Source organism: Musca domestica, unplaced genomic scaffold, assembly GCF_030504385.1.
Source record: "Musca domestica strain aabys unplaced genomic scaffold, Musca_domestica.polishedcontigs.V.1.1 17, whole genome shotgun sequence".
Classification (NCBI taxonomy): domain Eukaryota; kingdom Metazoa; phylum Arthropoda; class Insecta; order Diptera; family Muscidae; genus Musca; species Musca domestica.
In genome coordinates this window covers 13,223,658-13,367,836 of record NW_026712230.1, presented here as the reverse complement: position 1 = coordinate 13,367,836, position 144,179 = coordinate 13,223,658, and the positions used below count along the sequence as shown (strand labels likewise).

General features: G+C 35.3%; 2 protein-coding genes across 7 annotated transcripts in view; both read left to right on the top strand.

The window, feature by feature from the left end:
• The first annotated feature begins 28,680 nt into the window (after positions 1-28,680).
• On the top strand, positions 28,681-107,019 carry LOC131801663 (protein Wnt-2-like). Of its 2 annotated transcripts, none has more exons than XM_059120575.1 (6): positions 28,681-30,184; positions 37,926-38,583; positions 104,857-105,074; positions 106,020-106,336; positions 106,398-106,585; positions 106,675-107,019. In XM_059120575.1, the coding sequence occupies exons 2-6, from the start codon at positions 38,528-38,530 to the stop codon at positions 106,967-106,969; spliced, it is 1,074 nt and encodes a 357-aa protein (XP_058976558.1). In that variant the 5' UTR covers positions 28,681-30,184; positions 37,926-38,527; the 3' UTR covers positions 106,970-107,019. The 2 variants fall into 2 exon arrangements, with proteins under 2 accessions (XP_058976558.1, XP_058976557.1); XM_059120574.1 differs by having other exon boundaries at positions 37,920-38,583.
• Positions 107,020-116,068: 9,049 nt separating this feature from the next.
• LOC101892489 (trichohyalin) overlaps positions 116,069-144,179 on the top strand; it is a 282,665-nt gene continuing 254,554 nt past the window's right edge. For all 5 annotated transcript variants that reach the window (XM_059120573.1, XM_059120572.1, XM_059120571.1 and 2 more), the window contains exons 1-2: positions 116,069-116,991; positions 136,416-137,304. The gene's annotated coding sequence lies outside the window, so the exon portion shown is untranslated. The remainder of the gene's footprint in view (positions 116,992-136,415; positions 137,305-144,179) is intronic.

Here is a 144,179-nt window from a genome sequence, read left to right as displayed (position 1 = left end):
TATTACACGTTTGGTGCACAATAAAAGGCAAATCGGACAAAGATTTATATGGGAGCTATATCTAATTTTTTACCGATTATCTCCAATTTCAATAGGGTTCGTCCTTGGGTCAAACAAATGTTGTTTACAAAATTTCATCTCAATCGGATAATAAATGCGACCTGCATTTTGTTCACAAGAATACATGGACAGACAGACGGACGGCCGGACGGACGGACAGACGGACTGACATGCATAAATCAACTCAGAAAGTGATTCTATGCAGATCATCAAAATGAACTATGGGTCTATCTCGTTTCCTTTTGCCTGTTACAAACAAATGCACAAAGACATAATACCCTGACCATCTTGTGGTGTAGGGTATAAATACTAAATCAAACTAAATTTGGTATTGGGTGAAGGGATAGATCTGAAACGATATAATTTTATATTGCGATAACTTTGTTGTATCAGATTTAGATACGAAACGATTTTACATTAGAGTTCTAAACTTATACGAAAAGTACTAAATGTTACCAAATATAGTATTAAGTGAATGTATAGAGCTGAAATTTCGGAATTTGATATTTAGGTCTCTGTTGGTATCTGGTGTTTAGATTTTGTAGTATATTTTTGCAAATGCGTGCTATAGTTGTTCGGAAAGTAGTAAATGGTACCAATTTTGTATCGCTGTTGGTGTCTAGAATGAAGAAGAAGAAGAAAGAAATGGATATGAGTAGTAAATGTTACTAACTTTGGTTTGGGCGAATGGATAGAGCTGAAATTTGATATTGAGATCACTGTTGGTTTCTAGGTTTTACATATGGAGTAATGGTTGAATATATAAATAGCTTTGGACAGGAAAATTGAATTTTGGTCCATTGTGCAAAGGCTTTACCAATATGCTCCTCGGAAAATTGAAAATGTAAGATTTTGAAGGCTTTTTGGTGTAAAATGTAAATATGTTCCTAATTTCTTTCGTTGAACTCTGTGTCAATAATTTTAATTTATTTGCTTACTAGGTATGAAAATAAAATCTTACGGTCTGTTTATGTATGTCGATAAGAAAGCCAATTCCATGCATATTTAAAATTTTACTAAAAAAATATTAAAAAAAAAATTAAAAAAAACTGCAACAACGTTAAACCACATAATTTTTACTTTTTTAAATTTTATTGAATAAAAGCAAAAAATGTTGGAAATAGCATCCAATGTTAGAATATGTTTAGATTTGTTCGAATTGGTCACATTTGGCACGAATTATAGCCTTCAAACGGCCAATGAAACCGTCACACTCTGCCCGAATGTTGCTCTGCGGTATTTTGGCCCATTCCCGGCGAAGCGCTTGCTTGAGGTGATCGACACATTGGTATTTTTTAGTGCCAACCTTGCTTTCCAAAATACTCCAGACACAATAGTCCTACGAATTGGTATCCGGAGATTTTGGTGGGCATTGTGCGCTGGGAATGAAGCGAGGAACCTCATTTTGGCCTACTGAAACGTCCAAGGTCTACGGCCAAAATGTTTGTGTGCCTAAGGCTTTTATACACCCTCCAGAATATTTTCGCGATAATATTCGGCATTTATTCTGATGCCACTGTCGATTAATACGAGCGAAGAGCTACCATCGGCTGTTATGGCGGCCCACACCACCATGACCGGCGCTTGAGTTCTGATGGCCAAAGGAAGGTGCACATTTTCAGCTGACCTCTTTAGCAAGTAAACACGATAATTTTGTTTGTCTACAAACTGCTGGACAACGAACGTTTTCTCATCGGAGAAAACCAAATTCGGCAGTTCACCACTATCGGCCAAGCGAAGCAACTGTTTAGCTCATTTGGGTCTATTTTCTTCCAGCTGCGGTGTAAGTTCTTGCACTTTTTGGAGTTTCAATGGCTTTATACCGAGCTCAGTTTTCAATATTTGCCAAATGGAATATAGCTCACTAACCATTTTTCGGCCACTGCGACCCGGGTTTCGGTTTTCTACTTTCGAACCATTTCTGCTGATGTGGCTGTTTTCTACCGTCCACTTCTTTTACGTCGAGCTACGCTACCAGTATCACGGTAACGAGCGATGGTGCGAGGCACAAAAGATTTATTCACATTTAAATGCTGGAGTGCTCTAACGATAGCCACTTGTAGATTTCCAGCCAAATATAAAGAAATCACACTATCACGCATGAATTCTATCACGAATAACTTATTTTCTGGAAAATGTTCTCCAAAATGCTTTCGTACGCTTGTAAACAATATAATGAGCTGTCTCTGGAATAATTTTAACAGCTGTCGGACGAGTGGTTTGGAAATGACAGCAGTCTGAAGTTGGTTGCAGTTTTTTCATCTAAGCCTATAATGTCGCTTAAATCGCCAAAATACCGAAAATAGGGTGGTGCCATTATATGGGGGCTACGTGGACATACATGACCCATTTTCAATACCAAAAGTCTTGTAGACATAATATACATTTGAGTAAAATTTATCAACCTCCTTCATTTTTTTCGGAAGCTAGAGTGATTTCCACAGACGGATAGACGGGCGGATATCGCTATATCGACAAAGAATTTTATGCTGGGGTCTAAAATGTATATTTTGAGGTGTTACAAACGGAATGACGAACTTAATATACCCTCCATACAATAGTGTCATAAAGCTGAGCCTTGGTATTATGATCTGAATAGCGGAGCTAAGTGTTCAGCTTACTAGAAGTTGCTGTCTCAAAATGTATAAACACTTACACAATTTACCAAAGTTTGAACAGTTGAAACAACACAATTGGTAATTTTTGTACAGGGTTGCCCATACTCGACGGACCTTTGGATCCATTCCAATCGATATTATTACGGTCACCGTCTCTTTGCTACACATTGAAATTACATATGAGATAGATAGAGTTATCTTTCGGTTCCACGGGAAATTTCACGTGTTCGTCGCTACGTTTAACGTTCTTCTATTCACAATGTATGGAAATTCCGTTTAAGTACCTGTTACATTACCTTATAATCTAAACATACCCTCCCAGGTAACACTTTCTTACCCCGCAGTTATGATTTTTTACGCAACACACTTTTTCGCAAACAGAGTAATAAAACTATAGGTAAAATATGCAACATGTTTTATGACAACCTCAAAAGCTGGGCCGCCCGCCTTTTTTAGAGACTAAAAAATATTAACCCCATATACTACCTGTCGCGTGTATAAAAAGTCAACGGAATTTGCATAACCATATCACTTAGTCCTCTGTATTCAACCAACAAACATCTAACACTACACCTACAACAAAACTAAGAATATGGCTTCAATTGACTGTGGAAACTTTTCGGCTAGCGATTTGCAATTGTTCATCGAAAGTATCGAGAAGATAACAAACGTGGAAAGGATAAAACATGAACGTCAACTACAACTTAGAGCTGAATGTTTGTCAAACACCCTGAGATACTTGGAACAACAATATCCAGTCATCAGCAGTTCATCAACCACTTCCTCTACTGAGAATCTCGTGGAAGGAGAAGAAAATGTCATCGATATTGAGGAGAAGGCCATTTGTTATCATTATGCGGTCAATGATATTATTTTCAATGGACCATGGCAGAATGATGACAAGGACTCAAATCAATACTATGAAGTAATCAATGGAAATGGTAACAACGACATTAGCGGTTCTTATGAAAGTGCCACCCTACCTTCGATAACTTCAAGTGACTTTTATGAAAATGTCTCCACCATCGATTCATCAACGGCATCCTATGAAGAACCTTTGGAAATATCTGCAAAAATCTCATTGAAAAAACGTCTTCTGGATTTGATGCGACAACATTGCCTGAAGCAGGCGAAAAGTACTTTATAGAATTATTTATTAATTAGTATTTTATTTATAAGTTATTTATTATATACAATCAAATTATTTATAAAAAATAATTGTTAAAAATCGTATTGATGACCAATAAAATTGATTAAAAGAACTTACAAGTAAAATTTAATGTCTTATTGGGTGATGAATTATCCAAATGAAGACAACTGTGAAAAATGAAGGTTTAAATATCAGCATGGATAAGTTTAGTACTCAAGCGATATTTCTACAAAATTATGGACTGCTAGCAAGTGCCCGCTACTTCGCATGCGAAATAAGCAATTTATATTAAGTGAATTTATGTTAACTGAATTTTTTACCTCAAATAGAATGGCCAAAACTTTTTTAATATAAAGTTATAAATTGAATGACTAATTTCAATACACATTAATCTAAGATTTCCATCTGAGTCCCTTCCAAATGACCAAATTTCGTACTATTTTGCATTTTCCGTATTTATGCAAAATAGTACGAAATTTTTTTAATATGAATTTTCAAAAGCGCCTCGCAAACCTAAATTAACCCTTATGCCAAATTTGAGATTTCAAACACTATACCACATAGGGTAAGTGTGCCTAAGTTCGGCATGTCCCAGTAGTCGACACTTTTTATTTTTAAACCCAAATAAATGAAACTATTATAACTAAATGTATTTTGTTTACTTCAGATATATTGTCAGCTATCTTAATATCTAATAAAAATTAAATTTTTCTCTCTGAAAGTCCTCAACAATCCATATTCTTAAGAAAAGTACAAAAAAGACGTCGAATCAGTTTAACTAAACAAAAATATTATATTTTAATTAATTAATTTATTATTATTATTAATTATTCTTACAAAAAATGCCATACCGACAATTGGCAAGTGGTGCCGACTACTGGCAAAAAAGAATTGTTTTAATAAAACTACAAATTTATGAAATCTAATAAAAAGTTATTAAAACTTTATTTATTATTGCAAAAACTATACAAAATTTCGAATCTGAATAAATTAACTTCGTAATAATTGAAAAGTTCCACTCAGAATGGTGAGCGAATAAAAACGCGAAAATCCTAAAAGTGCCGACTACTGGTATACTTACCTTATACCAAAACCACATCCTTATATTAACCTTATTACTCAGATTTGATTCTCATATCAAATTTCAAGGTTTTCTCTATTCGTTTATATAATTCCGAATGGTACCAAATTCATTCCATTTTAGTATTTCCGGTACACGTATTTTCAAAATTTCGAAAAACACTTCAGTTTGTTTACACTCTCTCACTCAAAATTTCAGATTTCCAGCTAAAAAAACCACATCATATCTCAATCTTAAACCTACACACCAGTACCGGCCATAATTAAAATTTTAGTACCATTTAATACCTTTCGTACATTTACGGTACGTTTTTCCAAAACCACCTTCATATGTAAATACTACAAATGTAGTAACATAATTACGTATTTTCAAAACTTCTTACATACCCAAATCCTACACTTCAAATTTCCAAAACTAACTCCATACCTCAATCATGCAATCCCATAGAAATCTCATTCCATATATTCAACTCTGCACAATTCCAACTTGTACCAAATTCAGTACCATTTAGTACACATTTCAATAACATCCTGCACATTTAGTACCATATAGTATAGATAAGTATCAAAGTTTCAAAGTTTACAATATACCCCAATCCTACTCTGCACAATAATCCCAATTCACAAGTTTAGCGTTCCATTCTTATAGGTACACAAATTGTACCGAATTTAGTAACATATGGTACAAATAATTTTAATTGTCCAAAACTCCCTACATAACCCAATCCTACACTCCAACAGTAATCCTAATTTCAAATTTCAGGATTCCAGCTCTGTCGGTTCACATAAATCCAAATTGTACCATATTAGGTACATTTTAGTACATATAAGTACACATTTCCAAAACTACGTACATCATACAGTCCAATAGAAACATATAGGATTCCAACTCTACCGTTTTACCCAAAATTGAAATTATACCGAATTTTGTACCATTTAGTACACATAAGTACGAATTTTCAAAACTATCTACAATACAATACAATATTTCCAAGTTTCTGGATTCCAACTCTATTGGTTCTCCCAAAATTTAAATTGAATCAGATTTAGTACCACTTTGTACAAATAAGTACGAATTTCCAAAACTACCTATATTCCTCAGTCTAAGAATGCAATAGTAATCTTATTTCTAAATATTCCGGATTCCAGCTCTATCTGTTCACCTAAATCGAAATTGTACCAAATTTAGTACCATTTGCTACTTTTCGTGAAAATAATAAAAATAAAACTACCTTCATATCCCAATGTTACACTCGGGATTCAGGATTCCAACTTTATTGGTTCTCCCAAATTCAAACAGTACTAAATTTAGTACTGTTAAGTACTTTTGGTATATATGAGTACGCACTTCCAAAACTACCTCCGTACATCGACCCTACTCCTCCCATTCTACTACTTGATTCCCATTCCAAATTTCAAGTTTTTAGCTCTAACCATTCACATGATACCAAAAATAATACCTTTTAGTGCTTTTCGTACACTTATAGTTCGAATTTCCAAAAACTCTTCGGTTCATCTATTATACACTCCATCAGTGACAAATTTAAGAGTTCAAGCTCTACTGCTTCCTCAAATGCAAAGGGTACCATATTTAGTACCTTTTAATACTTTTCTTACTGTTCTAGTACGAATTTTAAAAACGCATCCTTATCTGACCCATTCGGACCAAGAGAGACCCTTACCCAAAATTTCGAGATTCTATATATATATATATATATATATATATATATATATATATATATATATATATATATATATATATATATATATATATATATATATATATATATATATATATATATATATATATATATTAATTACATATAACGGTACCTTAAGATATTCGGTATGTTGACGATTTAAGTAACATTTTGCTGATCATATATATATATATATATATATATATATATATATATATATATATATATATATATATATATATATATATATATATATATATATATATATAATATATATATATATATATATATATATATATATATATATATATATATATATGATCAGCAAAATGTTACTTAAATCGTCAACATACCGAATATCTTAAGGTACCGTTATATGTAATTTATAGAAAAACGTGGGCTATAGATTCAATGTTCTGCTACCGGAACTAGTACCCATAATGAACTACGAATACCATTTTTTAGAAAAAATGTTGCTATAACCATCAAAATGCCGAATATCAGAAGCTGTCGTTATATGGGGGCTATACGAAAACGTGAACCAACATATACAGGGTTGCCCATATTCGACGGACCCATCTGGCAACGCCATAACTTTTGACAGAGATGTCACATTGCTTCAAGTCAATTGGGAAAACTCAACGTGCATTTATAACATTAAAAAATGTTAGAAGTGCGCCTTCTAAGAACACCAATAAGCGTTTATACGAAAAATTTTCGGCTGGTAATGCTCTTTCTAATCCGAAGAGGCCATATAAAAGTCGACCAAGGCGATCGGCCGAGAATATCGCAGCTGTACGAGCCAGTGTTGAGAGGTCCCCAAGAACATTCCAAAAACGCCGTTCTTAGCAGTTGGGCATGGCTCGGTCCACTTTACAACGGATTATTCGCATCGATTTGCATTTGTCCCCGTACAAAATTCAATTGACGCAAAGAATGTTGCCTGCGGACAAGCCTCGTCGATTGGAATGGGCCCAAAGGGCCATCATGGGTCCGTCGAATATGGGCAACCCTGTACAACGTTCCGCCGCGTTGCGTTTCAGGACATTTGGAGTCGATCTAGCGGTCTTCGTCCGTCAGTCTGTCTGTCTGACTGGTGCGCACGATAACTCTCGAAGGGAGTATCCGATTTGATCCAAACATGGTTCATCGTAATATTATTGTTAAACTTAGATCGATTTTGGAGATGGCCAATATCGGTCCACTCCGTCTGGTACCTCCTCCACAATATGTCAACATTTTCATAGAAAATAATTCACTTTATAGAACAAGAAGGGATCATCCATTTTTTCAAACTATACACATCGTAATATTTGTATCAGTGGCAGGTTTTGTGCCAAAATGTACAATAGTACCTCCGCCATAAAGGGTCGAAATTTTTAATAATCATAACTCTTATAAAATGCGAAATAAACATCGGACTCTCTTCAAATTTCTCACACATTAATACTTTTATCGACACAATACCGGGTGTGATGAAGGCATATGTCGGACCATTCCTTCTGATGCCTTCCTCATAACGGGTCAAAAATTTGAATATTTATATTTCTCATAAAATGCAATCCAATATTTATACCCTACACCACATAGTGGTAAGGGTATTATGTCTTTGTGCATTTGTTTGTAACATGGAGAAGGAAACGAGATAGACCCATAGTTACTTTTGAGAACCTTCATAGAATCACTTTCTGAGTCGATTTATGAATGTCAGTCCGTCTGTCCATGTATTCTTGTGAACAAAATGCAGGTTGCATTTATTATCCGATTGAGATGAAATTTTCCAACCAATATTTTTTTGGCCCAAGGACGAACCCTATTGAAATTGGTGAGAATCGGATCAAATTTAGATATAGCTCCCATATATATCTTCATCCGATTTCGGGTTAAATGTGCACCAAATGTCCACTATCAGTCCAAATTACCTGAATTTTGGCACACCCAACCGAGTTCGGCCTAGAAGCAAGTATATCAAATTTGGAGAAAATCGGTTCAGATATAGCTATAGCTCCCATATATATCTTTCATCCGATTTGATCTTCAAGTCCCTCCCATTCCAACTATGCACTCCACAACCGTGATATTTGGTACCAGGTATTAGATGGAGCACAGAAATAGCTGTTTTAAATTTTATCGAAATCGGTTCAGATTTGGATGTAGCTCCCATATATATCTTCATCCGATTTCGGGTTAATTGACCACCAAATGACCAATATCAGCCCAAATGGCCCGAATTTTGGTACATGTGACCGAGATTAGCCTTAAAGCAAATACTACAAATTTGGAGAAAATCGGTTCAGAAACAGCTATAGCTCCCATATATATGTTTTATCCGATTTGGTGTTTAAGCCTTTCACATTCGTAATATGCACTCCACAAGAATGATATTTGGTACCAGATATAAGATACAGCCCAGAAATAGCTGTTTGTAATTTTATCGAAATCGGTTCAGATTTGGATATAGCTCCCATATATATCTTCATCCGATTTCGGGTTAATTGTGCACCAAATTTAGTGAAAATCGGTTCAGATATAGATATAGCAACCATATATATGTTTCATCCGATTTAGTGTTTTAGTCCCATACATTCGTAATATTCACTCCACAACCGTGATATTTGGTAACATGTATTAGATGGAGCACAGGAATAGCTGCTTTAAATTTGATCGAAATCAGTTCAGATTTGGATATAGCTCCTATATATATCTTTATCCGATCTCGGGTTAAATGTGCACTAAATGGTCAATATCAGCCCAAATCATCTGAATTTTCGTACATAAGACCGAATTCAGTCTAGAAGCTAATACGTAAAATTTGGAGAAACCCGGTTCAGAGATAGCTATAGAATTAGATAGAATTAGATAGATTTTGATTTTGTACCAAACATCTCATAGAGCTCTGAAATGCCCTGTATAAACCTTTTTACGAGAGCTCTACTAAATATGCATAGTGGTGTAGGGTATCATATAGTCGGCCCCGCCCGACTTTTGAGCTTTCTTTACTGGTTTTATTTTTACATGATCTGGTGTAAAGATGGTAGATATAGACTATACCTCCCCCACAAAAGGTCAACATTTTTAATAACTAGAACGCTCATAAAATGCCAAAAACAACCCTATATGGGTATTTTAAAGATTTTAAGAGAATTTTTAACGGATTTTATTGTTTTTGAGAATTGCCAAAGTCGTCCCAAATGGTGGGGGATATTCAAACCGACCGAACTTACAGATTTTTTACTTGCTATTAATTTAAGAATTGTGACCCGCAAAGGGTGTCATAACTTGCTAAACATGTCAAGGATTCTATTTAAACTTTCTGAATCTATTTTTTTTTTTCAACAAGATATATGAAGTGAATAAGGAATTTACCGGATCACTCCTTTTGGTACCTCCTCCACAAAAGGTTATATTTTTTTATAAACCATTATTTCCATTAAATTGGTAATAGATATCTGATTTTCTTTACATTTTTCACATTTATAAGTATATCTGGTCCACTATATCTGGTACCTCACACATATTACGACATTTTCAAACATTTGTCACATATCTCATATAAAGCAAAGTCAAATATATGTTCATTGTATATTCATATCAGAGTTAGTTCCAATTAGAAGTGGATCATACAGGGTGGGATGAAAAAACTGCAACCAACTTCAGACTGCTGTCCTTTCTATGCCACTCGTCCGACAGTTGTTAAAATTATTCCAGTTACAGCTCATTATATTGTTTACAAGCGTACAAAAGCATTTTGGTGAGAATTTTCCAGAAAAAAAAGTTATTCATGATGGAATTCAAGCGTGATATTGTCATTTCTTTATATTCGGCTTGAAAACCACTAGTGGCTATCGTTAGAGCATTCCAGCATTTAAATGTGAATAAATCTTTTGTGTCTCGTACCATCGCAGTGCGGGCTGAAAAAAGTTTGAATTTTTCAAAATCGAACTAAAATAGAACGAAAAGCAAGATTATTTGATACATTATACGTTGAATTTTCTGCTTTGGTCATCGTATATTCAATTTAAAATATAACAATGAATTACTTTGATCGATTAAGAACATTTAGTTTAGTAAAATCTTTTTCTATCTTTCCGCCAATGGCGGATAGTGTTTAGTTAGGAATAAATCGCTCAATTAAATATCGGATTTCTACAGAAAATATAAATTTAGTATACGGTTTAGAAGGTCAATATTAAAAACCGCGCACATACGAGTACATTGTTCTAAATAAGTGCTTATTCAACGGTGTCGTCACGGTATGACTTCATTGTTCCACTTATTCATATGCATGTTCCCATTTTTCAAATATTCATTCAATTTTGAAGTTTAACAATGTTGACATTTATTAACTCAAATTATGACAGGTTATAATTTGATGCCAGTGCATATAAAAAAAGTTGAATTACATATTTCCAGCTAATTTAATTTGACGAGATTTCATTGGAAGTCAGTGAAACAAAATCACTGTCACTACCAACTTGTGTTAGTTTTTCATTCTATTTTGAAATGGTGTCAATTTTGTCATAACAAAATACAAAAAAAAAAGAACGGTGATATACACATAGGACGCCATAATTGCTACAAACACATCCGTTGGGAAATTGTTTATTGTGACAATCAAAATTCGATCAACATATTGTTCATTTTGCTTTTTTTGGAGATCGTTAAACTTTAGGAGTAAGTAATATATTATTTCAAGCAATAGCATCTGATGGACGCCAAATCGAAATCATAGACTGAATAGTCCAATAGCATGCCATTTTAGGACCATGTCAATTGAATAGGTGAACTAGCAGCGAAAGAACTAGCAGCGAAAAGCGCACCAAAAGTTCGTGTTAGGCCTTTTTTAACCATAATGCACAATTTGTATAGTTTCACAAAATATTTCAATCTAAACTTCATTTATCGTACCATGTTATTCAAGTTTTTATACCCTCCACCATTTTTCATTCCGTTTGTTACTCATCAAAATATTCAAAATAGACCCTACAAAATATATATATTCGGAATCAGCGTAAAATTCAAAGACGATCTATCGATGTCTGTCAGTCCGTCTGTCTATTGTAATCACGTTATTTTTCGAAGGAATTGAGATAGAAGGCTAAAATGGTGCATACATGCATAGTTTACCAGTAGGCAGGTTAAGTTCATAAATGGGCCATGCCGGTCCACGTTTTCGTACAGCACCCATATAATAGAACCTCCCGATATTAGGTATTTTCATTATTTATCGGAATCGTTTCAAATTTCTTATTGGAAGAACTTAATTGATACTTCAACCTATGCCAAAAAAAAATCACATGAAGGTCCACGTCTTCGTATAGCCCCCATATAACGTTTCCTCCCGATAGTCGGTATTTTGATGATTTCAGCAAGATTATTCATCGAAATCGTTTCAACTTTCTCATTGGAAGATCTTAATTGATACTTCAACCTATGCCAAAAAAAATTCATATGCAGGTCCACGTCTTCGTAAAACCCCCATATGACGGTGCCACTTGATACTTAATATTTTCACGATTTTTGAAATATTATGCACTGGAATTGTAACAAATTTCGTATTCAAAGTTCGTAATGGGTACTACAGCCTATGACAAAAAATTTCGTATGCAGGTCCACGTCTTCGTATAGTCCCCACGTAACGGTTTTCAATTAAGTGGTAGTTTTCGAAATTTTTTGAAAAATTTAAAGATCCTTCCAAATAGTGGAGGGTATTAAAGTTCGGCCCGGTCGAACTTAGCTGGTTTTTAACTCGTTCATTTTTCGAAAAGAATAATCTGAAAATGCTTACCTTTTACACCAAAAAACCTTCAAAATCTTTAGCACCAATTAGTACGATTGCCTACCTCAATAGTAGAAACCAACAGTACTCGTAATATTAAATTTCACTGTTTCACCTCTTCCCTTCGACTAATAACAAATTTAGTACAGCTTAGCACTTATCGTACAATAATAGTTCACATTTCAATTCCAATTCACACAATACCCAATTTAGTCTTATTAAATACTTTTCGAACAAATATATAACTCATTTACAAAACAGCCTCCATATCTTAACCACAGATACCAATAGTAACATCCATACCAAATTTCATACAATTATTGTACACACATCTGAAACCCCCTATAATTGTCCAGGATGCACATAAACGCACTACATGTTCACCCAATACCAAATTGTACCATTTAGTACACATAAGTACGAATTTCTAAAAGTTTCTACATAACCCACCCCTACACTCCAGCCCTATCGGTCTACGCATATCCAAATTGTGCGAAATTGCAAAATTTAAAACAAAAACAAGTAAAAAAACATTAAGTTCGGCCGGGCCAAACTTTTAATACCCTCCACCTTAGGGTAAAAGAAACATTAGAAGAAATGTGGCAAAAACCATTAAAATGCCGATTATGGGGAGGTACCGTTATATGGGGGCTATACCAAAACGTGGACCTATAATTACAATGTTTCGCCACCGGAGCTGGAACCCATTATGACCCACAAATACCAATTTTTAGACAAATCAGTGAAAAAATGTGGCAAAAAACCATCAAAATACCGAATATCGGGAGGTACCGTTATATGGGGGCTATATCAAATCATGGACCCATGCATGCAATGTTTCGCCACCGAAGCTGGAACCAATTATGACCAACAAATACCAATTTTCGAACAAATCCCTGAAAAAATGTGGCAAAAATCATCAAATAACCGAATATCGGGAGGTACCGTTATATGGGGGCTATACCAAAACGTGGACCTATAATTACAATGTTTCGCCACCGGAGCTGGAACCCATTATGACCAACAAATTCCGATTTTCAGACAAATCCGTGAAAAAATGTGGTAAAAAAACTAAAATACTAAATATCGGGAAGTTCCTTTATATGGGGGCTATACCACAACGTGGACCTATACATGCAATGTTTTGCCACACTCTCAGGGACCCGCTATGACCTACAAATACCCATTTTAAGACAAATCCGTGAAAAAATGTGGCATAAATCATCAAAATACCGAATATCGGGAGGTACCGTTATGTGGGGACTATACCAGAACGTGGACCGATATATCTCATTTTCAATACCAACCATCCTAGACACAATGCAAATAGCTCTGCTAAATTTTGGAGCTCTACGTCAAATAATGTGGGCTGTATCGTGATTTCAACAGACAGACAGACAGACGGACGGACAGACAGACGGACAGACAGACGGACAGACAGACGGACAGACAGACAGACAGACGGACATCGTTAAATCGACTTAGAATTTTATGCTGATTATTAATATATATACTTTATGGGGTCTAAAACGAATATTTAGGGATGTTACAAACGGAATGACAAAGTTAATATACCCTCCTTTCCAAGGTGGAGGGTATAATAACCTTCACACCTCTAGCTCTACCACAATTTCAATTCGTAGCATATTTAGTACCAATTAGTACACATAAGTACAAATTTCCAAATTGTTCTGCATAACCCAATCTTACACTCCAAAAGTAATCTTAGTTCCAAATTTCAGGATTACAGACCTACCGCTTCATACAAATCCAAATTTAACCAAATTTAGTAATATTTAGTACACATAAGTACAAATTCCTATCCAAAACTACCTACAGCATACAATCCAATAGAAGACTTATTTTCAAATTTCAGGATTCCAACTCGTGCGGTTTTCCTAAAACTTAAATTGTACCAACTTTGGTACGATTTAGTACACATAAGTGCAAATTTTCTAAATTTCCTACATGCCCAAATTCTATATTGAAATAGTAAACATATTTTCAAATGCCAGCATTCCAGCTCTATAGGTCCACCCAAATCGAAATTGGAACACTTAATACTTTCGTATATATAGGTACAAATTTCGAAAAATATATACATATCCCAAACACTCTCTCCGCCATTAACGTTAATTGCAAACATAAGGATTCCAGCTTTCAAAATGTACCATATTTAGTACCGTTTGGCGATTTTCTTATATATAAGTACACACTTCCAGCACTACCTCCTTACTTTGACCTTACTCGTTAACATCGATTCCCATTTCAAATTTCAACTTTTTAGCTCTAACCGTTCACATAATACGAACTGGTACCAAAAATATAGTACATTTTAGTACTCTTCGTACATTTACAGGGTGAGATGAAAAAACTGCAAGCAACTTCAGACTGCTGTCATTTCTAAGCCACTCGTCCGAAAACTGTTAAAATTATTCCAGAGACAGCTCATTTTATTGTTTACAAGCCCACAAAAGCAATTTGGTGAGAATTTTCCAGAGAAAAGTTATTCGTGATGGAACTCAAGCGGGATAGAGTGATTTTTTTTATATTTGACTGGAAAACCACATCGTTAGAGCACTCCAGCATTTAAAATTGAAACCCACGTTACAGTGGCCGAAAAATGGCTCGAGAGCGGAACATAACGCAATATTCCATTCGGCAAATATTGAAAGATGAGCTCGGAGGTAAAGCCATTGAAATTCCAAATAGTGCAAGAACTTACTCCGCAACGGAAAGAAAGTGGTGAACTGCCGAATTTGGCTTCCTCCGATGAGAAAACTTTCGTTGTCCAGCAGTTTGTAAACAAACAAAATGATTTTGTTTCCTTGTCAAAGAGGTCAGCTGAAAATGTGCACCTTCGGTTGGCCACCAGAACTCAAGCACCGGACATGGTGATGATGTGGGCCGCCATAACAGCCGATGGTCGCTCTCCGCTCGTATTAATCGAACGTGACATCAGAATAAACGCCGAATGTTATCGCGAATATATTCTGGAGGGTGTATTAAAGCCCTGAGCAAGCAAACATTTTGGCCGCAGACCTTAGACATTCCAATAGGACAAAATGAGGTTTCTCGCTTCATTTCCAGCGCACAATGGCCACCAAAATCTCCGGATACTAATTCGTTGGACTATTGTGTCTGGAGTATTTTGGAAAGCAAGGTTGATACTAAAAATACCAAAGTGTCGATCACCTCAAGCAAGCGCTTCGCCGGGAATGGGCCAAAATACTGCAGAGCAACATTCGGGCAGAGTGTGACGGTTTCAATGGCCGTTTGAAGGCCATAATGCGTGCCAAAGGTGACCAATTCGAACAAATCTAAACTTATTCTAAAATTTGATGCTATTTCCGACAGTTTTTGCTTTAATTCAATAAAATTGAAAAAAAAAAAAATGTAAAAATTATAGCGTTTGATTTTGCTGCAGTTTTTTTATCTCAGCCTGTGCATCTACGTCCAAATTTGATTCGTCGTAATATTTCTATTAAATTTAGTTCGAGTTCAAAGATGGCCAAAATCGACCCACTTCTTCTGAAACCACCCCTACAAAGGGTAACAATTTAGAATAATTTTATCTCTCATAAAATTTAACTTTCTTTTCAAAGTGGGCACATTGAAATATTTTTATGAACCTTACATCTTGTGTAAATATGGGATATGTAATTACTTAGCAGCAAAGGACTCAATATCTAAATATTTCAAATATGTAGGTGTGAAATTAATTTATCGAATCATTACAAGGTTCCACGACATTACAAATCTTCCCATCGACGTAGAAAAAATCAATAAACAATTTCCCAACAATGAATTGGAATTTTAAATGCAGGAAATTAAGTTATGTGGCAGATAATTGCTATTCTAATCAAAATATAAATCTGAACATAAATTACAAACAACAAATGCACCTCAATGAAATATGGCGTTGATACCAACACCAAGCATCTGCCTTTCCAGGCTCATGAGAATTTTTCATATTTTTTATTGTATCCACTTTTTGTTTCATTTCATATTGAATATAGGAAGACAATCCGACTTTTATTAGTTTATGTAAATATACATTTATCTTTGAGATTTGTTTTCCTCCATCGTTCTCGCGGGCTGACAAGTGAACATCATTTACAAATGTCACCCAACAAAACGAGGTATTGATAGTCCAATAAAAACTGTCAATTGTCGTTTCGAAACGAATAAAACGATGATGAAATGCATCTCTTTATGGGCGATAGGCGAACACAATCCAATTAAAATCGTTTATGATTTATTGTGAAAATAAAATTAAAATGTATTTTAATTAGCGGATAATAATAGCAACAACAATAACATCATAATCAAGAACGCGATAGTCCGAGAACAACACCAGCAACAAGCAACGACGACGACGGTAATAGCCGATACAAAGCGGCACAACAACGCCGATGATTGGCGGCCATGATTAATGGTCAGTTGTTGGGAAAATTACAACAATTCTTGTCTCTTTCTAACGCCAGCTATAATAAATTGTTTGTTATGTTAATAACAAATTGTCGGCAGTGTAATTGCACTGGTTTACAAGATAAATTAGACGCTGTGTGAATTTTCATTTTGAATTAACGAAGACATTAAAAATAAGTCATTTGTATTAGAATTAGTATTGAAAACTATTAAAACAAGTTAAAAGGTGTCTGTCTGTTTCGCCGACAGTTGTATACCATTAGGCAATTTTCGATTATTTAAAAATATTTTGACTTCTGTTATGATTATTCAAATTGTTGGCCATCTAATATTGTCCATTTCGTATAGGACCTTCATAAATATGTTATAAATATTGCGGTAAGCCAGGTTTGGGCTATATTGGTTACTTCCTTCACTTCACATGAGATATGTAATAATTTGTAGTTAAAATATACGTGAGGTACCACACATAGTCGACCGAAGTACTCCATTTTTATACCCTCCACCATACTATGGAGGGTATATTCATTTTGTCATTCCGTTTGTAACTCATCAAAATAATGATCCCAGACCTAACAAAGTATATATATTCTTGATCAGCGCAAAATTCCGTCTGTCTGTCTGTGTGTCTGTTGTAATCACGCTATCTTTCGAAAGAATTGAGATAAAAGGCTAAAATTTTGCACACATGTTTATTTTGCCAGTAGGCAGGTTAAGTTCGTAAATGGGCCATGTAGGTCCACGTTTTCATATAGCCCCCATATGACGGTACCTCCCACTATTCGGTATTTTGATGATTTTAGCGTCATTATTCACCGAAATTGTTTCAACTTTGGTATTTGAAGTTCGAAATGGATGCTACAGCCTATGACAGAAAAATATCTGGGCAGGTTCACGTCTTCGTATAGACCCCATGTAACGGTACCTCCCTATATTCGGTATTTTGATGATATTAACGCCATTATTGAGAGTTCGTAATGGGAACTACAGTCTGTGACAGAAAAATGCCTATGCAGGTCCAAGTCTTCGCATAGCCCCCATATAACGGTACCTCCCAAAATTCGGTATTTTGATGATTTTAGCGCCATTTCTCACCGGAATTGTTTCAAATTACGTATTTAAAGTTCGTAATGGGAACTACAGTCTGTGACAGGAAAATGTCTATGCAGGTCCAGGTCTTCGTATAGGCCCCATATATCAGTACATCCCTATATTCGGTATTTTGACGAGTTTAGGTACAATACCCACCGAAATTGTTTGAGATATCGTATTTGACGTTAGTAATGGATGCTATAGCCTGTGACAGAAAATTGTCTATGCTGGTCCAGGTCTTCGCACAGCTCCGATATTATGGTACCTCTCTATATACGATATTTTGATGATTTTAGCTACATTATTCACCGTTTATTTCAAGTTTCGAATTTGAATATGGTAATGGCTAATGGCGAACAATGCCTTTGTAGGTCCACGTCGTATAGACCCCAATATAACGGCAATATTCGGTATTTTTAAAATTGGCCAGAATTTTTTAAGGATTTTATTTTTTGAAAATTTCCAAATTCGTTCCAAATGGTGGAGGGTATACAAAGTTTGGCCCGGCCGAACTTACTGCTTTTTAACTTGTTTTACATGTTATACTTCATCTAATACAGATGAAAATATTGGTATGAGCAAAATTACAAGAAAATCGAAAATTTATATCCAATTTTATGCGAAATCATAAATTCCATATTCATCCCAGGTTTCTGGTTGACAAAAATATTTGGATATAGCACGTTGTAAAGAGTCGCTAATTTGTTTCGCAAGTTATAACAGATAAAAGTATTGAAAATGTTGACCTGTTGTGGGTGAAGTAGTAGAAGGGGTTCGCACATATATATGATCTTCATATGTTAGCAAAAACGTTTGTAAGTGTGCAATTTAAAGAGAATTTGATTCTTATTTCGATTTATTTGAGCGTTTTGATTTTTAAAATCTTGAAACCTATGCGGGGGAGGTATCAGAAGAAATGTTAACAGATCTTGTGTTGATGGAAATATTAAGATGTGCCAAGTCTGAAGTCGAATGTTAATTTCGCGTTTTATGAGATTCATGTTTATTCAAAATTTCGACTATTTATGGAGAAGGAGTAGACCGATATATTCCGTCTTACTACCACATCTTGGGTTCATAAAAATAGTAGGATGTGTGAAATTTGAAGACAGTCGTAGTCTAACATCATATTTTATTAGAGTTGTAATTATTCAAAATTTTGAACCTTTGTGGAAGAGGCACTTCATGGAGTGGACCGATGTTATCCATTTTTGCACCTGACATAGAACTGACTGACAAATATTCGGATTTTTTTTGAAAATTATGACATTTTGGGTGCAGATGCCGGAAGGATTGGACCGATCTATTCCATCTTAACACAAGATCTTGGGTTAATATATATATTGGGATGTGTAAAAGTTGAAGACTACGGGACACTTATATCACATTTTATAAGAGTTATAATTATTAAAAATGTTGATCCTTTGTGGGGAGTACTTGAAGGAGTGGACCGATATTATCCATTTTTGCACCTGACCTAGTACTGATGCAAATATTAGGATTTTCAAAGCAAATTATCCTTTCTCTTTCTATGCAGTAAATTATTTTCTTTGAAAATTTTGACATTTTTTGTAGAAGATACCATAAGAAGTGGACCCATATACCTTCGCGAGTTATCGTGCGCACCAGCCAGCCAGACGGACGGACTGCAATTGTGCGAAATTGCAAAATTTAAAACAAAAATAACCTTCACACCTCTAGCTCTACCACAATTTCAATTCGTAGCATAGTTAGTACCAATTAGTACACATAAGTACAAATTTCCAAATTGTTCTGCATAACCCAATCTTACACTCCAAAAGTAATCTTAGTTCCAAATTTCAGGATTACAGACCTACCGCTTCATACAAATCCAAATTGAACCGAATTTAGTAATATTTAGTACACATAAGTACGAATTCCTATCCATAACTGTCTACGGCATACAATCCAATAAAAGACTTATTTCCAAATTTCAGGATTCCAACTCGTGCGGTTTTCCCAAAACTTAAATTTTACCAACTTTGGTACGATTTAGTACACATAAGTGCAAATTTTCTAAACTTCCTACATGCCCAAATTCTATATTGAAATAGTAAACATAATTTCAAATGCCAACATTCCAGCTCTATAGGTCCACCCAAATCGAAATTGTAACATTTAATACTTTCGTATATGATTATGTCATGAGTTGTTCTGAGTTACTATTAAAAATAAAAATATGTTTTTTTCCACATTATCTTGCCAAAATATTTTACAAATTTATTGGACAATGCGACAAGGACATTTAACATCTATATCTATAATCTATATCTATAAAAGAGGAAAATGTTTGTACGTTTGTTTGTTTGTTTGTAATTTATGGACTCGAAAACTGCTGAATAGATTTTTCTGAAAATTTCCATATATACTGCAACATCGCCTGAAAGTAACATAGGCTATATAAATTTTTGAATTTCCACTTGGAACTGGAGATATAGCATCAGAATCGGAGGTACCTCCCAAAAATTTAGATTTTATATGCACATATCTATTGATCGGTTAAAGATACAGTCTCCAAATTTGGAATGTGTAACGGAATTTGGAACAAAAATAAGTTTGCTAAATTATATTGTAATCGGTTCAGATTTGGATATAGCTCCCATATATATTTTCGACCGATTTCGTTCATTTGATGCCTCAAACACAATATGAATTGGAATATGTGACGGGATTTGATCCGAAAATAAATTTGTCAAATTATATTGAAATCGGTTCAGATTTGGATATAGCTCCCATATATATTTTCGGCCGATTTCAAGCATTTGATGCACCAAACACGCTATGTATCCCCAATTTCAATGAAATTTGAAACGTGTGATAGATTTTATCTAAAAAAATTTGTTTCCCAAAAATCGGTTCAGATTTGGATATAGCTCCCATATACATTTTCGGCCGATTTCATGTGATTGGTGGACCAAACAAGATATGTATGTCCAAATTTAATGAAATTTAAAATAAGTAACGGAATCGGGAGCAAAAATGATTTTTTCAAATTATATTGAAATCGGTTCAGATTTGGATATAGCTCCCATATATATTTTCGACCGATTTCATGTATTTGATGCACCAAACACGCTATGTATCTCTAATTTCAATGAAATTTGAAATGTGTAGCGGAAATTAAAACAAATATACATTTGTCAAATTATATTAAAATCGGTTCAGATTTGGATATAGCTCTCATATATATTTTCAACCGATTTCATGTATTTTATGCACCATACACGATATGTATGTTCGATTTCCAAGAATTTTGGAATATGTAACGGGATTTTGATTAGAAAATAAATTAGTCAAATTATATTAAAATCGGTTCAGATTTGGATATAGCTCCCACATATATTATCCGCCGATTTCACATATTTGATGCACATTTGACAAATTATATTCAAATACGCTCAGATGTGATTATAGCTCCATATATATACTCAGCCGATTTCACATATTTGATGCACCCAAAGCGAGAGAGACAAAATCTGGCACCAGCAAAAATTGCACAATTATATTGAAATCAGTTGAGGTTTGGATATAGCTAACATATATATTTCGGCCGATTTCATACATATTATGCACCAAACACGATATATATGACCGATTCCAATGAAATTCAGAATGTGTGGCGGAATTTTGTTATAATAATAAATGTGATAAATTAATTGGAAATTAGTTAAGATTTGGATATAGCTCCTATATATATATTCTCGGCCGATTTCACATATTTGACGCACCAATTTCAATTAAATATGAAAGGTGTGGCGGAGTTTGGTGTAAAAGTAATTTTTTTTAAATTATATTTAAATCGGATCAGATTGGGATATGATTTTAATAAGAACCATTGACCCACAACGCCTTAGGCTAACACTAAAAAACAACACAACAATTTATTTGAAATACGCTTATTACGGCGAAGTATGTTGCTATCTCGAATTCACTACTTGCAATAGAAATGCCACTCTACTTAAAAAAATTGCAGTTTCCTGCACGCTTGGTATTTGCTATGAAATAAATAAATCCAAAGGACAAACCCTTCGTGTATGCATGTCATGTTACTGCTTTTGTAATGATTTTGTTTATTAACACATTAAATTAGTGATATTTTTTTTAATTTTTAAATTTGTTTTTCTTTATCCAACATATATTCGTAAATAAAATTTTGAATGCATATAAAATCAAAAGGGGTAGCGAAGCGCACCGGGTTCAGCTAGTAACAACATAAATGCGGTATTGATATTCTGGTACCTGGACTTTCAGTGGACATTTTTTGGGATAATGTGTTCCAGCTATTATGATTGACTTGTACAGTATCGTCGCTGTCATGCTTAAGTGTTTTTTTTTTTTTTTGAGATTTCGATATGTTTCTGAGTTGTCAGATATGTGCCCTTTTTTCGACATATTTACCTAAAAATGTGAAATTTGCAATTGTTTCTAATAAGTTTAGACGTTAATATTAAAAACTTATTTCAAAATCCGATTTTTTTGTCTAGAAATAAAGAATCCACTGTCTGAAAAATCAACAATTTTAAGTATAATTTTCACGTAACACTCAATATTTTGTCAGTGTGCTCAAAGGGCTGATATGGAAGAAATTGAAAAAATCTTGTTTTCCAAATCAATTTCATAACTTTTTTATTCCAACAGACACGTACCAAATTGCAGCTCGTACGATGGTAAAATGAAATTCTCGCCTGTAAAATGCCAAATAGGAGGTAGTGAACCAAAAAGTTTACCAACATCGAAACATTTCTGCCAGTAGTGTTTATAACCTCTGAGAGACAAAAGATGCAAATTACACTTAATTTAGTTAGATAATGGATAGCCACACAAAGGAGATATTCTACACACTGAAAACACTTAAAGTGAAAATAAAGCTCATTTGTTTGAAAGCTGAGACAGAATAAGGGTTAATATTTCCCATTTTCAAAATTTGGACAAAGCTCTATATGTGATTTGTTATTTAAAAAAATCCGGACAGATTGAACTGATATGTTCTTTCTTAACCCTAGCTCTGATATTAGCATATGAAAATTTTTGCCATAAGTTGTAGTACCCATTAGGATCTTTCAATACGAAATTTGAAAGGATTCCGGTGAATAAAGTTGCAGAAAACATCAAAATATCGACTATCGGGAGGTACCTTTATATGGGGACTATACGAAGACGTGGACTTGCATACAGAAATTTTTGTCATAGGCTGTAGTACTCATTACGAACTTCAAATACGAAATTTAAAATAATCCCTGTAAATAATGTCGCTAAAATTATGGAAATGCCGAATATCGGGAGTTATCGTTATATGGGAGCTATACGAAAAAGTGGACCGACATGGCCCATTTATGAACTTACCCTGCCTACTGGTAAACTATGCCTGTATGCAAAATTTTCTATCTCAATTCGTTTGAAAGATAGCCTGATTACAACAGACAGACGTGCATCGCTTGATCGTCTTAGAATTTTACGCTGATCCAGAATATATATACTTTGTAGGGTCTATTATGAATATTTCGTGGAGTTACAAACGGGATGACAAAGGTAATATACCCTGCAAGGTGGAGGATATAAAAAGGAAAATCAAGATTTATGAAAGTAACTAGCTGAATCCGCCTCGCTACCCCTTTTGCTTTTAAATTTAAGAGTTTGAAAAACGTATTTAATTTAATGTTTTCGCATATAAAATATTATTTTTTAGTTTTCTTAGGAGCGTAGACAAATTAATCGGTAGGTCTACCCTCCCGTTAACATTCCACTTACAGCTGACCAGCATAATGCTAAATTTGGTCCGCATTCACGAAGAGTTTGCCTTGGGGAATTATTAAGTGTCGAAGCAAATGCCAACCGTACAGGAAACTTTTCAGGTTAAACGGCATTTTTGTAGCCATCGGAGGGATTCTAGGTAAAAAAATATATTTTCTCTCATATAGTAGCCTCAATTACATTGTTGGGTAGTTTTTTTTACTGTTAGCCTACTACTATAGCAAAGGAGTTGTGGGTCTTAATAATAAAATAATATCCGAATCTAACCGGGTTCTATATAAATTGACAAAATGTTGTCAATAGATTTCAATATAATTTGACAAATTTATTTTTGTACCAAATTCCGTCACTTACTTTTTTAAGGGGAAATTATGAGGATTAAAACATACCAACTATATTCGTTAAATCTTCTATACAGGGTGGGATAAAAAAATTGCAACAAAGTCAAACGTCATAATTTTTATTTTTTTTTTTAATTTTTTTGAATGAAAGAAAAATGTCGGAAATGGGATCAAATTTTGAATCAATTTAAACTTTTTCAAATTGTTCACCATTGGCACGAAACGGTCAAGGAAACAGTCACACGCCTGCTTGAGGTGATCGACACTTTGGTAGTTTTTAGTGTCAACCTTGCTTTTTAAAATACTCCGGACACAATAGTCCAACGGATTGGTTTCCGGAGATTTTGGAGGCCATTGTGCGCTGGAAATGAAGCGAGAAACCTCATTTTGTAACCATTTTTGGGTGACGCGTGCTGAGTGCGATGGTGCTGAGTCCTGTTGGAATATCCAAGGTCTGTGGCCAAAATGTTTGCGTGCCCAAGACTTTAATACACCCTCCAGAATATTTTTGGGATAACATTACGCATTTATTATGATGCCACGGTCGATTAATACAAGCGGAGAGCGACCATCCGTTGTTATGGGAGCCCACACCATCGCCATGGCCGGCGCTTGAGTACTGGTGTCCAACCGAAGGTAAACTTTTTCAGCTGACCTCTTTGGCAAGTAAACACGATAGTTTTGTTTGTTTAGAAACTGCTGGACAACGAATGTTTTCTCATCGGACAAAACCAAATTCGGCAGTTCACCACTTTCGGCCAAGCGGTGGAACTCTTTAGCTCTTTTGAGTCTATTTTCTTTCTGTTGCGGTGTAAGTTCTTGCATTTCTTGGAAATTTTATGGCTTTATCCCCAGCTTATTTTATAATATTTGCCGAATATTGCGATATGTTTAGCTCACTAGCCATTTTTCGTTCACTGCGACGCGGTTCGATCAAGTCGCTTCCTTACTTTTCGAACCATTTCTGCTGATGTTGCTGTTTTCTTTCGTCCACTTCCTTGACGTCGGGCTACGCTACCAGTATCACGGTAACGAGCGATGATACGAGACACAAAAGATTTATTCACATTTTAATGCTGATGCTGGAGTGCTCGAACGATATCCACTTTTGGTTTTCCAGCCAAATATAAAGAAATCACGCTTGTAAATAATTTAATGAGCTGTCACAGGAATAATTTCAGCAGCTGTCGGACGAGTGGCTTAGAAATGTCAGCAGTCTGAAATTGGTTGCTGTTTTCTCCTATCATCCTGTAATTTAAAGCCGAACTAAAATTAATATACAGCAGCCTTCTATCATATCCTACTAAATTTGATGAAGGAATTTGCGTCTGCTCTGATATTCATTAAAATCCATCATATTTGAGCTTATATTAAAGTTTTTAGGCACAGTAAATGTGAAATCGGATGAAGACATATATGGAAGCTATATACAAATCTGAACCGATATTTATAAAATTTAGCAGAGGTATTTCTATGCTGCATCTGATAGTTGGCATTCGTTCGTATGTGTCAAAATCCATTCATTTCGGGCTTATATTAACCATTTGCTGCACAATAAACGTGAAATCGAATGAAAGGAGCTAAATATATATATAATAAATCTGAACCGCTGTATTTTATATATTTTTCGGAATATTATTGTAACGGAGTGCATATTACGGCTGTGGAGGAGAAATTCAGCAAATCGGATGAACAGTATATATTGGATATATAGCCATATCTTAACCGATGTCCACAAAATTTGACACACTAGTTTATAGGCTCAGTTTGGTTATATGTGCAAAATTTCATCTTATTTGGGTGCACATTTGGTGCACAATAAAAGGCAAATCGGGTGAAGCTATGTATACATTTTAACCGATCACCTCCAATTCCAGTATGTTTCGTGCTTGGACCAAACAAATGTTTTGTGCAAAGTTTCATCTTGATCATACGATCTGTGATTGGATTGGTGAAAGGAACTATGGGTCTAACTCACTTCTTTCTACTTGTTGCAAACCAATGCACAAAGACATAATGCCCTGACTACAGTGTGATGTAGGGTATAAATACATATGGGAGCTATATCCAAATTTTCTTGAAATCGGAGATATATAGCGTGTTTGGCGCATCAAATACATGAAATCGGCCTATATATCCTATGTAACTTTCAGCTAATCCTGTAATATATTTGAAAGTTTTCAGGAAAATCTGTTCAGCGGTTTTCGAGTTATAGATATAGAAGATATATTATAATGTTGTAGGGTATATCATGTGTGGTCCCGCAGGGCTATAGAATTTGCTTGCTTGTTTTATACACAAACGGGTGAATATTGTTTATTATTGAAATTTTTTATATTTATAGGTTGCAGTGAATTTGATTTTTAATAGGACTTCTTATAAGTTCTTGCTTGTTAGAAGATACACTTAATTTAACTCAGCTACCTCAAACCACCCAAAAAACTTACATCTGCCGGTACAGCTATATGGTCCTTTAATCCTGCAGGCCTAAAACACATCTGAGTAAAATTTTGTGAACCTACTTCCTTTCGTTCCGAAGCTAGAGTGATTTCCACAAACGAATAGTCAAACAAACTGACGGACATCTCTGAATCGTCATAGAATTTTATGCCAATACAGAATATATGTTATATTTAGGGTCTGTAATGTACAGGGTGAGATGAAAAAAATGCAACCAACTTCAGACAGCTGTCATTTCTATGCCACTCGTCCGACAGCTGTTAAAATTATTCCAGCTACAGCTCATTATATTGTTTACAAGCGTACAAAAGCATTTTGGTTGAGAATTTTCCAGAAAAAAGTTATTCATGATGAAATTCAAGCGTGATAGTGTGATTTCTTTATATTTGGCTGGAAAACCACAAGTGGCAATCGTTAGGGCATTCCAGCATTTAAATGTGAATAAATCCTTGCGTTTCGTAGCATCGCTCGTTAACGTGATACTGGTAGCGTAACCCGACGTCGAGGAAGTGGACGAGTAAACATATCGCAATATTCCATTCGGCAAATATTGAAGAATAATCTCGGAGTAAAACCATTAAAAGTCCAAAAAGTTCAAGAACTTACACCGCAATAGAAAGAGAAAACCAAAAGAGCTTAAGAGTTGCTTTGCTTGGCCGAAAGTTGAAAACTGCCGAATTTGGTTTTCTGCGATGAGAAAACATTCGTCGTCCAGCAGTTTGTAAACAAACAAAATGATCGTATTTACTTGCCAAAGCTGAAAATGTGCACTTTCGATTGGCCACCAGAACTCAAGCGCCGGCCATGGTGATGGTGTGGGCCGCCATAACAGCCGATGGTCGCTCTTCGCTCGTATTAATCTTCCACTAAAACATACCAAATTGTCGATCACCTCAAGCAAGCGCTTCGCCGGGAATACCGCAGAGCAACATTCGGGCAGCGTGTGACGATTACATTATCCGTCTGAAGGCCATAATGCGTGCCAAAGGTGACCAATTCGAAGAAATCTAAACTTATTCTAAAATTTAATACCATTCCCGACATTTTTGCTTTTATTCAAAAAAATTTTTTAAAAAAAAATTATCTCACCCTGTATAGCCCAAACCTGGACTGGACGCAATATTTATAACATATTTATTTAGTCTAGTTCGACAATACTGGCCCATTCCTTCGGAACCTACTCCATAGAGGGCCAACAATTTGAATAATAATTACAGAAGTCAATATATATTTAATTAAACGAACATTGGCTGAGGTTATACATCTTTCGGCAAAACCGATTGATACTTTTTAACTTGTTTTTTTTTTTAATTAAATTAAAACGGATTGATATTTCAAGTTAATATTTTATACTCTCTTCCTTTTCCTTTGATAAAGATAGTGGTGGAGGGCTTATTGATAGCCCATTTTGAATGTTAAGCATACAATTCTAAGTAATCATAAGGATGTATGCGTCCACGTTAAACACCGCACAATTTGGTATAGACTGCATATAATGTCACTACTCGATTCTAAGCATTAATCTAATGTGGCTCCAAAGTGGTATAGCTTGAATACAATAATATCATCTGATATCCAGCATTTCGAAAGTTTTAAGATCGAAATATCTATCTTAATATTAGCTGTATATTAAATAGCTCGTCTCTTCTTTAAAAAATATGACATCTCTAGATTGTTTTCTATTTTTCTTTTGTTTGTAAACTAGTGTTATTTGCCACTAATTTTCTATAGCTCGAGCCAGCTGGTTGTGTGTGGGACGACTCGGATGAAAGCCATTCAATGGAGATTGGCTGAAATTCCAGTTAACATATATTGTTTCAACTACCAACCCCAGACATGCTGTTCATTATTTAAACATTTAATTAATTTATTAAGTTCTATGGGAAAAGGGTCCCAAGGGTGCCAAGGGTGGTGAGGCTGATTTAAATTACCGTTTCGCCAACGAACAATGCAACAGGTGATGATGCGAACAAATACAACTAACACATCTTCCGTTTAGAAAACCATTTGTTTTGATTGGTCGTTCATTCTCAATTGTGGTGGTTCGAAAGTTAACAAGGGTTTGATTTACAACCTCGTCTTTGTATGAGTTGGATGATGCTGCCAAGCGAACCCGAACGGTTTGATACCAATTTCCAGCAAACATGGCTTGTTGTAAACAACAGTTTTGTTGATAAAATAGTTCTTGTTCGACGTTCAAACGTTTAAGTTGTGTTTTGAATGAACCGCAAAGAGGCTTTGTCGTTGCGTTTTTTGGTGGGAAAACTCGTACGTTTTACGGAAAATTCAAATGGAAATATTTGTTAATCGTTCGTGAGTTTTGTTTTTCTTTTTTGTTTTGTTTTGGTCTCAAAAAGCTAAGACCGGTTGAAAGAAGATGAAAATAGATATCTTGCCAGTGCGGTGTGTTAGTACGTAACACAGTTAAGATCTTAGATTAAATCTAATTTCTATTTCGTTTTGGTTCGGTTCGGTGGATCTGTCATATTTCCAATTTATCATCAACTTTATGGCCTAAATATTAGTTGTTGGCTTTGTTTATGTACGAGTGCGTGTGTGTATGTGGTTTCCATATGCTAATCAAAAAATTATTGACCACAAAGAAAAATAAATAAATTAAAAATTGAAATTGTTGATGGTGTTTTTGATTCATAGTTTGGTTATGTAAAACAAGGGAAATGTGGAAAAATTAATAAAAACAAAAAAAAAAATAATAATAATAATAAATAATCTTAAAAGTTTATAACAACTTCAAACAGATTTTTAGAAAATTCCATCCATCATCACCTGGTCAAAATAAAACTAACCAACGCAATAAAATCTCCATCATTTTTTTTCCTTTAATGGAAAACCGGCAATCATTGATCTTACCATCAGCTTTTGAGTAGATGTTGGCAATTTTTCCCGTCGCCTGAGAAGTTTTCGTCAATATACATATGTGTGTGCGTGCGTGCAAGTGTGTGTCCATTTGTGAAAACATTTCATCATTTTAACACGGACCAAGTCAAAGAGAGGCTCATTTAAATAACAAGCAAAAACTGTTAAACGAACATATTGATAATAACAACAACAAAACGATAAAGAATTTAAAAAAAGAAAAGGCAACAACGACTTTAGAACCGCATACGCAGCATCTTTGCTCAAAGCAAAAGTAACCAAAACCAACGCCAATATGAATAATGATGATGGTCTGGCACCACCAACCAACCAGCCACCCGACATGAATGAAAAACGTACGCATGCCTAACTCCAAAACTTAACTGAACAAAAAAAAAAAAAAAAAAAAAAAAAACAGAAAACAACAAAAACGCCAACAGAATATGATGAAGGATACCATAGGGACGGACGGGCATTCGTGCAACACTCACTTTTGATTTTGCCCACAATCAACAATGCCTTCATCCCTCTTCGCGAGGCAATAGTGCGTTCGGCAACAGTTGTTCTTCCAACTCCAACTGATGCTGCTAATGATGCCTAAGACACAACGCAACGCCAACAACAATACCTATGTTGTTGATGCCGCTGCTTCTGCTACTTCTGATGATGATTTATGCAAATTTCCTACGGATTCTGAACTTAAAATGAAAGGTGCTTTTAGAAGCTGTCGTCAAGTGTTTTGTATATTGTTTGCCGGCATGATCTTGAATGTCTTATAATTTCCATAACAACTTAATTCTTCTCTGCATAAACTAAACAAGAAGGTGAGAAAGAGTTACAATAACAACAGCAACAAGGTGTTGGGCTTTAATTTACCTAAATGGGGTGTGAAAAAGAGTTACTGAAACAAAAAAGAAAGAAAAAAACAGTAATAATAAAAATAAATATATGCCTGCATATGTGTTAAAAATAGAAAACCGAACTGAGTAAACAAAAAAATTAGAAAATATTGAAATAAAAAATAGAACAATCTAATTAAAACATAAAAAGTGTAAAAAATAGGAAAAAAATGTATTTAAAAATATCGGGTTAGAAAGGTGTTATGTGGATGACCTTATGTCATCAATTATTTTTAAGAACAAATAAACAAAGGCTACAGCGGAGTGGCGCCAACTATATGAGACCCCACACCACAATATTATGACAGTTAGTCTCTGTAGATTTGATATTCTTTGGACTGTAATGAACGAATCCCTTCAGACATTAGAGATGTAACACTATGTGTAGTTTTTTATTCGTGAAAAATTTACGATATTTTGACTCTGAAGCGTGATAGAAAATGTTAACGTTTAAAGTATTAGCCGGTTTGGCCGACAAATGTATACACTCAGCCAATGTTCGTTTGTTGAAATATATTTTGGCTTGCGTTATGCATATTCAAACGGCGGAGAAGGAGTTTCGGAAAAATGGGCCAATGTTGTCCATTTCGTATCTGACCTAAGTCTGATATAAATACCACAACGTGCCAGATTTAGACTATACCGACTACTTCCTTCACTTTATATGAGTTATGTGATAATTTCTGAAAATATGCGTATGGTACCAGATATAGTGGACCGAAGTATTTCACTTCATTTCCATTTGTAACACCTCATTCTTGATCAGCATAAAATTCTTTGTCGATTTAGCGATGTCCGTCCGTCTGTCCGCCTGTGGAAATCACTCTAGCTTCTGAACGAATTGAAGTTGATTGATAAAACTTTACTCAATGTATATTATGTCTGCAGGACTTTTGGTATTGAAAATGGACCATGTAACGGACCATAACGGTACGTCCCGATATACGGTATTTTAATGATTTTAGCGACAATATTCATCAGAATTTTGGTATTTAATGTTCATAATTGAAGCTACAACCTATGATAGGAGATTATCTGTGCTAGTCCACATCTTCGTATAACGCCCATACAACGGTACCTCCCGATATTCGGTATCTTAATGATTTTAGCGACATTATTCAACGGAATTGTTTCAAGTTTGGTATTTGGTGATCGCAATGAATACCACATCCTAAGACAAAAAATTGTCTGTACATGTCCACGAATTCGTATAGCCCCCATATAACGATACCTCCCGATATTCGGTAGTTTGATGACTTTATCTAAATTATTCACCGATTTTTTTCCTAAGTTTCGCATTTGAATATTGTAATGGCTTATGACAAAAGTTACCTATGCAGGTCCATGTCGTCGTATTGACCCTAGTATAATGGCTACATTCGGTATTTCTAAGATTTTAACAGAATTTTTAACGAATTTTATTGTTTTTGAGAATTGTTAAATTCGTTCCAAATGGTGGAGGGTATTCAAAGTTAGCCCCGGCCGAACTTACAGTTACTTTACTTTTTGAAAATAAATTTTAGCCATTTGGAAGCGTTGTTCTGGAGTTAATCTAATCAAGATGATTCGACAACCAATATTGAGCCTAGACTTCACTTTAAATTGTCAAAGCAGCTATCGAGCAACAGAGTGACTCAAAAAAAAAACTCAAAAAATATTCCTTATAATTATTGAAAATTGTTATCCTTTGTGGGGGACATACCAGAAGGAGTACGACGGTATATCCTACCTTGACACCAGATCTTGTGGGATGTGTGAAATTTGTGTGAAAGTATTTCCCATTGTATGATCGTTTTGCTGTTTAAAATTGTGATCCATTGTGGGGAAAGTACCAAAAGGAGTGGTCCGACATATTTCGTCTTCACACCAGACCTTGTGTTAATAAAGACGTACTTAAATTCAAATTATTTAATTAAAAAATGTTGATATTTTGTAGGGGAGGGTGTCAGAATGTGTGGACCGATTTTGCCCGTTTTCGAACTCGGTTTAAGATTGGTAAAAATATTACAAAGTACTAAGTTTGGACCAAATCGGATACTCCCTTCGAGAGTTACCGTGCGCACCAGACAGGGACCCTTGGAACGACTCCAATTATTGTGAAATGGATTTGGGCCATAGAGACCTATGGTCTAAAACCGTTGCACAGAGGGGTGAAATTACAAAACACGGAGATTAATTGAAAAATGAAATTCGTCTTTTGGAATAAATGTTTTTAAACTATTATAGAACACTAAATTCTACTTCAGTTCCGAAAATTTCAAAATTAGTTTTCTAATTACACAGTGGCAAAGTTAAGAAATATTTTACTTTTTCGCAAGAAGAAGGAAAAAATTTGTCTTTAGTTTTTTTGAAGTGCAATATTTTAGTTTTTTTCATCAAAAGTTATTATTTTGAAATTCGAACATCGAATGCAGGTAGTTATCAGTGTTTTAGAATAAAAAGGTTTTAAAATAATGATGTAAAAATATTTTAAAAATTAATTCAAAATATTACCATATTTTCGCCATATCCGAAAAGTATGTGGAGTTTAAAAAAAAATAATATCGAGAAGGTCTTAAAATTTTAATTTTGTATTTTAGTATGGAATGTCATTTTTCATAATCAACAAAAAAATCGTGCCCTTTTTTTGCCATTTTTGTTTAATTTAAAAAAAATGGTGAAAATAGTCTACTGATTTTGCGGTGAATGTACTCTGATCTTGTTCTCTGTTTTATTCCGTTTTTTTTTGGTCTTTCTAAAGAAGTATATCTTGGGTTTTTTTCCTGTTATTAAGTGGAATTCTAAACTATATATAATACTATACATAAAAGTATTTCAGTCTCTTTAAAAAAACAGTGGTGAAGTTACTTATTTCACCCTCAATTTTGACTGATGATCCAATTTAAGACAATAAGACAGATGTAAGGGAGGATGATAAGGATGATTTTTTAACCGTCAGTCACATATATTTTTTTTTTCTAAATATATTATAAGGTTTTAGTCTATTTCAGAAAGGAAGTCCAATTTTGTATATATTTTTTTTTGTAATTATTCCTTTCCTCATAAAAATATGTAGTATTTTAGTCTTCAGATTTAGAAGGTTTTAAAAATGATAAATAATTTTTTTGGCTTAACTCAAATTTTGGATTTATATAGGCAATTTTTGTAATATTTCCATCCATCCATTGGGAAACAAAATACCAAATAATAAGTTTGTAAAAAGCTCTGTCTGAAACCCTCAAAATACCTAGTATTAGGAAGTACCATTATATATTTTGCAGGGAGAAATTCCCAAATGTTAAATTTAAACAAGTAACAAAACATTAAGTTCCAAAATTTCAGTACCCGTCATAATGAGGTAAAAAAAATATATTTATAAATTAAAGTATGTTAATATCGAAAGTGTTTCACTATAAACTGCAACTGGAGAATGCAGATAAAATGTTTTAAATTTATAAACGGTTATATGGGCGCCATACCAAACGTGAACCTATGTGGACAATAGTACACGGATTAATACTTATTGCAAGTCTTAAATTCAAATATGCAACAATTTCGTGAAAAAATGTGGCTAGAATCCTCAAAATACCGAATATCAGACATCGACGATCGAACCCTCTATGAACTAAAAACACCGAATTTAAAACAAATATAGTAAAAAATATGGCCGAAACCGTCAAAATACCGAATATCTGGTGGTACTATTATAAGAAAACGTGGAACAATGTAGACATATACAATATTGTGCCACCAGAGGTTTAACCCATTTAAAACTCTAAATACAAAATTTGAAACAAAGCTTCTTACATCTTACCAAATTTTCAGACTTTCCGAAATTTAGTTACATTTAGTACGCATATCCAAAACTATCTACATCTCCCCTCAACAATTATGGCACGCATTTGTAAAACCACCACCAGATCTTAACACCAGATACTAACAGAAACCTAAATATCAAATTTCGGGATTTTAGCTCTATATATTTGCTCAATACAAAATTTAGTAACATTTAGTACTCTTTGTATGGTACTCATTTGCAAAACTGTTATATATCTCAAGATTTTGTACCACCTACATATGTCAAGGAACTTACATTCAAACCTTGATTCTCATAACAAATTTCATGTTTTTAGCTCTATCCTTCCACGTACCGTGGTACAATTTGAATAGTTTAGTACCTTTTAATAACATTTCGTAACCTTAAAGTACAAAATTCCAAAAATCCTTTGATACATCTATCTTGCACTCAATTAGAGATTCTTACTGAAACAAGAATTTTAGTTTATTCTGTTTATTCAATACAAATATTGAATTTTTATTAAATTTTTGTATTCTTCGTACCCTTTTAGTACGAATTTCCAAAGGCCCAACTTGACCCTCATGCACATCTTTAGCATTATATCTTCCAGATTATAGGTCAGTCAGTCAGGTATTTTACTACTCTGCTATATATATATTGATAGACCTTCAAGACAGAAACACACATTCCACAAAGGGGTGAAAGGAACAAGTACCGATATTTCGATGTTAGTACATATATTCATCTTCTTGCAATTTTAAATAACAATAACACTATATTCAGATTATCGGGGGCTACACGAAAACGTGGACCTATGTTTACAATATTCCGCCACTGGAGCTAGAACCTATTACGAACTACAATTACCAATCTTTAGACAAATTGGTGGAAACATGTGGCTAAAACTATCAAAATACCGAATATCGGGATGTACTGTTATGTGGGGGCTATTCCAGAACGTGGACCTATATATCTCATTTCCAATCCAACCATCCTAGACACGACACACCTCCTACATACAATAATGTGAGCTGTATGGTGATTTCAACAGAGAGACAGACAGACGGACATCGTTAAAACGACTTAGAATTTTATGCTGATCATGAATGCATACACTTTAAGGGGTCTATGACGAATATTTAGACGTGTTACAAACGGAATGACAATTTAATAACCCTCCTTTCCAAGGTGGAGGGTATAAAAATGAAAGTTTTAGTGGATTAGAACAAACATAATATTATATATTACTAATTACTCTATTTTTATACCCTCCGCCATAGTATGGTGGGTACATTAAGTTTGTCATTTCGTTTGCAATACCTTGAAATATACATTTTTGAACCCATAAAGTATATATTTTCTTGATCAGCATAAAATTCTATGTCGATTTTACGATGACCGTGCCTCTGTCTGTCTGACCGTATGCCAGTCTGTGGAAATCACTCTAGCTTCCCAACGAATTGAAGTAGGTTGACAAAATTTTATTCAAACGTTTGTTTTGTCTGCTGGACTCTTGGTATTGAAAAAGGGCTATATAGGTCCACAATATATTCGGTATTTAGATGATTTTAGCGACATGGTTAACAGGACTCGTTTCAAATTTCGTAATAAGTACCACAATCTATGACAGAAAATTGTCGAGACAGGTGCAGGTCTTCGTATAGCCACCATATAACGGTACCTCCCTTTATTCGGTATTTTTATTATTTTACCGACATTTTTTGCCATACTTTTTTTTCAAACTTCGTATTTGAAGTTCATAATGGGTGCCTCCTTATATTCGGTATTGTGCTGATTTCAGCGACACTATTAACCGGAATTGTTTCAAATTTCATATTTGAAATTCGTTATTGGTAGTACTGCATATGACAGAAAATTGTCTATGCAGGTCCAGGTCATAATAATAACCACTAAATATCGATACTTTCCTATATTCGGCATTTTGATGATTTTAACTACATTATATTCCGGAATTGTTTTAAATTTTGTATTTGCACTTCGATATGAGTACAGCCTGAAATACATCATCGTATTGACCCCAAAATATAGGTAACTCCCTATATTCGGTATTTTTAATATTTTAACAGAATTTTCAACGGATTTTTGCTTGGGCCAAAAAGTATGTAACACCACGAAATATTGGTTTCTTTCCATCTTGCCCAGCTGAGTCGATTTAGCTATTTATGTCCGTCCGTCCCTCTGTCCGTCCGTCTATACATGTTAATTTGTAATCAAGCTAGAAATCGCAGTTATTCGCAGATCTTCACGAAATGGAAAAAGGAGGTGGGGTAATGGTGAGAACAGAAGCCTATTGCTTTTGGAGATGATAGCAAAATATTTAGGGCTTGAAATGGACCAAAAAGTGAAAAATTTCTTAATTTTGCAGTTGCGCTACATGTCCCAATTATAGACCAATCGTGGAGGAAGTTAGCATGGAGCTAGATCTAAGGTCTGGGAAGAAGTTTTCCAATTTGGATGGTCATCTGGTAATATTCAGACCATAACATTTGTCTTGAATAAAAGTCAAATTTTCCATTAAACCGCGAATATTTTTAAAACCAGCGAAATCACAAATATACGAAAACGTAAATTCTGACTATTACGTAGGTACCGATATTAAATATATCGGATGTATATAGCGAAATATATTCAATGTGTATATACAAAGGACAAATTTTGTCCATTCAGAATGCCCTCTTGGCATAAAAGAATAAAATCAAAACAAAAAAACAAAAATAAATAAATCACCAATAATGTTGTTAATATAGATTTTGTAGTATTTTACATATTTTTTTCATAATTTTTATCGCATGTGATTTGTTTTTAATTTGACTTATAATATTGAAGTGTACATTTTGTAATATTTTTTCACCTTGCAACACAGGTAGGGATTATTATATGCAGTTTGCAATTATCGTCCCATCCTCAGGAAAATTTTCGTAAGGGTAGGATTAGGCTCAAAAGGGCCAGGCCTATTGTTTTTAAGGATGTCCGCAATATATTTAGGGGTTGAAATGTACCATCAACTAAAATATTCCTGATTTTGAAGCCGTTATAAAGGTCACAAATAGAGATCAAAGGACAGCGGGTAACATGAACAAATACTTTTGTGTGAAAAAATACCAAAATTTCCATTCTACCGAAACGCTGAAAATAACTTACAGAGGAAATCAAAAAAAAAAAAAAAAAAAAAAACACAAATGGCGAACTTCTAGTTTTTTATGCTGTTTTTGTTGACGAATATATATAATATATGGCCAAATATCGTAGACAAGCAAATCATACAGATGAGTCTAAATTTGAAGATACCTAGGGGCCTCTTGTCTTTGGAGATGATCGGAAAATATTTATTTGATCACACAATTGAAACAAATCGACACAGAATTTTGCATGAGAAGAGAGTAAAGGCCAGGGAAGAAGTCTAGCATTTTAGATGACCATTGGATTATATTTAGGTGTAAAATGGATCACAACAACTAACAGCATGACGGAGTGCGTTAATATTGGGCGTTAAATCTGGTCAAAAAGCTAGAGGTAATATCTGGGGAGTGTTCTATGACATAATTTCAAAAGCGAAATCTGCAAAAATGGATTTGTAATTAAGAGGACTTCTGACATATTGTAGTGTTGTAAGGTATCAAAATGTCGGCCCGCACGACTATAACCTTTGCTTACTTGTTGTCATTTATTATTATTATATTATTATTATTATTATTATTATTATTATTATTATTATTATTATTATTATTATTATTATTATTATTATTATTATTATTACTTCTTTTTTTTTTTCTTTTTTTTCTAAAAATTTCCAAATTTGTTCCAAATTAGTTACAGCTTTTTAACTTGTTATATATTATATATATATATTCTTATTTTCAGGTGCAGTTGCTTGAAAAACGAAGTTCTCCATCAACACAAATGCGTCTATGTAAAAAATTAATAAAAATCAGAAAAATAAAAAAAAATCTTCCATAAATAAATAAAAAAAGTGAATAAAAAGGAATTACAAAAATCCAAAACAAATCGAAAGTGTCAAATAATTTGTGTTGTGATAAGCGTCCACGATTTGTGTTTATAAAATAATTCGAAATTTGATCTCCTTTAAGAATAAAGTTCAAATCACAATTTTAGCCAAAACCAGTGAAACGAAAAAAGAGTACACAACCAACAATAAATATTTATTTATAATTTATAATCAATGTTGTTTACATTCCCCTTAAAAAGTAATAACAAAAGAAAAACCAAAAACCCCAACAAAATTCTTTTCTATAATTATTTCGTTGGAAATAAAAGCATAATATGAGATTTCGTTCAATTCTTGCAATACCGATTTATCCATCATCCATATCATCACCATTATTGATTGTGACGACTACGACGACGAAAACCACTACAACAACAACAAATCCAGCCTCAGCATCAACGTCAAGTTCAAAACTATATTCAACAGCGACCGAACAGCATTGTTCGAGCAGAGTAAACAAGAAATGTGGCATAAACGTAATAAACTCTTGATATTTTTACTTTGGATAATGAAAATAAGGTGAATATTTATTTTATTTTTTGTTGTTGTTTTAGTTATTTTTCAGTTTTCCATACTTGTTGTATTTTGAAAAAAGCATAATTAGAATAGCAAATAAGTTGTTAATGAGCGAATAAGTGTAAAAATGAGTACCCTTCGACAAGTCGTGTGGGTATGATCGAATTAATCAGTTAATTGTCGCATGCTTAGAAGTCTTTGGAAGGGCAAAGAGACAAAAGACAAAAAAAGAGACAACACTAAATGTCCACTTTTGGATGCAACCGGTCTAAAAGTTTAAAGTCGATTTTATTCACGCCTCTGTCTTAATCTCAGAAAAGGATTAGGATTTATTAAAAATCGGAAAAAAGTAATATTTCTATCAACCATATACTCATATAGAGTAGTGTCTCCCGTTTTTAAAATTTCGAAATTTTCCTTATTATTATTTTAATTTTTTAATAACAACAGCTTTCAGTCTTAGTATGAAAAAATCGATTTTAACCAATTACTAGCCACAGACATAACATAGGTATTTGTTTAGTAGAATAATTTCTTTGATTGCACAGTTGGTTTCAATTTTCAGTATCAAGCTTTGACGCTCATACGAGTAGAACAATTCAGCGGTTATGTTTATTAACATTTTAATAAAAATATTAAATAAGCGAAGAGAAATAAAACAGAGTAATTTAAGCAAATGCAAAATGTTTGTTTTCGGTGGGATTTGAAGATAAATATATTTGTGTGTCATATGAAAGTTATATTTGCCTTTTATAGATTTCGGATTATTAATTGTGACATTTGGCGAATGTTCATAAACCATTTAGGATAGATAATCATACATCACGTATTCTTATAATAATAAAAGATCTATTTTTTCGATAGAAGGGGTTCCGTAGTCATGCTCCAAATATGTAAAAATAAAAGGAGCCGTTTAAGTAAGATTATTCTATTCTTCTTTCGAAGTCAAGTTTAATTAATATACCCAAATTATTGCGAAAAAAACAAATCACAAATTGTATTGTGGAAAATTAAGGGTGATATGACTAAAAAAGCTTTGCCGGAAGTGGGGACAGTCTCGTAACAAATAAACGTATATACAGGGTGAGATAAAAAAACTGCAACAAAGCCAAACGTCATAATTTTTACATTTTTTTAATATTATTGAATGAAAGCAAAATAAGGTCGGTAATAGCATACGATTTTGGAATAAGTTTAGATTTGTTCGAATTGGTCACCTTTGGCACGAATTATGGCCTTCAAACGGCCAATGAAACAGTCACATGCTGCCCGAATGTTGCCCTGCGGTATTTTTGCCCATTCCCAGCGAAGCGCTTGCTTGAGGTGGTCGACACTTTGGTATTTTTTAGTGCCAACCTTGCTTTTCAAAATACTCCAGACACAATAGTCCAACGGATTGGTATACGGAGATTTTTGTGGTCATTTTGTGCTGAAAATGAAGCGAGGAACCTCATTTTGTAAGCATTCTTGGGTGGCGCGTGCTGAGTGCGATGGTGCTGAGTCCTGTTGGAATGTCCAAGGTCTGCGGCCAAAATGTATTGTGTTTATGGGCACGCAAGTCCAAGGCTTTAATACACCCTCCAGAATATTTTCGCGATAATATTCGGTATTTATTCCGATGCCACGGTCGATTAATACAATCGAAGAACGACCATCGGCTGTTATGGCGACCCACGCCATCACCATGGCCGGCGCTTGAGTTCTGGTGGTCAACCGAAGGTGCACATTTTCAGTTGACCTCTTTGGCAAGTAAACACGATCCGTTTGTTTGTTTACAAACTGCTGGACAACGAATGTTTTCTCAACCGGAGAAAACCAAATTCGGCAGTTCACCACTTTCGGCCAAGCGAAGCACCTCTTTAGCTCTTTTGAGTCTATTTGCTTTCTGTTGCGATGTAAGTTCTTGTACTTTTTGGAATTTCAATGGCTTTACCCCGAGCTCATATTTCAATATTTGCCGAATGGAATATTGCAATATGTTCAGTACACGAGCCATTTTTCGGCCACTGCGACGCGAGTTTCTATTAATTCGCTTCTTTACTTTTCGAACCACTTCCTTGACGTCGGGCTACGCTACCAGTATAACGAACGATGGTACGAGACACAAAAGATTTATTCACATTTAAATGCCGGAGTGCTGTAACGATAGGTACTTGTGGTTTTCCTGCTGAATATAAAGAAATCACACATAACTTTTTCACATCACGAATAACTTTTTTTCTAGATAATTCTCATCAAAAGGCTTTTGTACGCTTGTAAACAATGAGCTGTCAGTGGAATAATTTTAACTGCTGTCGGACGAGTGGCTTAGAAATGACAGCAGTTTGATGTTGGTTGCAGTATTTTCATCTCACCCCGCATTGGTAATTTATGTGAAGTAGATCATAACAACTAAGAATTATGGTTGTAGATATATGGGAGCTATATCCAAATCTGAATCGATCTCGATAAAATTTGAAGTAGGTATTTCTTGGCTGTATTTGATATCTGGTACCAAATATCATTTTTGTGGAGTGTATATTACGAATATGAGGGACTTATACACCAAATCGGATGAACAATATATATGGGTGCTAAAGCTAAGTCTGCTTTCAGAATCAATTCGGTTGGATGAGTCAGGTCATTTGGACTAATATTGGCCATATGGAGCACAATTAACCCGAAATCTGCTGAAGATATATATGGGAGCTATGTCTAAATTTGAACCGATTCTCACCAATTTCAATAGGGTTCGTCCTTGGAGCATTTCCTTGAAAAATTTGTTATCATTTTTAGAAAATGTTAAAATCTGTGTGAGGTACCAGATATAGTCGACCGAAGTTTACCATTTTCATACTTCATCCTATACAGATATCTTTATCTGTATTGGTATGGGCAAAATTACAAGAAACTCGAACATTTATATCCAATTTTATGCGAAGTCATAAATTCCATATTCATTTTAGGTTTCTGGTTGAGAGAAATATTTTATATAGACAGTCGTAGAGAATCGCTGTCTTGTTATGACAGCTAAATGTATTGGGGTCCGCAGATATATATCATCTTCACAACAGAACTTGTGTTAACAAAAATTTCTGTATGTGTGCAATTTGAAGAGAGTTGGAAGAGAGTTTGAGCGTTTTGTTTATTAAAATCTTGGACTCTATGTGGGGGAGGTACCAGAAGAAATGGTCCGATCTCTACTATCCTTATAACAGACCTTGTGTTGATGGAAATATTGAAACGTACTGAGTCTGAATTGAATCGGATATCAATTTTGAATTTTGAGATTCATTGGCATTCAAAATCTTCACCCTTTGTGGGGGAGGTACCAGAAGGTACCATCTTCACGGCAGATATTGTGTTCGTAGAAATATTGGGATATGTGAAATATGAAAAGAAACGGATGCTTATTTCGGATTTTATAATCGGTTTGGTTATTCAAAACTTTGACCATTTGTGGGGGAGACACAATAAGGAATGATCCGATCTCTACCATATTTATAGCAGGTCTTTTGTTGACGAAAGTATTGTTCCAAATCTGAATGGAATCGAATATTAATTTCGCGTTTTATGATGGTTCTTCAAAATGTTGACCCTTTGTGGATGAGGTGCCAGAAGGAGTGGACTGATATACTCCATCTTAGCACCACATAAAGATATTGCGATGTATGTAATTTGAACACAATTGGACTCTATAAGAGTTATATTCAAAATGTTGACCCTTTGTGGGGGAGATACTTGATGGAGTGGACATTTTCGCACCTGACCTAGCACTAATGCAAATACTAGGATTTGAAAAGTTGGAGCAATATTGGATTATCTTTTCTCTTTCTGTGCAGTAATGTGTTTTCTTTTTTTTGAAAATTTCGACCTTTTGTTGTGGATGTACCTGAAGGATTGGGCCGATATTGCCCATTTGCGAACTTGATCTTAGTTTGATAATAATATTCCGAGGTACCAAGTTTGTACCTTCGAGAGTTATCGTGCGCACCAGCCAAACAGACAGTCGGGCGGACGGACATCGCTAGATCGACTCCCAATGACCTGAAACGAATTTGGCCCAAAGAAAACTAGGGTCTAAAATGGCTATTTCGATGCGGCACGTTTTGATCATATCAAATGACCTATACCCTCTCTAGCCATATGGCTGAGGGTATAAATATATGTGAGCTGTATCTAAAGCTAAACCGATGCTTACAAAAATTTGTATTTCTTTTAGCCTGTCCCCATCCGAAATTTTCAGATATTTGCTGTGTAATTTGCATGTGAATGGTTTTGTGAGGTTATCTTCCTTATTATACACTCCGCTATAAAATGGAGGGTATATTAAGTTTGTCATTCCGTTTGTAACACCTCGAAATATGCATTTTAGACCCCACAAAGTATATATATAGATATAGATCAGCATAAAATTCTATGTTGATTTTGCGATGTCCGTCTGTGGAAATCACTCTAGCTTCCGAAAGAAATGAAGTAGGTTGATAAAATTTTTTAAAATGTGTATTTTGTCTGCAGGACTTTTGATATTGAAAATGAGCCATGTAGGTCCACATTTTGGCATAGCCCCCATATAACGGTTTTTTTTCATGCAATCGATTCCGATCTAATCACATATGAGATTAGGATTTTAGATGATGGTGGATCAATATCATCCAACACTGTTATGGATTTGCATACAATTTCACGTTTTGTATATGCAAGCTTTGCCCCAACAAAAATTATAGTTCGATACAGAGTTTAGGTTTTTGGAGTCACAAAATAGAGAGTACAAACCGATTTCTAAAAGTTCTTCTTAAACCCATTACTTGGTCATTTATTTTTTGCCTTGTAACATGCTTGCTATTTACATATATTGTGGACATTTTAATATCATAACTTAAGCCATGTGATTGTGATTAGAACTGTAATACATATGCTGTGTGGAAAATCCCCATTACATGTGTTTAATGCTGCAACGAACTTCTGTCCATTTTAATTATAGGGAGACAATGTATCGCCTTTGACCAAAATCGCTTCGAATTCTTGCCACTATTTAAAATAGTTGTTTATCTACAATCGACAATTGTATGTCAATTGATAGTTGGCATATATTTGCCAAAGCAATTCACACATTTGCTGCTACTTATGTATGTACACAGACATACCTACACATATACCTATGTCCAACAAAAACAATGACGACTACTGATTACATTAAATATTAAATATTAATAATTTCTGTTTTGCATTTTTTGTTTATCTCTCTCACTCTGGCTCAAACTCGGGGTGACAAATGACAGAAAATTATCGACAGATCCAGCTCGATTGTGGCTGCACGTCGTGATGTGGAACTGAACTTGGCATTGACATTAAAAGCAATGCTAATTAGATGGCCAGAAATGCGATTGCGCCTGGTGGCTGTCCATTACCGATGGTAGTGGAACATGTCGAAAATTATTGGACAACAAATCGATCATAGACATGCAATCCATTGGAAGCTAGTGGGCTCTGACAAAAACCCAGATAGATTAATTGAAATTTTCAGTGATTCTGTCAGCCAAGTGATGACAGATTAATTAACAGAGATTGATATATAACTCAAAGAAAAGGTAGAGGAGGTTTGTGTTGGTTACATTTAAGGAGATAACTTGAAATGAAATCCAAATTGACATTTTGACAAATTTTTAGATAAGATGCTGAGTGCATTCGAAACGGATCAGGTTAATGGTTTCTTTTGCTTTTTGTTAACTCAACACAGGCGTAAAATTTTCAATGATTGTTTTTACTAATATTTGTAATGGAATTAATTAAATCACAAAGTATTTTTTATTAAAAGCTACATGTGTTAGGTGGTGGATTTTTTGTGGTTATTGTTTTTATTATTGCTATAGATATGTGCATTTTTATTGAGATCTCTGCTGTGCGTGATCTATGAATTATCCATAAGAAGGACAGACAGGCAGACGGACACAGTCAGACGTCCATTTCTACCGTAAAAGGCCAACACTTTACCAGGCCACGACTCAAATCTAGAAGAAAAAAAAGTTGACCAATTTTTTCTCAATAGTTATAAAGAAAATGGACATGACAGTTGCATGCCGCCTGAGCGATAGATTGGTAATAGACACTCAAATCAATCGATGGATAGATAGACAGATAGAAAGACATTGAGACAGATCAATATAACAGTTTTGTTGCTGTCGATAAATTTTCAGTTGCAAAATTATATAATGCACCACTTTGTCACACTGACATTGACATGTTTACATTGACATTTTTTGTTGCCATTGGAAGGCAGTGCTAACTGTTTTTGATATTCGTGGCGGGTTTTTTTCCTTAAAATCGACAGTATGTAAATGATGCAGGTGTGTGTTGGTTTTTGGTGTGATGGAATTTTGATTGGAGTTTTTTAAAAGAAATATTGGAGTTTTTTAAAAGGAATATTGGAGTTTCCTGTGTTCAAAGAAAAAATTATCTGGACAGCGAAAGGGACTGCGGTTATTTATTAGACAGTTAAAATGCAATACATTTCCGCAAAATAAGTTTGAAACTAGGAACCAAAAAAAAAAAAAAGCCAGTAAAGAAAGTTTGAAATCGTATAAAAATATATATGGGAGCTATATCCAAATCGGAACCGATCTCGATAAAATTTGGCAAAGATATTTCTGAGCTGTATTTGATATATTTCCCTGAATATCGTGGGTATGCACTCGTTGGAGTGAATAATAAGGCTCTGGGTAACAAATATGACAAATCGGATGAACTGTATGTATGGGAGCTATAGCTATATCTGAAGCGATCTTTTACATACTAGCTTCTACACTCATTTCGGTCGTAAGTGCCAAATTTCATCCAATTTGACCAAATATTAGACGTTTGGTGCACAATCAAAGGTAAATCGGACGAAGTTATATATGGGAGTTATATCCAAATCTGAACCGATCTCGATAAAATTTAGCAAATGTATTTCTGAGCTGTATTTGATATATTTCACCAAATATTGTTGTTACAGGGTGCATATTACGGCTGCGGAGGACAAAAATAACAAATCGGATGAAAAATATATATGGGAGCTATAGCTATATCTGAACCGATTTCGATCAAATTTGGCATACTTATTTTCAGGTCCAATCTGATTGTACGTGCAAAATTCCGTACAATTCGGACTGATATTACACGTTTGGTGCACAATAAAAGGCAAATCGGACGAAGATATATATGGGAGCTATATCTAAATTTTTAGCGATTATCCCCAATTTCAATAGGGTTCGTCCTTGGGCCAAACAAAAAATTTGTGCAAAGTTTCATCTGGATAGGACAATAAATGCGAACTGTACATTGTTTACAAAAATACATGGACAGACGGACGGACAGACGGAAGGACGGACGGACATGCATAAATCGACTCAGAATGTGATTCTATGCATATCATCAAATTGAACTATGGGTCTATCTCATTTCCTTTTGCCTGTTACAAACAACATCCCCAAACATTCTGAATCTATTTAACGATGTCCGTCTGTCTGTCTGTTCGTTGGAATTCCTCAGCCCACATCATTTGATGTAGAGCTTCAAAATTTAACAGCCCATAATTTATATTGTGTCTAGGATTTTTTTTATTGAAAATGAAATATATCGGTCCACATTTTGGTATAGCCGCCATATAACGGCACCTCACGATATTCGGTATTTTGATGATTTTCGTCACATTTTTCCAGGAATTAGTCTAAAAATTGGTATTTGTAAGTTATAGTGGGTTCTAGCTTCGATGGCGGAACATAGCACATATGGGTCCACGTCCACGATATAGCCCCCATATAACGGTACCTCCCGACAGTCGGTGCTTTGATGATTTTTGCCAAAATTTTCACGGATTTGTCTAAAAATTGTTATTTGTTCTTCGTAGCTCCGGTGGCGGAACGTTGTATATATTGGTTCACGTTTTCCCATAGGCCCCATATAACGGCACCTACTGATATTCGGTATTTTTCCTCAGATTAGTGTAAAAACTGGTATTTGAAGTTATAATGGGTTCTAGCTTCGGTGCCGGAACATAGTATATATAGGTCCACGTTCTCGTATAGCCCCCACATAATACCACCGGATTTACAGTATTTTAATGATTTTTGCCAAATTTTCCAACGGATTTGTCGTAAAATTGGTATTTGTAGTTTGTAGTTGGTTCTACCTCGGGTGGCAGAACATAGTATTTATAGGTCCACGTTCTCGCGGGCACATAATGGTACCCCCGGATATTCAGCATTTTAATGATTTTTGCCAAATTTTTTCACGGATTTGTATTTAAATTGGTATTTGTAGTTCACAATTGGTTCTACCTCCGGTGACAGAACATTGAATATTTAGGTCCACGTTTACCTATAGTGCGCATATAACGATACCCACATATATTTGGTATTTTGATAATCCTAGTTACATTTACCAATGTTGTTTTAAATTTGGTATTTAAGAAAATTTGGTAGATGACAATCCTTGAAGTATAAAATTGTCTAAAGAGGTTCCCATTTTGGTACGGCTCTCAAAACAGTCTCACCCACTTATTGTTTTTTTTTTTTTAATTTAACAGCATTATCCAAACAATCTTATTGGTATTTGTAGTTTAATGTGGAACACGTTTGAACACGTGTTTCTTTACCTAATGGTGAAGGGTATTAAAAGTTCGGCCCAGCCCGGAACATAATGTTTTTTACTTGTTAGTACAAAAATGGCACAATTTGTTCAGTTTGACAAAATTTGTATACCCTTAGTCATATGAATGCAGAAGGTATATATCATTTGGTAAAGCCAAAACGCTCCTCATTAAAATAAAGGTTTTGACCTTAGGTTTTTGTTACCCAATCCGTTTCATCTAGAGTCGATCTAAGGGGTGTGTGTCCGTCCGTCTGTCTGCCAGGCTGGTGCGCACAACGACTCCCGAAAGGAGTATCTGATTTGGCACAAGCTTGGTATATCGTTATATTATTATCAAAATTAGCTTGAGTTCGGAGATGGGCAATATCGGTTCACCCCTTCAGGTATCTCTCCCACAAAAGGTCAAAATGTTCATAGAAAATAATTTACTTAATAGAATAAATAAAGATCATCTAAATGTTTTCAATCTTTGCAAATCCCAATATTCGTATCAGTGTTAGGTCAGTTTCCAAAATCGACAATATCGCCTCACTCCCTTAAGTACCTCCTTTAATACCTCCTATAGAACAATACCGAATTTAGTATTTATGGAACAACTAGGGAACAGGTGGGTTTAGAAATAAATACTAATTTCCAAATCCACCTAATCTCTACCTCAGATACCAACAATTATCTGAATATAAAATTTCTTAATTTTATTCTTAACCCTCTCCCAATATCCTATCTAGTACAATTTAGTACTTTCCGGGCAATTATAGTACACATTTCTAAAGTCACATCCACACCTTAACCACAGACACCAACTGTGGCATATATACTATATTTCTGAATTTCAGTTCTATTCCTTCACCCAATATCAAATTTAGTACCATTTAGTACTTATCGTATAATTGTAGTACACCTTTTCAAACCCACATCCATATCTCAGTTCCAGATACCAACAGAGACATTAATGTAAAATTTCAGAATTTCAGTTCAATTGCTTCACCCAATACCAAATGATGTACCTATTGGTCCTATTCGTAAAAATATGAGACGCGTTTCCAAACCACAGCTACAGGGTTGCCCATATTCGACGGACCCATGTTTTTTTTTTTTTTTTGGCCCATTCCAATCGACGAGGCTTGTCTGCAGGCAACATTCTTTGCGTCAATTGAATTTTGTACGGGAACAAATGCAAATCAATGCGAATAATCCGTTGTAAAGTGGACCGAGCCATGCCCAACTGCTGAGAACGGCGTTTTTGGGGTGTTCTTGAGGACCTCTCAACACTGGCTCGTACGGCAGCGATATTCTCGGCCGATCGCCTAGCTTGACTTTTATATGGCATCTTCGGATTAGAAAGAGCCTTACCATTTCGTATAAACGCTTAATGGTGTTCTTAGAAGGCGCACTTCTCACATTTTTTAATGTTTTAAAATCACGTTGAGTTTTCGCAATTGACTTCTTCTGTTGAATGTAAATTTCAACTATTTCGCGTTGCGTGTATTGGTTCATGGTAAAAATCTGTTTGGACTGACGCTTCAAACGCGGTATGTCATTAAGCGAAGTGAGATCTCTGTCAGAAGTTATGGCGTTGCCAGATGGGTCCGTCGAATATGGACAACCCTGTAAATCTCAAACAGTAACCTAAATATCAAAGTTCACAATTACATCACTATCCCTTCACCCAATAACAAATATAATACCAGTCAGTTTTTTTTCGTACAATTATAGTACACATTTCCAAAATCACCTCCATACAGGGTGAGATAAAAAATTGCAACAAAGTAAAACGCCATAATTTTTACATTTTTTTAAAATTTTATTGAATGAAAGCAAAAAAAAAAAAATGTCGGAAGTGGCATCAAATTTTAGAATAAGTTTAGATTTGTTCGAATTGATCACTATTGACACGAATTATGGCCTTCAAACGGCCATTGAAACCGTCACACGCTGCCCGAATGTTGGTCTGCGGTATTTTGACCCATTCCCGGCGAAGCCCTTGCTCGAGGTGATCGACACTTTGGTATTTTTTAGTGCCAACCTTGCTTTCCAAAATACTCCAGACACAATAGTACAACGGATTGGTATCCGGAGATTTTGGTGGCCATTGTGCGCTGGAAATGAAGCGAGGGACCTCAGTTTGTAACCATTCTTGGGCGGCGCGTGCTGAGTCCTTTTGGAATGTCCAAGGACTGCGACCAAAATGTTTGCGTGCCCAAGACTTTAATATACCCTCCAGAATATATTCGCTATAACGTTCGGCATTTATTCTGATGCCTCGGTCGATTAATACCAGCGGAGAGCGACCTTGCACTTTTTGGAATTTCAATGGCTTTACCCCGAGCTTATTTTTCAATATTTGCCGAATGGAATATTGCGATATGTTCAGCTCACGAGCCATTTTTCGGCCACTGCGATGCGGGTTTCGATCAAGTCGCTTCTTTACTTTTCTTGACGTCGGGCTACGCTACCAGCATAACGGTAACGAGCGATGGTACGAGACACAAAAGATTCATTCACATTTATATGCTGGAGTGCTCTAACGATAGCCACTTGTGGTTTTCCAGACAAATATAAAGAAATCACACTATCAAGCTTGAACTCCATCACGAATAACTTTTTTTCTGGAAAATTATCACCAAAATGCTTTGTAAAGAATATAATGAGATGGCACTGGAATAGTTTTAACAGCTGGACGAGTGGCTTAGAACTAATAGCAGTCTGAAGTTGGTTGTAGTTTTTTCATCTCACCCTGTAAGTCCATGAACAATGAGCTTTATACAAAATTTCAGATGTTCACCCAATACCAAATTGTACTAAATATAGTACTATTTAGTACTTTTCGTGCACTCGTTGTATACATTTCCAAAACCACATCTTTATCCGTAAAGTTCGAATTTCCCAAAACTCTTTGGTGCATTTATCCAACACTCCATCAGTGACACTCGTTCCGAATTTCATAATTCTAGCTCATTCCGTTTGCCCAATACAAAGTATTAAATGTTTAGTACTTTTTGTACTTTTTAGAACGAAAAATCCACAAACCCAGCCTTACCACAAGTCTATGCAATAATACTAGTCCTCGTGCAAAATTTCATTTTTCTGGGGGTTGATTTGGAATCAATCAGTCAATTATTTCACTACTTACGACAACATTTTCGATAAAAACAATTTACTTAATAAACCTGCATTTATTCAGTGAACCTACAAAGTAGGTTCATCAATAGAATAAACAAAAAAGGGAGCAACTGCAAACAAAAGTCTTAAAAAAAACAAAAGTCTTCTTATTCTATTTGAAATCAAGATCAATTTCAACGTATTTCATAATAGTTTGTTTACCTATCTTCCATTTTAATATATTTCCTGCAACAGGCAATTACGGACCGGATATGAACTTCAATGTGTATTCTTTTCTGTTTTTATTGGTTTTCAACAAGAAAAAAACTTCAATCAGCAATGACGCCAAAGTCATTTCCCTCTTTCACTTAAGACTGGAAATTACTCTGAGCTGATCTATTTCCTATATACCAATGTCCGTCTGCCCGACAATCCTCCAGAAAAAAATGACAATTCAAACTTGTCATAATCTTAAAACACAATCAATATAAAAGACAATTTTATTGGCAAATTTGAAGTCTAATCTTGATCAAAAAGTGATTTTTTTACGCTTCGAACAGTTCTCTTTTGCCACAATAATTTTCAGTTTGGGTAGGTAATGTGGTCTTTTAAATTGTTTATTGCAGTTTTATTTGATGTGTTTGTTGTTGTTGGCTTTGTTCCTTGTCAATAAACCTTTCAATAACATCAAAACTCATGTAAATCGTTATCGGTTAAGAGAACGCCCAAACTCAACTGCAGTTACAACCAACAGTTTTCAAATGGAAACGCGCCAACATTCACCAAATTAAACCAAAGAAATCAAGTAAAAAAGTCGAAGAGAAATAAAACCTCATTAAAATGTCCAATTAAATTAAGAAAAAATAGAAATGGAAACACAAGACAAACTGACAAATCATGTCACTGGGAAAAGAAGAAACAATTACGAAATTTTGCTTAAAAAAACTAAATTACTGGGAAGATGGTTTCACAATGGGATGCCGAAGAGAAACAGAGATTTTCCAAAATAAATAAATAAAAAATAATAATAATAATGAAAATATAAAAACTTGATCCTGGAGGATGACGGTCGATGACATTTTTTTATATAGAAAAAAAATCGTCCTGAGGCCGATGCCATTTGTTTTTCTATAGAAAAAAATCGCCCTGAGGCCGATGCCATTTGTTTTTCTATAGAAAACAAATCGTCCTGAGGCCGATGTCATTTGTTTTTCTATAGAAAAAAAATCGTCCTGAGGCCGATGCCATTTGTTTTTCTATAGAAAAAAAATCTTCCTGAGGCCGATACCATTTGTTTTTCTATAGAAAAAAATCGTCCTGAGGCCGATGCCATTTGTTTTTCTATAGAAAAAAAAAATCGTCCTGAGGCCGATGCCATTTATTTTTCTATAGAAAAAAAACGTCCTGAGGCCGAATACATTTTTTTCTATAGAAAAAAAATCGTCCTGAGACCGATGGCATTTTTTTCTATAGAAAAAAAATCGTCCTGAGGCCGATGGCATTTTTTTCTATAGAAAAAAAATCGTCCTGTGCCATCTGGAATTTTTTTCTATAGAAAAGAATTCCATCGCCAACAGGGCGATTTTTTCTACATCGTCCTTTGTCTCTTAATAATGACATTTTTCTGTAGAAAGAAATCGTCCAGTGGCCTATGTATTTTTTTCTGTGGAAAAAATCTTCCTGTTGGGGATGAATTTTTTATAGAAAAAATTGTCCTTGGGACGATAGGATTTTTCTATAGAAGAAATCATCCTTTGAATGATGGATTTCTTTTCAAATTAGAATCATAGTTCCCAGCTCGATTTTTCATATAAAAAAATATATATATATACTGAAAAAAAATTGCTGTCCCCGAGAAATGCCCCTTAAGACTGTATTTTTTATAAATCAATTCTGCAATCCCACAGGACTGTATTCATTTATTAAAAGAAACCCCTATACGGTCTGCGTTTTCCAAAGAAAAAATTACAACTTCGCGTAACTTTGTTTATTCCATAGAAAAAATCTACTACCGTCCTGTGCCCGTTGGAATTTTTTTCTATAGAAAAAAATTGTCCTGTGCCCGATGGATTTTTTTATCTATAGAAATGCACAATAGCATTCTTTTCTATAGAAAAAAACTTGTCTTGTGCGCGATGGAATTTTTTTCTATGGAAAAAATTGTCCTGTGCGCGATGGAATTTTTTTCTATAGAAAAAAATCGCCTATGGATTTTTGGATAGATTTTTTTATAGAAAAATTGTCCTTGGGACGTTGGAATTTGTTCTATAGAAGAAATCATCCTTTGAATGATGGATTTTTTTTTTTCAAATTAGAATCATAGTTCCCAGCTCGATTTTTCATATAAAAAATCATCTACTGACAAAAAAAATGTTGTCCATAGAAAAAATTTTCTAACGTAGGCCTTTTTATATCCACAGCCCTGGAATTTCTTTGCACCATTCGATATCACGTTTTGTTCAGAGTCCGAAAAAAATAACTACGAAATGACTATTAAGCGAAACCAAATCAATTTTCCAACAACCTCTGACCTTCTGTTCAAGTATCGTGAGAGCTGAGTTCGCACGTACTACACCACAACATCAAAAAATCTGGCTAAATAGCAGTAATCAACAACAATCTGAAGAATAGAAAAAAATACAAAACAAAAATAAACAACCCAACATTACACCAACAAAAAGATCTAACATTGTTTTGGCATCCGCCATCACCGCTCTTCTCTCCTCTCACCTCTTTACACGAACAAATGTTGCACGCTCAAAAAACAGATCAAACGCCAGAGTTGCTTTTTTATAAAGGATTGTTGGTTGTATCAGAAATTTTTGTTTGGCTTTTTTCAACTTGCTTGGGAAACGACTAAATGACTGACTGACGGATGGCTGGTTGGTTGTTTAGATGTTTGGTCTGGGTTAAGATACCATAAACAGTCAAAGTCATGTTGCGACTGCTGCTGTCGCTGCTCTTGCCAACACACAAACATTGCCAGCAACAAGGCCAAAAAAACGGTACTGACTTCATCGTCTTCATCATCGAGGCAGCATTTGGCCTGGTGGCTGATGGCTCAGCATTCGATGATTGTTTGGGCTTGAGCTTGAGCTTCAGCTGAAATTGATGATTTCAATCGGTAAATAACAAAAAGACCAAAGAAACAAAACAAAGCTATAGTAAAACATTTTAAAGAGCCCTTTTACACGCGCTTACACGATTTTAATGGATGCAACAAAATGCAATGGCATTCCTCGCCGCAACTGCATACGGCGCTCCTTGCCTCCGCTGCTATCCAAGACGAAATCTGCTCTTGAGCTTTGTAGCAACAAATGCATGGTGTGTAAAATTCATTTGCAGCACAAACGAGAGACATAGCTGCCACAAGAACAGCATCAACAACAACAACAACAATTTAGGTTACTGCAACAAAACTATTTTCGATTGTAAACGAGCATGTAATGCTCAAAAGAAAGAACACACACCGACCAATTGAAAAGCGGACAGGCAAACAGACGGGCGGACGGACGAGTAAGGCCAGGCACCGTGATTTGCCTGGAATGGAAACGGGTTTCGGGTTTCTTTGGAAAACAAAGACAGATTGGTGATATACCGATACAGCTTGTTAACAACAATTCTCATTAATTTTTACATCGAAGATTCATCACACCACGGCCCAATATTTGATGGAAATATTGTAAAGTGGAAAAGTGAAACAGTGGTAAGTTCATTAAAAGATTTCGTTAAGTTTGGGATGGGTAGGGGAAATATTCACAGATTTCGGAAAATCCTCAAGTGTTTTTTGAATACTGAATATAAGTGATGGCCTTTATGTGTTCAATGTATTGAAGTATCTCCTATAGAGAAGATTCTACTTAAGGTATTTTATGAATATGAGATCTTCTAAAGGTTTTATATTGATAGAAAATCTTCTGAAGGGTGAGACCCATTAAAGTCCATCCATGAATCCTTGCTGAAGGGTTTATTAAGAGAAAGGGCCTTTGTAGTGGGATTCTCTAAAATCTTTGCCCGTACCGACAATAAATTTCAAAGGTAAAATTTCAGGTAAAAATTGAATAAGAAGTTAAAAACATAATTTTAAATGTGTGGCTATAGCACACTTTTCCAAAGTCACATCCACATCATAACAACACCAACAGTGACATCTACAGGGTGAGATAAAAAACTGGCAACAAAGTCAAACGCCATAATTTTTACATTTTTCTTTAAATAATTTATTGAATGAATGCAAAAATGTCAGAAATAGCATCGAATTTTAGAATATGTTTAGATTTGTTCGAATTGGTCACATTATGGCCTTTAAACAGCCAATGAAACCGTCACTTGCTGCCCGAATGTTGCTCTGCGGTATTTTGACCCATTCCCGGCGAAGCGCTTGCTTGAGGTGATCGACACTTTGGTATTTTTTAGTGCCAACCTTGCTTTCCAAATTACTCCAGACACAATTGTCCAACGGATTGGTATCCGGAGATTTTGGTGGCCATTGTGCGCTAGAAATGAAGCGAGGAACCTTATTTTGTAACTATTCTTGGGTGGCGCGTGCTAAGTCCTGTTGGAGTGTCCAAGGTATGCGGCCAAAATGTATTGTGTATTATGGGCACGCAAGTCCATGGTTTTTATACACCCTCCAGAATATTTTCGCGATAATATTCGGTATTTATTCTGATGCCACGGTCGATAAATAAGAGCGGAGAGCGACCATCGGCTGTTATGGCGGCCCACAGCATCACCATGGCCGGCGCTTGAGTTCTGGTGGCCAACTGAAGGTGCACATTTTCAGTTAACCTCTTTGGTAAGTAAGCACGACCACTTTGTTTGTTTACAAACTGCTGTACAACTAATGTTTTCTCATCAGAGAAAACCAAATTCGGCAGTTCACCACTTTCGGCCAAGCGAAGCAACTCTTTAACTCTTTTGAGTCCATTTTCTTTCTGTTGCGGTATAAGTTCTTACACTTTCTGGAATTTCAATGGCTTTACCCCGAGCTCATTGTTCAATATTTGCTGAATGGAATATTGCGATATGTTCAGGTCACGAGCCACTTTTCGGCCGCTGCGGCGTGGTTTTCGATCAAGTCGCTTCTATACTTTTTGAACCATTTATGCTGATGTTGCTGTTTTCTTCCGTCCACCTCCTTGACGTCGGGCTATGCTACCAGTATCACGGTAACGAGCGATGTTATGAGATTTTTTCAAAAGATTTATTCACATTTAAATGCTGGAGTGCTCTATCACAAATATCACAAAATCTACCACGCTTGAATTCCATCAGGAATAACTTTTTTTCTGGAAAGAATGACTGCAGTCTAAAGTTCGGTTTTTCATCTCACCCTGTATTTATACCCTACACCACATAGTGGTAAGGGTGTTATGTCTTTGTGCATTTGCTTGTAACAAGGGGAAGAAAGTGAGATTGACCCGTATTTGCTTTTCATAGAATCACTATCTGAGTCAATTTATGCATGTCAGTCCGTCTGTCCGACCATGTATTCCTGTGAACAAAATGCAGTTCGCATTTATCCTATTGATATGAAATTTTGCAAACGATATTTGTTTGGCCCAAGGATGAACTATATTGAAATTGATGATAATCGGCTCAGATTTGGATATAGCTCCCATATATATCCTCGACCGACTTCGGGTTAATTGTGGACCACATAACGAATATCAGTCCAAACGACCTGAATTTTCTATCTGACCGAATTCAGTATAGAAGCAAGTACATTAAATTTAGTGTAAATCGGTTCAGATATAGCCATAGCTCCCATATATATGTTTCATCTGATTTGGTGTTTAAGCCACAACAATGATCTTTGATACCATATATCAGATACAGCTCTGAAATAAGTGTATCAAATTTAGTCATGATCGGTTCAAATTTGGATATAGCTCCCATATATATCCTCAACCGATTTCGGGTTAATTGTGTACCAAATGGCCAATATCGGTCCTAAAATCCTGAATTTTGGTACATCCAACCGAATTCAGTCTGCAAGTACATCGAATTCAGAGAAAATTGATTTATGTTGTTGCAAAATGGTCTGGCTTTATCCCTTTATTGTTGTTTTTATAAAAACAACGTTTGTTTATTAGTGGAGAACGATGGTAATGTTTACCAGGGGGTAAGGCAGGGAATACCTAGGTTTCGGAAAGAGCCACCAATCCTCATCAGTTCCCTTGTTTTTGTTTGGGATATTCTCCCCAGAAGTTATTTTAAAAATAACTTCTATGACAAAAAACATTTTTTACCCAAGTGACGAGATCGTAAGCTCAATAGAAGAGGAACCAAAGAATTAAATAAAACTGAATATCCCAAACAAAAACAAGGGAACTGATGAGGATTGGTGGCTCTTTCCGAAACCTAGGTATTCCCTGCCTTTCCCCCTGGTAAACATTACCATCGTTCTCCACTAATAAACAAACGTTGTTTTTATAAAAACAACAATAAAGGGATAAAGCCAGACCATTTTGCAACAACAAAATACTACGGTATCCCGAACAAACAAGCCACACTGTTCTGAAAATTGATTTAGATATAGCTATAACTTCCATATATGTATATCCGATCATCCGATTTGGTGTGTAAGTCCTTTGCCCAATTTTATCGAGAACGGCTAAAATTTGGATATAGCTCTTATATATCCCATCTTCTCAGCAGATCTTGTGTTAGTAAAAATAATCGGATTTATGCAATATGAATAGAATCCAATGCTTATTTCGTAGGGGAGGTACCAGAAGGAATGGTCCGATCTCTTCCATTTTGAGGACAAATCTTTTGTTGATAGAAATATTGAAATATACCAATGAATATTCAATATTTTTTGGGGGAGGTACCAGAAGGAGTGGACTGATATTGCCCGCTCTAAGTTTGATAATAATATTACGATGTACCGAGTTTGGACCAAATGGGATATCCCCTTCGAAAGTTTTCTCGCGCATCAGGTAAACAGACAGACGCACGGACTAGATTGACTCCAAATGTCCTGAACTGGATTTGGGCCAAAGAGATCTACGGTCTTAAACCGTTATTTCGCTGAGCCACGTCTTGGCCTTATCAAATGATATATGCCCTCTCTAGCCATATGGCTGAGGGTGTAAAAATAATTGCATCAAATAAGCACCTTTTAGTACTTTTCGTACACCAAAATTTTAAATTTCCTAGAATTCTGAATTCCAATTCTACTCAAATGGTACCATATTTATTGCTCATTTATACTTTTAGTACTACTCTAGAAAAATGTCCAAATATCAAATACTTTTTAAATGATCAAATTTTATATTAAATACTCAAAAATGTTTGCAACACAGCACCGTTGAAACTACGTCAAATGAATTATTTTGCTAGAACCTCTAATAGGCTGTAGAGGAAGGAAAAATTGGAAATTTTTAGAAAAATTCCAAACATTACTTTAAATGGCTGACATACTCATAGCATAGCAAGGAGAGACCAAAATGACCAAAATGGGTTGGGAACAAGCCAATACATACTGACACACACACACAGACTCATAAGGGTTACGAAGGTGGACAAGAAAATCATGTGATCAAGATCAAAGAGAGTAGTTCGGTTAAGAGGCCGAACAAAAACCACATTGAGGAAGGAATTCACTTGGGATCCGACAAGTAGGTACTACGAAAAGAAAAACGAATAAGAAAACTGTGATGTTGTGAGATCGTCATCCGTCAGTTCTTTCAACTGTTACTGCTGTCTTCAGCTGAACAGATAATGTCCAACAACTGACAATAACGCAAAAAATGACTGAAGTCAGTCAATTTTCAACAGCAACAACAATAACGACAGCAAACGATCAATGAGGCCGTAATAAAAAGACTCCACATTGCTAACAAAAAAAAAAATAAACCTATTTGGGAAAGGGAATGGTCCGTCCGTCCATGGACTGAAGTCGAAGCTTATTATGGCAGGATCATGAGCCATATGAACACTTTTGTTGTTGCTGTAAACATATCGACGATGATTATTACCCTCATCGCAAAATGAGCAGACGCACATCGATCTCAGCATTACAGGCATTCAATAGACTAGCATACAAAAAGCACAGTCATACACACACATACATATAATTCCATGTGGCCAAAGTGTTTCAATTCCCTACCATCCAACATCGGCTTCGACAATGAAAATATGCTGCTGCCAAAAGGAACCTCAACAACAGCAATATCGTTGTTGTTGTTTACGATGGGAATGTCGATTTTCTTTCTGGCCTTACACTGTTAGCCAGTTGTGGTTGTTGCTGTTGCTCTGGTGCTTTGCTGATGTATGCCATAGATTTGTTGTAATGACCATAAACAGCAAATTTAGTTCAGTTTTTCATATCTCCTTCTTTTTTCTTCGTGAACTTTCTGTTCGTTAGCTGGCCTGTTGTCTTGCTTGTTATTCAACTGATCCCTGGTCCAGGCCGCACAACTTTGTTACCAAAATGTTGTTCGAAACGCCAATAAGGAAGGCACCAACCAACCAACCGACAGTTAAGCAGCCAATGAACCAACCAACCAACCAACCAACCAACCATTCGTCTATCCATCCATCAATAAGTGAATGAAATAAACGTATTTTAGTTTCGTTTAAATTATTGTTATTGTTATTAACATTGTCAATGACCATAGCTGGCCATTCGTTTTACTGAGCCAATGACAGGAAGAATTTAAACGGTTTCAGTTAAACGGGTAAATTTTTTGGGTATCACAAAATACAAATATATTGTAAGGAGTGTTGGAAGGCAAATAAATGTAGACATACCAAAAAGTTTGAAAGAGGTGAAGTGACATCGGTTTCGTTTGGTCCGAACTTTTTATACCATTCACAATGTGAAAGAATTGGAATATCTATGTTTCGAAAAAATGTAAAGCACCTGAATGACTGAAATATCTTTAAATGGAAGGATCTCCTCTACAAACAATATATGCATATGAATTGTCCTTGAGGTCTAAGAGATATTACTGCAACTTTAAATGTTCATATGACCTAAATATTGAGATATAATTATTGGGAGAATGTCAAAATTTATGCCTCAGCCATATGACTAGAGAGGGTAAATATCATTTGATAAAGTCAAAACGTGACTAGTCGAAATAACGGGTTTAGTCCGTAAGTCTCTTTGGACCAAATCCGCTTCAAGTTCCTTCCTCAAAAATGTTCAAAATTTTGAATAATTATAACTTTCAGAAAATTTGATGTAAGAGCCCGATTATCTTCAAATTACACACATTACAACATGTTTACTAACCCAAACATGCATGAAGCTCATAAAACGCGAAATTAACATTCGATTCCATTCAAACTTGGCACATCTCGATTTCTCCATCAACACACGATCTGTTATAAAGATGGAAGAGGTCGGACCACTCCTACTGGTACCTCCACCAAAAAAGGGTCAAAGTTTTGAATAACCAAAACGGTTATAAAATCCGAAATAAGAACCCGGTTCTCTTCATATATCACATATCCCATTTTTTATACCCTCCACCATACATAGTATGGAGGATATATTAAGTTCGTCATTCCGTTTGTAACTCATCGAAATAATCATTTTAGACCCAACAAAGTATATATATTCCTAATCAGCGTAAAATTCTAAGACGATCACGCTACAGTCAAAACGAATTAAGATAGGGAGCTAAAATTTTGCACAGATCTGTATGTTGTCTGCAGGCAGGTCAAGTTCGAAGATGGGCTATATCGGTCCACGATATCGTATAGCCCCCATATAACGGTACCCCCCGATATTCGGTATTTGGATGATTTTAGCCACATTTTTCAACGGAATTGCCTGAATTTCTACACAAGGAGTTCTTTGTGAACACTTTACCCCCTGACAGAGAATTCTCTTTATAGGTTAACGATATCGTATATCCCCATATAGCAGTACCCCCAATATTCGGTATTTTGATGATTTTAACCACATTTTCCAATATTATTGTCTGAAATTCCACACAAAGAGTTCCTTGTGAGTACTCTATCCCCTGTAAGATAATTATCTATATAAGTCCACGATATTGTATAACCCCAATATAACGGTAACTCTTCATTATTAGGTATTTTGACGATTTTAGCCACATTTTTCAACGGAATTGACTGAAAATCTACAAAAGGAGTTCTTTGTGAGTACTTTACCCCCACACATAGATTTGTCAATATAGGTCCACAATATCGTATATCCCCCATATATCGGAACCTTCCGATATTAGGTATTTAAAAGATTTTAACTGAATTTTTAATGAATTTTATTTTTTTGAAAATTTTCTAATTCGATTCAAATGGTGGATGGTATTCAAAGTTCGGCCCGGCCGAACTTACAGCTTTTTTACTTGTTTACTATTAAAAGATATGCTGTGAAGATGAAATGTATCGGTCTACACTTTCTGGTACCTCCGCCACAAATGGTCCAAATTTTTAAATATCCTTGAAGATCAAAAACGCCAAATAAAATTCGATTCCATTCAGACTGGGCACATTTCCATATTTCACTCAACACAAGATATGTTAAAAAGGTGGTAGAGGCCGGACCACTCACAAAGGGTCAAAGTTTTGAATAACCAAAATGATTATAAAATCTGAAATAAGCATCCGACTGTCTTCATATTTCAAACATCCCATTATTTCTTATAACACATGATCTGCCATAAAGATAGAATGTATAGGTCAATTCCTTCTGGAACCTCCCCCACAAAGGGTAAAATTTTGAATATCCTTGAAGCTCATAAAACGCGAAATCAACATCCGATTCAATTCAGACGTGACACATCTCAACACAAAATCTCTTATAAAGAGAGTAGAGACCGGACCATTTCTTCTGGTACCTCCCCACATGGGGTCAAGATTTTGAGAAACAAAACGCTCAAGGAAAGCGACATAATCATCCAACTCTCTTCAACTTTCACACATACAAACATTTTAGCTGACACAAGATCTGTTGTGAAGGTGGAATATATCTGCGAACCCCTTCTGGTATCTCACCCAAAAAGGGTCACAATTTTCAATAATTTTATATGTCAAAACTACTTTACAACTTGCTATGTCTAAATATTTCTCTCGACCTGAAACCTGAGATGAATATGGAATTTATGATTCCATGCAATTCATGCAATTTTTGTCCATACCAATATTTTTACCCGCACTAGTCGACTTCTGTCGACTATACATGATAAATCACGCACATTTCAACAAGCAAGTTTTCCAATCTTAACAGATTTTAACACACTTGTACAGGGGAACAGGGCATATATAGTGTCTCGTATCAAATATAAATGATAGTTTCTTTACCGGGTGAGATGAAAAAACTGCAACCAACTTCGGACATTTCTCATTTCTAAGCCACTCGTCCGAGAGTTGTTAAAAATATTCCAGTGACAGCTAATTATATTATTTACAAGGGTAGGGTAAAGCATTTGTGTGATTTCTTTATTTTTGGCTGGAAACCCACAAGTGGCTATCGTTAGAGTACTCCAGCATTTAAATGTGTATAAATCTTTTGTGTCTCGTACCATCGCTCGTTACCGTGATACTGGTAGCGTAGCCCGACTTCAAGGAAGTGGACGGAAGAAAACAGCAACATCAGCAGAAATGGTTCGAAAAGTAAAGAAGCGACTTGATCGAAACTCCCATCCCATTGGCCGAAAAATGGCTCGTAAGCTGAACATATCGCAATATTCCATTCGACAAATATTTAAAAAGTAGCTCGGGGTAAAGCCATTGAAATTCAAAAAAATGAAAGAACTTATACCGAAAGTGGTCAACTGCCGAATTTGATGAGAAAACATTCGTTGTCCAGCCGTTTGTAAACAAACAAAATGATCGCGTTTACTTGCCAAAGAGGTCAGTTGGCCACCAGAACTGAAGCGCCGGCCATGGTGATGGTGTGGGCCGCCATAACAGTCGATGGTCGCTCTCCGCTCGTATAAATCGACCGTGGCATCAAAATAAATGCCGAGTATTATCGCGAAAATATTCTGGTATTAAAACCTTGGGAACTCAAACATTTTGGCCGCAGATCTTGGATATTCCAACAGGACTCAGCACCATCACACTCAGCACGCGCCACCCAAAAATGGTTACAAAGATGAGCTTCCTCGCTTCATTTTCAGCTCACAATGGCCACCAAAATCTCCTGATACCAATCCTTTGAACTATTGTGTCTGGAGTATTTGGGGAAGCATGGTTGGCACTAAAAAAATACCGAAGTGTCGATCACCTCAAGCAAGTGCTTCGCCGGGAATGGGCCAAAATACCGCAGAGCAACGTTCGGGCAGCGTGTGATGGTTTCATTGGCCGCGTGAAGGCCATAATTCGTGCCAATGATGATTAATTCGAACAAATCTACATTTATTCTAAAATTTGATGCTATTTCCGACATTTTTTTTTTTTGCTTTCATACAATAAAATTTAAACAAAAATGTAAAAATTATGGCGTTTGCCTTTGTTGCAGTTTTTTTTATCTCACCTTGTATATGTATTATTATTTCTACCTATTCGGAAAAAGTGCTTAGCAGGAAACAACTGTAAATAATAGGTATGTCTGATACTGTCCGATATCCGATATTGTTACCATCCTTCCAACTAACAACTTCCCCTTAGTAACTAAAAAGTTTAAGCACTTAATATAAGTTTATCACAAAAACACATAATTATTTTAGTTGTTTTCCCTCCCTGAGTTTGCTTCTCACCGATTATTATTTCCATTCTTTGTCAGCTAGGCACGAAACTGTCACGAAACGAGCAATTAAGTCATGCTTTTCGGACAATATCTTTAAAGTGTTAAATTGGTTATTTACATTATTTTAGCCCTAAGGTTAAACACTTGGCTGATGCCGTTGTTGTCGTTGCTGTGCTTGCCGTTGATTGTTAGCCTGTCTAACCTTTTTAACGGCGGCATTTTTTGTTCAGAAATACCAAACGACACAAGCCAACCACACACAAAGTTGGGAAAAACTTTAACTATGACTAATACACTCAGTTCGTTAAATTACAGTGTAAATCAGTTTTCTGTGGAAAACTATTTTAAGAAGAATTTACAACGGAACTAAAATGGAATATTGTTAGAATGGTTTTTTTTTTCTCTTTTTTATGTCTTATTTATTAGAATCGATGTTGAGGATATTCTATTGTTGTAGATTTAAGGAGACAAACAGAGGGAGAGTGCTCGTTAGGTATGCTCTTTTATAAACTTATAATAAACTGCAAATGCCCGATACTTCATCAGAAAAAAGTCTACCTTAAAATTTTAGATTCGTTCCGACAGTTCGTGTAAAGTCTTTCCTGTACTCAAAATGCCCAGTCTATTCAGTGTGACAAAATTGTCTAATCCGATCTTCAAAAAAGGTACTAAATTTCAAGATTTTATATACTATTGAAGTATTTCATTTTATACCCTACACCCACCTTGTGGTATTATGTCCTTTTGATGATCTTCATAGGATCACATTCTGAGTCGATTTATGCATGTCCGTCGGTCCGTCTGTCCATGTGTTTTTGTAAACAAAGTACAATTCGCATTTATTGCCCTATCCAGATGAAACTTTGCACAAATCATTTGTTTGGCCCGAGGACGAACCCTATTGAAATTGGAGATAATCGGTCAAAATTTAGATATAGCTCCCATATATTTCTTCGTCCGATTTGCTTTTTATTGGGCACCAAACGTGTAATATCAGTCCGAATAGTAGGAATTTTGCACGTACGATCAGACTGGACCTGGACCTGGAAAATAAGTATGCCAAATTTGATCGAAATCGGTTGAGATATAGCTATAGCTCCCATATATATTGTTCATCCGATTTGTTATTTTTGTCCTCCGCAGCCGTAATATGCACTCTGTAACAACAATATTTGGGGAAATATATCAAATGCAGCTCAGAAATACCTTTGCTAAATTTTATCGAAATCGAGATATTTTATTGTGCACCAAACGTCTAATATTTGCCCAAATTGGAACGAATTGAGTCTAGAAGCTAGTATGTCAAATTCGGTGAAGATCGGTTCAGATATAGCTATAGCTCCCTTATATACTGTTAATCCGATTTGTCATATTTGTTACCCACAGCCGTAATATGCACTCCGTAACAACGATATTCAGGGAAATATATCAAATACAGCTCAGAAATATCTTTGCCAATTTTTATCGAGATCGGTTCCGATTTGGATATAGCTTCAAATTAATTGTGCACCAAATGTGCAATACATGTCCGAATTTAAAAGATACAAATGCTTCGGCATATTTAGTCCTTTGAACTTTAGATTATAATTATAATCATGACGTGTATGATTGAATTCTCCCATAAAAACTTTCAATTGTTATGCGCAGCTAAAGCTAATTAGCAAAGTGGTGTAGGGTATCATAAAGTCGGCCCCGCCCGACTTTAAGACTTTCTTCACTGGTTGTAATTGTTGTTTTTATATAAACACTTCTCTGCCATGAGCTGTTACTCTATGTAGTGTAGGCACCAATCATTTGCTCAAAATGCATTTTGTCCAGCCTTTACCCTTTTAGGTCTTTGCATATAAAATCTAAAGGGTTAGCGAATCGCTAGTATTACTATAAATAAACTGTGATTATGTCCAATTTACAAATATATCGACTGTGGAAAGTTTTTCTAATCTACCTCAAAGGTCTTGTGGAGTATAAAAATCAATTGTGGTTTTCCCTCGTTTGTTAAATAATCTTCCCAAACAGATAATTGAGCTTCTGTGTGTGTGTGTGTGTTTTTTTTTTTCATCCAAAATAAAATCACTTTTTAATTGGCCTCTATTATCTAATTAACTAAATTTCGAATTTAATTTAAACTTCTTAACTTGCCAAGCCATTAAAATTTTCAAATAAAATTAAATACAACTTTCCCATCGGTTATAGCTACATTCATATGGATCTACAACCGGTAGACAGCAGGCATACCAAGTCATTAGATATTAAAATATTCACAGATTGAATTTTCCTTTTTTTCGGGAGGAAAATAAAAACAATTTTCAACATGCATTTAACATGTCTATCCCATATCTTTGCTATCCAGGTTAGTTGAGTTTTACGGCCATCAAAGGTGATGTTGATCAGCAGCAGCAGCTATTATCATATCGGAAACAAGCAGCCACACAAGCGTGGAAGCAACATTTACCACCACCAGAAAGAAACCAGATTAACATATTCATGTTATTTTGTTTTATTAAAAAACAATAACCCAGCTCAGCCTCTGTAAATTATGATGACGACGACGACGACTAAGGCAGTGACGACAAATAAGGCGGGCATTTAAAAACTCATAAAAATTATTCCAATTTTTTTTTTTTTCATGTTTCTATTTAGCAAAGAGCCACTATGGTGGAGATTTCACGATTTTTACACTAAGCGCAGGCGTAGCTCACACATTCGCATACACTTGCATCTATGAATACAATATATGAAAGTGACCAACATCCTCTAGTAAGCCATCACAAGACAACTAGCCAGCCAGTCGGCCGACCAGCCTCTTATTGAAAATTACTTAACTAAAAGCGAATTGTATGTGCGCATGCGCATTGGGCTAACCCGGTCCAGGCCATACATAAAACATGAATTGATCCATAATGCGGCGGCGCGTGTGCCAATAAGTCGCGAAAAACCACAAGACTCTGGTTTACATGTGTACCCTGTCGTTGCTGTTGTTGTTTCTATTGTTGTTGTCATAGTTGTCGTCGTCATCTCGGTCTACCCACCGCTGTGGTATAAATTGCCATTGGTTTCATTTGCGGTTGAAATCGACTACTCATTCGGGGATTAAAATACTAGGTTGCATATTTCTTAATGTCTGGAAAAGGCCACATTCCCTTTTGCGAGAGGTACAACAACAATGGCTATAGTTTGGCATAGATCTTTGCCGAAAAGCTAAATAGGGACAGGAACCCCGCTAAGTGAACCTTATTGTGTCTGTCTTTGAGAAAAAATTGTACAATTTTGTAACTGTGCCACCAACAACAACAGCAACATATCCTTGTCATTGTTTTATGTTGCATTCGTAATGAAACATAATTCTTTAAATCCAATTACAAGCCTTTCGCCGACAATGCTCATAATTATGTTTTTGGTCCCTTTACAATAAACTGGAGTGAATTCTAAGTTTGCCATGCCGCTTGTATGATAAATCAGAAACAAGCTATATATACAGGGTGAGATAAAGAAACTGCAACAAAGTCAAATGCTATAATTTTTACATTTTTATTTTTAAATTTTATTGGATGAAAGCAAACAATGTCGGAAGTAGCATCAAATTTTAGAATAAGTTTAGATTTGTTCGAATTGCTCACCTTTGGCACGAATGATGGCCTTCAAACGGCCAATGAAAACGTCACACGCTGCCCGAATGTTGCTTATCGGTATTTTGGCCAATTCCCGGCGAAGCACTTGCTTGAGGTGATCGACACTTTGGTATTCTTCAGTGCCAACCATGCTTTCCAAAATACTCCAGACACAATAGTCCAACGGATTGGAATCCGGAGATTTAGGTGGACATTCGGCGCTGGAAATGAAGCAAGAAACCTCATTTTGTAACTGTTCTTGGGTGGCGCGTGGATCTTGGATGGTGCTAAGTCCTGATGGAATGTCCAAGGTCTGCGGCCAAAATGTTTGCGTGCCCAAGGCTTTAATACACCCTCCAGAATATTTTCGCGACAATATTCGGCATTTATTCTGATGTCACGGTCAATTAATACGAGCGCGGAGCGACCATCGGCTATTATGGCGGCCCACACAATCACCATGGCCGGCACTTGAGTTCTGATGGCCAACCGAAGGTGCACAGCTGACCTCTTTGGCAAGTAAACGCGATAATTTTGGTTGTAAACAAACTGGTGTTTTCTCATCGGTGAAAACCAAATTCGGCAGTTCACCACTTTCGACCAAGAGAAGTAACTCTTTAGCTCTTTTGAGTCTATTTTTCTTCTGTTGCGGTGTAAGTTCTTGCACTTTTTGGAATTTCAATGGCTTTACCCGGAGCTCATTTTTCAATATTTATCGAGTGGAATATTGCGATATGTTCAGCTCATGATCCATCTTTCGGCCACTGCGACGCGGGTTTCAATCAAGTCGCTTCTTAACTTTTCGAACCATTTCTTCTGATGTTGCTGTTTTCTTCTGTCCACTTCCTTGACGTCGGGCTACGCTACCAGTATAACGAACGATGGTACGAAACACAAAAGATTTATTCACATTTTAATGCTGCTGTATTCTAACGATAGCCCCTTGTGGTTTTCCAGCCAAATATAAAGAAATCACACTATCACGCTTCAGTTCCATCACCAATAACTTTTTTCTGGAAAATTCTCACCAAATTGTATAGCCCCCATATACCGGTACCTCCCGATATTCGATATTTTGATAATTTTTCCACATTTTTAAACGAATTTGTCCAGTTCGTAATGGGTTCTAGCCACGTTTTCGCATAACCCCCACACAATGGTACCTTGGGATATTCAGTATTTTAATTATTTTTGCCACATTTTCCCACGGATTTGTCGGAAAATTGGTACTTGTAGTTCATAATGTGCTCTAAGTCCGGTGGCAGAACATATTTAGGTGCAAGTTTTCCTATTGCGCGCATATAACGATACCCACCGATTTTGATAAAAAAATTGGTATTTAAGAAGATTTGGAAGACGACAATCCTTAAAGTATAAAATTGTCTATAGAGGTTTCCGATTTGGTATAGCTTTTTGAAAAGTCTAACAGCATCATTCAACCGGTCTTACTGGTATTTGTAGTTTAAAGTTTCTTTACCTTATTGTGGAGGGTATTAAAACTTAATGTTTATACCCTACACCACAAGGTTGTCAGGGTATTATGTCTTTGTGCATTTATTTTTAATAGGCAAAAGGAAACGAGATAGACCCATAGTTCCTTTTGATGATATTCATAGAATCACATTCTGAGTCGATTTATGCATGTTCGTCCATCCGTCTGTCCATGTATTTTTGTAAACAAAGTAGAGCTCGCATTTATTTTCCTATCTCGTTTGCCCCAAGGACAAACCCTATTGAAATTGGAGATAATCGGTCAAAATTTAGATATAGCTCCCATATATACCTTCGTCCGATTTGCCCTTTATTGTGCACCTAACGTGTAATATCAGTCCGAATGATATGGAATTTTGCACGTACGATCAGATTGGACTCAAAATAAGTATGCCGAATTTGATCGAAATCGGTTGAGATATAGTTATAGCTCCCATATATATTGTTCATCCGATTTGCTATTTTTTTCCTCCGCAGCCGTAATATGCACTCTGTAACAACAATATTTGGGGAAATATATCAAATACAGCTCAGAAATACATTTGCTAAATTTTATCGAGATCGGTTCAGATTTGGATACAGCTCCCATATATAACTTCGTCCGATTTATCTTGGATTGTGCACCAAACGTCTAATATTTGCCCAAATTGGATGAAATTTGGCACTTACGACCGAATTGAGTCTAGAAGCTAGTATGTCAAATTTGGTGAAGATCGGTTCAGATATAGCTATAGCTCCCATATATACTGTTCACCCGATTTGTTATATTTGTTACCCACAGACGTAATATGCACTCCGTAACAACGATATTCAGGGAAATATAGCAAATACAGCTCAGAAATATCTTTGCCAAATTTGATCGAGATCGGTTCCGATTTGGATATAACTCCCATATATATATTTATCTGATTTCAAATTAATTGCGCACCAAACGTGCAATACAAGTCCGAATTTAAAAGAATTTAAAGAAATGCTTCAGCATATTTAGTTTTTTTGAACTTTAAATTATAATTATAATCATAGCGTGTATGATTGAATTCTCCCATTAAAAACTTTTAATTGTTATGCGCAGCTCTACTAAACTAGCAAAGTGGTGTAGGGTATCATAAAGTCGGCCCGCCCGACTTTAAGACTTTCTTTACTGGTTTTTTACTTGTTTTTTGTTTGCGGACTCTATGTGCCTACGGTACTCATTACCTGGTAATGAGGAAAATAAGTTCTGTTGCTTTGTATTTTTAAGGCAATTACCCATTATTTTCATCCTACAAGTAATCAAGGAAATAGTTTGTTTGTCTTAACTTTCAATGGGTTATTCGGCCCATATTGCTTCCAGGGTATGCATGTACATACATAAATACATATAACCACTTTCATTTGCTAACGATGAGATTACAAAACAGCAAAGCATTGAAAGTAATCGAAACGGAAGTTACTCGAAACAAATTCCACTTCGAAACCCTTTTAACAATTCAAAACCAAATGTGAATATGAGAAGTGATATTCGAAAGATATCCCGAAATGTTAATGAAGAAGCCTGAGTGCCAACCGCGCCACAGAAAACAATGAGCCAAGCAATGACAACAAACACAACGAGTGAACGGGCAATTGAGTGAGTGAATGAAAGAATGAATGACTGACTGAATGAATGCATTTAGCATTAAACATTTAACACGTGTTGAATGCTGCTGTTGACACATGGATGATTTGTTTGTGCCGAACCACTACCTCTGACGACAGACGGACATCCATACCATCTGGTTTATGTGGCTGGCTACCATTCAGGCGTTGCGGTGGCATTGCCACAGGTATGAGAGTGACAGTGAAATGGAACAGGGGGGGTTAAGGCCCGTTAAGCCAACCAACAACATTATATGCAGTTCAAACCTCATCCTCATTTTTTGTTTGGTGTTTAAACAATGGCCTCTAAACAAATGAGGTAGGGGAAGGAGGGAGGCATTCCCCTCTCAAAAACAAAAGCCAGCAGACAAATTATTTTGAAAAGCTAAAACACACAAAATTTCAGCACTATTCTGGCACAACCCAACAACCACCCTCGCCCCCTTCGGCAGAATGTCAAAACAAAAGCAAACCCCACAATTCTGTGGCAAAGTCACATGCATCAATGTGGCAGCAAGCAGCAACAAACATACGTTTTGTTGTCGCCTAAAACAAAAGCCATGGACAATAAGACAGCAACATCAACAACCATATCCCGGAGACCTCAACAAAACTTTGAGGGTATGACGGTTACGCTGCACTTATAATGAAAACATTGCCAACAGACACAAAAATCAGTTTTTGCTTCATTGCCGATTACCGAGAGCCGGCGACAGTGGAATTGGATGTGGTTGTTTGTATGTTCAATGGACGGACGGATTGAAAGGAAAGGTTATGTAGTTCCATGAGGAATTAGTACACCGTTAAAATTGTCTGTCCCGTAACAAGCAACAATGGCAATAATTGCTCGTAAAATTGAACATTTACAAAACTGTGAAATAAAACAGGCAGACATACAGACGAATGATCTGAAGCAAAGGAATGTGAAATAGTTTAAAGAGATCTCCAAAAAATATATATGTATATATGGAAATGTACGTCCTCCATTGGGATGCTTTTCACTTTGCATTGCATGTACATACATATGTTGCCTGACTACTTTGGTGGGCTTTCAACGAAGGAATTTCTTATCGCATTTTACAAAAATTTAAAGGGGCTACTAACTGTGGTTGGCTTTAAGAATTTATTACAATTCGAAAGAACGTAAATATTATTTCGTTCCCTGGTTCCCTGATATATTCAGATAAAATTACTCTATTAGGTTCCGTATGCGTTAAATCGCCACTGCTTAGTTTTTCTTGTTTGTTCCACCTTAAGGATCCCCCCAGGCCCAATTAAACGAATAAATAGGTTAACATTTAAGGGGTAATGATCTAGGATTGGGAAAAAAATGGAATGTGATAATTACAATGTGCAAGACAAAAAACAAGTAAAACAAGTTAAAAAGCAGTAAGTTCGGCCGGCCGAACTTTGAATACTCTCCACCATTTAGAACTAATTTGGAAATTTAAAAAAAAATATAATCCTTAAAAAATTCTGTTAAATTTTAAAAATACCGAATATTGCCGTTATATTGGGCGACGTGGACCTACATAGGCATTGTTTGTCATAATAATGTAGCTAAAATCATCAAAATATCGTATATAGGGAGGTACCGTTATATCGGAGTTGTGTGAAGACCTGAACCTGCATAGACAATTTTCTGTCGCAGGCTGTAGCATCCATTGCAAACTTCAAATAACACATCTCAAACAATTTCGGTGGGTATTGTACCTAAAATCGGCAAAATACCGAATATAGGGAGGTACTGATATATTGGGCCTATACGAAGACCTGGACCTGCATAGACATTTTTCTGTCACAGACTGTAGTTCCAATTACGAACTCAAAATACGTAATTTGAGACAATTCCGGTAAATAATGGCGCTAAAATCATCAAAATACCGAATATTGGGAGGTACCGTTATATACATTTTTCTGTCACAGACTGTAGATCCCATTACGGACTCTAAATACGTAATTTGAAAAAATTCGGGTGAATAATGGAGCTAAAATCATCAAAATACCAAATTTTGGGAGGTACCGTTATATGGAGGCTACAGACAAACAATTTTCTGTCATAGGCTGTAGTATCTATCACGAATCTTAAATACCAAATTTGAAACAATACCGGTGAATAATGCCACAAGAATCATCAAAATACCGAATATAGGGAGGTACCGTTATATGGGGGCTATACGAAGACGTGGACCTGCCCAGATAATTTTCTGTCATAGGCTGTAATATCCATTTCGAACTTGAAATACCAAAGTTGAGATAATTCCGGTGAATAATGTCGCTAAAATCATCAAAATACCGAATATCGGGAGGTACCGTTATATGGGGGCTATATGAAAACGTGGACCTACATGGCCCATTTACAAACTTAACCTGCCTACTGGAAAATAAACAGGTGTGCAAAATTTTAGCCTTCTATCTCAATTCATTCGAAAGTCGTGATTACAACAGACAGACGGACAGACAGACGGACAGACAGACGAACAGACAGACAGTCAGACGGACATGGCTAAATCGACTTAGAATTTTACGCTGATCAAGAATATATATACTTTGTTGGGTCTGACATGAGTATTTCGAGGAGTTACAAACGGAATGACAGAGTTAATATAACCTCCATAGTAAGGTGGAGGGTATAAAAAGCTATAAGTTCAGACGGTCCGAACTTTGAATACCATCCACCACTTAGAACGAATTTGGCACCTTTCAAAAAAATGAATCCGTTAAAAATTCTGTTAAAATCTTACAAAAAACCGAATGTAGCCGTTATATTATGGTCTATACGACGACGTGGACCTGTGTCATCAAAATACCGAATAACGGGAGGTACTACTAAATGGCGCTATACCAAAACGTGGACCTGCACAGACAATTTTCTGTCATAGGCTGTAGTATGCATTGCACAATTCCGGTGAATAATGTCGTTAAAATCATCAAAATACTGAATATCGGGAGGTAACAAAACGTGGACCTACATGACCCATTTTCAATACCAAAAGTCCTGCAGACATAATATACAGTTGAGACAGACAGACGCACGGACATCGCTATATCGACATACAATCAAGAACATATATACCTTGCGGGGTCTAAAATGTTTATTTCCAGGTGTTATAAACGAAATGACAAGCTAAATATACCCTACATACAATGGTGGAGGTATAATAATTGAAGGACAATCCAGTAGATTATGGAAGTAGGGCTTAAAATAGATGTGTTGATAATTGTCATTGGAAAGTAACCCATACATAATTTTAGAAGGACGATGTTAAGAATATCATTATACTTCTAAAAATTTTGCTATAATATAATAGGCCTATATTTCCATTATAAATAAAAACAAGTAAGCAAAGGCTATAGTCGTGCGGTGCCGACCATGTGGTACCCTACAACACTACAATGTGTTAGAAGCCCCCTTATGTCCAAATCCATTTTGGAAGATTTCGCTTTTGAAATTATGTCAAGGAGCACTGCCCAGATATTACCTTTAGCATTTTGACTAGGGACATTTTCCCAATATTTATGCACTCCGTCGTGCTGTTAGTTTTTGTGGTCCATTTTACGGCAAAATGTAATCCAATGGTCATCCAAAATGCCAGAATTCTTCCCTGTGCTTAACCATCTTCTCAGGCGGGTCGATTGGCTTCAATTGTGTGTTCAGGAATATTTTTCTGTTTTTGGTTCATTTGAACCCCTAAATATTTTGCGATAATCTCCAAAAGAAGAGGCCCTTCTGTGTCTCCAAATTTAGACTCATCTATATGATTTCCTTGTCTACGACATTTGGCTATATTCGTCAACGAAATCAGCATAAAAAGCCAGAAGTTCGCCTATTGTGTATTTCGGATATCGCCTGTAATTAATGTTGGTATTTTTTCACACAAAATTAGTGGTCCATTCTGCCCACTGCCTTAAATTCTAACTTCATGCGAGATTTCGTGTCCTTTGGTTTCTATTTGTGACATTTATAACGGCACATTTTTAGTTGCTGGTCCATTTTAACCCCTAAATATATTGCGGGCACCTTTAAAACAATAGGCCTAGCCCTTCTGAGCCTAACCCTACCCTTTTCTCGAGGATCGGACGATAATTTAAATCTGTATATAATAATCCTATCCTGTGTTGTAAAGTGCAAAAATATTACAAAATATACACTTCAATATTATAAGTCAAATTGAAAAAATCGCATGCGATAAAAAATATGAAAAAATAAAAGAATGTCACAAAATACTATAAAATCTATATTAACATCATTATAGGCATCCTTTTATGCGATTTTTTTTTAGATTTTATTCTTTTATGCCAAGAGGGCATTCTGAATTGACAAAATTTGTCAAAATCGGTTCAGCCATTCTTGAGATATAACCATTCTAACTAACATTCCCTTCCTTTGTATATACACATTGTATATATTTCGCTATATATATCCGATATATTTACTATCGGCATCTACGTAACGGTCAGAATTGACCTGTTCGTCTATTTGTGATTTCGCCGTCAGTAAAAATATTCGTGGTTTAATGGATTTGACTTGTTTTTATCACAAATGCTATGGTCTATTTCAACCACTAAATATTACCCGATGACCATCAAAATTGGAAGGCTTCTGCCCAGCCCTAAGCTCAAGACCCATGCTAACTTTCGCTTCGATTGGTCTATAATTGTGACCTGTAGAGAAACTGCAAAATCAGGAAATTTTTCATTTTTTGGTCCATTTCAACCCCTAAGTATTATCCGATCATCTCCAAAAGAAATAGGGTTCTATTCTGACCTTAACCCCACCTACATTCTAAATTTCCTGAAGATCGGACCATAATTGCGACCTGTAGAGTGATTACAAATTAACATTGACAGACAGACGGACAGACGGACGGACGGACGGACATACATAGCTAGATCGACTCAGCTCGCCGAGATAGGAAGATCCACATATACTTTCCTATGTGGAAAACCAATATTTCGAGGTGTTACATAATTTTTGGCCCAATCAAACTTATAATACCCCCAACACATAGTGTTGTAGGGTATAAAAATTGCATTAGTGTTGCCTAAAAAAAAGCGAACAAATTTCCTTATATTTTGATCAATTTTTCCTCGGCGTTTTTTTCAGTTGATGCATGACAGTAACACAGAACTTCGTTTTGGGCAGGAAATGTCGAAAAAAATTCCACCATGGTATCACTAAAAATCTTGTAACCAAGCAATATATCTAGGAGCAATAGTTTATAATAAAATTACATTTTTATATATATTTTAATTTTTTACTGCTACTTCAGCACGAATCAATTCTAAGTCAAAATCTCCATTAACCCTTCATTCTGCGGGGTGATTGTCGAAGGAAGAAAAATTCTACATAACATTTCATTGTGAGCCCCTGAACAAACGAAATTTTTATATTTAATATAGTACCATAAGAAAAATATTATCAATATAGTTTCATAAAACCCATTTTTACCTTCGAAGAATTAAGTATTCTTTCCAGAATCGCTTTCAATTTTCAATAGTCCATCTGGGTTGTGGAAAAATCCTAAGTGATTTGATAGCACTCAGTTTGTAGATCAAAACCCAAAAAGACCTTTGAGTTCTTAGGCCAAACTTTATAAGACATTTATATGGTATTTCCCACATGCAAAGAAACCCAATTTTTTTGCGATATATTTAGGCAAGTCTCCGATAGTTCTTTAGCGAAAAGCTCATCCCAAAATTTTAGATTCGTTCCAACAGTTCGTATTAGACATTGTTATTACTCATAATGTCCAGTACTCATAATGTCTCATAATGTCTTAAATTTAAAAAAAAAGTATATTAATAAATCTCCTTTTTGTTTAAGTTTTTCCTTTTCGAAAAGAATAAAAGGAAAATCTTTATCTTTTACACCAAAAAGTTTTAAAAATCTTTCATTTTGAAGTTAAACCAAGTAGGATATTAGTAAAACCACTGCACAATCGATCATATTCAATTTTTCTGTCCAAAACTATTTCAAACAGTGACCTCGTTATCAAATTTCCGAATTTCAGCTCTATCCCTTCAGCCAATAATAAGTTTAGTAACATTTTGTATACGTATCCACAACAATCTACATTTCTCCATCCTAAACACCAAGAGTGATCCAAAATTAGTACTATTTAGTACTTTTCGTACAAATATAGGATGCATTTGCAAAACCTGCTCCATTTCTTAAACACAGACTCCAACGGTGACATCTATATCAAATTTCAGAATTTTGGCCTTTACCCAATACCAAATTTAGTAATATTTAGCACTTTCCGTATTATTTTAGTACACATTTCCAAAATCACCTCCATATCTCAATTCCAGATAGCAGTAAAGACCTCAATATCAAATTTCAAGACACCAATGCGGCATATATTTGTATTTTTCGTTGCGGCCCAAATAAAAAAAATTCAAGCACTAACTAACTTGGTATTGGGTATTGTACCAAATTGTACTAAATGTGCTACTATTTAGTACTTTTCGTGCACTTATAGTACACTTCCAAAATATCTCTTTATCACAAATCTACCAACAACATTGACCCCAATACCAGAATTTCAAATTACAAGCTTCTTTCGGTCACCCAAAACGAAATTGTACCACATTAAGTACCACTTAATAGAGTTCTTACACTTAGTACACTTCTCCAAGCCCAGCTCCTTACAACAACCCCATTTCCAAGAATTCATTTTCATACCATTTACTTTAACAATCAACGTTTATTTTCCACGTTATAAATCGTTTTCAAAACCACTGTCGATTTTTACTATTCGATAACATAAAAGCTCTTCCTCTTACAATTGCTTGTACAACAGAGTAGACAACAACAGAATAACAACAACCAAAAGAAATCGAAGTTGATGAAGTCGGCACTGATGTTGAAAAGATATGAAATGCCTACATGTGGAAGGGCTAGGGCCAACCACATTCATGGGATGTTACATGAAAATGTGTAGCACTTCCTTCTTCATACACAAAAATATTTTTTTTCTTAAAAAAAAAAAAGAAAAATGTATAAAACAATTCCAGTAGGTAGTAAACAGTCGATCATCATTTAAAAATCAGCGAAATAAAAGCAAAACTGAATTCCATCATCAGACAAGGAGGAGAACGAGAAAAAGAACGCAAAGAAACACAACTTAAACCAATTATTACTTTACTACCAAATTGCAAAAACATGTTAAAATCATGTTTAACATGTTGGCAGAAAGCAAAAACAAAATAAATATAACAACGCCAACAACAGTAACAATTACAGCCAACAGAACACCACACAAACAGCAGCAATTTCTCAAGCCAAAAGTCACTACTCTTCCCGAAAAAGGATCATTGGCTGCGATGACTTATGTGTGTTTGGAACCGAAGTGCGTTAACTGCTTTCGATTTATTTGCTTCCTTGGTTTGCCACCATTACCAACAACAGCAGCAACAACAATACCACAGACAACGTCAACATCTTCTTTGCCACTCACCTTTTGATACAACACCAAACATGAGATCCATGCCAACGGATTGGAGATGATGTTGTTTTGTGGCACATGCAACATACCACAGCCACCGCCGCCGCCACCACCACGACCATCATCACCAGCGTGTAATGTGTGGTCATGCCACTGCAACCAACACTCACCCAATCGTTCCTTTATTTATCTGCTTCGAACATCCGTAACAGGGGTCACATAATGGCAGACATTGAACTAAAAAAATGAAAATAAGTACCACGAAAATATAGATGGCAGCAGGGTAAGAAAATTGAAACATTGCATTTTTTGTTGTTAATAATAACGATGACGAGGACGTCAAGTACGTGATTATATTAAATTAACCGATGATTTGTTAAGACCATTTTTAGAAGGACGAGGATGAGGAGCAAAATGTACGAGGATGATTTTAAAGTTTTTACTCGGGGCTACGATTTATACAGAGAGAGAGAGAAGGAGGGAAGGAGATAAAGAGCGCATGAGATAAGAAGAATATAAAACAATGCCCATGACCGAGAACAACGTTCTCTTCAAGAACTTTTTATACCCTCCACCTTGGAAATGTGTCATTGTCATTCCGTTTGTAACATCTCTAAATACGTTAAATCATCATAGAATTTTATGTTGATTATGAATATATATATATATATATATATATATATATATATATATATATATATATATATATATATATATATATATATATATATATATATATATATATTTATATATATATATATGATTTAACGATGTCCGTCTTTATCGTAGATATATCGGTCCCTGTTTTTGTATAGTCCTCCATGTAACTGTACCACCCGATATTCGGTGTTTTCATGATTTTTGTCACACTTTTTAACGGATTGGTCCAGAAACTGGTATTTGCACTTCGTAATGGGTTCTAGCCCGGTGGCATAACATTGAATATTTAATTCCACGTTTTCCTATAGCGCACATATAACGATACCCACCGATATTCGTATTTTGATAATCCTAGTCACATTTACCCACATTGTTTCATATTTGATATTTTAGAAGATTTGATAGATGACAATCCTTGGACTATAAAATTGTCTATAGAGGTTCCCGTTTTGGTATGGCCCCATCTAATGGGCTCACTCACTTTATGGTTTTTTATACCATCCGCCATTCTATGGAGGGTATATTAGCTTTGTCATTTCGTTTGTAACTCCTCGAAATATTCATAATAGACCCTACAAAGTATATATATTCTGGAACACCGTAAAATTCTAAGACGATGCCATCTTTCACGCTATCTTTCGGACAAATTGAGATAGAAGGCTAAAATTTTGCATACATGCATAATAGACCAGTATGCAGATTAAGTTAGTAAATGGGAAATGTTGGTGCACGATATTCGATATTTTCATGATTTTTGCGACATTATTTACTGGAATTATTTCAAATTTCGTATTTCTATTATTTGTTCCTAATAGGTACTAGAGCCTATGACAAACATTTTTGTTTGCAGGTCCATGTCTTCGTATAGCCCCCATATGACGGTACCTACCGATATTGCTTTTTAGTAATTTTAGCGACATTATTAACTGAAACTGTTTCAAATTTCGTATTTAAAGTTCGTAGTGGGTACTAAAGCCTATGACAAAAAATTTCATATGAAGGATAACGTTTTCGTATATTTTTTTACTTGTTATACCCTATACCATTCTATTGGAGAGGATATTATTTGAAATTCAAAACTTGCATTTACATTTAGAAACTTTCTGTTTGGAATTCGGAAATATCATTTGAAATTTGAAAAATTTCAATTTAAACTCGGATATCTTTGTTTTTTATTTATAATTTTGGAACCCATTAGTTTAAGTTATTCCTATTTATTTAATCTGTTTTTCCCAAAAACCATGGGAACTAAATATTTCACATTTTATTAGTTCTCATGCAAATGTGGTATAAATTCCTAAATTTGCTCTTACCATCTCACCCAAACTTATTAAAAAATTTTTAAATGTACCACATTTAGTTATTTTTAAACTTTTAGTACATTAACATAGAAAATTAAAAAAAAATGTACTAAGGAAATAAAACGAACTTCATATAAACAAGTAAAACAGTAAAATAAAATCATAATCAAAATTAAATATTATTAGGGCTGTTTGTCATAGGCTGTTGAAGCATTTTCGGTGAATAATGTCGGTAAAATCATCAAAGTACCGAATATCGGGAGATACATGGCCCATTTTCAATACCCAAAGTCCTAGAGACGTAATATACATTTGATTAAAATTTAATCAACCTACTTCATTTCGTTTAGAAGCTAGAGTGATTTCCACAGACGGACAGACGGACATCGCAAAATCGACAAAGAATTTTATGCTGATCAAGAGGATATAAAAATAATTATATAAAGAGTAATTCTTAAAACTAATGGTAACAACGTCATTATATTTCGTTCTTTTGTTTTGTTTTGTGCATTTTAAAATTCTCGAATTGAAGTTTAACGTTCATATACAGCGTGAGATAAAAAAAACTGCATCAAAGACAAACGCCATAATTTTTACATATTTTTTTAAATTTTATTGAATGAAAGCAAAAAATGTCGGAAATAGCATCAAATTTTAGATAAAGTTTAGATTTGTTCGAATTTATCACCTTTAGCACGAAACCATCACACGCTGCCTGAATGTTGCTCTGCGGTATTTTGGCCCATTTCCGAGAAAGCGTTTGCTTGTGGTGATCGACACATTGGTATTTTTTAGTGCCAACCTTGCTTTTCAAAATACTCCAGACACAATAGTCCAAAAGATTGGTATCTGGAGATTTTGGTGGCCATTGTGCACTGAAAATAAAGCGAGGAACCCCATTTTGTAACCATTCTTGGTGGATTTCAAGGTCTGCGGCCAAAATAAACCCTCCACAATATTTTCGCTATAACATTCGGTATTTATTCTGATGTCCGGGCGATTAATACGAGCGGAGAGCGGCCATCGGCAGTTATGCCGGCCCACACCATCACCATGGCTGGCGCTTGAGTTCTGGTGGCCAACCGATGGTGCAATTTTTCAGTTGACCTCTTTGGCAAGTAATCAAGATCATTTTGTTTGTTTACAAACTGCTGCACAGCGAATGTTTTCTCATCGGAGAAATACAAATTAGGCAGTTCACCACTTTTGGCCAAGCGAAGCATCTCTTTAACTCTTTTCAAACTATTTTCTTTCTGTTGCGATATAAGTTCTTGCACTTTCTGGAATTTCAATGGCTTTAGCCGGAGCTCATTTTTCAATATTTATCGAGTGGAATATTGCGATATGTTCAGCTCACGAGCCATTTTTCGGCCACCCCAACGCGGGTTTCGATCAAGTCGCTTCTTTACTTTTCGAACCATTTCCGCGGATGTTTCTGTTTTCTTCCGACCATTTTCTTTTGGTACGAGACACAAAAGATTTATTCACATTTAAATGCTGGAGTACTCTAACGATAGCCACTTGTGGTTTTCCAGCCAAATATAAGGAAATCACACTATCACGCTTGAATTTCATCACGAATAACCTTTTTTCTTGAAAATTCTCACCAAAATTCTATTGTACGCTTGAAATCACCTGTCGGACGATTTGCTTAGATATGACAATAGTCTGAAGTTGGTCGATCTTTTTATTTCACCCTGTAATACTAATGTGTTATTTTAAGTGCGTTATCACATCTTAGGAACAACATCTCTGAAACTCTTCTTATCTGAATCCGCTAACAGTGATATTCATTTCAAATTCTAATTTTAGATTCTTTTTTAGACTATGAAGTTTGTTATTGACCAGATTCATGGCCCTGGCTCTTGCCGATTACACATGACCAACGGTACAATATTCATTAATTTATGTTTACTTTCGGTCGGGTCCCATTTTGAGACGTAATTCCAAAAAACTCAAAAAAAATTACCTCGAAATTACAAAAACCCTTTGGAACAGCATTTTGAAAAACCAAACTGTATCTAAACTCTGTTGACCACCAGTGATCCATTTCCCTAATTTCAGAGCTTTAGCTGTATGCGTTTGCTAAATAACGCCTTTGGGTTCCATTTTCCAATAATGCAATCAATTCTACACACTAACAGTGACTCATATTCCAATGTTACTAATTTTTACTTTGCCTTTTACATTTTGAGTTCGAATTTTCAAAAATGTAACAATTTGTGACTCGTATGCATCCACAGAATTCCACGTTTTTTTCAACCAATTCTTTCATTTTTATTCGGCGGTAGTATACAATTGCTTAGTGTAATCTAAAAATATGAATCTCTAACGAATTCCATTACTTAAAGAATACCCAAAATATATATCTCGCTTAATTATTCCGGCTTCTTCCCCTCATTTCCCTTCTAAAAACTGGTTTCTTTTTTGAGATATTTTCATCATTAGAAAATTTCCACTGCATTTTTTGGGGTTTCTAATTCAAAACGACTGCTGGCAACTGGCAATCAGAATTATTTGGATGGCATCCCGCAGATTTTTAACAGTTTTATTTGAAAATAAGAAAACACCACCCGAAACCAAAAAAAAAAAAAACACAAATCATGGCAATGCATCAAAACAGTGCCATCGCGTGATAAAATGTTTAGTGTGTGTCTATCAAACGCGTAAACTGTTCACTGAGGTGGCATGCGAACATCTGTCACTTTGGGCTAGGCAACATTTGAAAACTTGAATTTGAAAAAAAACTAAATGTATCTTGGACTAGATTGTCTAAGATGCGATATACATGTGTTAGTGTGTGTGACTTGAGTTGGAAATGTGTTAAGTATGTGATTACTAATGTGTGAATGCGATAAAAATAATAATCTTAAATTGGAAGAAAATGGGGAGCAATTGATAAATCAGGTTGTGTGAAATGAGACATTATTTTTGGTGCATTCCAGTTTTTGGTTTAAAAATTAAACTATAAATAGGTATAAAAATCGATTTGAAAGAATGCCTCTAGAATACAGCAACGGGGACAATTTGTTAAAAAATACAATATAGTGTATCTATATTGGAAGTTTTTTGCAGGGACATTTTTATATTCTCTGAGAAGAATTATTGCTAATTTTGTTAGAAAATACTTCTGCAACGGTGTAAATAAATTAAATTGAGATATGCAGCTATATTGGTATCATCTGAAATAGTGAATTTACATTGAATATTAGTTGAGATAGCTTTCTATTGAAGTCGAAAATTAACAAGTACTGTAAAATATTTTCTGCAGAGGGGACTTACATCATTCCGAATTTAGTTGGAAAATATATACGAAACATAAGAATTATTTAAATAGGGGGGGCTGCGCCAAATTCAGTTCATACCAAACTTTGGAACTTTATTTGGAGAAGGAAGTACTTACTTGCTGAGAAATTACAGATACGATACAGGGTGAGATGAAAAAACTGCAACAAAATTCATACTGCTGTCATTTCTAAGCCACTCGTTCGACAGCTGTTAAAATTATTCCACTGGCAGCTCATTATATTGTTACAATCGTACAAAAGCATTTGGAGAGAATTTCCAGAAAAAATGTTATTCTTGATGGAATTCAAGCGGGATGTGTGATGTGAGTTCTTTATATTTGGCTGGAAAGAAGTGGCTGTCGTTAGAGCACTCTAGCATTTAAATGTGAATAAATCTTTTGTGTCTCATACCATTGCTCGTTACCATGGTACTGGTAGCGTAGCCCGACGTCAAGGAAGTGAACGGAAGAAAACAGCAACATCAGCAGAAATGGTTCGAAAAGAAGCGACTTGATCGAAACCCTCGTCGCAGTGTCCGAAAACTGGCTCGTGAGCTGAACATATCGCAATATTCCATTCGGCAAATATTGAAAAATGAGTTCGGGGTAAAGCCAAAAAAATTCCAAAAAGTGCAAGAACTTACATCGCAATAGAAAGAGAATAGACTCAAAAGAGCTAAAAAATTGCTTCGCTTGGCCGAAAGTGGTGAACTGCCGAATTTGGTTTTCTCCGATGAGAAATTATTCGGTGTCCAGCGGTTTGTAAACAAACAAAATGATCGTATTTACTTGCCAAAGAGGTCAGCTGAAAATGTGCACCTTTGGTTGGCCACCAGAACCCAAGCGCCAGCCATGGAGATGGTGTGGGCCGCCATAACAGCCGATTGTCGCTCTCCGCTCGTATTAATCGACAGTGGCATCAGAATAAATGCCGAATATTATCGCGAAAATATTCTGGAGGGTGTATTAAAGCCTTGGGCATGCAAACATTTTGGCCGCAGACCTTGGAGATTCCAACAGGACTCAGCACCAACGCATTCAGCATGCGCCACCCAAGAATGGTTACAAAATGAGGTTCTTCGCTTCAGTTATTGTGTCTGGAGTATTTTGAAAAGCAAGGTTGGTACTAAAAAATACCAGTGTCGATCACCTCAAGCATGCGCTTCGCCGGGAACGTGCCAAAATACCGCAGAACAACATACAATATGTTAGAAGCTCTAAATCCACATTGGAAGATTTTGCTTTTGAAATTAGGATTTTGACTAGGAACATTTGAACAATATGTATGCACTCCGTCGGGATATTAGTTGTTGTAGTCCATTTTACAGTTAAATATAATCCAATGGTCATCCAAATTGCTAGAATTCTTCTATTTAATTTGCTAGTCTACGATATTTGGCTATATTCGTCAACGAAATCAGCATAAAAAAGCCAGAAGTCCGATTTTGTGTATTTCGGATATCGCCTGTAAGTAATGCTGGTATTTTTTGACACAAAATTAGTGGTCTATTGTATCCGCTGTACTAAACTCTAACTTTATGCGAGATTTCGTGTCGTTTGGTTTCTATTTGTGGCCTTTAATGGCTGCAAAATCAGGAACATTTTTTTTTCTGAGCCCAACCCTACCCTTGTGAAAATTTTCGTGAGGATCGAACGATTATTGCAATCTGTATATAAAAAATAACCCCCATGGTACAATGAAGAGAAGGTAGGCCAACTTTGGAAAAATTGCAAGTATAGAGGTCTACCTGTTTGGGTTGTAATGTCAGAATTAGTATCAAAACAATAAAAAATCAAACAACTTGATGCATTTATTTTGAATAAATAATTGAAAACCGCGATAACTGAATGAAAGGTCAACACTTCTTTTCAAAATCATGTACTATATATCTCTAAAGGATTATTTCGATACAAAAACTCAAGATTTTGTCGATGTATACGTTGAAATAAACATTTTGAAAACACCCGAATTTGAATGTTTTCTGAAAAATTTTTTTGTTATTGAAAAGAAAACACATACATAAACAAATAAAGATGACATATTAAGCCAAGAAAATAAAAAAAATTAAAATCATATGGTATCATAGCCCTACCTTGATATCATTGTACCATGATAACCCCAACCTGTGTTGTAAAGTGCAAAAATATTACAAAATATACACTTCAATATTATAAGTCAAATTGAAAAAATCGCATGCGATAAAAAATATGAAAAAATAAAAGAATGTCACAAAATACTATAAAATCTATATTAACATCATTATTGGCATCTTTTTATGCGATTTTTTAAATTTTATACTTTTATGCCAAGAGGGCATTCTGAATTGACAAAATTTGTCAAAATCGGTCCAGCCATTCTTGAGATATAAGCATTCTAACTAACATCCCCTTCCTTTGTATATACACATTGTATATATTTCGCTATATATATCCGATATATTTACTATCGGCATCTACGTAACGGTCAGAATTGACCTGTTCGTCTATTTGTGATTTCGCCGCATTAAAAATATTTGCGGTTTAATAGAAAATGTGACTTTTATTTATCACAAATGCTATGGCCTATTTCAACAACTAAATATTACCCGATGACCATCAAAATTGGATGACGATGAATTGCTGACTTTCGCTTCGATTGGTCTATAATTATGACCTGTAGAGCAAATGCAAAATCAGCAACATTTTTTGGTCCATTTCCAAAAGAAATAGGGTTCTATTCTGACCTTTACCCCACCTACATTTTAAATTTCGTGAAGATCGGGCCATAATTGCGACCTGTAGAGTGATTACAAATTAACATGGACAGACGGACAGATAGGAAGACCCATATATACTTTCCTATGCGGAAACCAATATTTCGAGGTGTTACATAATTTTTGGCCCAATCAAACTTATAACACCCCCAACACAAAGTGTTGTAGGGTATAAAAATTATGGCGTTTGGCTTTGTTGTGGTTTTTTTTATCTCACTCTGTACATTCCAAAAACTCCAACTTATTTCATGTGCATAGTGCGTCCAGATTTTAATGCTAACAAGTAAAAACAAAAATCCGTAGAAAAATGAGGCTTGCATCCAATTATCTGCCGGAGAAGTTGGTGCCTATTACGAACTTCAAACACCAAATTTAAGATAAACGAGTAAAATAGCAGCTAAGTTCGGCCGGGTCGAACTTTTTATACCCTCCACCATTTGGAAGAAACTGACATTTTTTCTTAAAAATTCCAAAAGCTATCACTTAAATGAAAACCGTTATATGGGGACTATACGAAGACGTAAACCTGCTTACGAAATGTTTTGTCATAGGCTGTAGTACCCATTACGAAATTCAAATACGAAATTTGAAAAACTCCCAATGAATAATGTTGTAGAAATCATCAAAATACCGAGTATCGGAAGGTACCGTTACATTGGGGCTATACGAAGACGTAGACGTGCATACGAAATATTTGCCATAGGTTGTAGTATCTATTAGGTATAGCTTATTTACGTACCCGCCAAGATAGAAATCGGCCTCATAACTCAAGATTATTATTGATGAACAATCATATTTTTCTTGGTGGTGATTAAGGATGGCTAGAGCATATGTTAGACGTGATTGGCGGTCAGCAGCTAATATCTGATGCCCCATCTGAACTTTTTACGGAAACACTAAAATTTGCTATAAAGACCGTTGACTGATACCCATTTGCATGGCACGTCGTCTGGTCGATGTCGACGGCGCTTCCATGACATCCTCGGCTACAGCAGCAATATTCCCTGCAGAACGATAATTCGGGGTCTGCCACGCCTGGCAGCATCTTTTGTTGTGCCAGTCTCTTCTTCGAGACGAGCGGCTAAATGTCGCAGTGTTTCACCAGTTGGGTGTGAATAGCCAGGAAATCTGCGACAGGAAAACACCGACAGCATTCTGACAAAATAGAATTGATATTAGGTACCAATCGTAAATTTAAATTTATTGAATTTTCTGATAGGGGGATTACTTTGGTGCCACCTTGTACATCTAAGTACAATTTGGAGGTAGAATGATTTCCGCAGACGGCAGACGGATGAACATCGTTAAATCGACATAGAATTTTATGCTTATTAAAAATGTATATATATACTTTGTGGAGTCTAAAATTTGCATATGGAGGCGTTACAAACGAAATGACAAACTAAATATAACCTTCATACTATGGTGGAGGGTACGAAAATATAAAATATTTGGTTGAAGATCCACATTTTTTTTACATTTCAGTACTGTTAAATAATTTTTAGTATAAATGTTCATATAAGAAATAGGCACCACACTAAATATAACAAGTAAAAAAGCAGCCAAGTTCGGAAGAAATTTAAAAATTTCAAAAAAAAAAAAAAAAATACCGCTCAAATGAAACCCCTTTTTTGGGGGCTATACGAAGACATGGTGCTGTATAAGTACTTTTTTGTCATAGGCTGAAGTACCAATTGCGAAAGAAATTTTACGCAATTCAGTAGAATTTCAGACAATTCCATTTCAAAATGTGGCTAAAATCATTTAAATACCAAATACTTGGAGGTACAGTTATACGGGGGATATACGATATCGTGGACCTATACAGACAATTCTTCTGGAGGGGGTAAAGTAGTAAGGAAGAACTCATTGTGTGGAATTTCTTACAATTCCATTGAAAAACAAGTAAAAAAGCAGTAAATTCGGCCGGGCCGAACTTTGAATACCCTCCACCATTTGGAACGAATTAGAAATTTTTCAAAAAATAAAATCCTTTAAAAATTCTGTTAAAATCTTTAAAATATCTAATATCGGAAGGTGCTTTATGGGGAGATTGTGGACGTATATAGACAATTACCTTTCAGGATTTAAAGTGCTCACAAAGAACTCCTTGTGTGGATTTTCCGACAATACCATAGGAAAATATGGCTAAAATCATCAAAACACCGAATATCGGGGTTACCATTATATGGGGGCCATACGATATCGTGGACCTATATTGATAATTCTCTTCCGATTTATAAAGTACCCACAAAGTACTTCTTGTGTGGATTTTCAGACAACTCCGTTGAAAAATGTGGGTAAAATCACCAAAATTCCGAATATTGGGGGTACCGTTGTATGGAGGCTATACGATACCGTGGACTTATATAGATAATTCTCTCCCAAAGGATAAAGTACCTACAAGGAACTCCTTGTGTGGATTATCAGACAATTCCGTGGAAAAATGTGGCTAAAATCATAAAAATATGGGGGCTATACGATATCGTGGACCTATATAGATAATTCTCTTTCAAGGGATAAAGTACTCATAAGGAACTTCTTGTGTGTATTTTCAGACCATTCAATTAGAAAATATGGCTAAAATCATCAAAATACCGAATATCGGAGGGTACCGTTACATGGGGCCTATACGATATCGTGGACCGATATAGCCCATCTTCGAACTTGACCTGCCTGCAGATAAAAGACAGATCGGCGCAAAATTTTAGCTTCCTATCTTTATTCGTATTGACTGTAGCGTGATTACAACAGACGGGCGGACGGACAAGGCTTAATCGACTTAGAATTTTACGCTGATCAGGAATACATATACATTGTTAGGTCCAAAATTATTATTTCGATAAGTTACGAATGGAATGACGAACTTAATATACCTTCCATACTATGTATGGTGAAGTGTATAAAAATTCTAAGACAATTTCTATTCTTAGATAAAGTTAAATATCAAGTTTAAGAATATTTGAATGGTACTTATTATCTGCTTTTTTATATCAGTAATACCCTACATGCAAAATTTGAATTTGATTCAAGGCCCAAAAGTATAGAACATTTACCAAACATACAGTATCACTACTTTTGGGTATCTTTTAGTATGAATTTCCTAAATCCCGGCTACTTGTATGTCAGATTTTGAGATTGTACCTCTAGCCGTTTTCTTTTGGGCATTTATGAGGCGATCGGGCACTCATCCTTCCTAATGTCAAAAAGTCTTTCAGTGAAACTATATATAAAATTGCGCAAAGGTGGAGGAGGGCAATCACATTATACAGGACAATTTTGTAACTTTGCAATTGGCACCTTAAATCATTTGCTTCGAAGCTTCAATGCAAAGTCAACTTGTTTCCTCTGAATTTTGTTGCAAGTTTGTCTTACCAAATAGTTTTCAGTTTGAAGGCAATGTTTAACAGCATTTATTTCCTTCGAACATTTGGCCTCGTCTTGAAACAATTTCCGAGGTCCATGATACGGAGTAGTGTGGAGCTATGACATTGTGTTAAAAAAGCTATGCGTGTTACAGCTTCGGTCGGTCTGTAGTTTTAAATGATAGTGACGCGCTTGCGTGCAGTTAATGATGAAAATGAAATTGTAAATAATTGATTGGAAAAAATGGGCAAACGGAAAACAGAGACAGATAGGCAAACATACAGACGTGGAGGTACGTTCATACAATGCATGTGTATGTATTTAAACAAAAATAGACTATCTAACCGGAATGAATGGTGGAGCTGACAAAAGGAATTACAAACGTTGGTCACGTTTATAATGCAAATAACGATCGATCGTTGCAGCGATAGACGACCGATCATTCCATTCCATTCCATCGATTGAGTTGGTGTTGTTACAACAGCATCGTTTCATGTTTGGTCAATGTTTTACAATGGCATGTAGGTGAGCGAGTGATATTGTTTAGGTGGGCTACTGCTAGATGGCTGGTTGGTTGCTAAGGATGTATTTTGACACACCTTTCATTTCGATGCTCCTCATCACATTGCTCCCAAAATTACCACTGTTTTATGGGTTTTGTAGCTGCAATAAATCATGTCTCTTTTGCTCTCTCGTTAAATTGCCTTTAATATGTTCGACATATATTTTGGTTTTTTTGTTGCCGTTGGAATCTTTGAAACATGACACGACATGTCGGACATAATAATTTCTTGTTATCACTACTGTTATTAACATTACGCAGAGTAATTAGATGGACGACTGGACGACCAATCACACTCGGCTGGCAGGCAGGCAAGCAGGCACCCAGTTGGCCAGTGAGCGCCACAACCACGCTTCAGCATTCGGCTGTTCCACGCAAAAGTAATTTCGCAGTAATGACCATGTCTGTTTGAAGTAAATCTGACATTTGTGGGAATATTTTAGTTTAGTTTAGTTTAGTTTTTTTTTTATTATGAAAATGTTGTGGATAGGATGAATATACCCTTTTTGTCCATCATTTTGAGGGTTATTTTTAAATATAATTATGGGGTTATGGTGGAGTTGAGCTTTTGCTTGCAACCTTTTAAGATAATTATGTGATGGCTAAATAATCACATTTATGAGTCGCAAACACATCCGTCCATAATTGAGATAAAATTCAAAGAGAGTTTCAAGGTTGTGATCTGGACGAGTGTCAGGTCTCCTGCTAGTACAACTATTTTAACCTTGAACTGAGATCCGCGTAACAAAGTAAAACTTGATTGGTCAACAGCTGTAGTAACATCTCAGAACATGACGATGTATACAGGGTGAGATGAAAAAACTGCAACCAACTTCAGACTGCTGTCATTTCTAAGCCACTCGTCCGTCAGCTTTTAAAATTTTTGCAGTGACAGTTCATTGTAATGTTTACAAGCGTACCAAAGCATTTTCGTGTGAATTTTCCAGAAAAAAAGTTATTCGTGATGGAATTCAAGCGTGATAGTGTGATTTCTTTATATTTGGCTGGAAAGCCACAAGTGGCTGTCGTTAGAGCACTTTAGCATTTAAATGTGAATAAATCTTTTGTGTCTCATACCATTGTTCGTTACCATGGTACTGGTAGCGTAGCCCGACATCAATGAAGTGGACGGAAGAAAACAGCAACATGGTTCGAAAAGTAAAGAAGCGAAGCGACTTGATCGAAACCCTCGTCGCAGAATCCGAAAAATGGCTCATTAGCTGAACATATCGCAATATTCCATTCGGCAAATGTTAAACAATGAGCTCGGGGTAAAGTCATTGAAATTCCAAAAAGTGCAAGAACTTACACCGCAACAGAAAGAAAATAGACTCAAAATAGCTAAAAAGTTTCTTCGCTTGGCCGAAAGTGGTGAACCGCCAAATTTGGTTTTCTCCGATAAGAAAACATTCGTTGTCCCGCAGTTTGTAAACAAACAAAATGATGATGGCAAGTAGCCAATGAAATCAGCTGAAACCGTGCACCTTCGGTTGGCCACCAGTACTCAAGCGCCGGCCATGGTGATAATATGGGCTGCCATAACAGCCGATGGTTGCTCTCCGCTCGTATTAATCGACCGTGGCATCAGAAAAAATGCTGAATATTATCGCGAAAATATTCTGGAAGGTGTATTAAAGCCTTGGGCATGCAAACACTTTGGCCGCAGTCCTTGGACATTCCAACAGGACTGCACCACCACACTAAGCACGCGCCACCCAAGAATGGTAACAAAATGAGGTTCTTCGCTTCATTTATTGTGTCTGGAGTATTTTGGAATGCAAGGTTGGCACTAAAGAAAACCAAAGTGTCGATCACCTCAAGCAAGCGCTTCCCCGGGAATGGACCAAAACACCGCGGAGCAACATTCGGGCAGCGTGTGACGGTTTCATTGGCCGTTTGAAGGCCATAATTCGTGCCAAAGGTGACCAATTCGAACAAATCTAAACTTATTCTAAAATTTGATGCTATTTCAGACATTTTTTGCTCTAATTCAATAAAATTTTAAAAAAAAAATGTAAAAATTATGACGTTTGACTTTGAGAAGCTTTTTTCACCCTGTATAGATGACAAGTGCGAGAAAAATTGAAACGAAAGGGATAATACATTAAAATATGATCAATTTTAGATTTTGTAAAATTTCTTTAATATTTTTATACCCTCAGTTATGTGGTTGGCAACCAACATTTTAAATTTCCAGATCAATCCATTCAAACAAAACAAAATTGTACCGAATTAAGTACCAGTTGTTACACTCAGTACATATTTCCAGAAATACCTACTTATCTTAACACTACGTCCCAAACTTATTTTTTATATAAAATGTCAAGATTTAAGCTGTATCCGTTTTACAAAATACCAAAAGGTGCACTTCTAATTCCAAAAAATCCAGCCTTTTCTCACCGCTACCCACCCATATTGACCAAGATTCTATTTTCTGCTGTTTCGTCCTAGAGTGACAAATTACGGAAATCTATGTTTATTTTATTTTTTATACCTGAAAAACCTTTTACATATAGTGCATATATTCCTATTGAAAAATGTATAGGTATACATATTTTTAATAAATATAAATGGAACAAGAATCGTGAGTATAGCATCATAAATTTGATTAAATGTCTACAAAATATTTCCTGGACATTTAAAATCTCATTGATTTCTGGCGCATAAATGATTCCATTACAACTGACAAGCAAGCAAAATGCAATAAACCATACAATGTTCTTGGCCATAAATCAAAAAATATATAATTTACAATCATAAAAACAGCAATATTGTTTCAAAATAATATAAAATTCGCACCCATTCTCTAGACTTCCAATCGCAAAACGAAAACAGAAACAAAACCTCACATCTTAACTTAACTTTAAAAAATCTAAAAGCCTGGCATAAATAGCGATCGGAGCAAATGAATGACTAGTTTTGTTTTATTATGGCACAAATCTCCTCAGGGGTCGTCCACGTCAGTGTTTTGTGTATTTGTCATTGTTGTTGGATTGGTTGGTGGATTTGCTTACCAGCATTAATGTTGTTGTTGTAGCTGTCTCATTGCTGTAATTCAATCAGAAATCCACCTGAAGTTAAATGCAATATGATTTATGTAATTATGGCGGAATTAAGACAATTAACTGCCAAGTCGTGCCACATACAATTAATGGGGGCTACATCATCATCATCGTCGTCGTCGTCATCGCCAGCCACATCCACAATCTCACATGGCCGCCGTCATCCAAGTCGTCAAAATGAGATGTGGGCCGAAGAGTGTATATCTGTGGCAGTCACACCGACAAAAAGACTGGCAGACTGAATAGTGTAAGGCACAGGCCACAGTAGCGGCCGCACTTAGACTTTAGTAATGTTAAATGACACAGACCAATTAAATTGGTCCATGCCTATTGAAATGTAGGAGATTTTGAAATAATGTGATGCTATTCGTCTCAAGGGTTTGAAAAGTTATTCAGAATTAACTCCTTCACACCTAAGGCAAAGAGTTTCTTTCAAGGAAATTATGAAGGTACATTCTTCGTCGTCAAGATAGACCTATGTTGACAAAAACGACCTATCGTTCAGAATTCTAAACAATAACCCCCGACATACAGGCTATAAATTTTATGTGTAGTCCTGTTAATATAAACATTTGAAATTTCATATAGTTCCACAAAGCAAAATTTTGGTGGAGAGCTATAGTTTTCTTATACAAATCGCTCCGGGAATCAAAGGTTCATCTATGTTTAATTTTTATGCTTCCTCAAAAATGCCATCATATCATAGGGCATCTATTTTTATGCCCTCCACCATTCTATGGAGGGTATATTAGCTTTGTCATTCCGTTTGTAACTCCTAGAAATATTCATAACAGAACCTATATATATATATATATATATATATATATATATATATATATATATATATATATATATATATATATATATATATATATATATATATATATAGGTTCTGTTCATGTCTTCGTATATCCCTCATATAACGGTTCCTCCCGATATTCGGTATTTTGATGATTTTGGCGACATTATTTACCGTAATTATTTCAAATTTAGTATTTGAAGATCAAGACAAAACATTTAGTATGCAGGTTCATGTCTTCGTATAGCCCCTATATGACGGTACCTCCCGATACTCGGTATTTTCTCGGCATTTGACATTATTCGCCGTAATTGTAAAACATTTCGTATTTAAAATTCGTAATGGGTACTACAGTCTATGACAAAATATTTCGTATGCGGGTCCACGTATTTGTATAGTCCCCATATAACGGGTTTCATTTAAGTGGAGTTTTTCGGAATTTTTCTGAAATTTTCAAGTTTCTTTGGAGGGTATTAACATTTCGACCCGTCCGAACTTAGCTGCTTTTTTATTTAATATTATTAATTTAACATAGATTGTTTTTGCAAAAACAAAAAACAAAAACAAAATCGGTAAAGAAAGAATAGAGATCGGGTAAGTCGACTTTATGTTTCTTAAATCCTCCAAGAGATTTATGACATTTTTCTTAGATAGATAAGGTTTTAGAGAAATTCAATTTTAAGAGACAGTAAAATGATTCGAAGCTGTGGAAAACGCATCCATACCCATTCAATTCCTTCTTCCTCAATCAACAGTAAAACCTATTGATGGTAAGACACACCTGCTCGGCGAAAAGTCCCAATGCTAAAGAATGTTATTCTTACCTATATTTGACAGTCTTATAGCCAATTTAGACTATTAATTTTAAATCGAGCCGATTTTTAAATCCAACTTCAATATCCTACATGTATATACAAGTTAAAAATTATATAAAATGTCAGTCAGCTGATACGCGCTTTTTAATTGTTTTATTTTTCTATAAAAACATAACATACAATATCACTCGCAGTCTGTGCATGCCTGGCTCCTTGAATCTTTTCCATATCATTTTCCCAATGTTGAAACTTAGGTCAGATATAAAACTGAGGTATACATTTGACGGTAAATTTGTTTTTTAGTATTTAAAGATATGAAAATACGCAAAAATCGGTTATAGAAAGATAAATAATACTATGTTCATTTCATAATAAAGAAGAAGACATGTTATTAAAAATGAAAAATAAAATGTACCAAATGTCCACCAGGAAGATGCTTTCAAGACCATATTCTCTTCATGAATTTTCCTGTAACCAAATTGAAAAGAGGCTACTTGCTACTTGCCAAATGCCACTATTAAAGAGGCTCTTATTGGTAATCCATGTTTATGATATGCTCCCATAAGCGCATATATAGTATGCATGCATTACACGGTGTCTGTGATGGTGGTCTGGGTGAGAAAATTCAAAGCGGGTGTGATGACATTAGATGCGTATATGTAGAATTCAAAAGGGGTCTGAGTTCTTAGGGGGTAATTTAAAATTGTCATTCCGATTGGAATATCGCGACATATTCGTCGGAGACCCCATAAAGTTAGTATAACCTTCGTTACCATAAAATTCTAAATATATTAACCAATGCCCCTATGTTTATCTGTGGAAGTTCAGAGAAGAGAGTCGATAACATTTTGTTGGCAATGTTTCAATTCTTCTTCCAAAAAAAATCAGCTAAGTTCGGCCTAGCTGAATTATTAATTTCCTCCGCCATTTGGAAGGAACTTGAAAATTTTCAAAAAAGAAATCCAAAAACTACCACTTTAATGAAAACCGTTAAATGGGCGCACTACGAAGATGTGGACCTGCTTACGAATTTTTTGCCGTAGGTTGTACTAACCATTAAGAACTCCCAATACGAAATTTGAAACGATTCCGGTGAATAATGTTGCTAAAGTCATCGAAAAGACGTGGACCTGCATATAAAAATTGTTGTCATAGGAAGATCTTTAAAAATGAACATTTGAAATAATTTCGGTAAATAATGTTGCTAAAATCATGAAATTACGAACCAAACTTGAAACAATTCCGGTGAATAATGTCGCTAAAATCATCCAAATAACGAATGTCGGTTGGTACCGTTATATGGGGCTATACGAAGACGTGGACCTGCACAGAAAATTTTCCGTCTTAAGTTATAATATCTATTACGAACTTACGAAATACCCGATTTGAAATAATTCTGGTGAATAATGTCGCTAAAATCATCAAAGTACCGAATATCGGGAGGAACCTTTATATGAAGACTATACGAAGACGTGGACCAGCACAGGCAATTCTCCGTCTTAAGTTATATTATCCATTACGAACTTCAAATACCAAATTTGAAACAATTCCGGTGAATAAAGTCGCTAAATTCAACAAAATATCGACTTTTGTGAGGTACCATTATATGCGTGCTATACCAAAATGTGGACCTACATGACCCATTTTCAATACCAAAAGTTCTGCGGATATAATATACATTTTCAATACCAAAAGTTCTGCGGACATAATATACATTTGAGCAAAATTTTAACAACCTATTTTATTTCGTTAGTAAGCTAGAGTCATTTCCACAGACGGGCGGACATCGCAAAATCGATATAGAATTATATGCTGATCAAGAATATATATACTTTGTGGGTTTTAAAATATATGTTTCGAGGTGTCACAAAAGGAATGACAAACTTAATATACCCTCCATACTATGGTGGAGGGTATAAAATTAAAATGTGCCAAATGTCCACCAGGAAGACGCTTTCAGGACTATATTATCGTGTAACCAAATGAAAATTAGACTACGTCGAGTCCTAAATAGCGACACCAATTTAATAGAGATCTTGAATCGACTTTTTCCGTAAAAGAGTAATAGATTCGCTGCTTGCACGACACGTTGCGCCGTCTTGTGGAAAGTAGCCATTGTCCAGATTAATACCACCCAATTTCCCAATATAAACAGCATTTATCATCTCTTGATAGCACATTCCGTTCACCACGAGTGCTCATCTATCCAACTTCAGCGAAAAAGAAAGATCCAATGACCCCCGCTGGACCATTTTCCCCACATTGAGAATGAAGAAGCTTCTCAGCAAAAACTCTCTTATTTCCGACAATCCGACAATTATGTTTGTCAAACAAGCCACTAAATGCAAATGGATCTCATTATTCAATATGCTTATTATACCCTCCACCATAATATGGAGGGTATATTAATTTTGTCATTCCGTTTGTAACTCCTCGAAATACTCATGTCAGACCCAACAAAGTATATATATTCTTGATCAGCGTAAAATTCTAAGATGATTTAGCCATGTCCGTCTGTGTGTCTGTCCGTCTTTCTGTCTGTTGTAATCACGCTATCTTTCGAACAAATTGAGATAGAAGGCTAAAATTTTGCACACATGTATATTTTGCCAGAAGGCAAGTTAAGTTTGTAAATGGGCCACGTAGGTCCAAGTTATCACATAGCCCCCATCGGTACCTCCCGATATTCGGTATTTTGATGATTTTAGCGATATTATTCACCGGAATTGTTTCAAATTTGGCATTTGAAGTTCGCAATGGATACTACAGCCTAAGACAGAAAATTATCTGAGCAGGTCCACGTCTTCGTGTAGCCCCCATATAACGGTACCCCCTGATATTCGGTATTTTGATGATTTTAGCGACATTGTTTACTGAAATCGTTTCAAATTTGGTATTTGAAGTTCGTAATGGATACTACATCCTAAGTCAAAAAATAAGCCATGTAGGTCCACGTCTTCATATAGCCCCTATATAACGGTACCCCCGATATTCGGTATTTTGATGATTTTAGCGACAATTATTAACGGAATGGTTCCAAATTTGTTATTTGAAGTTCGTAATAGATACTGCAGCATAAAACAGAAAATGGGCTATGTAGGTTCACGTCTTCGTATAGCCCCCATATACCGTACCCTTCGATATTCGGTATTTGGATGATTTTAGCGACATTATTTACCGGGATTGTTTCAAATTTCGCATTTGAAGTTCGTAAGGGATACTTCAGCCCATGCCAGAAAATTATCTGTGCAGGTCCACGTCTTCGTATAGCCCCCATTGCTTCATTATAAACAGATTTTTTTCAAGTTTCGCAGTTAAATATTGTAATAACTTATAACAAAATTTGTCTATGCAGGTCCACGTCGTCGTATAAGGACTCGGTATTTTAAAGATTTTATTTTTTTGGAAATTGCCAAATTTGTACCAAATGGTGGAGGGTATTAAAAGTTCGGCCCGGCCGAACTTACAGCTATTTTACTTGTTTTTTTTGGCACGTCTGGCCAATAAGGGTCCATTACTCGCAATACCAAGTACCTGGTTTTCGATTTTTCAATGTGTCTGTCAAAATGATCAGCCAAATTAGCTGGAATTGACGTTTTGGGCGCGGCTAAGTAAATTTTCTGCCCACATAAGATGTTCGAAACAGAATCACCCTTTGCTATAGTTCACATAAAAACTGACTCAATTGCAATTAAAAATGTTGGATTTTACTTATCCTCGAACCGAACCGTTATGGTGTATGCCATGCTAAAGTGTTCCACACGCTATCAGCTTTAGTTTTCAAAACGCTAAAAATAAACTAACCAGTTGGATAATATTGAATAACTAATTTTTTTTTTTCAGATTTTCAGAGCCCTCAATTAGAAAGGCCCACATATTACCAGCCTTGCACCGATTTCTATGTATGCATTCAGCTGGTATATTATCCCCAATTAACAGAAGAAACGACAAAAACATGAAGAGCCAATTTCTTGTTAAACCATCCAACGGCTATGAATTTAATGTCACTTTTGATTCTAATCAAAACTAAAGACATGACTTAACGTCAAATGACAAATTAGCTACAAAGTAGACGATCAAATATCATCAAATTTAGACAGGATTATTTATAAGATTACATACAGATATCGTCATGAGAGGAGATTAAATTAATTGGAAACATCTAATAGCAACCAAATATGGAAAATTGTCAACAGATCAATTAAAAAAAACAAAAAATAGGAGAAAATTGTTGACATTCGATGGTGTGGAATCATGGGTATTAAAAAATATGTACATTTAACCCATATGTTGTTTGAATGGTGTTAGAGAGTCTTTATTAAAAACTAAATTAAATAAGTAAAAAAGCAGTAAGTTGGCTGGGCCGAACTTTAAATACCCTCCACCATTTGGAACGAGATAAGACATTTTCCACAAAAAAAAAAAAAAAAGGTAGGCGGCCCGACTTTGAGATACCCTACGCCACTAATTTAGTAGAGCTCCACATAACAATTAAAAGTTTTTATGGGAGTATTCAATCATACACGCTATGATTATAATTCAAAGTTCAAAGGACTAAATATGCCGAAGCATTTGTATCTTTCAAATTCGGACTTGTATTGCCCATTTGGTGCACAATTAATTTGAAATCGGATAAAGATATATATGGGAGCTATATCCAAATCGGAACCGATCTCAAAAAAAGATATTTCTGAGCTGTATTCGATATATTTCCCTGAATATCGTTGTTACGGAGTGCATATTACGGCTGTGGGCTGTACATATGGGAGCTAGACTCAATTCGGTCCTAAGTGCCAAATTCCATCCCATTTGGACAAATATTAGACGTTTGGTGCGCAATAAAATCGGACGAAGTTATTTATGGGAGTAAAATCCAAATCTGATCCGATCTCGATAAAATTTAGAAAATGTATTTCTGAGCTGTATTTGATATATTTTCCCAAATATTGTTGTTACAGAGTGCATATTACGGCTGCGGAGGACAAAAATAACAAATCGGTTGAACAAATTTTGACAGATTATCTCCAATTTCAATAGGGTTCGTCCTTGGGCCAAACAAATGATTTGTGCAAAATTTCATCTGGATGGGGCAATAAATGCGAACTGTACTTTGTTTACAAAAATACATGGACAGACGGACGAACATGCATAAATCGACTCAGAATGTGATTCTATGCAGATCATCAAAAGGAACTATGGGTCTATATCGTTTCCTTCTGCCTGTTACAAACAAATGCACAAAGACATAATACCCTGACCACCTTGAGGTGTAGGGTATAAAAATAAATAAATAAAAAATTGGAAAATGTGGCTAAAATCTTCAAAATACCGAATATCGGGGGGTTCCATTATAGATATACGATATCGTAGACCTATAAAGACAACTCTCTTTTAGAGAATAAGGTGCTCCTCGTGTGGATTTTCAGACTATTCCATTGGAAAATGTGGCTAAAATAATCAAAATAACGAATATCGGGGGGTTCCGTTATATGGGGTTATACGATATCGTGGACCTATATAGACAATTCTCTTTCAGCAAACTGCTCACAAAGAACTCCTCGTGTGGATTTTCAGACTCTTCCATTGGAAAATGTGGCTAAAATCATCAAAATACCGAATATGGGGGGTACCGTTATATGGGGGCTATACGATATCGTGGAGCTATACAGACATTTCTTTTTCAGGGAGTAGAGTGCTCACAAAGAACTCCTCGTGTGGATTTTCAGACTATTCCATTGGAAAATGTGGCTAAAATCACCAAATAAATAACGAATATCGGGGGGTACCGTAATATGGTGGCTATACGATAATGTGCACTTATATAGACAATTCTCTTTCGGGGAGTAAAGTTCTCACAAGGAACTCTTCGTGTGGATTTTCTGACTATTCCATTGGAAAATGTGGCTAAAATCATAAAAATACCGGATGTTGGGGGGTACCGTTACATTTGGGGCCATACGATATCGTGGATCGATGTAGCCCATTTTCGAACTTGACCTGCCTGCAGACAAAAGAGGGATTTGTGCAAAATTTTAGATTTCTATCTTAATTCGTTTTGACTGTAGCGTGATTAAAACAGACGGACAGACAGACGGACAGGGCTAAATCGTCTTAGAATTTTACGCTGATCAAGAATGTATATACTTTGTTGGGTCTAAAATGATTATTTCGATGAGTTACAACGGAATGACGAACTTAATATACCCTACATACTATGTATGGTGGAGGGTATAAAAACAAACTGGGACAATGATATGCCATGGAATTCTGAATTTTAAACATGGAAAGATTGAAATCCTCTTAAGAAGTAGAAATTATATTAAATGAATTTTCACGTTAAAACTTGGAATTCGCCTTCTTCGAAATATTAGTAAATGTCATCTGTTACAAGTTCAAACTGCAGAATCTCATATATGAAGTCCCATTGATGTAGAGATTCATAAATTCCTTGCATTCCATCAATAAGACATCTGAGTAGTTTTTCTCCCTCAGCATGGCATTCCCCATTCGTATTGTCATTAATGCCATTGTTAGATTTTCTTCTGTGGTTAAGGTAGCCGTTTTGACACAGCATGAAATCGTCATGTTAACGCATTAATCTTTAGAGAGTTAACTTACCACGCCACGGTTCAAATACAATAAACGTTTGCTCAACAATGGCAACAACAAAAGCAACAATATGCTTAAAACACATCGCTGGTTGTGTCGGATGAAGAAAAAAGGCGGCTAACAAAATAACAACCATTTTGTTGTAGAACAATTCATTGTCGTTTTTGTGTTTTTTTTTAGAAAAAAGAAACAACTATAGATAAATGCCGCCAGTCAGCGGTTTGGTCGTTCGTTCGTTGGTTCATTCATGAATTCATGACTTACCACCAGCACCACCTCCACCAACAACGCCTTCCATTTGCAAAGCAAGAAACAAACGTAGTACCAACAAACAAGCCTCTCCAAGTCCAATTACTAGGGGGCGCAATAAAAAAAAAACATACAATAACAAAAACAACACATATCATACCCATCATATGTTGCACATGCGCATTGGAAATATCACAGTACTTGCAAATTGCAAACAAAAGGCTTGATTTCGACTTAATTGTTTCCAAGACTCAAACTATGGAGGGTGTATTAAATTTGTCATCCTCGAAATAAGCTTTTTAGACCCCATAAAGTATATACAGGGTCTGCCATTCAACTAGTGATTATAACACGAATGGTATCCTTCCGCTGAACAAATATGAAACGCTAGGAATTATTGCGACATTACTTTGAAAATCATTTGAATGTTGCAGCATGTGTGCGAAAATTGTGTACGGATTTTAAAAGAAGAAGATCACCGTCGGCTCCATGTTTTCATTATCTTCTAAAAAAAGTGAGGAAAAAGACATCCACATAGATATAACAAAGTGTAATAAGACAAAACCCGTGCATACACCCGAGAATATTGCTGCTGTGGTAGAAGATGGGCGTGAAGCGACATCAACTTTAATTCACCGATGTTCTCAACAATTTTACATTTCGGTGATATTCTTGAGGAGAATTATGCATAAAGATTTTTGTATGACGTCATACAAAGTCCAATTGGTTCATTGTTCTATACCCTCCACCATAGTATGGAGGGTATATTAAGTTTGTCATTCCGTTTGTAACACCTCGAAATATACATTTTAGACCCCACAAAGTATATATATATATATATATATATATATATATATATATATATATATATATATATATATATATATATATATATATATATATTCTTGATCAGCATAAAATTCTATGCCGATTTAGCGATGTCCGTCCATCTGTCCGTCTGTGGAAATCACTCTAGCTTCCGAACGAACAAAGTAGATTGATAAAATTTTACTCAAATGTATATTATGTCAACAGGACTTTTGGAATTGAAAATGGTCCATGCAGGTCCACGTTTTTGGTGTAGCCACGATATAACGGTACCTCCCGATATTCGGTATTTTGATAGTTTTAGCTACATTAATCACCATTTTTTTAGTTTCCCATTTGGCTTATGACAAAAGTTACCTATGCATGTCCATGTCCTCGTATAAACCCTAAAATAACAGCTACATTCGGTATTTTAAAGATTTTAACAGATTTTTTTAACGTATTTTATTGTTTTGGAAAATTCGTTCCAAATGGTGGAGGGTATTCAAAGTTCGGCCCGGCCGAACTTATACTTTTTTACCTGTTGTGTGTATATTTTGTGGCAAGAATACAACAGAAACAAGTAAAAAAGCAGCTAATGGGCCGATTTTTTAATACCCTCCACTATTTGGAGGGAACTTGAAATATTTGAAAAAAATTCCGAAAAACACCGTTTAAATGATGACCTTTATACGAGAGCCATACGAAGATGTGGGCCTGCATAAGGCTGTAGTACCCATTACAAATTTCGAATACGAAATTTTGAAACAATTCGGGTGAATAATGTCGCTTAAATCATCAAAACACCGAATATCGAGAGGTTCGGTTATATGGGGGCTATAGGAAAACGTGGAACAGCATGGCCCATTTGCGAACATAACCTGCCTACTGGCAAAATACAAAAATTGTATGCAAAAGTTTAGCCTTCTATCTCAATTCGTTCGAAAGCCTGATTACAACAGACGGACGGACATCGCTAAATCGTTTTAGAATTTTACGCTAATCCAGAAAATATATACTCTCTAGAGTCTATCATGAATATTTCGAAGAGTTACAAATGGAATGACAAAGCTAATATGCCCTCCATAGAAGCTTTGAGTGTTAAAATCTAAAGATTCAGAGGAATCTTATCCCTAATATTTCAAGAAATATTAACGATAGGGAACCTGCCCGGGAACCTGAAACTACGATGTAAAATTTCAGAACTCGGATTCACGTGTTTTCCATTTTTAGCTATTCCTTGATAATATGCTGGATTTTTCTATAATTATTGAAACAATTGAATTTTGTCGCACAGTTTATTCGACATTGGTTCCATCAGTATTCGCCAACTCAACCAGAAAATTATGTAATAGAATATAGCATTTAATAATATCAATTACACCAGACCTTTCGAAGACTTCGAATGAACTACTACCCGTCCAAAAAAATTTACATTTGACAATAAACTATATGTCTGGACGCCAATCATACGTAGAACTCTGAAAATAGAAGTCCAAACCCCGAAGAACAGGGAATTCCTCAAGGTGCGAGCGATATATCCGAAAATGTCTAACCTTAAACATTCTGATCATAGCACCTTCCAGTCGGCATAGAGCTCATTAAGTATGTGTAAGCTCGGGAAAGCATAATGTCGAGTTCCATTGAAAAAAATACTGCAACTAAATATACTTTGTCCACTAATTACTTCGAAAGTCTAGGAGATAACATGTACGGCATGTTTAAGTCATCCGTATAAGCTAATGCAATCTACGATAAATGGTAATAAAGTAAGATATTCAATTCGCAAGCCGCAATATTTTCACTGCAGACAAGACGACCTTCCACGACAGATCCACAAACCCAACTGCGTCTTTTCAACTGGCGAAAGGCCAAACCTGTCCAACTCGCTTCTTTTTTTTTTTTTTCTACCAACATTTATCAATAAAAGGCGATTTAAGTATTTCGAAGGCTCTATTTCCAACAAATAGAATGTACGCAGCTTAAAATAAACAATTAAAAAACATTAAGTTAAACATTGGGTGGAAAAATGTGGCAAAAATCATCAAAATATCAAATATTGGTGGATATCGTTATATCGGGGCTATACAAAAACGTGGACCTATACAAATTATGTTTCACCACCGGCGCTAGAACCCATTATGACCTACAAATACAAAACGTGGAGCATATATCTCATTTTCAATATAAACCAACATAGGTACAATACAAATTGTTCGGAAATACAATACAATACAAATTGAAGCGGAAATAATGTGGGTTGTATCGTGATTTCAACAGAGAGATAGACGAGCATCGTTAAATCGACACAGAATTTTATGCTGATTGTGAATATATATACTTTATGGGGTCTACAACAAATATTTAGGGATGTTACAGATGGAATGATAAATTTAATATACCCTCTTTTCAAAGGTGGAGGGTATACAAATCGCCTACAAAAAACACTGGATAGGGGTCAGCGTGCTAACATGGACTCCGAAAGCGAGACCAGCTTATATTTGGAAATTTTATAGTTCTTAGCTGCATTTTCACCAGAAGTGGCTCTGATTTGGTTATGTTGAACAAATTCCAAGGCAGATCAAAAATTAGGAAAGGTTTTTATGATAAGTTAGCCTTAAGATCTTAACCACATTTTCTAATTAAAAAGAATATTAGGATTTGCAATGAATAACAAATCAGCCAATTAAAAACTTTCTATATCGGTTCATGTCTTGACATTTGGCCCATTTTATAAGTCCGGCTTATTTTGTGCTTCTTTTTGAGCTCAGAGTCTCTTTTATAATACTAATTGGTCGAAAATTCGATGTTCGGATTGTCCTCGTATAACTCTAGCTCCAAAAATTGGCATCTCAAACCACATTTTAACCGAATAGGTTGCAATTTGATATTCAACGGTTTGATACAATATTTTTGGTGAGCTTGAAACACAGTGCTTATTCAACATGAAACCGTTTCTTATTGTTAGGGAATACAACAACAACTATAAAACAAATTCAACAAAAAACTCTAATACAAACTATTGGAGCAGACATATAGCTGGTAGTCGTAATAACGTTAAATATATGACTCTAGTATTGTTTAGCGGCTTTGTGTGTGGGTTTTAATTATTTGAAGGCATATTTATCACTAACGGACCAGCGAGCGAACGAACGAATGAATTGAATTTAGAAAATACAATGGAAGACCAATATTTAGCAGTGGCTTCATATCTGATCTTGTGGATGGGATGTTTGATAGTTGGATCATAGCATCTCCCCAATAACGAAACAAACAAAAAACGCGACGTATCGAAACAATTGATGATTTGTCAATCGGAAATGCAGTTGTTTTTTTTTTTTTTTTTTTTTTTGTAGTAATTTTTTATAGCTTTTTTGTTACTGTCTAGTATAATGTCATTATTGTAACGCTTATTAACGAATTGCTTTCGATTTCGATTAATTATTTGTCAGATTAGTATCCAGTTTTACATCATCACTTTTGTGTGCCCGCATACCTGGCCTAACGCCCCAGCAGCGACAGCTATGCTCTGAGTCACCGGATGCATTTATTGCCCTGGGTGAGGGCCATCAATTGGGCGCCCATGAGTGCCAGTATCAATTTCGGGGGCATCGCTGGAATTGTTCGGAAGTGTGGAAGAAGGATGTCTTCGGGCATGTTATGTTTGTTGGTAAGTATCGATTTTCTCTTTTGAATTATCGTTTAACAAAATTTGAATATTCATTTCAAAATTCTCTGACTACTCAGAAATGTTTCGTCTACTCAACAGCTGAGTTTTGAGAGAATTTGCCATAGAAAACAATTCTTCCACTCGGCAGCTAAGTGGACAGAGAATTTTCAACAGAAATTTGTTCGTCTTCTCAGCAGCTGAGTAGGGAGAATTTTTTATAGACAATTTTTCGTCCACTCAGCAGCTGAGTAGGGAGAGAATTTTCTATAGAATTTTTTTCGCCACTCAGCAGCTAAGTGGAGTTAAAATTTTCAACAGAAATTTGTTCGTCTACTCAGCAGCTGAGTAGAGGAAGAATTGTCAATAGAAATTGTGTCGTCCACTCAGCAGATGAGTAGGGAGAATTTCCTATAGAAAATTTTTCGTATACTCAACAACTGAGTATGGGGAGAATTTTCTATAGAAAAATGTTTGTCAATTCTGAAGCTGAAGAAGAAGAGAAATTTCCATAGAAAATTTTTCAGCAGCTGAGGGAGAAAATTTTCTATAGAAAATTTTTTCAGCAGCTGAGGGAGAGAATATTCTATAGAAAATTGTTTGTCCACTCAGCAGCTAAGTGGAGAGAGAAAATTTTTCTTCTACTCAGGACTGAGAATTTTTGACTATCAGTAGCTGAGTGTCGATTTTTTTAGAAAAAACCTTCGGCTACTGAGAAATTTCTGAAGAAAATATTTCGTCCACTCAGAAGCTGAGTAGTGAGAAAACATTTTTCTTCTACTCAGGACTGAGAATTTTTGACTACCCAGAAGCTGAGTGACGAATTTTTTTAGAAAAAGTCTTCGGCCGCCGAGCTTTGCAATTTTTCTCTCTTCAGTTACGGTCGATTTTTTATTTTTCTGATATTTTCTACAGAGTTCTTATCTTTTATTCAAAATTTTCCAACAGGATCTCGTGAGGCTGCCTTCACATATGCCATAGCAAGTGCCGGGGCTGCTCATGCTGTGACGGCGGCATGTGCGCGTGGCAATATCACACTATGTGGCTGTGATGTGCAACATAAGCCCACATCAACGCGGCGGGGTATACAGGCGGAGTTTGAGAGTGGCCTCAGTGGAGGTGGTCAACAGCCATGGAAATGGGGTGGCTGTTCGGCGGATATCGAATTTGGCATGAAATTTGCCCGCAAATTCTTAGATGCCCGGGAAATTGAGGGTGATGCTCGGAGTCTCATGAATTTGCACAATAATCGAGCAGGAAGGAGGGTAAAAAGACTTTCTATTCTATACTACTTAAAAATTTTACAAATATTTGTTCTTGTTTTAGCTGGTGAAAAATCTCCTAAAAACAGATTGCAAATGTCACGGAGTCAGTGGCTCCTGTGTCATGAAGACCTGTTGGAAGAGTTTACCCTCGTTTCGGGTGGTGGGCGATGTTCTGATGAAGAAATACAATAAAGCCAAAATTGTTCAAGCCGCCAAAGGCAAAAATGGACTGAAACTAGTTTTAAGCAAGTATGTAATGTGATTGCAAGCTTCACTCATCAAATGTTTATGACTAATTTCGTTTTCATTTTTTCTTTGTTGTTATTTCCGTTCCCTAGAAAAAATCGTGCCGGCAAGGTGAAGAACTATCCCAAACGCATGGATTTGGTCTATCTGCAAACATCGCCCAATTACTGTGAACGCAATTTACAGGAGGGCGTTCTGGGCACCCAGGGTCGTGTCTGCAATCGCACCTTGCATGGCTTTCAAAGCTGTGATTTGCTCTGCTGTGAGCGTGGCTATAATACCCAACAAATCCGACGCACCACCCAGTGTCGCTGTCAGTTTAAATGGTGCTGTCAGGTGCAATGTGATGTCTGCGAAGAGAACTATGAAGAGTTTACCTGTAAATAATATTTAAACAAAACGAAGAACAGACAACAAAAAAGCGAAACAAAACAAAAATGAGAAGAGGGACGGCAAGGAAACTTAAATCTCATTAAGATTACTTGGGGTTAATTGATGGGAAGTAAAAGTGTGCATTGAAAATGACACAATGCAATAACAAATTGTTCTTGTTTGGAAATCGGAATCAAGAAAATCGAAAGAATTTGAAATAACCAGCCCAATGAAAGGACTTATTTGAGTTGTCAGTTTTTTCATGTACTGTCTTAGAACTCAATTGTGGGAGCAACCGAACTTTCATACAAATCTATTTATTTGTGAACAATGGCTAGAAAAAAATCCTTGTCTTAGAAATCGTAACAATCGAGAAAATACAAATTTCAAAAAATTAAATTACTGACAATTAGGCATGCAATTTGTCTAGCAACTTCATCCCATTAAAAATCGACCAGTGCCACTAAGTATAGCTTAAAATTTAAATTGTCCTGAAACTTTGATGGGTAGGTACAGGAAGGGGGGATAGGTCGTACCTCCCATTATATACGATTTATAATTATTTTAAACATATTGGAGGGCATATCATATCACCAATATCCTTGGACTCTAATATCAGTCATCATAGATGGTCTATCAGAAATTCTGACGTATATTACATACTTTTCCCATGCATCATACGTACGTCGAAAAAGTCATAAACCTAGACAAAAAATAATAGTTTTTGTCAGTGACGTCTTGGTCAAACACAAAGGTTCATCTCAAAACTTAGTCTCAATTGATTGAACATTTTAAAAACACAGTGTTCAGTCTCCAATTTCAAAGGCCTCTTCCAAATTATTACGATATGCACTATTTTTTTGTGAATTTTCCCATTTTTATACACTTCACCATAGTATGGTGGATATATACATTTTAGACCCCTCAACATATAATTCTATGTCGATTTAGCGATTTCCGTCCATCTATCTGTCTGTCCGTCTGTGGAAATGACTCTAGCTTACGAACGAATTGGAGTAGGTTGTTAAAAAAATTTTACACAAATGTGTGTTTGGTCTGCAGGACATTTGGTATTGAACATGGTCCACGTTTAGTTTTATCCTCCATGTAACGGTATCCCTCGATATTCTGTATTTTGATGAAATTAGCGGCACTATTCACCGGAATTGTTTCAAATTTCGTATTCAATGTTCCTAATAGGTACTACAGTCTGTGACGTAAAATTCTCTTACAGGTCCAGGTACCATCGGTACCTCCCTATATTCCGTATTTTGATGATTTTAGCGACATTATTTACAGGAATTGTTTCAAATTTCGTTCTTGCCCTTCGTAATGGATACTACAGCATGTGACGTAAGATTGTCTATACAGAGCCAAGTCTTCGTATAGCCCCCATATATCGGTACCCCCTATATTCGGTATTTTGATGATTTTAGCTACATTATTCACCGGAACGGTACTGCAGAAAATTGCCCATGCTGGTCCAGGTCTTCGTATAGATCGCCACAGGAAATGTTACAAATTTCGTATTTAAAGTTCAGAATCGGTATCACAAAAAAATACTTGTGAAGGACCACGTCTTCGTATAGCCCCCATATAAGGGGTTTCATTTGAGAGGTATACCTTGGAAAGGAGGTTATATTAACTTTGTCATTCCGTTTGTAATATCCCTAAATAGTCATCGTAGACCCAATAAAGTATATGTATTCATAACGAGCATAAAATTCTACGTCGATTTGATAATATCTGTCTGTCTGTTGAAATCACGATACAGCCCACATTACTTGAAGTATATGTTAAAATTTAGCAGAAGAATTTGTAATGTGCTAAAGATGGTTGGTATTGAAAATGAGATATATCGGCCCACGTTTTGGTATAGTCCCCATATAACAGTACCTCCCGATATTCGGTATTTTTTTTAATTTTGCCACATTTTTTCGCGGATTTTTCTAAAAATCAGTATTTGTTGGTTATAACAGGTTCTAGCTTCTGCGGCGAAACATTGTATATTCGGTATGTTGGTGATTTTTGCGAATTTTTATACCCTACAACACTATGTGTTGGGGGTATTATAAGTTTGATTGGGCCAGAATTTATGTAACACCTCGAAATATTGGTTTCCCATATAGGAAAGTATATATGGATCTTCCTAGCTCGCCGAGCTGAGTCGATCTAGCTATGTATGTCCGTCCGTCCGTCTGTCCGTCTGTCCATGTTAATTTGTAATCACTCTACAGGTCGCAATTATGGCCTGATCTTCACGAAATTTAAAATGTAGGTGGGGTTAATGTCAGAATAGAACCCTATTTCTTTTGGAGATGATCGCCAAATGTTTAGGGGTTGAAATGGACCAAATACTGAAAAAATGTCGGATTTTGCAGAAGTTATACAGGTCGCAATTAAAGACCAATCGAAGCGGAATTTCGCATGTAGCTAGAGTTTAGGGCTGGCAAGAAGCCTACCCATTTGGGTGGTTATCGGATAATATTTAGCGGGTAAAATAGACCATATATTTTTTGTTGAAAAAATTCAAAATTTTTCATTAAACCGCGAATATTTTAAATCCCGGCGAAATCACAAAGCCATGACAAGGTTACTTCTGATCTTTACATTGATGTTAAGATCCAACAAATCGAATATATAGCAAAATATGTGCGATATATATGTCCATCAAAGAAGATATACTTGAAAGATCTCATATATGTCGTGAACGGCTGAACTGATTTTGACAGTTCTCATTAATTCAGAATGGCCTCTTGGCAGGAAAGAAAAAACGTCTAAAAAATCGCATAAAAATATCTCTCTAAAGATGAAAATATTGATTTTGTAATATTTTCTCATATTTTTTCAATTTTGTCATATTTTTGGCATATTTTCATTTTCAATAAACATTTGGTAATATTTCTACAGCTAACAAAACTAAGTAGTTAGGATATCAGGACATCATATACAGATCGCATTTATGGCCCGATCCTTACGAAATTTTGCATGGGGATAAGATGAGGGTCAGAATAGAAGCCTACTCTTTTTGGAGATGATCGCCCTATATTTAGGGGTTGAAATGGACCAAAAAACTGCAAAATTGTCAGCAGGTCGTAATTATCGCCCGATCCTCACGGTCATTTGAATGAGGATTACCGGACATGGCAAAAGCCAAGGAGTTTTGGATGGCCATCCAAAAATATTCAATGTGTGAAGGAGTTTGCCAACTTTTGTAGACAAAATACGAAAATGTCCATTCCAGTGACTTTTTGGAGAATTCACAAATACAGGAAAGACGCACTTCTGACTATTTCGTTAAGGCTGATTTCGTTGAAGAATATAGTCAAATGTCTGTATCTCATATAGATTCGTTTCAGTCAAAAACCAATTATAAATGTTAATCTTTTGCCACTTCTGAGAGATTATAGGTCTTTGGGAAATATTGGTTCCAGATCTAGGAAGACCATTTAAGTGCAACATCTACCATTAAATGGGAAATGAGCAAATTAGTTTAAGTTGCTATTAATCGAAAATTAGAGAACGAAACCTGATGGTTTTCTTTTATTATTTGTCACAATATCTTGTGGAATTCTTTCGAGTATCTCGCCTATATAAACTGTATCGTTTATTGTAGTGTTGTAGGGTATTCAACGGTCGGCCCCGCTCGACTGTAGCCTTTGCTTACTTGTTTTTTCATGTATTTGTCGAAAAATTGGCATTTGGTCATAATTGTTTCTAGCTCGTGTGGCGAAACATTGTATGTATAGGTTCATGTTTAGGTATAGCCCCATACAAGGGTACCTCCCGATATTTGGTAATTTGATGATTTTTGCAACAGTTTTTCACTGATTTCTCTAAAAACTAGAATTTAATTGCCATGTTGGGTTCTAGCTCCGGTAGCGAAACGATGTATGTGTAGGTTCACGTTTTGGTATAGCCCCTATGTAACAGTACCTGTCGATATTCGGTGTTTCGATGATTTTTGCCACATTTTTCGCGGATCTAGCTCCGGTGGCGAAACATTGTGCGTATAGCCCCCAACCGATATTCTGTATTTGGATCCGCAATGACGAAATATATTTCATTTCCATGTGATTTCGAATATTTGAAATAGTGAATTGATACCAAAACAATTGCATTAGAGTACAAGAAAATTTGTTGTTACATGGCGTTTTTTATTCACAATTTCATATTATTATTTATTTGTTATCAACAAAGTATCAAAGAAATGTTTTTACTTCCTTGTCAAACCACATGCAATCTTAAAGCAGGCTAGAAAATTGTAATATACATTTACACTTAAAGAAATACATTCCCCACTTTAGATAAGATCGCTAGTTTTAATGAGAATTTATAACGAAATACCAACCAATCAACAAAAAAAAAAAAATAACAAGAACAAACCTACATTAAATTAAAATTATACAAATTTATACATAACATATATTAAATTATTTATGAATGCTTCTTTTTAGTATTTAGTTAAAATTACATTTTTATGCCACCTTTAGTTGCCACGAGTAAAGATAGTTGTATTTTTTAAATAGTGCACTCAAACACACACCACAACACACACACATAAACCTACAATGTAAAAAGTGAACAAACAATTAACACGTAATATTAATAATAATAAAATAAAATGTAAATATTTTTTTGTATGTATTTATAAAATAACAATAAAATTTAATTGAAATTCAAAATTGAATTGAATTATTATTTTCCCATTGCTGATGGGGAATGATGGCTGGACATAGCAGGTAGCCGGGCATAAATGAATGAATAGCCGGTTGATTGGACTGCGAATAAATTTCAACAAATAATCAAATATTTCAATATGAAAATCAAAACTATTTTAAATAAAATAACTATGAACAGCACTTAGCGTTAGCGATAAGTGCGCTACATTTCAATGGAATTATTTATAATTTCAAATAAATTTTAATGCTAAAACGCAAACTTCATAATCGAGGTGTCACTTTAATTATTTGTAATCCGATATCAACGATATCCACCATGGGAGGTGTTGAATGTTTTGTAATCTGGATACATTTTAAACGAAATTATTAACATTAACTTGAAGATTACACGCCCACAGATCGCAACGAATTGTTAAGTGTTTGAGTTTCATAACATAATTAATATTTATTATTTGATGATATTAAATTGTAATTCCAAATTGTAATTATCTTGGATGTACGAGAATTTATAATATGGTAAGTACAATGTTTTATAACAACGGCTTATTGAAAGGAAGGAAAATTAAAAAGGTACTGGATGGGTATGTTAAAAAGAAGATTTGTTTGCAGAGAAATAAGTGTGGCCTATTTATGAATGACTTATCAAGGGGCTATCGGTTAAGTGCTAACAGAATATGAACTTTTCAAGACAATTTTTTTCAGGGACTAATTCACCAATATATTTGAGGATTTTCCGTAAATATTTATTTATGGACCATTGCGTGAATTTTCATACCCTACACCACATAGGGGTAAGGGTATTATTTCTTTGTGCATTTGTTTGTAAAATGGAGAAGGAAGCGAGATAAACCCATACTTACTTTTGAGGATCGATTTATACATGTCTGTCCATCTGTCCGTCCGCCTGTCCAGGTATTTTTATGAACAAAATGCAGGTCACATTTATTATCCGATTGAGATGAAATTTTCCAAACAATATTTGTTTGGTCGAAAGACGAACCCTATTAAAATTGACGAGAATCAGTTCAAATTTAGATATTGCTCCCATACATACATTCAACCGATTTGGGGTTAATTTTGCATCAAATGACAAATATCAGTCCAAATGAACTAAATTTTGCCACATCCGACAGAAGAGAGTTTAGAAGCAAGTAAATCAAATTTGAAAATCGGTTTAGATATAGTTATAGCTCCCATATGTAAATGTTTCGTCTGATTTGGGGTTTGAAGCTCCTCACATGCGTAATATGCACTCCATAAAAATGATATTCGGTACCAGATAATTTATGAAAAAATAGCTCCATCAAATTTTATCACGGTCGGATCAGATAAGGATATAGCTCCCATATTTACATATTTTTCCGATATTAGGGTCGGCCCAAATGATGTGAATTTTTGGCACTTCCCACTATATTCAACCGAGAAAACAGCACTTCAAATTTGGAGAAAATCTATTCAGATATAGGTCCCATATATATGTTTCATCCGATTTGGTGTTTTAAGTCCCTCACATGCATAATATGCACTCCACAGCAATAATTTTTTTGGTACAAGATATCAGATACAGCTCAGAAATAAGTGCATTGGGTGCCAGATAACTTATGGAGCTCAAAAATACCTCTATCAAATTTTGTTAAGATCGGTTCAGATATATCTTTATTTATATATATCTTTATTTGATTTATTTTTTTTTTTTCTCTGCACCAAATGGTTAATATCAGCTGAATTTGACTGAACTTGGACTGAATTTTTTGGCACTTCCGACGGAATTAGTACTAGAAACAAGTGCTTCAAATATTGATGAAAATCGGTTCAGATATAGTTTTGGCTCCCATATATATGTTACATCCGATTGGGGGCTTAAAGTCCCTCATATGCATGATACTGCTCGAAAATACCTCTGCCAAATTTTAAAGATATCGGTTAAGATTTTTGTATACAATCGATATACAGTTTCATCCGATTTTACGATTATTGCTTACCATATATGTAATATCAGCCCAAATTGAATAGATTTTCTCATATTTAACCGAATTTCACCATTTGGTAAAACTCAGTCTGGTATATCTATTTCTCCAATTAATATTTTCTAATATAATCCTTATCGAAGTCATACCATGCACTATACAGCAATATTATTTGGTTCATAGTTGATGATGATCTACTTCATATAAATTCCCAATATAAAAATTTTTTAAGTGAGCTCTACTAAATACGCATACTGGTGTGGTTCTAAAAGGTTGGCTTTGTCCTGGTCGTTTTTCATGTATATTTCTTCAAATAGTAGATAACAGAGTTATAAACTTTGATTTCTTGTTAAATTTTTAAGGAATTACAAAGCCCTATGCCTGTGCTTTTATGTAGTTTTTTTTTGCAAAATCCAGAAGCCATAAATGTGTACATTCAAGACAACTTTCTTAAGGACAGACAGAGGGGGACTATTATAAGAATGGCTTTTCAATTCCTATCGGAGCTATATCCGTGGGCATTTCAAGAATAATTTTTCAAAGACTATCAGACTTTTTTTACCTTCCACCACACGTAGAATGGAGGGTAGACTAAGTTTGTCATTCCGTTTCTAACTCATCGAAATAATCATTTTAGATCGGTATTTTGACATGATAAGTCACATGACATGACAAGGCTTTTTATAGTGGCGGAATATCGTCCATATATGGCGTCTATACCAAAAAGTGGACCTACATGACCCATTTCAGGTATAATTTTATATACCTACTTAATTTCGTACGGAATATATACTTTGTGGTGTGTAAAATGTATATTTCGAGGTGTTACAAACGCAATGACAAACTTAATGTACCCTCCAGACTATGATGATCTATAGCGGAATAGTTTATAGCGGAATAGCTCAAACTTCGATATTTAGAGTTCATATTGGATTCTTTATCTTGTAGCAGAATATTGTCTATACAGGTCCACGTTATTGTATAGCTCCCATATAACGGTACACTCAGATATTCGGTATTTTGATGGTTTTAGACACATGTTTCATCAAATTTGTATATAAAATGTAGTTCGTAATGGGTTATACCTTCAGTCGCGAAGCATTTTATATACAGGATAGGACGAGAAACTGCAACAAAATTCAGACTGCTGTCATTTCCCAGCAACCCATCGGACAGCTTTTAAAAGTATTCCTGTGACTGCTCATTATATTGTTTACAAGCGTACAAAAGCAATTTGGTGAGAATTTTGCAGAAAAAAAAATTATTCGTGATGGAATTCAGGCGTGATAGTGTGATTTCTTTATATTTGGCTGGAAAATCACAAGTGGCTATCGTTAGAGCACTCCAGCATTTAAATGAGAATAAATCTTTTGGGTCTCGTACCATCGCTCGTTTCCGTGATACTGGTAGCGTAGCCCGACGTCAAGGAAGTGGACGGAAGAAAACAGCAAACATCAGCAGAAATGGTTCTTCGATGAGAAAACATTCGTTGTCCAGCAGTTTGTAAACAAACAAACTGATCGTGTTTACGAACAAATCTAAACTTATTCTACAATTTTATGCTATTTCCGACATTCTCAATAAAACTTAAAAAAAAATGTAAAAATTATGTCGTTTGACTTTGTTCAGTTTTTTTATCTCACCCTATATAGGCTCACAATTTCGTATATCCCTAATATAACGGTACTACTCGATATACGGTATTTTGAGGTGAAATTTTGATTTCTCGATAAAATTTTGCAAAAATCATCTTCATTTTTCCTGCTCTATCGTTCATAAAGTCGCTCGTCCGTTAAGTTTTCCCGGTTTGTTTTTGAAAAACCATTTCAAAAACGTAAATTATAACGGTTTATTCCATCTCTACAAAATATACTACACTTTTTGGTACACTCTCCCCAAAATTTCGTACACATTACTAATCGAATCCCCACTGAAAACATATGTCACGTCGTCTTACCCCCTTTGACATTTCACCATTTATGACAGCTCTCACGTACCAAATGTCAATTAGTTTGTTGGCGTTTTCGGGGGGTCTGTTTACTTTTTGTGTGTGTGCACTTCCAGTATCAATCATGGATGAGGGTATAGTAATGGAATGTAAATTGGGAAAAATACTAGTAGTATTGAATTCCAACAACACATGTACTCACAAGCAACATGATGTGAAGGATAAGCGACAGCGAAAGAGAGAGAGAGAGAGAGAGGGAGAGCGTGTATGTGCTACAAAGAGCTAATGATAAGGATGGTTGGAGTGTGCGCAGTGGAATACAAACCAAAGAAATAAAAGGTTTGATTTCATTGATTACAATTTCGACAAATCCCATGTGGGTGAGTGTGTGTGTGTGCTGAATAAAATTCACCACTCTATAGCAAAAGAGAGACAAGCGGCGGCGCTTTATTTCCCACATTTGTAAGGAAAAGTTTTTGGGTATAACAAGCATACGCCACAGAGCCATGAAATCAGTACTTAAGGGTAGTTAGTTGGAAAACGGTGTTACAAAATAAAAACAGCCGACAAAACTTGGCCACATAACTCAAAAAACAAAAAAAAAAGAAAGTGCCGCACAATTGGGTTGATGTCAAAAAAAGAAACACACTTCTGTTCTGTTCATCATATTTTTTCCACAAAGAAAATCACTAGTTTTTTGTATATGTTGTGTATTTAAATCATTCGCAAAGAAATATATTATTATCTTATGGAAGAGCAGAAGTTTTTCGAATTGCCAAGAAGAAAACGGGAAAATTGAATAAAAATTCTATATATATGTCTACATAACTACATACATACATATATATCTAGTTAGATATACATATAGAGATATGCCTGCCTACATATACACCTCGTATAGATAGAGAAGAAGCAAACCAAGAAAAAAAAAGAATAACCATTTAAAAAATATTTAGTAAAAAAAATTGAAAATAAAATCCTAACCCAAGAAAAAAAAAAAGGAAAAAATTGTGAAAATTTCCAAACTGAACGACCAAGAAAATCCTGTATACGTTTTCTCCGGTTAAAAGAGTAACAAGCGAAAGGAAGTTTAGAAAAGCAGAAAAATAAAAATTGCATTTTTCCACATCAAAAATATACATACATAATACTGAGAAAAGGAAGAAGAAAAAAAACCGAAAATCCGAAACAAAATTGGTGCTTCAATTACAACAACAACAACAAAATATTCAAATATTTATTCTTATCATTCTTATTAAACCCACCAAATTAATTCTATATATCTTAAACAAATTAATATATATGTAAAAAACAAAATAAAAAATATATTAAAAAATATATACCAACAACAAAACACCAAACAACAAGAAAAAAAAAATAAACCAACCAACAACTACTACTACAAATTACAACAGTAACAACAATCAAATAAAATAAAAGGTATATACATACATATATGTACAGCAAACAAACAAACATACAAACGTACATGTATTTTTAATAATTCCCATACATAGTTCCATAAAAGAATAAAAAATAATACATCTATATATATATATTATTGTACATACATACAAACATGTGAAGGAAAAACTATACGGAATATGTAACGGGAGAAAAAAAAAACAACAACGAAATCAACCAGCCAACACACGTTCAAACATACACCTAGCAGTGAAAGAAAACACCAACCAACCCACCCATCACTGCCACCACCACCACCAACGAACACCACCTCCTCTCCAAAAGAAAATTTCCAAGTGAAAAAGCAAAAGAAAAAATATTGTTATATTCGGTGCTATAGATACAGAAAATTACACACAAGAATCAAACCAAACAAAAATATACAAAAAAGAAACTACAACAACGACAACAAAAAGAAACAAACATGGAAATTACTGTGTTAATAAAACAACATTACCGCAACAACGAAAGAAAATTACACCAAACTCAATTGAAATAATATATTTAAATTATCAAAAGGAGAAAGTTGTGGAGAAAAGTTTCAATTCTAAAACCCTTCAATTTTATTCCTATTCCCCCATGCTGAAGTGGAACGACCTTAAGCTCCCATCTCCCCTTACTGGGCTTTTTTTATTTGTCAAACAATTTGTAAATGGCCTACATTAATCGGAGAAACGGAGAAGGGGTTCCCCATAATTTGTTTAAAGTTCAGGGAAAGAATACCACGAGGTCGTTTTTTTTTTTTTTTTTTTTTTTTGCTTTAATCTATACTTCGAAATCGAAATAAGTCCTTTTGGTAATCTGAGTACCCCGGCTAAGTTGCAGGGCAGTGGTAGTTAATGATTGCCTCCTTACATAGCTACCTATATATAGGCTTAATATGGCACACTCTCTGTCACGCACATCGAATGACACAAATCTATGCAATTATACGCATTGAGGAACAGTGGCCCAGAGTGAATCCATTGGCTTTTCTTCCAATAAAATGAGTAAAGATTTGATTTGCAAAAATACCACTTCAAATTTATTTATCTTTTAGGATTTATAATTTTTATGGGGAGAGATGAATTAAAAGAAGTTGACCGCTATAATGTATTTAGTTCAAAAACAGATGTGGGAACTAGACCCTTAATTTATATAGACGTATGGTTAGGATTCATCGGACGGAGTGGAGCGATACCCTGCATTGAATCCGTCCTAAGATTGGCATTGAAGAGTATTAAGTTTGATTTAATATCCATGTTTTTGTATCTTCCGCCATACATAGTATGGAGGATATGTTTAATAATTTTAGAACTAACGAAGTATATATGGAGAAAAAAAAAAACAACTACAACAAAGTCAAACACCCCAATTTTTCAAATTTTTTTTTACTGAATGAAAGCAAAAAATGTCGGGTATAGCATCAAATTTTAGAATAAGTTTAGATTTGTTCGAATTTGTCACCTTTGGCACAAATGTTGCTCTGCGGTATTTTGGCCCATTCGAAGCGCTTGCTAGAAGTAATCGATACTTTGGTATTTTTTAGTGCCAACCTTGCTTTCCAAAATACTATAGACACAATGGATATTTTGGTGGCCATTGTGCGCTGGAAATGAAGCGAGGAACCTGATTTTGTGACCATTTTTGGGTGGCGCGTGCTGAGTGCGATGGTGTTGAGTCCTGTTGGAATGTCTAAGGTCTGACGCCAAAATGTTTGCGTGCCCAAGGCTTTAATACACCCTCCAGAATATTTTCGCGATAATACTCGACATTTATTCTGACGCCACGGTCGATTAAAACGAGCGGAGAGCCACCATCGGCTGTCATGGCGGCCCACACGCTTGGGTTGTGGTGTTCAACCGAAGGTGCAAATTTTCAGCTGACCTCTTTGGCAAGTAAACACGATCATTTCGTTTGTTTACAAACTGCTAAACAACGAATGTTTTCTCATCGGAGAAAACCAAATTCGGCAGTTCACCACTTTCGGCCAAGCGAAGCAACTCTTTAGCTCTTTTGAGTCTATTTTCTTTCTGTTGCGGTGTAAGTTCTTGCACTTTTTGGAATTTCAATGTCTTTACCCCGAGCTCATTTTAAATATTTGTCGAATGGAATATTGCGATATGTTCATCTCACGAACTATTTTTCAGCCACTGCGATGGTACGAGTCATAAAAGATTTAATCACATTTATATGCTTGAGTGCTCTAACGATAGCCACTTGTGATTTTCCAGCCAAATATAAAGAAATCACTCTATCACGCCTGAATTCCATCACGAATAATGAGCTGTTACTGGAATAATTTTAACAACTGTCGGACGAGTGGCTTAGAAATGACAGCAGTCTGATGTTGGTCGCAGTTTTTTCATCTCACCCTGTATATATTTTTGAATAGAGGATCGGTCCACGGAATCGTTTAGTCCCCATAAAACGGTACCATCGATATTGGGTATTTTGATGATTTTAGCCTTATTTTTCAATGGAATTATCTGAACTTCCACACAAGGAGTTCTTTATAAGTACTCTACTCCCTGAAATAGAATTGTCTATATAGGTCCACGATATTGTATAGCCCCCATATAATGGAACCCCCCTTTTTCGGCATTTTGAACGATTTTAGTGGAAGTATTCACCGGAATTCGTTTAAATTTCGTATTTGAGGATCGTAATGGGTGCTTCAACCTATAACGGAAATTTTTCTATACAAGTGTACATCTTCGTATTGCCCACCTATAACGATACTTCCCGATTTTCGGTTTGTGGTTGATATTAGCGACACTTTTAATCGGAATTATTTAAAAATTCGTATTTGAAGTGCCTATGAGGTACTAACGTCTATGACAGAAAATTGGTCATGCAGGCCCTTGACTTCTTATAACCCCCATATAACGGTACCTGCCGAGATGCGGTATTTTGATGATTGTGGCCACATTTTTAAATGGAATCGTCTGAAAATCCACACAAGGAGTTCCTTTTATCCTTAACATGATCTCATTTAAAGCAAGTATTGGTCGGCTTTGCCTTCAGGTCTTCGGACTTCAGCCGTTTCTGTAAAAATCTTCGGACTTGCGTTATGAGTATTCAAAATGTTGATCCATTTGGAGATGATACCTGAGGAGTGGGCCGATATTGATCATTTTTACCCCTGATTTAAGGCTAACATAAATACCTCCACCTTATGTCAGTAATTGTTATTCAAATTAATTGATTGGACCCACATTTACATAAGAAATATGGTTGGTGGAAAGTTGGAGAAAAATCGCTGGTTTGTTTCCCATGTTGCAAGAATTATAATTATTCAACATTTAGACTCATTGTAAAACAAGTAAGCAAAGGCTATAGTCGTGCGGGACCGACCATGTGATACCCTACAACACTATTATATATAAGAAGCTTTATCGCTTTTGAAATTATGTCGAAGAGCACTGCCTAGATATTACCCTTAGCATTTTGACCTGGGACATTTGCCCAATATTTACGCACTTCGTTGTGCTGTTGGTTGTAGTGGTCCATTTTATTTAATATAATCCAATGGTCATCCAAAATGCAAGAATTCTTCCCTGTCCTTAACTTTTTGTGCAGGCGTGTTGATTGGTTTCAATTATGTGATCAGGAAATTTTTTCTGTTTTTTGGTTCATTTGAACCTCTAAATATTTTGTGATCATCTCCAAGCAAGATTTCGTTAACGAAATCAGCATATTTGTGTATTTCGGATATCATCTTTAAGTAATGTTGGTATTTTTTCACACAAAAGTAGTGGTCAATTCTTCCCGCTGTCCTAAACTCTAAGTTCATGCGAGACTTCGTGTCCTTTAGTTTCTATTTGTACCTTTATAACGGCTGCAAAATCAGGGACATTTTTAGTTGTTGGTCTATTTCAACCCCTAAATATATTGCGGATATCTTTGAAAACAATAGGCCTAGCTTAACCCTAGCCTTGTGAAAATTTTAGTGAGGATCGGACGCTACTTTCAATCTGCATATAATAATCCCAACCTGTGTTGTAAACTGAAAAAATATTACAAACTGTATACTTCAATATTATAAGTCAAATTGAAAAAATCGCATGCGATAAAAAATATGAAAAAATAAAAAAATGACACAAAATACTACAAAATATATATTAACATCACAACTGGCATTTTTATGCGATTTTTTTTAGATTTTATGCTTTTAAGCCAAGAGGGCATTCTGAATTTGCAAAATTTGTAACATCCCCCTCCTTTGTATATACAAATTGTATCCGATATATTTATTATCGGCATCGACGTAACGGTCAGAATTGACCCGTTCGTCTATTTGTGATTTCGTCGGGATTAAAAATATTCGCGGTTTAATGGAAAATTTGACCTTTTTTAACACAAATGTTATGATCTATTTCACCCACTAAATATTACCCGATGATCATCAAAATTGGATGACTTCTAGCCATCCCTAAGCTCTAGCTCCATGCTAACATCTGTTTCGATTGGTCCATAATTGCGACCTTTAGAGCAGCTACAAAATTAAGAAATTTTTCAGTTTTTGGTCCATTTCAACCCCTAGTTATTATGCGATCGTCTCCAAAAGAAATAGGGTTCTATTCTGGCCCAATCCCCACCTTCATTCTAAATTTCGTGAAGATCGGGCCATAATTGCGACCAGTAGAGTGATTACAAATTAACATGGACAGACGGACGGACGGACATACATAGCTAGATCGACTCAGCTCGGCGAGATAGGAAGATCCATATATACTTTCCTCTGTGGGAAATCAATATTTCGAGGTGTTACATAATTTTTGGCCCAGTCATACTTATAATACCCCCAACACATAGTGTTCTAGGGTATAAATATTGGTATGGGAATAATTACAAGAAAACGAAAATTTCTATCCAATTTTGTGAGAAATCATAAATTCCGATAAATTTCATATTCTTCTCTTATTCTTCTGGTTGAGATAAATATTTAGATAAGTTGTAAAAATTGCTGAACTTTTCACAACTTATGGCAAATAAAATGCTAAAAATGTTTAACCTTTGTGGGTGATATACCAGCAGGGGTTCACAAATATATATAATCTTCAAAACAGATCTTGTGTTAGCAAACATGTTTGTACGAGTATGTATAAGCCTTTTGTGGGGGAGGTAGCAGAAGAAATAGTCCGATCTCTAGCATCTTTATAACAGATCCTGTGTTGATGGAAATATTGAGATTTACCAAGTTTGAATGGAATCGGCTGTTAATTTCGCGTTTCGCGAGATTCATGGATATCCAAAATTTTGACCCTTTGTGTGTGAGGTAACGGAAAGGGTCAACAGTATATTCCATTTTCACATCAGACCTTGGATTTTGAAAAATATTGTGTTGTGTGTAATTTGAAGATAGTCGAACTTTTACATCACATTTTATAAGAATTAAAATTATTCAAAATTTTGACCTTTTGTGGGGGAGGTACGTGATGAAGTGGACCAATATTGTCCATTTTCGCACCTTACCTAGCACTGGTGCAAATATTACCAGCCAGCCAGACGAACGGACGGACATCACTAGATCGACTCCAAACCGACCTAGGGTCTAAAACCGTTATTTCGATGAGACACGTTTTGGCCATATCAAATGATATATACCCTCCGTAGCCATATGGCTGTGTGTATAATAAATGGACGGACGGACGGACATGCATAAAGTGACTCAGAATGTGATTCTTCAGTGATCATCAACAGGAACTATGGCAAAGACACATAAGTATAAAGATGAGACAAGCCAGAGTCAGAATATTGGTATTGGTGAAAATAGTCTGTTGTTATGATATCATAACAACATAGTTACCAGTGTTAAGTGTTTTGTAACCGCTAAAGCAATATGCAATTGGTTAGGAAGGTCTATGGAATAGAATTTTGAAACCAAATTTTTGGATCACTTAAAATTTTATTTGTCCTTCTTTTCTATAATTGTATTTTTTATATTTTTGTATTAACATGACACTGTCATGAGCTGTTATTCCAGATAGTGCAGGCATTTTAGGACTACTATGAAGGATTTATAAACTTTATAATGCCATTTGTAATTTGATCCGTGTGAAAAATCAATTAAGCGAAGTCCGTCTGTCTGTTGTAACCACGCTATTTTTCAAAAGAATTCAGATATATGGCTTAAATTTTTCACATATGTAAATTTGATCAGTAGACAGATTGTAAATAAGCCATATAGCCCCCAAAAAACGGACCGAAAATTGGTACTCTGATTATTTTAGGCACACTTTCTAGCGGAATTGTTTAAAATGCGGTATTTAGAGTACGAAGTGGAACCCATTATTTCCATTGCCTATATAGATACCTCGCATAATCGTACCGTATCGGTATTCTGACGATTTTATTTACACTATTTGGCAAAACCGTTTAATATTTGGTATTTAGGGCTTGTAATGATTACAATCTCCTATGGCAGATGATTGCCGGAATAAGTCCAATATTTCTTATGTACACTATCGAATATTTGGTATTTTGTTGATTTTAGCCACAGCTTTTATCAGAATTATTTCAAATTTGGCATTCTAACCAAACAATAGACAACAACTACAGCAAAATGCATTTTTTTTTTCAAAAATGTCCTTTTTATACCCTACACCACATAGTGGTAATGGTAATGTATATTATTATATCTTTGTGCATTTGTTTGTAACATGGAGAAGGAAGCGAGATAGACCCATTGTTACTTTTGAGGATATTCACAGAATCACTTTCTGACTAGATTTATGTTTGTCAGTCCGTCCGTCCATGAATTCTTGTGAACAAAATGCAGGTCGCATTTATTATCCGATTGAGATGAAATTTTGGAAACAATATTTGTTTGGCCCAATGATGAACCCTATTGAAATTGGCGATAATCGGATCACATTAAGATTTAGCTCCCATATATATTCAAGCGATTCCGCGTTAATTGTGCACCAAATGTCTAATATAAGTCCAAATGACCTGTATTTTGGTATATTCCACCGAATTCTGTCTAGAAGCAAGTAAATCAAATTTGAATTCATCCTATAAAGCAGTACTTCAAATTTGGTGTAAATCGTTTCGTTTCATCCGATTTGGGATTTAAAGTCCCTCAAAAGCGTAATATCAATTCCATAACAATGATCTTTGATACCAAATATCAGTTACAACTCTGATATAAGTGTGTTAAATTTTGTCAAGATCAGTTCAGATTTGGGTATAGCTACCATATATATCCTAACCCGATTTCAGGTTAATTGTGCACCAAATGGCCAATATCTGTCCAAAAGTCCTGAATGTTGGTACATCTGTACATTGAATTTGGAGAAAATCGGTTCAGATATAGCTATTACCCCCAGATATATGTTCCATTCGATTTGGCGTTTAAGTCCCTCACATTCTTAATATGCATTCGACAACAGTGATATTTGTTACCAGATATCTCATAGAGCTCGGAAATACATTTGCAAAATTTTATCGAGATTGGCTTATATTTAGATGTAGCTTCCATATATATCTTTAATCCGATTTCAGGTTTATTGTGCCGTTATTTGGCTAATATCAAAAGGAAATATATAGTTCCTTCTTGTGATATCCACAAAATCACATTTCTAGTCAATACAGATGAATTTTGCATAGTTCATTTGTTTGGCCCAAGGACGAACCCTATAGAAATTGGTGATGATTTGTCCAGATTTAACCGATTTCATGTGTAGTATACACCAAATATTCCGCATTTGGAATAATTAAAAAACATGCATTTTAGCATACAAGGTCGAATTCAAACTGAAAGTAATTCTACAAGATTAGGGAAAAGTCGGCTCAGATGTAATTATAGCTTCAACATCTCTTCAGATTTAGATGCAGTTCGCATACATATGTTTATACATATCATACATACATACATATTTAAAATCTGTTTTAATTGCTGCGAAAAAAAAAAAAAACAAACACATTAGGTCATTTTTTTGATAATTTCGGGATAATGATTTACCCACCTAAGATATAGAATTTTTCATAATAATTATTTTTTTAATAATTAAATAATAATATAATAACTCAATTCCAACGAAATTTTGCATTGAATTTGCAATTATTTTTGATATATTTATCAACAACTCTATGCTCGTTGAGCTACTGTAAATATTTTTAACTGTGTCGGTAGTTAAATACATAGGAGCAGCAAACAACACACACACACATAATATCACACATTCAATATTGAATTTCTGTGGGATTTGTTAGACCATCCATCCATTACAGTGGCTTTGGCAAAGTTTTGTAAAAATTTACGACAATGCCCGCTGGCGAAATATAATGAAATGAGCAAACAGAGAGGAGAGTATCTCAACTCCTCTCAATGCGCCAAAAAACAAGTGCGTAATACAAAACTTTCCATCCATCCACCCAAAACAACCAGCCATCCATCCATCCGGCCAACCAGTCAACCAACTGACTCGACTCTACTCTCTACTCCATGACTTACTCAACTCACCACAAACTCTCGCCAAGAGATAGAAGTTGTGTGTCACATTTACTTCATACTCACGCACACTTGGGCAGAAAACGTAAAACTTAAAAAAAGAATCCATTTCCACCACCACTGACACACAGCAGGATAAAAATGTTGAGTAGAAATCCTTAACATGTTGGAGTATGAAGATTAAATGTAACTCGCATTGTTTTCAGTAAAGCAACAATCAGATGTTTCAACGAAATTAGTACTGAAATTTGTTCCGTTGCTCATTGTTGTGTAAAAATCTATGTCAGTATTTTTAGGGCCGAAACATGTTTAATATTAAAATGGCTGTGTAATATGCATGTGTGTTTGTGTGTACAATAAGGACAACAAAGAGAAAAAACTGGATGCAATATCAGTGTTACAATCAGGCGAATGTACAGACTCAGCTATCTGCTCGTCAGCATCGTCATCATTATTATCATCGGTAGCAACATTGTTATTATATATATTATTTCTCAGGGATGGGAAATATCATTATAAAAGTAATAAAATATAACGGTCTTTTTCTCAATATGATTCAAAAATTGGCTAAATCAAACAACAAAATCGGGGTATGCTTTTATACAGGGTTGTCCATATTCGACGGACCCATCGGGCAGCGCCATAACTTTTGACAGAGATGTCACATCGCTTAATGACATACCGCGTTTGAAGCGTCAGTCCAAGCAGATTTTTACCATGAACCAATACACGCCTCGCGAGCGCTCTGAAATAGTTGAAATTTACAAGAAGTCAATTGTGAAAACTTAACTCAAGTGCGCCTTCTAAGAACACCATTAAGCGTTTATACGAAAAATTTTCGACTGGTAAGGCTCTTTCTAATCCGAAGAGGCCATATAAAAGTCGACCAAGGCGATCGGCCGAGAATATCGCTGCCGTACGAGCCAGTGTTGAGGGTTCCCCAAGAACATCCCAAAAACGCCGTTCTCAGCACTTGGGCATGGCTCGGTCCACTTTACAACGGATTATTCGCATTGATTTGCATTTGTTCCCGTACAAAATTCAATTGACGCAAAGAATGTTGCCTGCGGACAAGCCTCGTCGATTGGAATGGGCCCAAAGGGCCCAAAGGTCCGTCGAATATGGGCAACCCTGTACATAGTTTACCAGTAGGCAGGTTAAGTTCGTAAATGGGCTATGTCGATCCACGTTTTCGTATATAACGGTACCTCCCGATATTCGGTATTTTGATGATTTTAGCAACATTATTCACTGAAAATGTTTCAAATTTCGTATTTGAAGTTCGCAATGGGTACTACAGCCTATGACAAAAATTTCGTATGCTGGTCCACGTCTTTGTATAGCCCCCAAATAACGGTACCTCCCGATATTCACAATTTTCATGATTTTAGCTACATTATTTACTGGAATTATTTACAATTTCGTATTGTAAGATCGTAATGGGTACTACAGCCTATGACAAAAATTTCGTATGCTGGTTCACGTTTTCGTATATCCCTCATATAACGGCACCTCCCTATATTCGGTATTTTAATGATTTTAGGGACATTATTCACTGAAAGTTTTTCAAATTTCGTATTTGAAGTTCGTAATGAGCACTACAGCCTATGACAAAAATCTCAATATGCAGATTCACGTCTTCGTATGGCCCCCATATAACGGTTTTCATTCAAGTGTTTTTTGTTTGAAATTTTTTAAGTTCCTTGCAAACGCTGCTTTTTACTTTTTTACACCCTCCACCATACATAGTAAGAAGGGTATATTAAGTTCGTCATTCCGTTTGTAACTCATCGAAATAATAATTTAAGACCCAACAAAGTATATATATTCTTGATCAGCGTAAAATTCTAAAACGATTCTGTCCGTCCGTCTGTCCGTCTGTTGTAATCACGCTACAGTCTAAAGGAATTAAGATGGGAAGCTAAAGTTTTGCACAGATCTCTCTTTTGTCTGCAGGCAGGTCAAGTTCGAAGATGGGCTATATCGGTCCACGAATTCGTATAGCCCCCATATCGACACCTTCCGATATTAGGTATTTTAAAGATTTTAACAGAATTTTCAATGTTTTTTTTTTTTTTTTTGAAAATCTTCTAATTCGTTTTAAATGGTGGAGGGTATTCAAAGTTCGGCCCGGCCAAACATACTGCTTTTTACTTGTTTTTTTTTTCATCCGTTCCGGCCAAACCAACCAAACTGTTCCAAATGCCGTACTACTTAGTTCAATTTTCCAAAGCAACCTTCATATATCAAACTTACTTTCCGACCCTGATTCTCATACCAAATTGTTTAGAAGTACAAAATGTTCTCAAGAGAAAAAATAACAATAAAATTCAAGTTTTCGTATTTCCCCCATACAGATATACAGACCAAATTCAATCTCCCCCTAAATGGAAGATATCCTTACATGCAAACAAAAAAAATAAATGTTCATGAACAATTTATTCAGCCAAAACTTGTCTCATTGAAATAACAGTTTTAGAACCTAAGTCTCTTTGAACCAAATCCGTTTCAGGAGCATTGAAGTCAATCTAGAGGTGTCCATCGCCCGTCTGCCTGACTGGCTTGTGCGCACGATAACTCTCGAAGGGAGTATCCGATTCGGTCCAAAATTGGTACATTATAATATTATTGTCAAACTTAGATCTAAATCGCAGATGGGGGACATCGGTTCTGAGGTTTCCCCCACAAAAGGTCGAACATTTCAAAGAAAACAATTTACCTCATAGAAGGAGAAAGAATCATTAGATTTAGTGTAAATTTTGTCAACTACCAATATTTTTGTCAGTACTTGACCAGATGCGAAAATGGACAATATCTGTCCACTCCATCCAGTACCACCCCCACAAAGGGTCAACATTTACGATAGCCATGAAGTTGTTATAACGCTTCAAAACTCGGTACATTTCAATATTTCTATTTACTTAAGACCAGGCATAAAGATGGAATAAGTCAGACCACACCTTCTGGTACCTCCCCCATAACGGGTCAATAAATATATCTCTAATAAAATGCGAAATAAGCTTCAGATTCTCTTCAAATTTTACACACCCCAATATATTCGCTAAAAATTGCTAAATTTTTCAGAAATAGAAATGTTTTTTTTTTATTAGCCAGCATATTTGCTATTTATAGGGTACATACAAAATTCCGTTTTTCTTTAAAAGGGATTTTTATACTCTACAACACTATGTGTTGGGGGTATTATAAGTTTGATTGGGTCAGAATTTATGTAACACCTCGAAATATTGGTTTCCCATATAGGAAAGTATATATGGATCTTCCTAGCTCGCCGAACTGAGTCGATCTAGCTATATATGTCCGTCCGTCCGTCTGTCCATGTTAATTTGTAATCACGCTACAGGTCGCAATGATGGTCCGATCCTAACGAAATTTTGCACGAAGGTGGGGTTAGGGTCAGAATAGAAGCCTATTTCTTTTGGAGATGATCGCCAAATGTTTAGGTGTTGAAATGGACCAAATACTGAAAAAATGACGGATTTTGCAGTAGCTATACAGGTCGCAATTATGGTCCCATTGACGCGGAATTTCGCATGTAGCTAGAGTTTAGAGCGGGGAAGAAGCCTACCAATTTGGGTGGTCATCGGATAATGTTTTGCGGGTAAAATAGACCATATCTTTTGTGTTGAAAAAATTCGAAATTTTTCATTAAACCGCGAATATTTTAAATACCGGCGAAATCACAAAGCCATGACAAGGTTACTTCTGATCTTTACATTGATGTTAACAGCCAACAAATCGGATATATAGCAAAATATGTGCGATATATATGTCTATCAAAGAAGATACGCTTGAAAGATCTCTTATATGTCGTGAACTGATTTCGACAGCTCTCATTAATTCAGAATGGCGTCTTGGCCGGAAAGAAAAAACGTCTAAAAAAATCGCATAAAAATATTTCTCTAAAGATGAAAATATCGATTTTCTTACATTTTCTCATATTTTTTTCAATTTTGTCATACTTTTGGCATATTTTCATTTTGAATTAAACATTTGGTAATATTTCTACAGCTAACAAAACTAAGTAGCTAGGATATCAGGATATCATATACAGATCGCATTTATGGCCCGATCCTTACGAAATTTGCATGGGGATAAGATGAAGGTCAGAATAGATGCCTACTCTTTTTTGGAGATGATCGCCGTATATTTAGGGGTTGAAATGGACCAAAAAACTGCAAAATTGTCAGCAGGTCGTAATTATCGCCCGATCCTCACGCACATTTGAATGGGGGTTACCGGACATTGCAAAAGCAGTTTGGATGGCCTTCCAAAAATATTCAATGTGTGAAATAGTTTGCCAACTTTTGTAGACAAAATACGAAAATGTCCATTCCAGTGACTTTTTGGAGAATTCACAAATACAGGAAAGACGCACTTCTGACTATTTCGTTAACGCTGATTTCGTTGAAGAACAAATGTCTGTATCTCATATAGATGCGTTTCAGTCAAAAACCAATAATAAATGTTAATCTTTTGCCACTTTTGAGAGATTATAGGTCTTTGGGAAATATTGGCTCCAGATCTAGGAAGATTATTTACGAGAAACATCTACCAATAAATTGGAAATGAGCAAATTCGTTTAAGTTGCTATTATTCGAAAATTAGAGAACGAAACATGATGGTTTTCATTTATTATTTGTCACAATATTTTGTACAATTCTTTCGAGTATCTCGCCTATATAAACTGTATCGTTTATTATAGTGTTGCAGGGTATTGAACATTAAGACTCTCTTTACTGGTTTTTATCTGCAATATTGACGCAAAACACTATATACCTAAATTGTTGTGCAGCCGTATTGATTCGGGGCACATGGTTAAGAAATGTTTAATGGAATTTCTTACCCTAGAATATCATGGCTTTTATATGATTAAAGACCTTTCAAGCTTTAAAATAACACACCACATACCCGTCAAACAGAGTGGCAAGCAATAGCAAATTATTTTCCGTCCCTGTTTCTGCACGATTTTCGGTATTATTTGAGACTTGTAACGCCGACGTCATTATCAGAAAATTTTTTAGCTCTTGGCCTCCCCAAGATTTTGTTTGGATATCATAATCACAAACACAATCACCCTTCTTGTCAAAGAAAATATTTCAAATTGCACATGTGTGTGTGTGTGTGTGCGTATGTGGGACATGAAAGAAATCCTAAATAAAGTGTGTTCGTGTGTGTGTGCGTGAGTGAGTGAGTGAGTGAGTGAGTGATAAATAATCTTATGACCAAATGAAAATCACGATAAAAAAGAAATACAGCCAACTTTTATGTGATACATTTTATATGAAGGCAAAATAAAAACAAGACAAGGCAAGGAAACGAAACGAAACAGTTTTTCCGACAACAACGACGACGTCGTCTTGTCTCAATCGACAGCCAGTAAGGCTGCCGTTGTTAAGCTTCTAAGAAACAGAAGGAAGAAGCCTTAGAAGGATGCTGATATAATGACGATAATGTTTTCTTACAATTATATAGCTTTTTCTTGTGCTGATGATGCTGACACTGATGTGATGATTCAGTCGAAAAAGTCCAACAAAAAATAGGGAAAACAAAGACAAAAATAAACAGCAAAGCTATTAAAGATACAATTTGATAGATTAGTTTTTCCCATTCATTCACGCATTGAGGCGTCCAAAAAGCGTTATCATTTGTTGGGATGTTTGTTTGTCAACTTAATGCAGGGCGATCAAATTACATCGCCGAGCGAAATGAAAAGCCAAATTATAATGAACAGCAATAATATTAAATATGATGTGGAAAAAGGCAAAAAAAAAGCAAATGGCCAATGCAATTAAGGACATGTTGACATTACAATAGAAACAATAACAGCAATTACACAAAGGGCAATAGAAATGTGTATTGAAATGATTTCCAACAAAAACGTGGCTAACAAGGCCAAGCATTTATTTTAATGGATTTGGGTTTTGTAAAATTGCCACCATAAAACTAACCGCATTATATCCGTTCAAGTTTTAAGAACAGAGTTGTTATTGTTTATGACAAATATTGATGCCAAAATGTCTGCAATTCATTCTACAAAATTGTAGAGAGTCCTTGGGGAGTTTTAGTCTTTTGGAATGGGAAATTATCTCCCGCGGATTAAGTTTTGTTGGACTTTGATCTCTTTGATGTGACCAAAATGTCTGCAATGCAATCTTCAAAATTGTAGAGAGTCCTTGGGGAGTTTTAGTCTTTTGGAATGGGAAATTATCTCCTGCGGATTAAGTTTGGTTGGACTTTGATATGCAATTGTTCGCAACATGAAAAACAAGTATGCAAAGGTTATAGCCGTGCGGGGCCGACCATGTGATTGGGTATCACACTAAACACTAAAATATGGTAGAAGTCCCCTTACAGAGTGACAAAAAAAACTGCGCACAAAGTCAACCGCCATAATGTTTTCTTTTTTCGTATTTTATAGTGCCAAACTTGCTTTCCCAAATACTCCAGACACAATAGTCTAACGGATTGGTAACTGGAGATTTTGGTGGCCATTGCGCTGGAAATGTAGCGAGGAACCTCATTTTGTAAGCATTCTTGGGTGGCGCGTGTTGAGTGCGATGGTGCTGAGTCCTGTTGGAATGTCCAAGGTCTGCGGCCAAAATGTTTGCGTGCCCAATTCATTAATACACCCTGCAGAATATATTCGGCATTTATTCTGATGCCTCGGTCGATTAATAACAGCGGAGAGCGACCATCGGCTGTTTTGGGGGCCCACACCATCACAATGGCCGGCGCTTGAGTTCTGGTGGCCAACCGATGGTGCACATTTTCAGCTGACCTCTTTGGCAAGTAAACAAGATCAGTTTGTTTGTTTACAAACTGCTGGACAACGAATGTTTTCTCATCGGAGAAAACCAAATTCGGCAGTTCACCACTTTCGGCCAAGTGAAGCAACTAGTTTACTCTTTTGAGTCCACTTTCTTTCTGTTGCGGTGTAAGTTCTTGCTCTTTTTGGAATTTCAATGGCTTTTCACCAAGTTCATTTTTCAATGTTTGCCGAATGGAACATTGCGATGTTTTCCGCTCACGAGCCATTTTCAGGCCACTACGACGCGGGTTTCGATGAAGTCGCTTCTTTACTTTTCGAACCATTTCTGCTGGTATTGTTGCTTTCTTCCGTCCACTTCCTTGACGTCGGGCTACGCTACCAGTATCACAGTAACGTGCGATGGTACGAAACACAAAAGATTTTCTCACATTTAATTTAGATTTACTCTCACCCTGTACGACTAAGTTGCTCCATATTAAGTGAAATAGGCATGATAAAAAAGTATCAGTCGGTTTTGCCGACAAGTGTATACCCTCAGCCAGTATTGGATTGTTTGAATATATAGTGACTTCTGTTATGATTATTCAAATTGTTGGCCTTCAATGGGAGATGTTCCGAAGGAATGGGTCAAAATGATCCATTTCATATCGGACCTAAATAAATATGATATAAATATGCGACGTGCCAGGATTGGACTATATTGATTACATCCTTAACTTTGTTTGGGATGTGTGATAATTTTTCGAAAATGTGAAAATGTGCTTGAGGTACCAGACATAGTCGACCGAAGTATTCCATTTTCATACTTCATTTAATACAGATAAACATATTCGTATGTACAAAATTACAAGAAAATCGAACATTTATATCCAATTTTATTCAAAATCATAAATTCCATATTCATCTCAGGTTTCTGGGAGAAATATTTAGATATATCAAGTTGTAAAGAATCGCTGAATTGTTTCGCAAGTTATGACACATAGAAGTATTGAAAATTGTAACTCTTTGTGGGTGAGGTACCAGAAGGGATTAGCAGATATTTATTATCTATACAACAGATAACTTGTGTTAGCAAAAATGTTTGTATCTATCAAATTTCGCTTTCTTTGAGCGTTTTGTTATTCAAAATTTTGTAACCTATGTGGGGGAGGTTCCAGAAGAAATGTTCCGATCTCTGACATCTTTATAATAGATCTTGTGTTGATGAAAAAATTGAGATGTACAAAATCTGAATTGAGTCATCATATCATCATATTTTAAAAGAGTTATAATTATTCAAATTTTTGACTTTTTGTGGGGGAGGTACTTAATGGAGTGAACCGGTATTGGCCATTTTCGCACCTGACATGGCACTGATGAAAATATCAGTATATTTTCTTAAATTTCGACCTTTTGTGGGTGAGGTACCAAAGGAGTGAGCCGATATTGCCCACCTCCAAACTCGATCTAAGTTTGACAATAATATACAATATATCAAGTTTAGACAAAATCGGATACTCCCTTCGAGAGTTATAGTGCGCACCAGCCAGACAGACATTGCTCGATTGACTCCAAATTTCCCCATACATAAATTTTCATCATAAAAAGATCAACATAGTTACCTGTTTTGACATAGGTGTTAAGGTAAGAATATATAAAACGCTGTTTATACTGACTTAGGTCATCGGCTAACATTTCGACACCGCAACTGGCTGTCTTCTCTAAAACAATTGTAATGGCACCGACAAATTCTACACATTTTTGAACGAAAAACCTTTAATTTAATATTTTGAGATCTCAATGGGTATTGGTGATAATGTCTATATAATAGTAGTACTTTGTCTTACGCTTTTTGAGGTACTTAGAATAAATAAACCTTATTTGGTATATTACATGTTATGATGGTTTCGGCCTCCATATTGACACTAATTTTAAAATAGAAATGTCATCCAGGTTCATAACTCGCTATGTTTTAAGTGGATAGAAGGTCCTATTGACATTTTCCAGTCACGTAGCTCTATTTTAATAATCGATAAAAAATACCTATTTATCATGTAATGGTACAACTCAACTATAAGAATGGTAAAGGTCAAAGTTTTCCAATTAATTGGGATAAATCCGATTTATTTAGTCTTTTTCACCTCTTAATTTAGGACACTCCAAACTTAACGTTCGTCTGTAGCCTCCACACGATAGAGTTATATTAATTTTGCTATTCACTTTGTAAAAATATTGGTGTATATATTTCATCTGGGTTACAACACTATGTCGCATAAGCTGTTTTGATATTCACCCAAAGATTTTCTTAATTTAGACCAGTACCAGGTATATAAAAAAGTGATCCCAATACCAAATTTTAGATTTCTAATCTTAAACCTTCCCCAAATACAAAATTTAGTATAATTAAGTACTTCTCTAAGTTTATATAATATATTCCAAAATAAACCTTTCAGACCCTCAATCCAAATTTCATAATACTATTTGGTTCACTTATAGTTGCATTTTCTAAAAAAATCAAGCGTTATCTCACCCATTCACTCTAACATTGACCGACTTGCGAAATTTCGAGATTCTCGCTTCACATGGTGTTAATCGAGTCAGCCATGCAGTCACTGAAATATTTTCAAAATACAAAATTTCAGTTTTTTTACCTAATTTTCCACTAAGAACTTTCATTTTTTTCATTCAAAAAGCCAGCCCAGTGCAATTCCATATCAAACCAGAAAAGAAAAGTGGAAAGTCGGGCGGGGCCGACTATATGATACATTATACCACTATGCATATTTAGAGCAGTTATAGTTTGATTTCAGAGTAAACTAATATATGGGAGGCAAATCCAATTCTGAATCGATTTTCACCACATTTTACGGAGACATTTTAATATTTTATTGTAATATATATCGAGCCGAGTTCCATAAAATGGAAGGGTACGTCCCGAAATTCACTCCGTTTGCGCTGATATTAGCCATTATTTGCACAATATACCTGAAATCGGATTAAGAATATTTAGGTGCTATATCCAAATCTTAGCCGATCACGATAAAACTTGGCTTGATAAAACTTGGCTATAAAAGATATATGTACCAAAATTCAGGACTTTTGAACTAATATTGGCCAATTGGTGCCGATTAACCCGAAATCGGTTGAAGATATATGGGAGCTATATTTAAAACTAATCCGCGTGACATCAATTTCAATAGTGTTCGTCCTTGGGCCAAATAAATGTTTTGCAAAATTTCATTTTAATCGGAAAATAAATAAATGCGACCTTCACAAAATACATGGACGGACGGACTGGCATGCACAAATCGACTCAGAAAGTGATTCTATGAAGATCCTCAAAAGTAACTATGGATCAATCTCGCTTCCTTCTCCGTGTTACAAACAAATGCACACAGACATAATACCCTTACCACTATGTGGTGTAGGTTATAATCATTCTTTATTATTTTTAACCAATCAAATTTAAATCTAACAAACGATTACTTCCTCTCTCTCTCTCTCTCTCTCTCTCTCTCTCTCTCTAAGATAATAAAGTACCCATGCAATCCATACATTCTTTAAGTAATGTGATGTTCTTACTCGAACTCGCATTGAATACAGTTAAATCTCCCATACCATAAAAGTCCAGCAGATTGCCTACACGATGGAGGACCAAAAGGTTATCTACCTCATGGAAGGCTAAATGTTTTTCTACATTCAACTCATGGAAGACCAACAACAACTTATAGCAGACTTGAGGTCTTCATCCTTATAAATGACTAGAGCTTTCTCTCCCAAACGAGACAAGTTCCGTTTCTATGTTAAAGAATTCATGTTTGCCTTCTAGGATATGGGTCTCCCATCTCTCTCATCATCTTCTGGAAAAAAAAACTTTATATTTCTTTAAAGACCAGACCTTAATAGGCAGACCACTAGAATAGCCCATGCCACTAAGCCAGGCTTAGGAAAAGTTCCACCTCTTAGGAAATTTTTCGTTCATGAAGAGTTTTTATTCTCATTAGAAGATTGATTGCTCGGAATGCAATGTAGGGAAAAATACTTAAATTTCAAATGATTGTATTTAAGTTAGGACCGAAATCTTTTTTTCTACAACTTTAAACTAGTTCAAATAGATTTATCTGAGGAATGCAAACTAAAATATTTTTAATTTATAAAAATATTTTAATTTTATGTTTTTCATATTTTTTACAGTGTAATGAAAATAAATGGCAACATATTCTCAACACATACAACCAAACAAAATTATTAGCATAAAACCATTTGTGCGGTCATTACCGATGCAGAACCAAAACAACAACAAATACAGAACAGAATTAAAAGAATAAAACAAACTTAACACCAAAACAACAGCAAAAGCCAAATTACAACAAGAACAAAACAACATTTCATATCCTCAAGATAGTTACTACTACTACTATTACAACTACTACCAATATTATTACAACTATTGCTACAAAAAAAAAATAACAAAAAAAAATACCACAACAAATTACTAGGAAGTCGAATAAAGAAAACGACAGCAAAAACGACACAACAAACGGAAACGGAAACAAGAAAAATGTTTAAATTTAAACCACAACGTTTTTCAGACCACAATTAAAGAGCCGTCATTCAAGTCACATTTCAAATCATTCATTGTCAACGTCATCACCTCCTTACAGAAGGCAGCAGCAGTAGCGGCAAAAAAAAATACCCCTAAACAACAACATCAGCACTAATACCACCACACCGTATCACGCCCACCTTCATCTACGTGTCACATTTTTGTGTGTTTTCTGCAAAGAAAACCCCCTCTTCTATCAACAAGTTGAACGGAAAAAGACAAATAAAAAACAACAACAATAGCAGGAAAGGAAGGACAATCCAATTCAACAAAATAAAAAGAAAAAGCAATTCAATCACCAAAAGCAAAAAGTAGCAAACGAGAAACGACCATAAAAATTCACAGCCAACAATCAACCAGCTGAGAAAGGAAATCACACATCAACAACAAGCGAGGCCCATCAGATTTGGAGTAGAATTTTTTCTTGGCCCCCAGTTTAAATAAAAACATTCAAAATTTACAAGCTAAACAAAACGGGTAAGTCGATTTCTTTACTTGTTCAAACTTCGTTTTATTTTTTTTTTTTGTATTTTTATCCACTGCTAACCACACAAAGTACACATACTAACGACTGTAGTTTAATTTGTAATATTGTATTGTAATTAATTTTATTACGCATGTCCTGTCCCAAGGAAAGGTCGACAAAATATCTAAATTGAATTCAGTGCTCGCTCATTAATAATCCAATAAATAAATTTTGAAGAAATTTGATATCAAAATTCCAATAAAGTTGTGGAGGTCTTAATTCAATTAATTGGCCAACTGGAGTTTGAGGGATTTATTTTCGATAGAATTAATATTGGGAATTTTCCTTGTTGTGGAATAAGTCATTGAAAGCCTACATCTTGTATTTTTAGGATAGACCTTGAAAACCATAAGTTACTTTTAAACTATAATTCTGAGTTGTTAGGAAAAGGCTGCAGAAAAAGCTGACCAAATCCTCCCTTACTGTGAAGTTAAATTAAAACAACAGCTAAATTGATTAGGACAGGCCAAAATCTCTCTCTCTCTCTCTCTAAGGTAATAAAGTACCCATGCAATCCACACATTCTTCAAGTAATGTGATGTTCTTACTCGCAATGAAAACAGTTAAATCTCCCATACCATAGAATTCCAGAAGCTTAACTACACGATGGAGGACCAAAAGGTTTTCTACCTCATGAAAGGCTAAATGTTGGAAGACCAACAACAACTCATAGCAGACTTGAGATCTTCATCCTTATAAATGACAAGAGCTTTCGGAAAAGCGTGTACATATGCATATCATAGATAATATCGACAGAAATGTATATACATTTACAGATACTTCGATGAAGACAATTTGCAAGCAAATATCCGATAACATTGAAAAAAGAAAGTAAAACTTTGACATGGAAAATTTCCAAAAATTTAAATAAATGTTGGCCAATTTGGTAGTCCTCAAAATCTTTAAATTTTCGTGATAGCTTTATGTGACCCCCGATTTGGGGGTTTAAGTCACTCACATGCGTAATATGCCCTCCACAAGAATGATACTTAGTACAGATATGAAATACAGCTAAGAAATGAATGCCTAAAATGTTGTCAAGATTGGTTCAGATTTAAATATGGCCCCAATATATATATATATATATATATATATATATAAATAATATATATATATATATATATATATATATATAATATATATATATATATATATATATATATATATATATATATATATATATATATATATATATATATATATATATATATTATATATATATATATATATATATATATATATATATATATATATATATATATATATATATTATATATATATATATATATATTTATTTATATTTATATATATTTATATATAGAAATGTATATACATTTACAGATACTTCGATGAAGACAATTTGCAAACAAATATCCGATAACATTGAAAAAAGAAAGTAAAACTTTGACATGGAAAATTTCCAAAAATTTAAATAAATGTTGCCCAATTTGGTATTCCTCAAAATCTTTAAATTTTCGTGATAGCTTTATATGACCCCCGATTTGGGGTTTTAAGTCACTCACATGCGTAATATGCCCTCCACAAGAATGATATTTAGTACAGATATCAAATACAGTTAAGAAATGAATGCCTAAAATGTTGTCAAGATTGGTTCAGATTTAAATATGGCCCCAATATATATATATATATATATACTAGCTGAACCCGGTGCGCTTCGCTACCCCTTTTGATTTTATATGCATTCAAAATTTTATTTACGAATATATGTTGGATAAAGAAAAACAAATTTAAAAAATAAAAAAAATATTGCACTAATTTAATGCGTTAATAAACAAAATCATTACAAAAGCAGTAACATGACATGCATACACGAAGGGTTTGTCCTTTGGATTTATTTATTTCATAGCAAATACCAAGCGTGCAGGAAACTGCATTTTTTTAGTAGAGTGGCATTTCTATTGCAGTTAGTGAATTCGAGATAGCAACATACTTCGCCGTAATAAGCGTATTTCAAATAAATTGTTGTGTTGTTTTTTAGTGTTAGCCTAAGGCGTTGTGGGTCAATGGTTATTATTAAAATCATATCCTAATCTGTTCCGATTTAAATATAATTTAAAAAAAATTACTTTTACACCAAACTCCGCCACACCTTTCATATTTAATTGAAATTGGTGCGTCAAATATGTGAAATCGGCCGAGAATATATATGGGAGCTATATCCAAATCTTAACTAATTTCCAATTAATTTATCCCATTTATTATTATAACAAAATTCCGCCACACATTCTGAATTTCATTGGAATCGGTCATATATATCGTGTTTGGTGCATAATATGTATGAAATCGGCCGAAATATATATGTTAGCTATATCCAAACCTCAACTGATTTCAATATAATTTAGCAATTTTTGCTGGTGCCATCAAATATGTGAAATCGGCTGAGTATATATATGGAGCTATAATCACATCTGAGCGTATTTGAATATAATTTGTCAAATGGTCATCAAATATGTGAAATCGGCGGATAATATATATGGGAGCTATATCCAAATCTGAACCGATTTTAATATAATTTGACTAATTTATTTTCTAATCAAAATCCCGTTACATATTCCAAATTTCTTTGGAATCGAACATACATATCGTGTATGGTGCATAAAATACATGAAATCGGTCGAAAATATATATGAGAGCTATATCCAAATCTGAACCGATTTTAATATAATTTGACAAATGTATATTTGTTTTAATTTCCGCTACACATTTCAAATTTCATTGAAATTAGAGATACATAGCGTGTTTGGTGCATCAAATACATGAAATCGGTCGAAAATATATATGGGAGCTATATCCAAATCTGAACCGATTTCAATATAATTTGAAAAATTCATTTTTGCTCCCGATTCCGTTACTTATTTTAAATTTCATTAAATTTGGACATACATATCTTGTTTGGTCCACCAAATACATGAAATCGGCCGAAAATGTATATGGGAGCTATATCCAAATCTGAACCGATTTCAATATAATTTGGGAAATAAATTTTTTAGATAAAATTTATCACACGTTTTAAATTTCATTGAAATTGGAGATACATAGCGTGTTTGGTGCATCAAATGCTTGAAATCGGCCGAAAATATATATGGGAGCTATATCCAAATCTGAACCGATTTCAATATAATTGGACAAATTTATTTTCGGATCAAATCCCGTCACATATTCCAAATTTCATTGGAATCGAACATTCATATTGTGTTTGAGGCATCAAATGAACGAAATCGGTCGAAAATATATATGGGAGCTATATCCAAATCTGAACCGATTACAATATAATTTAGCAAACTTATTTTTGTTCCAAATTCCGTTACACATTCCAAATTTGGAGACTGTATCTTTAACCGATCAATAGATATGTGCATATAAAATCTAAATTTTTGGGAGGTACCTCCGATTCTGATGCTATATCTCCAGTTCCAAGTGGAAATTCAAAAATGTATATAGCCTATGTTACTTTCAGGCGATGTTGCAGTATATATGGAAATTTTCAAAAAAATCTATTCAGCAGTTTTCGAGTCCATAAATTACAAACAAACAAACAAACGTACAAACATTTTCCTCTTTTATAGATATAGATACTAGCTGAACCCGGTGCGCTTCGCTACCCCTTTTGATTATATATGCACTCAAAATTTTGTTTACGAATATCTGTTGGATAAAAAAAACAAATTAATGCGTTAATAAACAAAACCATTAGAAAAGCAATAACATGACATGCATACACCAAGGGTTTGTCCTTTGGATTTATTTACTTCATAGCAAATGCCAAGCGTGCAGGAAACTGCTAATTTTTGAAGTTGAGTGGCATTTCTATTGCAATTAGTGAATTCGAGATAACAACATACTTCTCCGTAATAAGCGTATTTCAAATTAATTGTTGTGTTGTTTTTTAGTGTTGGCCTAAGGCGTTGTGGGTCAATGGTTCTTATTAAAATCATATCCCAATCTGATCCGATTTAAATATAATTTTAAAAAATTTACTTTTACACCAAATTCCGCCACCCCTTTCATATTTCATTGAAATTGGTTCGTCAAATATGTGATATCGGCCGAGAATATATATATGGGAGCTATATCCAAATCTTAACTAATTTCCAATTAATTTATCACATTTATTTACAATAATTTCAAATTCCGCCAAACATTCTGAATTTCATTGGAATCGGTCATATATATCGTGTTTGGTGCATAACATGTATGAAGTCGGTCGAAATATATATGTTAGCTATACCCAAACCTCAAGCGATTTCAATATAATTTGGCAATTTTTTTTCAGGTGCCAGATTTCGTCTCTCTCGCTTTGGGTGCATCAAATATGTGAAATAGGCTGAGTATATATTTGGGAGCTATAATCAAATCTGAGCGTATTTAAATATAATTTGTCAAATTTATTTTTGTACCAAATTTAGTCACTCATGGCAAATTTCATTGGAATAGGAAATACGTATCGTGTTTTGTGCATCAAATATGTGAAATCGGCGGAAAATATATAGCTCCCATATCTGAACCGATTTTAATATAATTTGATTAATTTATTTTCTAATCAAAATCCCGTTACATATTCCCAATTTCTTTGGAATCGAACATACATATCGTGTATGGTGCACCAAATACATGAAATCGACCGAAAATGTATATGGGAGCTATATCCAAATCTGAACCGATTTCAATATAATATGGGAAATCAATTTTTAGATAAAATCCATCACACGTTTCAAATTTCATTGAAATTTGGGACACATAGCATGCTTGGTGCATCAAATGCTTGAAATCGGCCGAAAATATATATGGGAGCTATATCCAAATCTGAACCGATTTCAATATAATTTGGCAAATTTATTTTTTTTCCAAATTCCGTTACACATTCCAAATTTTGAGACTGTATCTGAAATCGGTCAATAGATATGTGCATACAACATCTAAATTTTTGGGAGGTACCTCCGATTCTGATGCTATATCTCCACTTGCAAGTGCAATTTCAAAAATGTATATAGGCTATGTTACTTGCAGGCGATGTTGCAGTATACATGCAAATTTTCAGAAAAATCTGTTCAGCGGTTTTCGAGTCCATAAATTACAAACAAACAAACATACAAACATTTTTCTCTTTTATAGATATAGATTTATCCGATTTCATTTTTATTGTGCTCCAAATGCCCAGTATCTGCCCAATGAACTAAATCTTAGCAATTCGGTCTGAATTCATCCTAGAAGCAAGTACTTTAAATTAGGTTAATGTCTGTTCAGATATAGCTATATGTCCCATATATATGTTTCATCCGATTGAAGTCCTTCACATGCGTAATATGATCTCCACAACAATGACATTTTATATCGCACATCAGATAAAGCTCAGCATTACCTCAGCCAAAATTTATCGAGATCGGTTAAGATTCTTTTGTACCGGCTAAATACATCTTCATCCGATTTTACGATCATTGTATACCATACAGCGTGAGATTAAAAAACTGCAACCAATTTGAAACTGCTGTCATTTCTAAGCTACTCATCCGACAGCTATTAAAATTATTCCGGTGACAGCTTATTACATTGTTTACAAGCGTACAAAAGCATTTTGGTGAGAATTTTCCAAAAAAAATTTATTCGTGATGAATTTAAGCGTGATAGTGTGATTTCTTTATATTTGGCTGGAAGACCACACGTGGTTATCGTTAGAGCGCTCAAGTATAAATCTTTTGTGTCTCGTATCATCACTCATTACCGTGATACTGGTGGAAGTGGAAGTGAACGGAAGAAAACAACAACATCAGCAGAAATGGTTCGAAAAGTAAAGTAGCGAATTGTTCGAAACCCGCGTCGCAGTGGCCGTAAAATGGCTCGTGATCTGAACATATCGCAATATTCCATTCGGCAAATATTAAAAATGAGCTCGGGGTAAAGGCATTGAAATTCCAAAATCCAAAAAAAAAAAAAAAAATAGCCCCATTATAATGGTACCTCCCTCTATTGATGATTTTAGCTACATTATTACCGATTTTTTTTTTTCAAGATTCACATTTGAGTATTTTTGATTGTTTAAGACAAAATTTGCCTATGCAGTTCTACGTAGTCGCATAGACCCTAATATAACGGCTACATTCGGTATTTGTAAGATTTTAACAGAATTTTTAACGGATTTTTTTTTTAGAAAATTTCCAAATTCGTTCCATGTGGTGGAGGGCATTCAAAGTTCGGCCCGGCCGTACTTACAGCTTTTTTAATTGTTTAATTCTGAATTTATTTAGGACTATTTGAGCTTGAGCTTCGTGTTTAATATTATTTTGTTAGAACTTTAAAACACAAATCCGCAGACGAAATATCTAATCTGCTTTTGTCGATCATTCCACATCGGTCTTAGAATATTACTTATTTATTCCCCAATTTAACAATGAATCCCATTAATATTTTATTTTAACATATGCCTAGTAAAAATCACACAAAATCCAAATTCAACCAATTCATAAATGATTGGGAAGAGAGTAAAAAGAATAAAGTATTACACAGATATTAAAACAAAACCAGTAAGGAAAGCTCAAAAGTCGGACGGGGCCGACTATATGATACCCTACACCACTATGCATATTTAGTAGAGCTCTCGTAAAAAGGTTTATACAGGGCATTTCAGAGCTCTATGAGATATTTGGTACAAAATCAAAATCTATCTAATCCTATCGTGCATTTTACGAACTATAGCTATCTCTGAACCGGGTTTCTCAAAATTTGACGTATTAGCTTCTAGACTGAATTCGGTCTTATGTACGAAAATTAAGGTGATTTGGGCTGATATTGGCCATTTGGTGCACAATTA

Coding starts and splice junctions, on each gene's coding strand:
- LOC131801663 (XM_059120575.1), top strand. CDS start 38,528: ATGTGGCATAAACGTAATAAACTCTTGATATTTTTACTTTGGATAATG. Junction 105,075..106,019: donor CGGGCATGTTATGTTTGTTG/GTAAGTATCGAT, acceptor ATTTTCCAACAG/GATCTCGTGAGGCTGCCTTC. Junction 106,337..106,397: donor ATAATCGAGCAGGAAGGAGG/GTAAAAAGACTT, acceptor TTCTTGTTTTAG/CTGGTGAAAAATCTCCTAAA.